The following is a 138833-nucleotide window of genomic DNA, read 5'->3' as shown; positions in this document are numbered from 1 at the left end:
AGCTCATTTTCATTCCCAACGCGTCGGCCACGTAAACACAGGTCCCGGTCTGTCAGCGCGGGACATTTTGGCCTGACGGAATTGAGACAGATCACCCAGGATTGTGATTTGGTGAAAGTTTATTTCACCATCTTATTTCAACTAATTAATTGTTTCAATGTCAAACAGTTGGGAGATTTGGGGAGGGGGGGAGGGGGGGGGGAATCACCATTGCTGGAGAAGTTGTGAAGGCCTGGGAGGTCGTTACGCCATTAAAGATGCGCCCCAAAACTTGGTATAAAGCTCCCCAAATGATCCAGGCAGGCTGAGTCATCCAGGTGCCAAATACAGAGCAGCCATTGATTGCGTGCTGGAGGCAATTACCGGCCACTCGCACAGCCGCCCTCCAGAACGCCTCCTTCCACTCCGATTTTACGCTTAGTACAGCATATTTATAATTGCACATGCTAATCAAGGTGGGAGTTCACTGCGAGTCGTTCTATTATGTCAGCATCTCTGAGTGGCAACAGAGATTCAACAGCCAAATTACTTACGTGCCATTTGGCAGAGATTGCGCAAGCCGACCCCCACCACTCCACAATCAATGGCCGCCACTCCAGCGTGTCAGACAGTCAACGCCAAATCAGTGACAGTCTGTTGATTAAGCAAGTTTCATGTTTCCGAGGGTATGTATGAGCTATTAGCATGCTAATCGAAAAAATTAATGCTGCCCAGCCTTGGTAATCAAAGTTTGATATTGAAGAGTTTAGAACATATATTATTATGATTTCAGACCAGTGGAGCTGCTATGATCTGCATTTTGATTAGATATGGAATATTTAAGAGCTAATAGCTTTCATGCTTGCAAAGCTATATAAATTGGACTAAATTAACACCTTTCTGGATCTCTCGAGGACTCGGTACAAAGATAGTCAAGCATGAGAAATACAGTTTTACATACTTTTTTTAAAAAGTGCCAAAACTGTTCGAGTGTAATTTCCTGACACAGCCTCGATTAAAGGAACCAGCCTGCGTGAAATAGGACCGTGTCTGTCCGAGAGCCGTGCGGCGACGTACAGCATGGCAGAACTCCGGCAACACGAGTGGATAAATTGATATTAATGAGGAAGAAGGCTCAAAAGTCATATAACCTTATTTTCAATTGGCAGGAGCATCATTACTGTGCTCTTCTCACACAGAAAACCAAGTACTTTAAATTGGAAAAAACATTAAGTGGTCGCATAAAAGGAGGCTTAAACAGCTTTTGTCAGGTCTCAGAGGCCAACAATTTTGTACTCCAATGCCAGATACCGTTCTGCTTTCTCTCTCTTCTTAGGTGTTCAACACACTTCAGTTTAGGCATTCAAATTTAGTCAAGCTGCATAAACTACAGCCGAGGTGAGGGTTAGACTTTAATGTTGTGCTATGCATAAAAATTGAGTCGGCCAAGATACAGAACTCACACATAATGCAAATCCGTAGCAAAAACTCCACATTTTCAACCGTTTGACATCCATCTGACATATCAAACACTAATGGATTTTTATTAATGTCCCTGTTGGTCTAGTTCTAAGAGTTTTACTGCAGTACGAATATTCTTACGCCTCTCTGGCAGCGGTGTTGGTAATAAGCTTTATTTAAATTGCCCTTTCGAGCAATAAAGTTGCCTGCTATAAGGAAAGGGCTCAGGCTATATCAGCGAGTATATCATCATAATCATATTGTACTATGTACACTGTCAAGCAGTCCATAAATTTTAATCAGAATGATCAAGTGGCGTTATTGATTGGAGATGTTGCCTTCGCTGCCTGGTGTGTTTGGACTTTCCAGACCTTCCAATTCCTTTTTTTTTTGTGGTTTGTTTTTTAACTACAAAGGAAGACATTTTGAATATCTTTCAATTCTCCGTGTAACCCTAAAAGCAAAGTGTAAAAAAAAAACCAGGCATGATCAATTGGATGCCAAAACCAAAATCCTTTCTGTGACCATCAGTTTCGCTGTGCAGTCACTGATATACGGTATTGACTGCAACGGGGAGCCCTCTAATCAGAATCATGGCAAAATCAATCGCTGGCACAGCCCGAGGACCTGTTCATGCTCCACTGTACAAATCTGAAGCAAACTCCTGTGTTTCTGAAACAGTCCGGGCATTTGCTTGGAGAAATATCAAGACGCGATGCCGCAGGGAAGACTGTGGTGATGAAACAGAGGAGACGGACAGAGATAAAGGTGGAAAGCAGATGAGAGAGACAAGGGGCCTTGATTCAAGGTGATTGAAAAGCAGTTTCTTTTTTTTTCTCGGTTCAATCCATCAAGCTCCCAGGATCCAACCAAGACTCGACCAGATGCTGACCTCCTAACCCTGATTCAGGTGTGATCCGGCCTCTGAATCACCCTTTGCTTGTCACATCACCGCTCTGTTCCTCCCCCCCTTGAACCCTCCAGCTCACCCACGAGTGAGTTAGCTGGCAGGGCAAGTAAAGGCTTGCATCTGCTGACAGCCTCCCCCTCTGGGAGGATGGAAGCAGGGTGCGAGCAAGGTGCTTTAAAACAACGGTTCAGGTTGCATGTTCAGCACTAAACAGTCACAGCCTGTGAACTGTGACACCGTCCCAAAGACAGCTACATTAAACAAACCCACAGCGCAGCAGAGCTCAGAGGAGCCAGAGGTGCTCTCCAGGGTTTCCTCCAGCATCTGGTGTGGTTCCAGGGTATCTGAAGCTGCCTGGAACGCCGCCAAGCTCAGAGGAAAGTAAAGCTCTCTGCTCACCTCCACAGCAGTGAAATATGCTTAGTCTAGTTTAGCCCAGGATAGAGAACAGTAGAAGATGAAAGAAATAGAGAAATACAGCACAAAGGAAAACTGAGTGTAGAGGCAAGTTCAATATTTTTATTTTTTTCATCTAATTTGTGCTAATTGCGTACACTGTCATGACATATTATCTCTAGCTCCAAAAGGCACACACAGTGTTGGGCTAATGTTCTGAAAAACTCTCACAGTAAAAGTCAGTTCAGACAATAATGAAACATTATCATCTCACGTAATTGTCGTGTTTGTTTACTTTTTGGGTTCAGCTTTAGTATGCGCCAGTACGCAGGGGAAACATCATTTTTGGGTGTTGCTAATCATGATGCTATGCAGCTACAGATACCGCCACCAACCTCGTTTGCCAGCTGTTTGGTGTTGGGCAGGTTGTGCACGTTTCTCCTTATCAAAGGATTTTCATTAAAGACGCTGCTCGCTGTGACAAGGGTGACGAGACTGATGAGAGCAAAGTGCGCTCGTGCCACTGCAGGCCATTCAGAAAACTTGCTGTTTGTTGCAGAGCCTGATGCTATTTGTTGGCAGCTTATAATCAAGGCCAAGTACAGGAGGTTTGAGGTACAATAAAGTACCTTACTTTGCTGATTTTTCCAGTCTGTGATTTTTATGGAAAGATATCTTGGCATAAAATACAGTTGTGACCTTTGTACTAGAGGGGGACAAAACTGTCTTTTTATGTGAATATAATGAAAAACGGTGCAAATACAATTAAATTCAGCAGGCAGAGTTGGGACTATTGCAGTGGAAATGCAGAAACTGTGTCGCACTGTTGCAAATGATAAGTGCTGTATCGCATGCTGCAACATTACCCAGAGCAGGGTGGAAAAGAGTCTCAATCACCACAAGCAGAGCAATTACCGCAACATTAAACAGTGATAAACACCGTGGCGGCGAGATCGTCAGAACATCAGTGCTGTCGCTGCAACGTCTGTCATCTCCGCCCTTCGGGGCAGCAACATCCAGGTAGCAATGCATTACAAAAGACAGAAACAGGTGTTGCCATAGATTCTAATTACTTTGTTCTAGCAATTATGTCGAAATGCTTGTATGGCCCGGGGTCTGCTGCTCTCTGCTGTGCCTCCTGCTCCCCTTCTGCACCATCTCAGCGTGATCCTGATATAGCAGCCGATGCTTTTCAAGGCTGCTTTGTGCTGATGCCTTGGGGTGACCCTAAAAGCTCTATTTTTCCTGGCTGGATTCACATAAATGGAAGAGATGTCAGAACAAAACCACTCTGCGTGTATACCAATGACATCTAGATGTGGGCCTCCTATCAGCTGTAGTAAAAGTCTCCTCCGCTCCACCCTGGAAGCATCAGTTTAAATGCACAGGTGCTCTTCTGTTTTTCGAGCTGTAACGGTCTTCCAGGCACTTGTGGCTTCTGTCATTGCTTTGCAGATTTCTCAAACTTCTGTCTCAGATGCACACTGCGCAAGAACATTATGGTAAAGTGCTCACATACATCTGGTTCCTGTTCAGTTTGTGTTTTGTGACTTTTTGGGCCTCCAGGTGCTGCTCATATAGGCTGGCTTGTATATAGTATCCCATACCTATAGTATAGGTATGGAATTTCAAACCAAATAATATTTTTTGGAATTTTCAATGTCAGTTTGCGATGTGGAAAGTTAATGTTTAATCATGAAATCTATGCAATCTATGAAACACAACTGCTCAAAAAGAAGGAAAGTGATTTCCTTCCACTTTATGGGGGGGTTGGTTCCAGTGCATGGAACTGTCCGAGACCCTGCTGCTCAGGCTCTCTCAGGGAACCAAAAAGCACTTGTGCCTGAACCACAGAGGCCTGCCCTACCAGGAGATGATGACCTCGATGGTTCATGCCATTTAGAAGAGCCTTTTCAGAAGACTGTTTGACTGAGCACAACTTTGCATCAATGATGTTATTAAACTCATAAAAAAGTGATTGGTGAATTGTCTTTATCTTTCCTGTGATTTGTTTTCTCATTAATCAATACATGAATCGTTTAAAATATTAAATAAGTATGTTTTTATGTGATTTCTTTTTAGTTTACTGGCTGTCTTTTAATGAGAAATTGTAGGTGTTTTCAGTTTTGTTGTGCCCTTAAATGATGCTGATTGCAGGTGAATGAGTGATTAACTGATAGCCTGATAAAAAAGAAAAGTTCTGATACTGGTTTATAATGACAAAATAAATGACACATAATATGTGTTAAAAGAAATCAAGAAATCAGCATGAAAAAAGTATGACAAGAATTTTCTGTTTTATTTACAGTTGAGGTTTCTGTCAGACTCCGTGCACAGTGCAAAAGAACATTATGGTACCTATAGGTACGGAATTTCAAACCAAATAATATTTTATGATATTTTTCAATGTCAGTTTGTGATGTGGAAAGTTAATGTTTAATCATTCATATAAAACACGACTCATTAAAACAAAAGAAAATGACTTCATTCTACTTTAAGAGGTGTTTGATTATAAAATTGAAAATAATTAATAGGGATATGTTGGGTTAATTTACAATAACTTGCCCACGACCCTCTGTGAATGTCCTGAATGTTAATCACTCCGTCCGACTGAGTGACATAATGTGGGTCTGATCTGTTTTGTGGGTGAATAAGGAAATTTCTGTGAGATCAAACAGAATAATTATATCAGGTCTCACACAGGTTTCGGATGGTCCAGCACAGACTCACATTATCCAGCCGTACTCTCTGCTGCTGATAAGTAGTCAATCGGTGTGGCAACTGGATGAACGTGTTCAGCAGTGCACCTGCCTGTGTGCCGCAGTCACAGACTGTTAACCTCAAGATATGGAAGTGTTTGTGAGTCATTGAGCCTTTGCAAACTGTCAATGCCTGCTTTTGTCATTGTCTGGCTGCATAGCAAGTTCATCTTCATAGTTGTTACAGTCACGGAAAAATAACAGAGCTCCATCACCCAGACGTTAAGGTAAGTAAATTTACATCTAAATGAGGGAGAAAATGTATAATTTGCAGTGTTTTATTTTATAATCTGCATTGTGCTACTTGTGTTTAAATTCTTAACTCCCAATAGAGAGATTATGTGTAATGAATACATTCATATAGTCCACAATCATGCAACTATTTTTTGTGCAGTGCTATACTATGACTTGAAATAACAATGTTAATAATGATTCCCAGTGCAATTTAAAATTTAAAAAGGGATTAATAAAGATTTCATTTTGATGGATTGCACAGTAAAATCAGCAGAAAGTCAAGAATCAATGTTTTCTGTTTAAAATTGTATGATTTGTTATTTAATATTTTTAATATATAGATGTGTTATTACCAAATGTTGATAGCCCTTTTGTCTATGGTGTCCATGTAATCCTCCAGGTGTTACTGCAGTAAACAGGAAGCAAAAGTTTAAAACCCTTGACTGAAAACAGCCAACAGCTGACGGTATTGTGATGCTATCTGCTGTTTTTGACACAGGCACCTGTTGGAAAATGACCCTGCAACCATTAACTCCAGTCAACTGTGCGAGCCTTTTACAGCCTGGATTCTCTCTGCTGCAGCTGGATGGGGAACTCCTCCTGTTCGGCCAAAAAGGCTGGCCCAAGCGCTCATGCCCAACCGGCGTGTTCAACATCCGGTTGAAACAAAGCATGATGAAGTTGAGGGCCATCTCCTTCTCCAATGACTCGTGCTACCTCCCCCCTTTACGTTGCCCAGCTGTTTGCCGCCTTGATCCCTACGATGGCTTTCCGGAGAGTTATCTCATCCACGGTGGCCGCACCCCCAACAACGAGCTCTCCTCGAGTCTGTATCTGCTCACAGTGGATAGCCGTGGCTGCAATCGTAAACTGACCTTGTGCTGCAAAGAGAAGGAGCTGGTGGGAGAGGTGCCGGGGGGCAGATACGGCCACACCATGAGCATGGTTCGAAGCCACGGAAAGACAGCCTGTGTGCTCTTTGGTGGAAGATCCTACATGCCTGAAGGAGAGCGCACCACAGAGACCTGGAACAGTGTGGTTGATTGCCCCCCTCAGGTGTTCCTCTTTGACCTAGAGTTCGGCTGCTCCTCCGCTCACACGCTGCCTGAACTCAGCAGTGGTCAGTCTTTTCATCTGGCCCTTGCCAGGGAAGACTGTGTGTACTTCCTGGGGGGTCACTCACTCACCACTGACTCCCGCCCTCCTCAGCTCTTCCGGCTGCGTGTGGAGCTTCTCCAGGGCAGCCCTTTGCTGTCCTGTGAGTATCTTGACAGCGGTATGTCCATTTCTAGTTCCATAATGACACGTATGGGCCCTGAGCACAGATACATCATCTTAGGTGGGTATAAGTCAGACTCTCAAAAACAGATGGCGTGCAGCACTGTGATTATTGATGAGAAAGGGATTCAGTTTGAGCAGTTAGAGCCACCAAAGTGGACCGCAGATATCACGCACAGCCGTACTTGGTTTGGGGGCAGTGCTGGGGAGGGCAGTATCCTACTTGGTGTGCCTACGGAGGGTAGACCATCCCAACCAGATATACATTATTTCTACTACGTGAACTTCCGGACAGAGGCTGAGGGCAAAGAAGAAGACATAGCCCCAGGCTGTAGCCAGGAGTCGACCGATTATGAAAACTCGACTCCCCTTGAAGACTCAGAAGAGCTGTACTTCGGTCGTGAGCCACACGAGCTGGAGGACAGCAGTGATGGAGAAGGAGACACTTACAACGAGGAGGATGAAGAGGATGAATCGCAGACAGGTTACTGGATCAAATGCTGCCTAGGTTGTCAGGTGGACCCCAACACGTGGGAGCCTTACTACTCCACCGAGCTCCACAGGCCAGCCATGATCTTCTGCTCCAGGGGAGAAGAGGGCCACTGGGTCCATGCCCAGTGCATGGAACTGTCTGAGACCCTGCTGCTCAGGCTCTCTCAGGGCAACAAAAAGTACTTCTGCCTGGACCACGGAGGCCTGCCCTACCAGGAGATGACCCCGCCTCGACAGGTCATGCCTCTGAAGCGCACCCCAATGAAAGTTAAGGAAAGGAAAATGCCGCTGATGATCAAGATGTCTCCCTCTAAGAAGAGCTTTTTCAGAAGACTTTTTGACTGAGCACAACTATGCATTAATAAATGTTGCTAAACTCAGAAAAGTAATTGGTGAATTTTCTTTGTCTTTTCTGAGGAATGATTTGTTTTTGTTTTTTTGATAGATTCTCTCATTAATCAAGACATAAACACTCTAAAATATTAAATAATTCTGTCTTTATGAGGATAATTTTAGTTTATTGGATGTCCTTTAATGAGAAATTGCAGGTGTTTTCAGTTTTGCTGTGCCCTTAAATAATATTGATTGCAAGTGTGTTATAGTGAGTAACTGATAAATAAAGACCTGGATTAATAAATAAGGATAAATATAACTCTGGATTCTTGTCTATGACAAAATAATTGACATATAATGTGTGTTTGAAGAAATAAAGAAAGCAACACAAAAAAGTCAGACAGTAATTTTGTGTCTTATTTATTTTTATTTTACCTTTTATTAAATATTAGTTTATATTTAATTACTGTTAATAGAGAAATTTAAAGTCATAGAAAATGCTTTCTGATTTTGTTGGAAAAAAATTAAATCTTTAAATTGTTTTGATGGATTTTGAGTTCAAAGGCTAAACCGTTAACATTAATAAAATATAAGCATATGAAATCCAAACATATGTCATTGTGGATGTTCATATGCTGAGGCATACTTCTGTGGTGTTTATTTTGAAATGTTTACTTCATTTTTAATAGCTGGACTAGATGGTGTTCAGCACTTCGTGCAAATAAGCTGTCATTTTACCCATGACACCAAAATGTGACATTCAAATTCCAAAACAGTTCAAATCAGATTTCTTTTTTTATTAAAAACAAAGACACAAATAAAAATGTTCACGATTCATAAAAATAATCTGTGGGTTGTCATTCTCACTGAATGCTCACCATACATCTGAAAACAGAAATGTGGTATAGAGACAAATCAAATCTTATACAAATCACATCAGCAGATTACTTAATGATGTTAAAAAAACTAAATACACCCTCCATAATTCCAGGTACAGTACATTGGTAGTAACAGAGACAACTATTAAATCAATCGTGAATATCTCACAGCTGTCACATGGTTGAACATATAAAATCAACACAACAACGTTCAATCAAGTAAGAACAAACAAAATTGCCTGTCACAATTGAAAATTGTGAAGGAAGAAAAAGGAAATAGAAGCAATCAATCAAGCAAATAAACTTGCCAACAAATCAGTTTACAGGTCCGGCAAGTTGCTGATCATCATTCTCCTCTGGCAGCCATGGCAAAGGAGGAACACCAGAGTGAGGGGGTGAAGAGCAAGGTTATAGTCAGAGCATTAGGAACATTAATGTCTGTGGCTGGGAAATCCGTCGGGTATTAGGATTTATTAAAGATATTACTGTATTTTTATGATATCAACAGCTTAATTTCATGTGATGAATTTGAATAAGCACCCTCTATTCTCCATTGTGCAAAAACTAAAGGAGATAAAAATTGGTTCAAAGTGACCTGGCATCCATTCTGCCCCTCAGGGATTCCAAGATAAAGCACTAAAGTGATCTTTCTCAGCAGGCCCTCATGAAACAAAGAACATTTGTGTCTCTGTGATTGCATTTTGCTGCAGCTCAAATGATATATTAATATAGTGGCCAAAAAAAAATGTGTTCTTTTTTAACACAATTCCCCCCCACCACCACCCCCAAGACTTACAGAGCATTCATCTGTTCCATAAATATCCCCCAAATATATTCATAAATATGTCATACCCTTGCAATACAATAAACTGCTCCATATTTCATGGATGGTGAAGATATAAAAAGAACTTTACTGTTGAGATCGGGGAGGGGGGGAGTGTTAGTTTCTCTGGTGTCCTGTTCTGGATGAAGAAACATCCAAAACAGGAAATGACATGCGTGCTTGAAGAACCTATTGACAATGCAGAAAAATAATTAAAATGCAAACACAAAAATATGGTTCAACAATATTGTTATTGCATCTGAAAAATATATCATTGAAATCAAGAAATATCAATAAATAGGTATTAAAACTAAACTAAAACTGTCTTCCTTTCAAATAACAGTGCAGTTGATTAAAATTCAGGAGACAACTCAAAAGTCAATTCCTGCCATGTCCTCATCATCTTTGCTCAGCACAGGGTCAATACTAGCTTGCAGTGCTTTAGCCGAGTCTTTGTGCGCGTTCATAAAGTTCTGTAAATACTTGGAGGTGTAGAGCCAGTGATGTTTTAACACGTCCTCTAGTTCAAAGGCTTTCGACTGACGCGCGTTCATCTTCCGGAAACGCCTGAACAGTTTATTTGCTGACTCATTCCCCTCGCTTGCCCATGCTCCTATTGATCCATCTCTCTCTATGATTTCGGGAACGTGGGCGAGGGTTTTGTGGAGGTAATTGGTGATTTTTTTATTGTACCTATATTTGAAAGAGGAGGAGAGGAGCTCAGCAAAGCGCTGAGAGTTGAAGCTGTAACGGCACAGCTGGTCCGGGCACTCCTTGGTGGGGCAGGTGGCACGCCACACGGGCTTCATCTGGAGGTAGAGCCTCATGAGCTCCCTCAGGGCCTCCCTCCTCCCTTCTGTGGGCACTAACTCACACACCAACTCCACAGCCTCCAGGCTCATGAGCCGGCGTGCGTAGTTCCCATTCATCCTCATTACAGGTTTGAGTTTCATGGACTTCCTCAGCTGTTTATCCAGGGCTGCCCTCCAGCCGCGTCGCTCCTCCCGACTGGGGTTCACCTTTTGGTACACTTCCCCGATCTCATCCTGGAAGATTTTGTAGAATTCAGTGGCGATGCCAATCTCACAGTGCAGTGCATCCAGAGTGGGATGGGTTTCCATAAATGCCTTGGCAGAGACCCCCTTCACTCTGTCTCGCAGCTCATCCACAGATTCAGAAAAGGGGTTGGCTCGCCATATTTCATAGCGCTCTAAGTTTTCAGCGTGACTGCGGGTGATGGAATGCAGTACCATGTTTTCAGAAGCTTCTGCGCGACTGGAATCACAAAGCGTGCAGATGTACATGGACCCTGAGGCCTCCAGGCCCTCCATCTCACGCACCATCTTTTCATCGTATCCTGTGCCTCGGAAATGAATGCGGAAGGAGCGCGGCAATCCGCCAATGGACACAATGAGTCTGCTCTCTTTCATTGCATCCCGCTCTGCAATTATGGGTGACATGATAGCCGTGAGTGTCTCATGGTCTGACTCATCCACGAACATCAGGGAAAGGGGCTTGCAGGACAGCTCTGAGTTTGGTTTCGGTTCAGTGAAGATGACTTTATCCTTCTCGCCTTCTGCCTTGATGGAGACAGACATGATAGTAAAAGAGAAACGCACAGCCTTCTCTGGGACAAGTGGACCGCCTCCATGCTTCTCACTGACATCACCCATACCATCACAAGACTCTTTGATCAGGACGCTGAAACCCAATGTGCAATTGCTATCCTCCATCTCATTTTCTCTCAACCCTTCCATGATGTCCTCTTCGAGGTCTTTCAATGCTGACACGATTGCTACATCATAGCGGAACCTACGAGTGATAGTTTCAGCTGGAGAATCATCCAATGAGGAAGTCCATCCAGAAAGCCCATTGATAATCCCAACGCTGCATGATGTGGATACATTCCTGAGGGGCGGCTGCCATTCAAACTGATGAAATCCAGGAAGAAGCTCCTTTTCTACAGCTCGCAGGCTGTGTAGGGGCTGAAAGATCTGGCGGCCGGTAGTGGCTTTAACAGTTCGGTACATTTTATGATACTGGCTGCAGCTCAGGAACGTGTTGACCCGGATGGCCAAGCATACTGCAGGATGCAAACCAGAGCCCCTGCCTGCATGGATGGGAGAGAATGGAACAGGAGAACGTTTCAACAACAACAAAAACAATGAAAGTACAAGAAAAAAAGTTTAACACATGAAGGGAACAATGTAGTTCCACACTGTGGAAGCCAATTTCTAGGGCTTTGAAACAAATTATAGGGTCTAAAATTTCCTCATTTGACATCCTGCATAGAGTTAGCTACACTAAAAGACAGTGGGAATCACAAATTTAACACCGAAATACCAACGCATCATAATCAAAAAGCCCACAAGCCCATGATTACAAAATCCAATATTTCCTAATTTTCAGATGTTATAAGAGGACACAGGGTGAATCAGTGAAGCTGGCAAAAGTGATGTATTGGCTGCAGATGAAAACAGACACCAGCTGGCTTCCACTCCCCAGAGAGGATGATGGTGCTGTCTGTGTAATTTGCAGATACAAGGGCTGCTGATGTTGTTTTGATTCTAACAGCCCCTTCACAAGAGTTGTTACTGTGCATTGAAGGGAGTCTGAGACGAGGGAGTGACAGACCATCAGAGAGGGGTTGAGTGTGGAAGAGCAAGATGGACGATAATTAAATGCTTTTCGATTCTCCCTCCACACAAGCAAACCTTTCAGCCTTTATGCTATTTTCAAGATAACTGTATTTTCACATATTTTTGTGCTGCTTTCTTTAACATAAAAAGTAACAATGATTTCACTTAAAATAATCTCTTACCTTGCATTATAGCCTCAAGCTCATCTGCCTGCCGGTGTTCATTCGCTGATCTCAGTGCGAGCAGGAACAGGGTCAGGCACACAGACTTCAGGTCACCGCCTTCCTCTTTGTCCGCAAATGTCTTCACGAGGTTCTTCAGGTCCTTCAGCCGATGTTTTTGGGCACGGCGGGTTAACGAGAGTAAGTGCTGACGGGGTCTTCCTCCTTTATTGATCAGCAGGTAGTTGTCACATTCTGGCAAATGCTTGTCTGTATCATGTTCCTCCAGCTCATGGTCCAGATAGTGGGCTTTAAATGAGTCCAGTCTTACCTCCCTACCACAGCCACTTCTGGGGCAAAGAAGAGGCAGGGCCTGCAAGGCCGCTAGGAAGGCTTTGGCGGGCGGGGCGAAATTGTCAGGGGTGCAGCGTAAGTTGCAAACTGGACAATGAGGCCCCAGGACATAGCTATACTTTTTGATACAGCTGCGGCAGGAGAGGTGTCCACAAGGGGGTTGCACAGGATCGGAGAGCAGGTGATCACACACCACACAGGTGAATGAAAACAGGAAGTCTTCAGGGAGCTTCTCTGATATCAGGTTGATACTGAGGTGGTCTCTCTGGCAGTGGGTAATGCTCCTCACCCACTGCTCTCTTTGGTCCCTGGATTTTGGCCAGTCCCTGAGTGCAGGACGCTCCAGATTCCGTCTCTCTCCATCAGCATTGCCGTCACTGTTGTCGCACCTGGTTCTTTTTCCCAGACTGAGCGCTCTGGGAACACCCTTCCTCCTCTTCCTCCTAGTGCGCTCGAACGAAACTTTCCTGGGAGAGCAAAGCTCACAGAGGGAAGAGTGGGGTTTCCATGCACGGACTCTTGTTCTAGATAAGCTGCAGACACCACCTCCACGTATGGCAGTCATCCAACAGTGGTGACAGAAAAAAAGAGGGTGAACAGCTTCGAGGTCCTCTGTCACATCCACTTTGAAGACTTTATGGATAACTTCTGGCCAGCTGGTCAGCTTGCAGCCCATTTTACGCAGTGCACCTTTGCTTGCATTATCCAGATTCCCCTGAACATCATGTACTGGTCCTTTGACTTTTCTTAGCATCATTCCACAAAGACGACACAAGCATCTGGACAGACAAAGAAAGTTGTACAATTCCTCATAGGAAACAAATATTAGGTGGTTTAAAGAACCTTTTAAATACCTGAGTTTGTTCATGTGAGCATCCATTTCCTGTAACTTCATGTCCACCCTCATGCTCAGGCCCTCTACATTTTCCTTGCTTTTCCCCCCAAGGCACAATTTCATAACACTCCCTGGAGCCATGCCGTTACCTAACAATGTATCTGGAGCTGGAGGAGCGGAGAGTCCTAATAAGACTCTCTTCTCAGGCGAAGTCTCGGTGGGCAGGGGGGCCTTCTCCATGGACTTGACCCTAAACAGTTTAAACTTCCACTGAGGGTACTTAGAGAGAGGATGGTGGAGCTCGGCCGGCATTGTCGACCTGGGGTCATCTGTTTCCAGACACTCTTCTGCCATGGTGCAACTTATACCGGGAACCCTGGAGAGAAGCAGTTAGTTTAATGCATTCGAACACATGAAGATAATGGCTTCATACAAAGGAACAGAGTCTTTGAAGTGCTCACATATCTTACAGTAAATTCCCTCTCAGTACTGAGCATAAATGACAGCTAACAGCTTATTTCATTCCTGTGGAACTTATATACCACGCATTCTGAAATCACGCTGAAGTGATACCCAGCATAGTGTACAACTTTATACCAGTGACATTTCGATTTTGTGGAAAATGCATGAGTCAAGCATCGAGGGATCGATGTAATACCAAAATTTTCATTTCTCTCATCTCCAGTCTCATCACTCAAGGGGGCCATTGTAGCTGTTTTCCCTTTGACACAGCGAATTTGCTAAATGGGCAACCTTATCCCTGCGAGGCTGACAATCATTTAAATTAGTCATTTTCTTGGCTGGGGAGAAATTTGAAGTTGTCTGAGCCTTTTACTGGCATTCCAAACTCCAGGATGGATCTAACAAACTGGAAACCTATTCTCTCTAATATGTTATATCATATTGATTAAAAGGAAGAGAAGAGGAAACAAAAAAAACATAAAAATGAATAAGGATCATTGAGAACTGTTACAAAGAGAACATTATTTATTTTAACAGTCACATTATGGCACAGGTATGATCTATGCTACCACAGCTATGACAAATATATTTGACCTCCCACAAGATTTAGGTTCTGTTATTAGTTAACGCACTAAAGCAGTCAAACATTCTTACCGTTCCCGCCCAATAAAGTACACCCATCTTCCAGATAATCATCTTTCAGCAGTTGCACTAACTTTTCTCCCAGAGAGCTGTGAATTTGTCGCCTACATTCCTTGGCTCTTTCACGTTCTTTGCGTTCAAGCCTCTCCTTTGACACAAACAGCTGAGCGGCTTGCGCATGTATCAGCTGGGCTCTTACCTTGTTTTTCTGTCTCAGCTGCCTTCAGGTCCCCTGGGAGTGGGGGTCTTCGCATGGGAGCACAGGGGAAGCCCTGGAGCCGGGCCCCAGACACTGGATGCAATCTATGTGTTTGTCTGAGCTGTGAGCATCTGGAGCCAGGAGCTGCAGCTCTCTTCAGTGGGATTGTTCCTGTCAGTCTCCTTGTCTCTTGTATTTATACCCCTCCTTTGGTGGGATACCAACAGTCAACTCCTGACACCTGATACAGGCAGCTGATCAGCAAAAAAACAAGGTCAGACCTAAAACACAGTGTGTGTGTGTGTGCGTGCGTGCATGCCCGTGCGTGCAAGCAATCCAACAGCCCACCACAAAACAAGGCAGCCTTTGCCACAACACAGTTGTCAGCTGGAAAGTCTTTTCTGTGATCTTTATCTCTCCTCTCTGGTATTCATCAGGTGCCTCATTTCATCTAGGTGCCCCCTCTCCGACAGAAAGACAGATAGTGCTTGGCTTATGAAAAGGCTACAAGTGCATGACGGATGAGAGGATACATGGGAAGCGCTCCTGTCCTGAAGCAACACAGAAAAATAGAAATCAAATAAATGTACTGGTAGAGCCTATAGCCTTTAGTTGCTTTTATTTTATTGGCATCATCAGTTAATTCCTGAGGTCCACAAAAACTTCCCTCATTGTCGACAGCCAATTAGACAGCTCCGGGTACACATTGATTAATATAAATGTAGCTCCATAATTACATTTACTAAATAACCATAATAATTAGAGTAAACTCATTTAAATACTAATCATCCCAGTGCTGCAGCTGATAATTATCAGCAATTGTCAGAGTATTTGCATAATTCTATGTATACACATCTTCTTTTTTCAACAAACATTGCACACACTTTAGATATTTGAACAAATGCGTCCATTTAAAACAAATGTGTTGCAGTGTATCACCTCCGATATCACATTATCCCGCTCATAGACAGTTGAAAGGAAACATGGAAGCATGCTAAACATGTGAGCAAGAGCAACAACTCTCATGCTAAACAACCAAAAGTCATTATGGAGACTGTGTTACTGTCCATTGTCCTCTTAAGAGCAAAGTGTAAATTGGGTGGGAGTTCGGATTATTTTCCATGAGATAAATTATAAAACAGCATATATCCAACTGCAATATTTGTAATGTTTGCTGAAAATTAAGCACACTCATCTATTTTTAATAAGTTAGCAAGCTCCACACAAGCCAGCCTTGTGTTTGCAACATAATTTGCTCTGTAGCAACAAGACTACTGCACACTGTTGGGTAATAATTGTATTGTTAATATCATTATTAATATTTGTTAAGTCAAGGTTGTGTGGAAAATATTATGACAGAAATACAATGTCCATGTTTGAGTCAACTACAACTTAGCAATCAGCCAGTACATGTTCGTGTTGACAGATGTGGGAAAAAGACCATGAGACAAGAATCTGTCTTTCCAGTGTCAGCACATTTCATTCACTCCTCCAAAGGTACATTAATTAGATGCCATCATTTGGCGTTGCGTCTCAGTAGGTATGGGAAGTATTTGTCCAAGATCTCTCTTGCGTTCTCGCTGGTAATTATCTGGAGGATTATTCTGGTGTGTTCGCCGCGGGAGTCTGTTGCTGTTGCCTTGGATTTGCCAGCCAAGTCATTAGATACACAGTCAGTGGGCACCGAATAACAGTCGGGTCTCTCCCACTCTTAACAGAGCTTAACGGAGGAGTGGGAAGAATAGCGGCGAGGCTCGGCAGTTAATGGTCAAGCACGAACTCAGACTGCACGAGACAAGTTGTAGCTGCTTATTTATTATGAGTGTTATATTAAATTAAAAAGCTCAACATGGAATTTTTTTTGGGGGGGAAGAGACCATGAAAATCCTTTAATGCACAACATTGATATAGGATAAAGCTCACATATCCAAAAAGAAACAAACGATGGCAGCAAGATGCTCCAGGCCTATTTATAGTTGATATTTAGATTTATGGCTGCCTGCTACCCATGTTTCCAAGGTAAGCGAGAGTCCTAGCTCCATGGCAGACAGGAACAGAGCTGCAGATGTCCGCCTGACAAACAAGCAGCGACCCCGGGAGACCCTCATCTCTAGGCGCCTGCTAATTGACTTGTTATTGATCAACTCAAAGACAGTCTGATTTATGGGAAAGAGGACTTGCAGAGACAGCCACCTGGCACAGAGCAGAGTGTTATGAATGTGAGGAGCAGCTCCTGGGGGACTAGAAGCAGCAGTTTTCAGAGGACATACAGGAGTTAGCAATGCATCAGTGCACCAGAGGAGCGGGTGTTTTGTTCTGTTACGACGAATCCAAACAACTTTGGTGAGTTCTGTGCATGTATAAGAGGGGGGTTGCAGGTGTGTGAGCATGGGTGGAATGAGGTAAAATAGGCATGGACAGTATGAGGAATATTCCAGTAATAGTCTTTGAAAAAGTTTCAGTTTTTGCTTGTTTTTTGTGTCCGAAAAAGGAAAGTATGAGAGGTGAAAGACATTCAAAGGGCATCTGGTAGCAGTCTTGTTTAAAGGGGGTGCAGGAGATAACAAGCTCAGCTCACGCTGGACAACACAAATGGGTTTGAGGCTTAAGATTGGGAGGTTTGACAAGGAAAAGGGGGGAGAGATCAAGCCCTCCAGGCAGAACGGTGTCAGCAGACGGCCTAAAAAAAGACTTTGACAACTCAAGTCACACAGTAGCATCTGGGAAAGTGTGTCAAGATATGGACATGGAGCAAATCCCACAGTGACTTCCGCACCTTCCTCGCAGGGAACAAAATGTCAGCCTTGTCCACATTTGAATAGACTCACCAAAAATTGCAGCACGATATTTTTAAATGTCACAGAGATTGTAGGCATCTTTGCAATTGTATTCTGAGTAAAGGGGGCGTTTTTCTTTTTTTTTCCACCGAGCATTGTGCAACATATTAAGCCCTCTGTATGATAATTTTAATTGCATTTTCATAGCACGTTCCACAACTTCTTCAGCCTCAGTCTGCCTGTTCTCATTGAGCCGCCGTCACCTCCTTTATGGCTCCTCCGCAGACACGGATGGGTAGATTAATACCCAGAGAATTAGGATTCAATGTGGAGCTATCCGTCAAAGGTACCTGCCAGAATAAACACCCTACCCCACAAGTCAATCCCCTCCCATTCATTTCTCACTCGTCTCATTTTCCCCTCTCCGCTCCACCTTTCAGCTCAGATTGTGTTATTAATCAATTATGCCATTATTCCAATTGGGTGATTAATTGCTGCCTCTTCCTCCAGGTTTCCACTGCAGATTAACAGTCTTACAACAGTGGCAGCCACAGGTTTGAGCTGCGACAAGTGATGCCGTGTAAAGCTGGGTGCCAATGGAGCTTCTGTTTCCACCTCATTCTGACAGATGAAGCTCCAACCCAGAGCCGTGACGCTACAGATTTACAGCAGGGAGCGTCACTGCCCATTGGCTACTGACCTACTGATAACATAACATCTCTCATTGTATTGGAATTATCATTTTATTGGAAAATCTAGGTCTTCTTTCACTGAAACATACCTTCACTGAATAGTCATTTTGCTTTGGATGGTTCGTGATTTTGCTACGGGGTCTGCAACATGCAGAAAAATCAAAGAGTTTGAGGTTTGATTGTGCCGGAGTTCAGGGTGTATAAAAGTGAGACCTGCATCGAATCCAGAAAGATGCAGAAAGTTAAACCCCAACTCAGATTCTGGAGCTTGAGAACAGAGCGGGGAATGAAGGCCAGTCGCTTTAATCAAAATAACAATGCACTCTAATTCCATGTTAATTAAATTCTAGATTTCCCTGATTGAAGAGCGTTGGACTGCCAGGGGACCTGCAGTCACATAAACATTCGCTCACTGGATTTGTGCTGTGTTTAAACATGTATTATTCTCCCAAGCTGCTTGATGCTGGTTTACGTAGAAAGCCTGTTGGCTGAGGGGATGCAGCGCCCAAACAGCTCCTTGAGATTTCAGACACTCAGCATCCTCAAAGTGCTACTTGGCGGGTCGTTAAGAACCGTAGGAAAGGGGCTCACGTCCATTCAATCTTCAATTGGAATTTAATATTAACAAATTGGGGAGCGCTAAACTTTCCCCATTTAAGTCCTGATTAGTCATTCTTGCTCTCGATCCCTCCCCTCCGTCTGCCCTCCCTCAAAGTAATTAGCAAAGCACGGCCACCAGGGCAAGATGTAAAGAGAGAAATCGCTCCCATTTTGTGTCAAGGTGAAAAGAGCAGCGCCGTTGTCTGTCAACTTTAACTCCCACGGAAACACACACAAAAAAGCTCTTTTTCCAGACGCGCATAAGTCTACTTATTATTTCTCTGTCTTTTGACTCCAAAATCCATTACAGGAAATGACAGGACAGCAGTGCCCTTTTCTACACTATAGCTCTGCTAGAGGTTAGATTAAGGGAACAATGAGCACACTAACATGTGGTGTTTCAAGGCTGATTTAGAATGACTGGTGTGTGTGTGTGTGTGTGGGTGTGTGTGTGTGTGTGTGTGTGTAAGGATGTTCTGGGCTGGGTAAGGAGATTGTTGTCACTTGGCAGCCAGTCTAGTTGTGGGGAAAAATTATTACTGGAGCCAGAGCCTGGGTGGTGATGGTGCATTTATCAACCAGTCATCTCATTGAGTCATCCCAACCAGCAGAGAGCCATTTGAGTGAGTGTTGTAGATGGGAAAACATCAGTCGTGTATTTATAATTCACATTCATGTGTGATCGACAAGACCCTGAAGGTACCCCCCCCCCCCCACACACACACACACACACACCCACACACACACATCAGCTTAGTTCCCTGTATTCGCGAATGTCCGTTGGTGCTTTTAACCTCCCGTACCATGTAAAAATGTTTTCCCCTGTGTGTGATGCAACAGCATCTGTGACGTTGCATAAATATGTGTGCGTGTGGCAGTAGTTTCTCCAATCACTATAACAACCAACTGCACTGAAAATGGACTTATAGCAGAGGGGAAAGTACCTGGCGGACAGAGATGAAGAAAGTGATGTTTGGAAATATGCAGACTGGTCGTGCAAGTTGAGTGGTGAAGAGGGTAAAGATATATTTATCAAATAGCAATAGGTGAATCATATAGAAATATTCCTTCCACTTGTTGGCAGAAAGGGGGCCTGTTTGATGAAGAGGCGGCCCACATTCAATGGTGGAACTCCAAAGGTCACATCAGAAGTGCAAACTCATCGCCGTGTCTCTCTGTCTTTACAATCTTGTCTTCCCTCGCTTCACCGACTTACACCAGCGACTTTCACCGTGAAAAGGCTGTATTTGACTCCTCCGGTGGAGCGGAGTCCATTATTGTAAATGGGCCAGTAAGTAACTTCACCCAACGTGTCTGCAAAGCAAGCACACTCTATATGCAAAGCAGAGGCGCGCTGTTAAAGGAACTGGTGGCAAGTGATTATTTTTGTAATTTAATTTCCTTGGTCACGCAGTGATAAGGGGGGAGGGGGCAGCTACAGTTGACCAGGGATGAATAGAGTGATGAGAACAAGACTACAAGCCTTATTGTCTGGACTGAGACGTCTGGCCGACGCCATTTACAGATATCCTGATCCCCGCACGGGGATTCAGGAGCCAAATCCTAAAAGTGAAATGCGTGTACGTGCATTGGGGTCCACAGGAAACTCTTATTTTCTGCATATGACCCTAAGTCCATCCCTTCTGCACCCAGGTCTGCTGACTAAATCAGTGCAATGGCCCGGCTGGGACGCGGCTCACAGAGACAAGCGGCTCTTTGCTGATTCAACATGGGAGATGAATCTGATCCCAGCGAGAAATGAAGAGTTAAGGACACCTGATTGACTCTCCCACTCTAGAACACTCGCAGCCAGACTTGTCCGCCTTTTTTCTTTTTTCTTAGATTGTAGCAATGCAGATATAAAATTCACGAGCATCTCCACTTCCATTTGTGTGGCTGACGGCGATCAAGCACCACCATACCTGCCAAATGCTGCAACGCTCACACATTGCTTTATTTAGTATTTAGAATGATTGGAAAGGAAAAAATGTGTATTCTATTTTATCTCAAGCCCTCTCCCTTTTTGTTCTCAATCTTCTTCCCCCCTCTTCTTCAAGCCTCCTTATCTGCCATTTTTCTGCCTTTCCTTTCAACCTAGCGGCATTAACCTCTCAGGGAATTTATAAATGTTCTGAGTGAAGTATGAAGACAGCAAATGGTAAAAGAAAAAGTTTCTTGCTTTATTTCATAATTCATCGTGTAGTGAATCAAAATAAACTTGATTTATAAAGCCTGGAACAAAAAAATCCTCTGAAATATGCTTGAGAATACTAATCAGTCTTTGTCTCTGCCAAAAACGAAACATACACACATGCATACACACACACACACAAAGTCAAAGACAGATTGTTTTGTGAGTATATTACATATCAAATGGGAGTCATGTCTCACATTTTACCAGATATTTTTGGCAAGAGGCAAAGCTATAAGTGTTGCAATAGCACCCCCAAAAGGAACTCTACGGAACAGCAGATTTGCATTTACTTCTCTGTTATTCTCTCTTATTGAAAATAATAATCTAACAGTGCTGAAAAGCAGATTAAGGATGCTTTGCCTTGGCAGACTGCAACTTTGATTTTTTATCTGAATGAATACAACCACAGACACACATTAGAGAGACACAGGCGCTTGATGCTGGGGATCAGCACAGCAGTAAACCAGCCTAATTAGTGTGACATCACTGCATAATTGGTCTGTTATTGATATGTAGAACAGTGGTTTAGCCCACGTTTTGCTGTACACATGCTGTCAACCACAGGCAGGAAAATAAGCCCACTGGATGTGGGTGCTGTCCTCTGATTGATGTCTCAGTACGAAATGCCCTTCAACAATCAGCAGCTACAATCTAGGTGTCTATCGGAGTGTAGCATCTTGTGTCATTCATCTGTCATTTCTCCTTTTGTGGTCGAACGCTTCTCCCCCCCTTTCTTCTCAGCCCAACGCTTATTTGACCCCTGTCTGGGGATATTCTTTGGCGCGTCTCTCAGTGGGGTGAGGCAGCATTTTACGGTGTCAGAAGATCAAAACCTGGAGTCAGCAGGCAGCCATAAAAAAACAGCAGGTATTTTAAAAGCTCAGACAGCTTCTAGACAGCAGGGAAATACAGGCAGCTTTGGATTTAAAAGGAAATCCAATATTTCTCTCCCGGTCTAGAAATGTAGACCGGGAAAGTAAATGAATTAAAAGTCACTGCTGGGAGACACAGCAGGAAAAATGAAGATGCAAATGATATTTGGATGGAAAGCCTTTTAACAATGGTGTTTGCGGGCCAGATGCTTATGTAAGATGACCTTCAAGGACATTCTCCTCATTTACACAGCAATTAAGCCCAACCCTGTTGGTAATTTGAAAAAGAGACAAAAATCCTCTGTGGATTTAATAACAAACTCATTACCAGGGTCCAACAGGGCGGAACTGCCTTTTAATTAGAGCAACACCTGATTAACGCCCAATTAACAGAGCCAGAGCCACTTAATTCTCCCCCACTTTGGCACGATGAGAGCATAAACATAAGCAGTCCGGCATCAGAGAGCTTCCTCGGGGGAATGTGCAATGGGAAAAGTAAATAACGACTTTGGAGGCAGTCTGTTGTGTGGTGGTCCAAATACTGTACAGTGCTGGGAGGGCTACGCAGCACATGCACAAGCTCAGTGCCTAAAAAGGCAGAGAGAGCCATAGTACCTGCTGTCTCTGTGCTAGAAATATGGTGGATGGACGCACCATTTTGGGAAGTTGTATTCCAAAAAAAGCACATGACCAGCATGCAAAGTGCCTGGAAGAGCCTGTCATCATCAACAATAAGGTGATCTCTTTAAAGATGACAGCAAAGGAACAGTAATAATTAGTACAACATATATACATTAAATCATTTAAAAATAGTATGCTGTTTCATAAAATCACCACTAGATGGAGCTTTTGAATCATTCATCTCCCATCTATTGCACCATATCTGCTCTCTTCCCTGAGTCTGTATATATTAACTCCCCATTTCCTCATGTCCTTAATGGAGTGCTTTACTCAAGGTGTTTGATGGTGTTTAGCTGTATCCAGAGCAATGACTGGCACAAAAAGAGCTTTTGGCAGCCTTGTGCTGTGAGGAATTCCGCCTCAACTCAACAGCCTTCTCCAGGTCAGGCAGGATGTCTGGCACCACGGCTTGTTCTGCTGTAAACACTATCGGCTCCACCACCAACAGCAGGACCCATCCCAGAGCCCCGAGCCAGAACGAGGATCCCAGACTGGAGAAGTCTTGACAGATTTCTTCCCTGTGCTGATAGGTGAAAAGAGACCAGGTGAGGAGGAAAAAGAAACCTGGGGGGAGGAGAGGGAGATTTAAGGGTCGCATTGAACCTTTCAAAAGTATTTGTAAAATAATGAACTTCAATTTGGAGCCAAGTACAGGGAGAAGTCTCTTTAAAACCCACTGGGGTTTTTAAAAGAGTGGTGGCTGAATTGATCTACCTGTGGAGGCCATGGTGAGGAGCAGCAACGTGGTGGGGTAGAGCGCCTGTCCCGCCATTAGGAGGGAGCGTGTGTTAGAGTAAGAAAGCACCGTCTTGGATGTCCAGCAGAGGGCAAACACCAGACAAAGGCCGCCGGTGCTCAAAGCCATCAGGAAGGACAACACGGCGAAGACTCTGGGAGCTTTCAGAGCTGCGGGACAGCAGACACAATCAGAGGAGGGAGGAGCGAGTCTGACAGTATATTCTGAGGGGGGCCTCGGCAGCAAGAACAAGGCCACAGCTGAGTAAGAGAGCTCGCAAGGTAAAGTCCCACTATGCATATCATTCTTTAGGACTGTTTGTTTAGTTTTCATATTGTGAAATGAACACGAATGGGGAGGTGTTTGTGTGTGTGTGTGTGTGTGTGTACATCCAAAATGACGTGGCGCCTTTCATCCATGAGCCCTGACTCATCCTTACCTTACTAATAAATCACCTTTGACCCCAGTGAACTTAGACAGTGTCTGATTTCTTTGAATTTTTTTCAAGAGTTCATTTTCAATAAAAGCATTTAAAGATGAATGTTTTACTAAAAATCTCATTCAATTTTACTTTTAGTAGGTTTATTGAGGAGGGGTGTGGTCAGAAAATGTCAGTATATTGTAGCTCATATTATGTCCTAAAGTCTAACACTGATGAAAGCACATTTGTCTTCTGTGTTGGAGCTTCCTCTGATCTCAAGAATGCTGGAGTCCTGTGGTTCAGGAGCAAGCTACGACTTGTTTCAAGCTGCTGAAGGTGCTCATCCGTAATACAGCGCATCTTCAAATGTTCCTCCTTTATGGTGGACATGCGGAGGTGGACCTAACTGTTTATCTTCACTAAATTTTCCTGTCAGTCAGACTTTTAACTAAACCCTGAGACAATCTTCTGTCAGAAGCCAAGAGTTGCTCACCGTGAATGACATCATTGTTATTCGACGTCTCTGTTTCGGTGGCGTTGCCTGTGGTCCAGAATCCCTGGCCCTTCAGCCAGAACGGGGTCCAGACGCTGTAGATCACACACAGAGACCCCACCAGCCCAACACAGGACTGGTAGACCCTGAAGCGGCTGATGTGGTCGCCCAGCTCTACTAACTTCATATCTGGGCACATGAAAGGTCAACACTTAACGACCATCACATCTCTGTTAGTATTACTTTAAGAATTAGGATTAAATATCTTACCGTTGCCGTTTGAGACTCTGTCAAGACAGCACAAACACAAAAATGTTTACACAGAAACAGCTCCGACTGAACAGATGCCTCCAGCAGCCCGACTGTAGTCCGGGGCCCATGTAACCACAAGCCCTCACTTGCTCCTCACTGACTCCGCCTCCACTGCAGTGGAAACTCCCCCCGTCACTGAGGAAATTTCCCCCAGAATTCTCCACTGCAGCCCACCGTCTCAGCATTCAGAAAGTGAAAGCAGCAGCGAGAGTTCAAAAGTAGAAAACAGAAGTTTCAGGGTGTGAAACAAGGAAGTGACGGACATCTGAATTCCCTTTATATCAGCGAGATCGTCCGGCTGCAACGGCACCGCTGGCCCAAATGCCAGAGGCAGAAACTGCGTTGGTGAGGGGCATTTAACGATATCACACTTTCTCAACGCTGGACATAGTAAATACCACCACCAACACCTCCTCTTTCCTTTGTTGCAATGGAACAGCCCACCTGAATGGAAGCACCCAAAATGTTTCACATGACTCATAGCTAATCATATACACACATACTGTATGTATACAGTATATATATATATACAGTATGTGTGTATATGATATATATATATACTGTATATATATATACATACAGTATATATATATATATATTTCTGTGTGTTTCATTTAACAGTTTTAAAGTAAAAAAACTACTATTTAATATTTTCTTCAATATTAAAAGGCATATAAGGAAATATTTACTTTATTTACAGAGGGGTTTCAGCAATATTACATCGAGGACATTTAAAGTGCACGTGACCAAATACTGAACTGTTTCATCCTTTTGGTCGGTTTGCATTTTGGTATTCGGTTAAAATCCAGGAAAATCTTCAAAAACAAGATTTAATCCGTGGAAGGCCACTCTCAGCTCAAGCATAGCGCCTCAGATATTAGAGATCAGTGTTGTTGGCACTACTCGCCTTCCTCCTCAGCCTCTTCTCAGTGAGCGTCTCCTCTGCAGTCAGAAAACAGAGAGCCGGCTTCAAGTGGCGCCTCTTGACATTTGCGTGCGTATATCCTGAGCTCACTTTCTGGCTCGTTCAAGCAGGGCCTTGAACACGTCGAGAATTTCCGGGTCCTCTCCGGCTGACAGCTCCGGAGTGTTTTTCTCCAGCCAATCAGAGGAGCGGATCTGGTGCCGGAGCGTGCCGATCAGGGAATCCAGTCCCTCTGCCGGCTTTGACGGTTGGCAGTCTCGAAGCACGAGCTCGTCGGCGCCCAGTCCAGCTTGAACAGTGTGGTCTTTCTCCTCCAGCATGTCAGATGACTTGCCCTGAGGCAATGTTGACCCGACAATCGCGGCGTTGTCTGAATCTTTCCCTGATGCTCTGACACGCGGGCCGCCATCTTTGATGGAGTAGCAATCGGTGACGGTGATTTGATCTTTGTATTCTTCTAAAGCCTCTTTAATCCGCTTCATGCCTGAGAAAAGAAGACAATCAGTCAGGAAAGAGAGCAGACGGGTATAGTTGGGACAGCTCATTAAAGGACCTGCAAATAACTGACCGAGCTTAAGGCGGCGGTCCTGATCGGAGAAGACAATGCGGAACCAGCCCGGCGTGGAGCAGGAAAAGGCTTGACCGCAGCTCAAAACCACCTTGTGTTTGAGAAAATGCCTCCACAGGCGCATCTCTTCCTCAAACGAGGGCTCCGCCAGAAACTGCCAACACAAAGAGACGGGAGTGCGGCGGCGCTCGGTGAGGTGAGAACTGAAATCTCTGCCGCTCTGACCTACCTTTCTGAGGTCGGCCCAGACGAACATGGCTGCGGACCTGTCCAGGTACGGGACGTCCAAACCCCGCAGCTCTCCTGTCACGTAGCTGCGGGCGGCTTTTAACCTGGATCTGTTCCGCGGCAGATACTGTGTGTCAATCCACTCTGCAACGGTGCAGAAACACTGACATTTGGTGTTTTGTCCAGCGGTGTCATGTTTTGTTCTTTCAGAAAGCCAAAAAGAATTAATTTCCCCTCCCAAGAGGGAGTGGAAGGAAGTGCCTCTCTGAACTGCTGCATCCAGCCAAAACTGACTTGACCCACGAAGGCAACAAAAACACTCTTTGAATATCAAGTAAATCTGAAATATTGGCGTTATTTCAGTGTTTGTACCTCTGTCCTGAAGCAGCTGTGCTACCTGCCTCTGGGTGGTCCCCGGTACGCCGTGGAACGCGCCCAACTTTGCCACAGCCTCCACGAGGTCCCTGCTCTCCGAGTACAGGGTGCCTACTCTGATTCCCGCCATCGCAAAGTCCTACACACAGCAAGGTTACATGTTAAAACACCTTTCATGTTACCACCAATGCGCCTAGAGTAGAACACGCACCTTTCCTAACCCCCACATCACATGGGTCCGCTGTGGGTCGGGCACACTGTGAAGAACCAGGCGAAAAAGGCATCATTGCCAGTTAAGAACCAATGTTTGGTCGTCGCTGCAACATGGTGTCTGAGGGTTATACTAGAACTGTACCTTTCCAAACTAAGGACGCTGTCAAACGTGACAGACTCATCGAAGACCGACAGCATGTACACCTCATCCACGATGGTGTGGAGCTCGTTTCTAAATAAATCGGGAGAGACGACACAGCAATACTCCTAAAGCTCACCAGAGCAAAAGTAAGGCGTTTCACAGTTACAACAGATCCGTGTCGATTCGGATCTGGCGGGAATCGCTCATTTAGGGAACAAGAAAGCATGCAGAGGGCTTATTGGCACGTGGCCGCCCGTCCCAATATGCTAAGGATTAAGAATGGTAATAAAAAGTCATTAAGAGTGCTTAATATTCCACACATGGGACAGCTGCCTGGGTCATAAAGTAAGAGCTCGTTCTATGCGAGTGCAGGCCGTGCTTTTGGAGATGTCTCTTAAAGGAGCGGCAGGTTGCAGAGTTGCAGCGTGGGTGGATATCGGAGTACCTTTTGGCAAACTCCAGGAAGCCGACCATTTCCTTTGGGGTGTAGATATCAGCCAGAGGGTTGTGGGGGTTCATCAGTACAAGCCCCCGGACGATAAAACCCTGCAAGAGGAGGGCAAAATTTCTTTTTTAAACGCCAACAAATGAGCAGCATCGACAAAACCGCATTTGTGGAGCGCCTCCGTCTTTAAATATGCGCTACAGACAACTGCTTAAGAGAAAGATGCACTCGTAAATTACCTCGTGCTCGGCCCTCCGCAGACCCTCTTCTAGTTTATCAACGGTGAGGTGGAAAAGTCGACCATCCTCGCCACTGGCCTGGAAATAAAGCAGCCCAGGAGGGGGGGGTAAAAATACCAACCGTCTCCACCTGTAATTACTGCTGAAACAGCGTCAGCTGCTGGAGTGCAGGCGCCGCTCCTACCTCACAGTCCAGATGAATGTGATAGAGCTTCACATCGCTGTACAGGCCCAGATGCTCAGTGATGGCGCCGTAGAAAGGAGTGGAAATGAGAATGGCGTCTACGGCACGACAGACACGTTGAATGATAGCGTGGTTTGTTTAGGTCGCCTCTTTTCAAACCAGCAAACATCCTCTCAGTACAAATTTCTGAGTCAGCTAGTGTCTATAAATAATTACCTGCCGATTGCTCACTTTCGGTCTATTAGCGAACATGCTAATTCCCCCTAATGCATTACTCTAGGGCTCAGACAAGCACCGCAGGGGAAGTCATTTAGATAGCCATTTGGACTTTTAAACAGTTTCTGTTTTCATAACTGCGGTTAAAAAGCTGTTTTATTTGTGCCTAATTTTACTACCAAATCGATGTCAGAAAAAAAATGCCCTCATTTCTCGCGGTTACAATGCATGCATTAGCATTCACAGGGGGCAGATGGAGAGTTTGTGGATTTTTGAACTTACCTTTAGGGTCACAAATGACCGAGGCAATACAAGAGAAGAGGGAGGCACAGCCGTTCATCACCACAACCTGTGCAAACACACACATCCGCCGTGTTATGAAAGAGCCTAATTAGGGCACAGAGGGGGGGCCTGATAAATAGGCTACAAAAATCAGCCATCTACTAAAAGAGCCATTCATTACATCCACTGCATAGTCTGGGAAATAAACAAAAAAACATGCTTTGATGGTTCATTTCCAACGTTTGGTATCATAATGATCATTAGGAGGTGAATCAAATGAATTAGCTAAATCCACTGCATCCATCTTTGAAAACACAGGGCTGCAGCTTGTTTTTCTTGAAAGAAACGCTGACTCATGTAAAGGTAGCCTGTCACTGTAAAGAATGGCTCCTTTTAGAATTCAGAATGATTAATGATTCAGCGAAATTTCGATGGTTCCAATAGCACTTGGGGGGGGGAGGGGCGCAGGTCACGCTCATGGAGATGCATGATTTACACATCCAGAGGAAATGACTCTCTCCTCCTCTCTGTGTACGATCGCTCTTTTTTTTCTCTCTCTCAATCGTGCAACAGTTTAAACTTCGCTCACGTTTTCAGCTTTCAGCGGTTTTGGCGAGCAGCAGTAGTCAGTCAGGAACTTTGCAACCTCCTCCCGCAGGCTGAAAGAGAGCAATTGGGAGAGGTCAGTTGACTTTCTGCGACCATTCGTGCTTCTTGTTTCAAATTAAATTTAGCTCCAGTGGAATCTCTTACAACTGGTGTCCACTCCAGTCTGGATACTGCAGCAGCGGCGGGTCGAGCTGCAGCATGTCGGGCCTGGTCAGCTGTGTCAGGAAACAAAATGGAAGTCACTTATGGACACGGGAGAATCGTTTTCACTCAATTACACTCCACAGAGTTTCCCACTGACTCGACTGAATGCGGCCCGTCGCTGTAATGCCGGGTTTTTGGGCACATCCCGACCTTCAGGGAACATAGAACCATATTTGAAGCACTGATTCACAGCTGAAGCGGCACTTTGAAATGGCGAGGCAGTAAAGGTTTCAAAATCGAAGGCCTGGAACGTGTTTCCACTTGCAAATATGCAGATTTGAGGAACAAATTGAAAAAGGTTGGACTACTGTTTAAAATGTACATACACATGTGATATGCTTCTTCCTCCAGGACAGAAGGACAGGTTTATGTAAATGGCTTAAAAGTACTGACTTGGCGAATCAGACTTCCCATTGTACCACTTTGTTTTATCACTTTTTTATTTTTACTAACACACAGTAAGCTTTTGGGAACTGAGGTTGACTTTTCTAAAAGTGAAAGGCTTCCTCATTCTTGCTTGATGCAAGATTTCAGGTTCAACAATCTGAGGTCACACTTTTTAAAAGCACTCGTGACGCTATCAGCTGATTCCAGTTGTGGAATGTTGCCAGTGTTCCTAAACTCCCCTGGACTGTTGCTGCATGCATATCGGACGGATCTTTACCTGTCAGGCGGACAGACCTCATCGGTGAGGGTTCCTGTCTGCTCTTGTCCAAAAACAGACAGGAAACGACTCCATATAAGGGAGTGTGCAGGAAATATCCCACATCCACTCCACACGCCGATCTCATTACAGTGATACAGCAAGGATCAGAGGGCGTTGATCTTACCCGTTCATGCAGCAAATCATGGCACAGTTTGTTCTCACTGGTCCCCAGGTTGATGATACCCTAGGAGAGGACAACAGAGCGCTGGTTAGTCACTGTAGGATCCCACAGCTGGATGTTTCCTCTCACAGACTCACGTCAGGCTTGTCTGTTTCGTGGAATTTGTCCAGTGAGTAGAGGAGGAAGCCCTCCTGGAGGATGCCTTGCTGCTGCCGAATGCTGTTGCCGCGGTGAGAAAGGTATCTGCTGCGGTTCGGCGTTTCTCCACCTGTCGGCGTCGCCGACCTCGCCGTTTCGCAGGGCTGGGCGCAGGCAGGAAGCGCCGACCCCGGCGTCTCGTCAGCGGAGACAGACTGGGCCTGGAGGGTTTCCAGGGGTGGCCGGGACGAAGACGACATGGTCGAGGGGGCGCACGTGGTCTGAGCCGCGGGAGTTTGAGTCCCCTGCCTGACAGCCACCAGGGCCTCGGTGAGCATGCCAAAGAGGCGGAGCTCGTGCTGGCGCTCCTGCTCGGCCCTCCTCTCTTCCCTCCGCTCCCGCCGCTCCTCCTCCTGCAGCTCCCTCTCCAGCCGCGCCTCCTCCAGGGACAACAGGCGCTCCTCCGCCGACTGCTGCCAGGACAGGAAGCAGGACAAGGCTTTGTCCAGACGCCCCTGCCCGCTGCAACTCTTACCGCAGTCCCACAATGCTTTGCCACCCCGGTGCCGTTTCTTCTGTCTCGCAGAGGTGAGAGGGCGGCAGAGCTTCTGGGGCTGCTCGGGAGCGTCTTGTGACTGAGGAGGGGCAGCATCCTGTGAGGCAGCCGTGGAAGAGCTGGCTATGTTTAGATCGCTGAAACCTGGGTATAGAAATAAAACACAGCGTCAGCTACGAACAGGAGTGTGAAAGATAATTAGAATTCAATTAAATGAATTAAATGCTGATCGCATGCCATTTGTATTATACTTTCTTCACAGGATGACAAACACATCAGCTTTTTTACATCAGCTACCTGAAGGTGAGATTCTGGCAGCTGTTGAGCTCTCTCCACGACCCACGGCGTCCTCCGGTCCCATCAGGGACTGTCCGTCATTGTCCTGGTCGTCCCCGGAGCAATAATACATCCCCGGGTGTGAGTCCCCAGAGTTCATCATGTCATCTCCAACATCTTCACATTTAATGTCCAAGGGATTTTCTGGTTTTGGCGGCTGACCAAAAAGGAAGCCGCCAGAGGAAACAGGACCGAAGGTACCACCTGGAGCTCCTCCTGGCCCATGGGCGTCCAGTGGGCTGCCCTGGTTCTGAAACACCTGTTGAGCTATGACTGTTCCTCCCAGGGATGAGTAGGTGATGGCCGGCCGGTTGGCCAGCACTCTGTCCATCACATCATAGAACTTCCAGGACCTCATCTTGAGGTTGTCTTTAATCCGACGGTACTCCAGCTTCATCTTCTTGATCTTCTCCCTGCACTGGTCGCCGGTGCGGTAGATCCCCCTTTCGCGCAAAATGTGCGCTATGCGGTCGAACACACGCTGGTTCCGCAGCGAGCTCTCCAGTTCGATCTGGACCGACTCGTCGGACCACAGCTGGAGGAGCTCTACTATCTCTGGGTCGGTCCAGTTGCTGCCTCGTTCATGCCTCCTGCCGCGGAAGTCCATCCTTTGACCGAATTCTGCAACACAGGATGGGGCAGCGCATCCGAATATTAGCTGTCGGTCTTTATCATCCTAACTAGATTACATGAAACCGACGCCGTTTGAAAGTGCTGCGTCTATTATGCGTCAGTAGTTTCTGTCAACAGTGGGTTATAAGCGTGTTATTTCCTGCACTTGTGTTCTCTCACCGTCAATCAAATCGGCAGCTCTTCGAAACACGGACGGTTGCGGATCTGTCACTCAAACGGAACATCCGTCCACACACGTCAAGCTATGTGACACGGTTCGGACCGGTTTGGAACGGCAACTGTGCAGCGGGTGACAAATACATGTTGTAAAGAGCAAATTGATCACAACTTCGTTAAATGGTGTACAGCCGCAACTACATCCGGGTTGACGGCACATGCGTGCTTTCCCTATTCCGGGATAACTTTGGTCCGTGTTAACAGGGGGGCTGCGGAAAGCGGGCTGGATTTCACTTATAACAGACTGTTATGGGGCAAACACGGCCATGAGTCGGTGACGCTGGTTATGGCCCCCTCTAGTGTTCGAAGTGTCCGGTATCGTGATGGATGTAATTACAATAAGCTTCCTGAAGATGGCAGCCACAAACCGTTGCACGCACAAGCACGCGCTCGAGAAAACATGATTGCATTGTTTTGCTAAACGGCATTGCCCGAAACGCATTTATAACAAAGATGACGTTAAAAAACAAAGCAAACCTCCAGTGTCCCGACGAAAAGTGGGAAAATGTTATCGTAATTTCCATCTAATTTGATGCGGGGACAATGAGTCGTTCGCAGGTTCAAATATTTCAATTTACGATGGATTATATCAGGGACGACTGTTTAAAACCCGGCACCCACGTACCCGCCCCTCTCAGAGACACGAGCGATTGAATCAAACACACACGCAAATTCGTCGGCTCTGGTTGTGACGTATTTCCTGAAGAGAAGGGGTTTATTGCAATTTGTGGTCATTTCCCTCAAGTAGTAAAATCGTCACTGTGTTGGCACGCAGCTATGTGAAACCAACTTTGTTTATCCACGTAATTACGGGCGTCTGTTATCCAATTTCCACATGGCGTTACTTCTCGTGTCAACAAGCCTCACGAAATAAGTCCCCCCTTCCCCAACACACGCAAGGAAACCCGTAATATAAATATGTGGTGGCGACGGAGGAAGTTCACGGACAAGGTATTTGCTAAAATGACGCGCGTGAGTTGAATCGGGCGCTTTTGGGGGAGAATGCACGTGCAGCGCGGTTCTCGCGGACCAAGCTGGGACCTGTTCGGTTAAGTTGAAAGTGCAGCCGCAAGAGAGCCCAGAGTCTCCGCCCGTGGCGACGGGACGAGGAAGGAAGACGCCCGCCTTCTCGCTTGCGTCTCGGTTGTGTAGAAGTGGCGAGTTGGATGTGTGTTGTTGGAGGGAGGAGAGCCGCGGCAGAGGGGGAGGGAACAGTGGGAGTATTTACAGAAAGCATGACGCCTGGCTCGGCACAAAGTCATGGACGGCTCTGCTGATCGCTCCCACCAGTCCTCCCTGTAAGGTGAGTCTCTGCCAAGTCTCTCATCCAGACTTTCTTCACTATTTATCATTTTTAAGGAGATCAGATTCGGTTCGCAGCTCTTCTTTGAAGTTTTCTGCCGGTAGGTTTGTTTTCTGTGTGCATTGTTTTGTGCAGCTCATCTGATCTCAATTTTAATGATCTCCGCCTCCTCACAATCTCCATCGCTAATTTCTCACATTTTGGCCCAAGTCATCCTTTAGCAATAATGCTCTAAACCTGTATTAACATTTTATATATTGCACTGAAGTTCTTTTCCTGGGGTTGGGAAAGAAATTCTTGCAGACTCTCCATCGTTAAATGACAGACTTAATTAATCCCAAAGGCGAAACAGGTACTGATACCCTAATGGTCTTTTTCCACAGATTAGCCCAGGTTTGCAGTTTGTGTATTGATAAGAAGTGAATAGTGAACTACATTGTGCTCATTTGGAACTACCAAGGCAAGGGGGGGAAGAGAATCCCAACGATGTAATTTATCTTGTCCTCTAATTAAGGCACGTCTTAAGTACAACTTTCACTGGGATTTCAACTCTGGGAAATTCAAGGTCAACATCTATAAAGGAGAGCTCTGCTCAAATCTTTTTCTCTCACAGGGATTATAATAATTTATCACATCACAGACCTTAAAACAAAACGTTGGTGTCAGTCTTTTTAGATCTTATCCAGGCCAGTAGCTAAGCTTTTAAAGGGCTTGGTTCAGCATTGTGATTGTTTTTCTTGGCAATGTGAGTGGTCCGTATGTACATCACACACCCCACACACCCCCACCCCCATGCTACCCTTTCTTTAACACTAAGTCTTCAGTTGACACCCCACACATTTATCTGAGAGGCAAAAAATAAAGCACAGCGGAGATTTGGAAGACAAACTTGTCAACAGTGTGACCCGCCCATTAACCAGGGCAGCAAGTGTTGTGATTGATAGGAGGCTTTACTCAGGGAAGAATGCCAGGAGTCAGATGCCTGGAAAAGATTCTGTTGGATGTCCCTGTTGGGGCATTATTTACTGAAATAATTATTTTCTTCTCGGCACGTCGTTGCTTTTATAGGTGACACTTTTTCTGCGTTTTGATGCGATGTGATTCTCAATCACAGGAGGAGATGATACGGCAGCAGTCCTCTGTCACAGCGGTCTAGCTCCACGCTGTGTCTTCGATGATCGCCTCTCAGTTTGCTTTTATCTCCGTCCCTGTCCTGAGATGGTGTCCCAATAACGCCTCAAACATAGGGACGTCTTACCTGCCTGGGTATGTTGTATATGGCTGTCAGTGCTCGCTGATGCTGCAGATCTCTCCTGTATCGTTGTTTGCTCACCCAGAGCAGGTGGGCTCTTTGAAATAGAGCTCAAACCACAATGTAGAGGTTTGGCACCGGTAGGTTCATCCTGAAGAAAAGTGGATTTCATTTTTGTTGTTGTCACAGAATGATTGTTATATCTGTAATGCTTTTTTTAATGGCCTACTCTGTTAATTGAGGTGGGACTAGTTTTACTCCAGTAATGATGTTTAATCTTTGTGCTGTCTTACTGAACTTTACCCGTATCACATGATGGATGCTTATAGGATAACAGACTACAATAGCGTCATCCAAATCAGCACAACACAGGCAGCATATGATGTACATATTTATTGAAATAGATATTTTGCTGTTGGTTATGAGTGCATATTTTAGTAAATTAGTCATTGATTAAACTAAAACCATAATCAAATCTGCAATCAAAGTAATTCAATAGCATCAGTACCATCAGACCTTACACTTGGAACCAAACGAGTCCTCCTAGTTCTGTTTGTTAACAATATTGACTCAATTGAAGTATGTCTGATAACACTTCATACCCAAGCAGATCTCCCTAAGGATGTAAATCTCTGCATGTCCAGGCCACTGACTCATCTTTAATTCCTAGAATTATCAGATAGTCATATTAAATTTAAATTTCTACCATAAATTTTCCACCATAGCTGTTGTGGTAAATGTCTTTTTACACCCAGTATTTAACTAAGAGATAATCTAGTGCTGAGCAACACATAATACCATCAAATAATTTCATGCGAAACATGGGCTTTGATATTGAAATGCAGCAGGATTATCAGTGTAACTGGTGGCATTTTAATCAGCACCGGAAATGATGGCCAAGGAGATAGTTGCTCTCAGTAATGAGCAACACAGATTTTCCCCGAGCAGCACGGCTTATTTGTGAAGGTTAAAACAATTATGGATATTTTTTTCTATAGCTTCTGTTCCACAGAATGAATGTAGGTGTTTAAAGGTTTTGCATTAAGGTGCTTGACAGTTTTATCATCCTGAAAACTGATTGAGATGTGAAGTTAAACTAGTTGTCAGCAGTGTTGCATTTACTCACTGCAACGTTGACGCCATGACAGTTGATGGTTAAAATATCTACTATGAAGCTGGCTTTGCTACACTTTCAGCTCACATGAGTCAGCCTCGTCTCTTTGAGTTCCTTAGATTTATGTTATTGACTCGTCTGCCCATATTTCAAGTAAACAATTCATTTCTGTGCTTCACCAACCTGAGTGTTGCTTCTGCTCAGAAAAAACTGGACTTGAGGTGTTGGGTAGGGCTACCCGATTATGGCAAAATCATCAACGCAATTATTTGGATTCATATTAAAATCCCGATCATTTATTGATTGGAGAATTTGCTTTTATCCAACTGTAAACAGGATATTCTTTTTAAAACCGTCTGACTGTCGTTTAATGTTAAACTGACAAAAACTAAATTAAAATTAAGTAGAAAAAGTATGACTAACACATGTGTGCGTATTAAACATATATGTAAATAAAGAATAAATATAAAAAATGAGAAGTGGTGGCAGGATACCAGCAAGTTTCTGTGAATTTTTCTTATCTTTTATCACTTGGTCATAAACAACATTGTGACTGGCCTTCAAATGAGTAAACCAATCACGTAACAAGCCTTAGTGTTGGGCGGTGGGGAGCAGCACACCACTACAAAAGGTAGCCTGCGCTGCTCCATGTACATCACAGGACAGAATACGAGCAATACAATAGCAAGGGGTAGTGAGATCGTTTTATGTCGATTATCTTGTTTTCATAATTGAGGAATACAGAAATTTTTATTGAATTTTGATTAATTGTTCAGCCCTGCCCAGCCACACACATCTCTTTGGAGTGGCCATTTCAATAAAAGGTTTTGGACCAGTGTAACTTTAATATCAGGAAAAGAAAATAGAGGGTATAGTATCGAGATTCATCGCATGTCCCTTTACTTGTATAAAGATCTATAGCTTGTAAATCAGATGCATTTTTGGCCACTGGTTTAATTTTTCTGGCTGCCTGCTACCAACTCTGAATAAAAGATAAATAAAGAGCTCCATTTAGGCATTTATTAAGGTGTTTCATCCTGTTGATAACAGTGTGGTGTGAATATAAAAATAAATTATGCAGTGTATTATTATTTCCTTTGTAGTTAAAGATTTAAGTTGTCATCATGTTTGAAGGCTCAGGTTTGATATCAGTCTGAAGCCTTTGATGTATATTGTAAGAGTAAGCAGCTCCACGTTAACTCCACTCCTGGCTGCTTTTCTGCCCGCTGCGCTCATTATTTCCTGCAGGGATATATATAGGAAGGATACCACCTCTCCTATCTCCATCACTCCCTGTTCTCCTTCCCCCCTTGGTGACAGACCCCCTGCATCACTTCTTCCCTCCACAGTCCACCTTTAGCATCTAATGAGAGCAGAAATGCAGCGGAGCTGACAGTCCTCCCTTCTCCACCGCGCCCCCACCCAAGACAGGTGCAGCTCCAACATTCATTGATCCTAAAAACAGTACAATGCTGGTACTAATACTGAATGAAGGCATTTCATGTGAAAGCTTTGAAACTGAAAATGACAGAATATATTTTTAAAACCAAAAAGGTAGCAAGATCCACTGGAAACTCTTAATGTATGTGTTCAGTCAGAAAAGTCATCATGTATCTCAATAAAACTATATAATATACATGTGTAAATTTCTTTTGAATTGCATAAACTATTAGAGGGTCCTTTTCCGGCATATTTGCTGTTCGGTCGCGTATCCGTGGGTGCAATATTATTAAAAACCTCCAAACACGACCGAGCCATCTGTGCCACCGTATGCTTCCTTTATATTCGCTGTTTGTCTTGTTTCTGCTTACACGCATTCTCTTATATTATCAGTGCAGTTCTGATGAAGCTGACATCAAATAATGATTAATTATGTATGGCCATAAACCAAGCCTGCTGCTCTGCAAGTTCATGTTGCTATGCTGATTTCAAGCTGTAGCCTCAGCTGTTTTTAACAAGCAGGAAAGTAAAAACCCTTAGCCCCGCAGTCTATAATATTTGTTACCATATCTAGTTCATATTTATTAATTTGTCTAATTAAGTCAGAATGAGAGTTGGGAGCGTTCAAAGGAATTAAGACTATTATCATTGTATACATACGGTACATGTTCAGTGATGATGCACCCATTAGAGTTCATTGTATTCAGATGGAAGGACAGATTTATCATCATTAACACCAATCAGGGGAATTAGTTAGAATTTTCTACTTCCTCCTCCCCATTTTCCCCTCTGAATCAGTATTATTATCAGTATTTCCTAAACTTTATTTCAGATCGTGCGAAAGAAAGGCTTGGGTTGGACAGTTGTCTCTTTTTATTTCACAGAAGCTTCAGTAGACAGTTTAACAAAACTTTTGTCTTAAATTATAATTGGCTTCACTTAAATTTACATTCTTTGTCTATCTTATGGTGTCTTTGCCCATAAGTTAAGTTTTATATTAAAACCTGCTTTTGGCCACATGTCTGTTTTAATCTATTATTAAAGGCACATTCATCTACAACTTTAGCTTTATTTTACTCAATGTAAATTATCTAGGCCAAACAATGACCCAGTTAAGATGGCGGTAACCAACTCTCTCCTCATCTTCAGGCCACAGTTCTACTTGTGATGCTGTGAGGTGCAGCCTGGAAAGCAGTGACGGACAAGTGGACAGAGTGCCCTGTCAAGTGTCCTCCTTTTCATGGATGCCAGGGTGGCCCTGCTGCACTTATGGACAGTTGTTGTCCTCCTGAAAGCAACGCTGAAGTGGGCCGATGCTGCTGAGATCTACGCCAACACGTGGGCAGTCCAGATCGACGGCGGGCCCGAGGAAGCCGACCGCATCGCTGCGGAACACGGATTCATCAACCACGGCAATGTAAGTTGCATCGGCACGACCCCGTGTGTTAGAATGCAAGAAAACGCATGCCCTGTGAAAAAGGAAACATGAAAAAAACGTTGAAAAAAATTAAGTTGCGCGTTAAAGTGGAGCATCAGAGACTGACGCAACAGCTTCAGGCAATTGTGTGCAAGGAATAGCAGAAATGTGGCCTCAGCTGCATCTTAAGATGAACAACTTAAAAATCAGAGAGAAGGGGTCCTCATGTCTAATTGTTCCTGCAGTGGTGAGTGAGCTCCTTTAAATACTTCTAAAGCTAAGCTTTTCCATTTTTATGCAGAGCTGTTGACAGTAAGTAGCTTCCCGGTACCCTGTTCTACTTTAGCCTTAGCTTCATTTGTATGCTGTCATTGTGGAGCTGCCTGAGTGCTAGGTTCACCAGTGAACAGCCTCTGGATTACTTCATAGAAATATGTGGAGGAGGTTGTGCAAATTCCCACCCCACTTGTCTCCAGAACCTCAAATAAAGAGGATTTTCTGAAACAGAAGAGCACCAAATCAATTGTAGGGCAGCCATCAATGGAGCCCGAAACGCAGAGCCCAGTGCTTTTGAGGCCCTGTAATTATTGTTAACCAGTGTCACATCTGGTCACAACAAAGAGGGGGGGATCAGATGGGTGTCAATATTAAACATGTTACATTGTCCACTTCTTTATTGAATTGATCCCCTGTGATTCAAAATCGAGCTTGTCCAGTGGACTTTAATTCAGCTGGAGTCCAGACTTTATTTAGTATTGATCCGTATAGCTATAGTCGTTCCAACCGTTTAAAATTACGGCAGTAAAAAACTCATACATTAATTGCCCCCTAACAGACTTTTACTTGTAATTGCTACTGTAAATTTGGAATATTTCTAGTTCCAGCAATCATGGTAAAATGAAATGATCGATAACCTGCTTTCAGAAAACAAGCATGATGGATCCAAGGATAAAAATCTCTCTCTCTCCCTCTGAACGAAGCAATATCCTCTCTAGCATTCCTCCATTCTAATTGGTTCTCTTTAAAACACTTATTTATGGACTACTCCTTTTCCTCTCTCTTTCATTACTATCCAACTACAGACAAATCATGAGCCTGTAATCTTGGCCTATTCAGCTCAGATTAAATCTCTAAATCCTGAGTAGCAGTGGTTTTTTTTAGCATATATGCCTTCATAGAATGAGACAGGATTATATCACCCTGTTTTTCTTTTTTGAGAACACTGAGGCAATACAAGCAATGGTAACAATAGCATCATGGCAGCGTGAATGTGTAGGAAGGAGTGTAACATAGCTTCGGCTGAATGGTGTTTAGACCAAACAGCATGAGTCCTGCAGTGAAATTGAGCTTTAAATGGCTAAAATTAGATTTTGTGGGAGTACATATTCAGTCAGTGTTCCATAGAGGTCCCTGAATGGGTGCCCTGAAACTGCAATGATTTACAGTATATGCAGTGTCTGCACCCTGACAGTGCAGTATTTGGTATGTGAGGGTCATGCACTCACCCATAGGGGACATGACTTGGCCATCCTTCAGTTATCCTTGGTAGTCCTGCTTCGGCCATTTAAATACATGGAGGGGTTATTATCAGAAGGGGGAAAACATGGGAATTTCTTGAAATAATCATCTGGTTGTTTTGGTCCACTATCAAGGGTTGGCAGACCTAAGCTGCAGAATAATCAGATCATACTGGTTAGGGTTGAATCACCTCTGGGATGTCTGCAGGCTTGTTTGTGGATGGGGTTGTTTTTTTTTGCATCTGAGTTTAAGTTTAGTTATGTTATACAAATTGTCACAAACCCATTGTATCTGTTTTCTCTATTGTGATAATGAGGGCAGAACACAACTGCTCTCTGGCTGTGTGGGAGTGACATACTGGTGTTTAAAGCTAAATGTCATTTTGTGTTCTTGGCAAAGCGAGTTAGCATCATTGTGTGTTCGAGGAAGGGCAGCCTCTGTGGGTGTTGATAGACTGAATCACCCCACAGAGTGGAGACTTCACCTAATGCAAGAATCTTTCTTTTTTTGTTGTTCCGCATAGCTCCATCTATTGTAGCTCTATTGTCTATTTATAGCAAATTTGTACAAGGCTATAGTTTGATATGAACCAGGTGAAAAAGCATTTTTTTGTGATGAACCTTTCATCACAAGTGCTACTGGAGCCTCTTCACAGACTGCAGGAAAGACTGGGATGGCTCTCATTCTGCTGGCAGTAGGCCACTTACAGGTTGTTAGCCAGCATACATTCAGATGCCCCATCCTGTATTAATGCCAGAATTTGCTGTTGGTCTAACAATGTGCTCCTTTTCTCACACTCAGAAAGCCATTGTGATTCAACCCACATGGTATTAGTCCAATTTAAGGTCCAGCAACCTTATCTTGATGTTTTGTCATTTCAGCTAAGCTCATAATAGAGCTGTGTCAAAACACTGGGGATGTGATAAATGATAAAAGAAGACGAAGCTCATGACACAATAAATTGCTAAATTTAACTTAATTTACAACTTCAGTGAATGTGCAAGGACACTGGAAGTGCACATAATATACGAGCTATTCCAAGAACAGCCATTTTTAGTCTTTAATGTCAAGTCAGTGGACCATCCTTTTGTTAGTTTTGCTAAGTTCTATTTATGTTGTAAAAGGGATAATCATGTATTTGTCAGTATTTTACTGTCTTTGCTGAGACTCCTCATGTTTTAATTTAGCTTTGGCAGAAGTCTGTCCTCACTGAGAAGCTTTTATCTTCATGATCTGTTTCCCTGTACATGAAGAGTATTTTTTCTGTATGTTTATGTTATTTATTTGGTTCATATGCCTGTGCGCGGGACTTCATTGGTTTGGCTTGACGGAGTCTTTCTTTCTTATTAAAAAGAAACTAGCTTATTAAAAGATGTTCTTCACTATGTCTAGCTCCCATACTCAAGTCTCTGTTTATTGTTTTGGCCGAACTGCATTACAGATTTGAGATGTTTATATCCTCGGCACAACTTGAGCAGTTTAATTTCAGTCATATCCATAAACCCACTTGTCTGCAGCTCAATGTGAGCCAATGTAAGTGCTGTTGTTGCAGAATCCTTGTTGCCTCAGGTCTTTTGGGCTGAAAGTCTCTCTGTCTGTTGGTACTAATGAATTTCAATAAGTGATGCAGAGATGCTGTGATATTTTAATGGGAGCAGTTGTTTTGCAGTACAACCTATAGATTGATCTGACACTGCATTAAACCAAATCTTTCACTTCAACACTATTATTACTACTCTTTTTAGTAGCAGTAGTATTTAGTCAATGTGATTCTCTACATAAATATCCAGGATGTATGAAAAGTCATTAAATGCAAGCATTCATGTTCAAATTTATTTGTGCAAAGCATTGAGCATATTGACAGCAGCTTTAGAAATCTCAATGTTGACTTATGCAGTGTTACCTTTTGTGCTGCCATGTTCCGTAATATGATGTTAGATGGTTAAGATTTTGTTTTTTTGCTTGTTAAAGGATTTTGCAGCAAATACTAGAATAGATGTTACCATCTTTGTGATTTAAGCCCCTCATTTACACCTCATTTAGTTTTAGATAATCAAGATTAGGATCTGAATCCTGGACTTTTGTTTAGAGCTCTGCGTGAAAACAGGACCTTGAAAACAGGCATCAAACTTAGAAAAGACTGGCAAAGCCTCTAGCAATAAATAAATGTCTACTTTTACAGAATACATTAATGGGAAAATTAATAATAGAATTAATTAAAATAATAATTTAATGCATTTTTGACCTCCACATCTGTAATTTACATAACAATAGATTTCAGGATGCCCAAAGAAACCTTATTAGAGGTTGTCGTCCTTATTTCTGTCTTATTTTTCCTAAGAAATTGCTCATGTCTTGTCGCCTTTACCCTTATTCAGTGCCATCCCATTCCTAACTGCCAAAATTGACTCAAGCACGATCATATTTCACAAAATGTTTGACCTTGTTGATTATGCTTGTGAGCAAATGATAATTTGGAGCATGACCCTTTCATATGCAGTCATGATACTTCACCAGTGGGGTTCGAGATGGCCGAGTCACCTTTTCTGGACAGTGCTAACCCTCAAACTGGTTATTCTTGAAGAATTTTCTAAAATCCAGTCATTTCTCTGTCTCTGATAAGGAGATTGTGAAATTTAGTAAAACACTGATTTGTAATCCTTGTGTTCCTGTGGGAAAATAAGATTTATTTAACACTGAATTAATAACAGCCACACTTTAGCTGCCATTATTGTAACGCATCACCAAGGAAGTTTCTGATTGGTTCAGCATTGGTTCATGATGTACTGTATTATCATATCATATCAATAGGAAAGCAAGAGTTTTTCTTTAAGACCTTTTTCCTCCATTCTTCTCATTCCTCATGTCTTTATTTTTTTCTTGAAAATAATCATCAATCTATCTCCAAATAGAAAATATAATTCCCAAATGAAACACAACTGCCTTACTCCATTCTTTAAAACTACACACAGTAATTACAGACGTGCGGTTGAGAAAAATCCTTTTTTTTTCCACATTAAATTGATGCGAAATGCGAAGTGAACACAGTTCCAATTGTTTTTACCAACCGTTATTACGGGAAACGTTTTAAAATGTCAGAGCCCTGGAATTTTCCTGGAAAACATCATTACTTAAATCCTCAATGGTCAATTACATTAACTTCCATTTAATTTTGTTTTTACCATCTTTACTTTCTCAGAGTTGACTTTTCTTCATCCATTATCTTTGGCATTATTTCATTGTTTGCTGATCTCAGAAGTGCAGTGCTTACCAGCATTTGAATGCACCACTGCAGGAGCACATACATTTATAGCTGTTTCCAGAAATGTGCATTCGGAATTAATATCTAAATATCTGTGACCCTTTAATCCTGGAGTCGGTTATATTTCACACATTTGTCAATGTTTACAAGATAATTTTGCACTTTAAAGGAAGGAAGAGTGTTAAAGACTGTTGATTTTGTAATAAAAGGATCAGTGGTGTAATCCGGGATAACATGTGGATGTCATGGGTGAATGTTGTGCTGCTGCTGTTGTAAATCAAAGTCAAATGAGGCGAATAGAGCCAAATATGAATGGAGCAACCCGTGTAAAAGAGGATATGACTAAATACCTCTAGTAATCCTACAGCCACATCAGAAGATTGGGAGGGTTACATGACACAAAGGCCACGCATAGATTAAGCACGATGGGGAAGATGAAATCGGTCAGACTGCTCCTGTGCGATACAATGAAGGAAAATGTGCAATTTCTGTCGTTCACTGACTGTTCAGATTCTTACTATCAAAAGATCTGGAGTTACTTTTGATAAAGGCAGATAACTTTGAGTCTGTTGAAAAGGGGACTGTCGACCTGACATTGACTTTTGCTGATAAAGAAGAATGTAGCTATATTGTGCGTCAGCTCACCTCGACCTTGCTGCAGGACGTCACTCCCTCAGGTGTTCAGGTATCAGCCTAAAGTAACTCTCATCAAGTCGTCCGTGTTATGTAAATTGACAGGGGGTTAAATTCCAGCTCATTGAAATGCACATAGATCCTTTCATTTTCTGTATACCACTGCTTATTCCAGGGGGGGTCTATCCCAGCTGTCTTCAGGCAGAAGTATGTCACCCGTCGTGACTACAAACACACCATCCACTCGCGCACCTAGGGGTAGAGACCCACAATCAACCTATGTGTGTGTTTTTAGTCTGCAGAAGGGAAAATGAGCTCCCAGAGAAAACCCACGCAGGCACGGGAGAACATGCAAATGAGGCAAATAACCACCGTACTGCTGAGCTGCCCCTCATGAGGGTGTAGTGTACTGAAAAACATGTAAAAACATTTGCATCTCAGGCTTCCTAAATCAAATCTATCCCTCATTTGCACATTTCTGAAACGATGTTCCAAGTCAAATGTTTTTAATCTGCTACCTTTTTAAAAGAAAAAGGACATAAAAGCTTGGCATTGCTGTAAACTGAATAAAGATGCTTTACATGCTTTCAACTCAAACAAAATGAGCTTGTGTGTATTACACACCACACTGGGCATAATCAATACTTCATTTTTCTCGTCATTGTTATTCCTCAGTCTTATCGTTGTCATGGAATTCTTGTTGTCACTGTATCAAAAAGCTGGATTATGGTTTATCTTCCACAGCAAAGCTGCAGGACAATAGTGGGACTTATCTTATTTATACAGTTGTTAGTGCATGAAAGGAGACAAAACTGTTATCCAGCCAACCTGATGGTACCATCCATCAGCCTTCATTCTTACTAATTTAGGACAACTGCAAAGTTTGTAATGCAGCAAATTTAAATGCACAGCATCATTAAGCAATTATCTTTAGTGTCACAGTGCATTAAATTAAAAATGTCTTTGCCTCTTGATTGCGTCTGTACCCTCTTTCTTGCTTATAAATTAGATTTGCCAGTTTAATTTATTGAAAGGCTTACTAAGGCTACTTTATTGTATTAACAAACATGGGTTATAAAAGTTTATATCTTTGTTGGTCCACTTTTAACAAGGGGTCCTCGATTATCAAGAGTAGCTGTTGGAGCCAATTTTAAATGATTCCGTGCGTGAGTTTGCTTATGGGAGTTCTAGATTTCTTGAGCATTGCCTCTAAGTTTATTTAGGACTAAAGTCATTTCTTTAATTGTCAGCATAAGCATTGTAAAAGTATGCAGTATGACCAAATATGTGTTGTTGCCCAGGCTCCTATCGCTGTGGGGAAATTTAGAGGCTCTACATTTGATTCGCTCTGCCAACGTGTAATGATTCTTTCATTACACCGCAGCTTCAATTATAACGATGTATTGATCGGCTTGAAGAAATAATGAAATGAGTCTGGCTTTAGCATCAATCAATGTGTAGCCATTTAATTGTAATAATCAAATTTAAATTAGCCTCCTTGTATTGAAATGTAGAAGCCGGTGCTGTTTCTTATATTGCTATTGTTGCTGCTATTAAGGCTGCCACTCTCTGTTACACAAAAGCTAAAGAGCCTCCCAGAACCAATGTGATAACTGCGCCACTACTCTGAAACCTGTTATTTTCCAAGGTTTATTGGACCGCACAGTATTTCCCTGCTGCACCGAGTGAAGCGGCGCTCCATGGTGCAGCAGCGCCGTGATTGTACTCTATCGCACCACATCAGCTGCCTTTATGAATATTCTTTAATACGAGACAGGTTTTATTTGGGACATGTGTGTCTGTTATTCTCAGCTGAACTTTGTCCTGAAGTTGAACTAAGATACACCAGCAAGGAAATAAACTAGAGGAAATCGGTCTAAGCGTTTTGAAACCTTAAACAATAATTAACCCAAATATGAATGCTGTTTATACACCTACTGGGTCTCATTCATGAAGCATTAGGAAATTTGCAAACAGATATAAAAGTCTACTGGACTAAAAATCTATTCTGGATTCAGGAACACATGAAACTGTGTTCAGGAAACGCAGATCTGACCATAAACACGTGTGTACATCCCGAATGTCAAACCATCAGAAATTGACAGTGCGCTCCTGATACCGGTAATCAGCTATTTGCATAAATCTCCACCCATGAATTGGCATTGAGCACAGTAAAATGAGGTGGGCATTGATGCATCCGGTTTACCTGTCAGTCCTGGCAGAAGCAAAACGAGAGAGAGAACGACAGTTTTCAAACTTTCTGAAGCAGAGATAATTATTTGGACTGAAGTTGGGTTTAAAAAAACACTTTTTATTGTCATCAATTAGCAGTGGTTTGACAAGCACAGGCAAATTTAAAGCCTGGAAGGAGGTAAGAGATGCAGTTAATGTGGTCTCTGCTGTCCCCAGAACCATGCCCGAGGTCAGAAGAAAGTGGTTTGATACAAAAATCGAGCCAAAAAACATAGTTGTGCGCACAGAAAAAATATATCTGCCACAAGAGGAGCCTCACTGTCCGAATTGCCAAATACAAACGAGCACATAGCAGGAATTATTGGGGAGAGTGCCGTGTCAGGAATCATCTCTATCGGAGATGGCGACCCCAAATGGTAAGGTAATAAATTTGTGTCACAGTAGTCTGTTCTTAAAAAAATCAGAAATACTGTAGTGAGCAATTTAGTCTAGGTCGTACAGTCCCAAACATGTTGAGCAATTTTCTCTGCAGATTGAAGTAGTAATTTGAAACCAGCAATGTTCTATTGTGCGTAATTGATCGAATGAGCCTACTCTAAATCCATGATACCTGGGGGTTGGGAGAGTTATATAACATTTTTAAAAAGTAATACGGATATACGGAGATTTGTATGCATAATTTGCAATCATCAACCTAATCTGGATCTTAAACCTATTGCCAATTAATTTAACTAACTAAATGTCTTATATTTCTATATATTGTCTCTCATGTTTAGGATATGCCTATATCATGTTCTTCAATGGCATCTGCTTATTATTTATATAACAGAGCGCAATATAAATTAAAATTGTAATTTACAGCAGTGACAAGCATTATTTATTGGTGTTTGTACATTTACACAAGCACTACACACAATCAAAAGCACATGTAGATTTTGTTAGTAGCTACGAACAAATCTGAGCTATTAAAATGTTGACGAATTTACTTCTACCAACAGTTTGCACCCGAATGTGCTCTGCTCACGTTTGATGAATGAGACCCACTCGATATTTTCTAAACATTCCTTCGCTGTTTTACAGTGGATAGGTCATTCTGCATCCTGCCTACAGGTTATATGCAAGCACAATAATTAGAAATGGAATGATTAATGATGTCTAAGCTGAAATTTTTACTCAATACAGTGTGGTATTTAAATAAAGTGCACATCTGCCATTTGTATTTTGTTAAGAGAAGCCGCTCAAAAATTTTATGACTGCAATGGAAAAACAAGTGTTCAAAATGAACAATCTAAGTAATTAATTTGACAGATAAGACGATAATTTGATATTTTAGATGTTCATTTTTCTTATCTTACATTCATTATTTCTCTTTATTAGACATTTAAATTCTATAAAATATAAATCTTGGCTCAGTTCAGTCTACAATGATATGGAAGTCAAGAGTGCGATAACTTTTTATTCGGTTATCTCAATATAACCAATACGTCTGTGTGAACATTAAAATGTCTTAAGTTTTGTCATTTTAAGTTGTTGTCTTTTGCTTGTTGTTGTTTTTTTCTGTGATCAAATACATTTTTATTCATTCATAACAGAAATTTTGTTTTTATTAATTATCGCTGGTTAATTGCACACTGGTTTGGCCCATGTGATCATCCTAGTTTCAGCCTTCAACAAGCTGCTGGCAGTAGCTGCGGCTGTAGCCGACCATTAAGCTACACTTATTAAACCTTATTTATGGTCTATGTTCTTGCTTTGTGATCTATATTTACCTTCTTGTGGAATCTGAAAACCAAACCTTTTGTGTTATCATGTGAAAACTGACTTTGTTATCCTGAGAAATTTCTTGTGATAAATTTTTAGTAAAATGTTAAAAAAAAAATTAGATTGATGGAAACGTAGTCTTTCTGTCAGGTTCCAATATCGTCACTACATTTTCCAAACGTACCCCTCTCAGTTTGGAGAGGACATGAGCGCTTCTATTTGCCTCTCGGTTGTTCTCTGCTCTATTTCATACATTCTTCTGGAAGAGGAAACATACATTATTATTCAAATCTATACCAAAAGTTTATTATCAGCAAAAGCCTTTGCTGAATCTACTGGGTTTTTTTGTGTGTGGGGGGGGGCTGATCTTTCCATTTGCAGTCCGTTAAACAGACCAGAAGTATTGTCAGTCAGATATGCAAATGCTGTCGAGTTAAAAAGCTTTTTTCCAAAACCCTTTTAAATTAAGGAGGAAATGCTGCGCTGCAGTCACCGCTCCATTGTTTTTACATGGTTACACTTTGTTTTGACCGATGGCTTTAACAGATAAGCCCCAGTACAAATGCTGGATGTCATTAGGTGATAAATGCAGAATCCTCTGTGTTACATCCATTTTCTTTCCTGCTCAATTCGGTGTTAAATATTTCAACGAAGCAGGGGTTCGCAGAATAAAATAGAGCTATTGCCCAAAAATGTGTGAGGTATTCTTTATTCAAATGACACTTAAAGCATTTAGGTACTTCTTCAGGCTTTTTAGTAATTTATGCCAGGAAACTAGTTTCTACACAAGAAATCGCTGAGTCTGTGTCTGAAGATGTATTTTTACTCTGCAGCCTTTACAATTAACTTACATAATTTAAACCAATACCCACATATTATGATCTCTGTCTCTATCCCCGAAAGTAGATGGGTAAGTTTAATTATGTGTACTACTTAAAGTACCGAGGAGTCAGAGGAATGCATTCACTATTAAAGTTCTCCTAATTAAGTGCCTGGTGATGTGGACCCCTGTACATTCCTAATGTGCATTATTGTGGATTGATGACTGCAGTGTTTATACATAAGCTAACATTTTGTAGCTGTTGGATGACCCACATCTAGTTTTGTGTCTGCTGCATCACTACTGCAGTGGAAGCTTCAGCCTGCTCAGACTCACTGCCCTGTGGGACAGATTGGAAATATCGTCATGTACAACAACATCTATTGAAAGTGGCGCATTGTCATTTCACATAAAGCTCAATGGAACAGAAACAGATTTTACTATTGCAGACAATGGGACCCGAAATACACATCATGTCAAGCTTGATCTTTCAGAAAATGTCTACCCCACTTTGTTAGGAATGTCTCTCAGTCTGAAACTCACTTTTCAGGGAGTTTCTTCTATTTAAAAAAAACAACCAGTTAACAGTTGCCTAAGTGTGAACAATGGCTGTGAAAGTTCTTCTCACATGATGCTACATAGGTGGTGGCCTGAGCCATTTATCATTGTTATGAAGGTTATCATGGGACCTTGCAAAGACTGCTTAATAATAAGTGTTCTGTTCTCTTGTATCCCACACAGTGGATGCAGCCTACATTATATGAGCGTTTTACTTAATACTTAATGCGTCTTCTGCTGTAGAACTGCTGCAATATGTTTTTTATAATCCCTCAAAAAACAGAAAAATCTGTCCAGCCATCTTTTTGGGGGCCTTTAGGACTTTTGTTGGAGTCATTATTGGCATTCAGCTCGTAAATCCTTGTCTCTTTTGATTGTGCTGTTTAATGTTGAGATGAGATGGCTGTAAATGCCATGCCCTTTTCAGCACAGGGATATTTGGCTTCACATAATACCGAGTATACGGTGGGTCAGTGCAAAACATGAATTTTAACAGTCTCGCTTAGCCATGCTTGTTCAGTAATTTCAACCACTTTAGCCCCATGTTCATGTCAGTGTTCTCCTGATGGCAAATGTAAAGAGAACAATACCTGATGCGAGTACTGTACATCAAAATGTTTGTCTCCCAGAAGTGCACAGCCACTCTTAATCTCCTCTCTTCACCATATTCCTCCCAAAACATCATGTGACTAATATTGCTGCTGACGATTGTCACCACTATCCTGTCAGATGGGCACAGAGGCAGCCCCCATTACTCCTGATGTTTGGCATGCAGCTATGCAAACCAATAAGACTTTGATTTTAAAAGGGACTTTGAATTTCCAGCAGATGAGTGCTACGTTTTATGTTATGGGTTTATGTTTCCTTGTGATCAACGTTCTATACTTCTGAGGTTCCAGTTGAAGGCCGTGTTATTAGTCCATGCAGCCAAGAGTTCAAAGTCTCCCACCATGCTCCACTGTTGCTGGTAGTTTCAGTGCACATTATGCCCCGAGTCTTTCTTGGTAAATGAACAGAGGGAGCTGCAAGCGTTCGTGTGCTGCTCCTTCTTTGTGAGGCCACTGTGAAGTAACTACATCTTTTCTGGATGCAACAGGCAATGCAGAGCTGTGGTGCAGTGGAATGTATTATCTCCCACTCTCAGGTTCAGCCATCATCTGAGCTGTAATTCTGTGACTGGATTGAACTGGACTGAAGTTATATATTTTTTGAACATGGGTAATCGATGTAATTGTCTTTAATGAAGATAAACACGTGGCCAATATTGAGAGGGTTTGAAGGATAAAAGCTGTGCTTTCTATTTCTCCCACTGATAATGGATTCATCAGTGCTGCAGTATACAGGTTGTGTTTTGGTGCAGGGTGTTAAAGGTTGTGCAGATGGCCAATTTAAACTAAAGTTCAAATGCAGAAAACATCATCTAATTCTGAAGCCACGTTTGATATGCTCCTCGCTCTCCTACATCTATTGTCATTTTTCATCAGCAGCCATTTAAACAGTGACATAAATATCCAATTATAATTTATTATTTAAGGCTTAATAAGCTGAAGAATTAATTTTAATTTTGATTCAGATGAGCTACATCCTGTTAACCAGAACTTAATTGCCATAAAAAATTAAATTGTTAAACTCTTTAATGCAGGGAGTGAAAATAATGTCACGAGCTGCTGCTGGCTGTATTATCAGTATTACTTGCTTGTCCTTTAACCTCTGTTCCATCAATCTGGGAGCTTGTCATTATGCTAAATTATGCTTGCTGGTGTTCCCTTCCCTCCTGTGACCCAGAAGTCATTTTCCTTTCTGCCATCATCACAGATTGCACCTTAATCGCAACTCAAAAACAGGAGGAGCTTAAACCAAGTAAACACTGGCGTCTGCCAAGTTTTTACCTGATTGGGGCTGCGTCAAAATCATAGTAACTGAATCCTGCGTCCTTCCCTCTAATGTGAATATTGTCTTCCCAATTGAAAATAGTAACTTGATTTTCTGTTTCAAGGGCAATGAAAGGACAGATGAAATTAACGCACTGATTAGTGTGCTGTAATTGTTTTTTAAATGTATTTTCTCGGCTGTTCATATCTTATCGTCTTGATGCACGAGGGTCTGCTGTTTCTGTCCTTTGCTTTCAGGAAATGAAATTGCAGTGATGTCAATTAAATGATCAAAGAGACGATTGCGTTGAAAAAACATACCTACCATTTTCGCCTCATTTACTAAACACAATTTAATTAAAGTGGTTTCATAGATGAAAAGCAATACATAGTCTGCCTAGCAAAACAAGACTCGGGTTTCAGCTTTCGGTACAGCAGAGGTGTGTCAGCAGCTGTTCCTGTTGTGAAACTAAATAGTAAAAAATGTTATTAGAAAGGACGATCACGGCTGAGCTGTCCGTGGTGATGCATGCCGTGCTTCCATTTCAGAATACTCCGATGACACCCTGTGGGAAATGCCAAGTTTTGTAAAAGCTACGGGTAAAGCTAGTGACATTTTCCCAAAATACTACTGGTTCCATGGCCCGGACATGTCAGATTCCATCCCAGCTGCAGAACAATGGAGCGTCAAGTGTGGTGATCTGTTTAACCCTTATCTCCCATAGCGTTGGTAAAATAATTCAGCAAAGTCTTACGTCCCCGTCCTACTGTTGGAAAATGGTTAGCAATTGGATATTTTTTCTTTTTGCTGAATATTAAGATTCACTTCACCTTCCGACAGAAACTAGACAACCATCAGATAGTCTAAAGTGGCAATTTGTCAACAGGGACATATAGGGTCTGGCCACGATTGTGCAGTCTCTGCCTTGTTTGACAAATGCAAAGCTGGAGTGTCATCTTAGAAATGATATTATCACTTTTGCAAGGAATAAATATTAAACTGCACAGTAAGGCATGAAAGCCACAGCATCTTCAAAGTGACCCTTGTACCACACACAAATGACAAATCCTTAAAACTGACACTTAGTGGCACAGCAGAGACCTATAATAACACATCAATCCTCAAGCTGATGCACAACTTTAAATCGTTTTGGTACTTTCGTGGTACATCAAATATATCGTGGAGTCAGACACGTTCAAAGGGCCTGTTTTTGAATTTTTGCAACAGCCTACTTTCCCTTTGATGGATGGCCTCATTGCTTCAAGCGACCTGGTTCTTTAAGGCTTCCTACCTGCTGCATTGATGCACTTTTGCTTTGTTTTGACGGGCATTATTATCAGTATTATAGTGCAGGCAGATATAAATCATTCCAGCCTGCTGACTGCCTGTTGCCACCCACTACAGTGCACTGTGACAGTATAGATTTGCCACCATGGGGAAGAAATGGTGGCAGTTGAGTTGCACAGTACAAATATATATTGCAGCACCAGATTACAGGCAACTGGAGACCCTGTCTTTTTTGTTTGTTTGTTTTTGGAGGGTTTCTATTATATATATTTTTGTGAAACACAGTGATGTATTTAAGGGGGAGAGAGAATGTTTTTTATTTCGTTATGGCTATTTTTTTATGAAATACTGTTGCACCCTAGGCATCTAGACATGCTGACGGCTTCCATTTTTATGAGCTAAGCCTTGGAAGTGAAGGGCACACACTGCGTCTAGGACATTGTGCACATTGCCTATTCAGAAGCCCATCACTCCCGTTGCTTTACTCCAACAATCCCTTTTTAAATGTGCCCTCTCCCTTTTTGCAATCATTGATGGTACAGATGAACGCCGTCTATGAAAGATCCATTGAGACAACCATCTGAGGACTCTTCACATTGATTTTACATGGACATACAGTAGTCTCTGCTGGAGGCTTCACCTCTTTGGAATACTGTGTAGATTGAACAATCTTTTAATTCTGTGGAGAGCAGGTTTAAACAAAGACTTAGAACAACACAATTGTAACGAGAAACAAAACTTGAATCACACTAAATCTTGTTTCTGATTAAAAAATGCTTTAGATGTTTATGATATGGGGATCAAGGTGAGACGCTGCCTTCAGGCATAAACTAAAAGGCCGAGAACAATCAGATTGTATTTGAACTGCACACCAGCCTGGAATACTAAACAGTATAAAATGCCTTGTTTCTTTGAGATTTTTTTTTTTTTAAGATATCCTGTTGTGGATTTTTATTCATTTTCAAGCAATATCTCTCTTCCTATTTATACATTATTCTCTATTGCCTTATTGTGTGCCCTGTCAGGCGCAAACACCGTTCCTGCTTGGTGGTTCCTGTAGATTCTTTAGAACCAGGGACTGTTAATGCTTTTCATCTGCTCGAAATGTCTGTGTATTCTCCTCTGTTTCAAGTGGCTACAAAATGAACCCATTTAATATTGTTTCCCTGCTTCTCCCTGAACTTGTTTTCATATATCATCAAATCTTCTCCTATTATTCTTAGACAAAGGGGGCCCTCGCAGCCCGTTTCAGGGTAGACTTTGATAACTACAAATTGATTTGAATATTTTTTTTCTGTTTTTTTTCCCCACCCTGTTTGTTCTCTATGTCTGATTTTCACTCAGTAAAAGCTGACGCTGTTGGATGGGGCCCTGTTCAGAACCCTTCACCTCTTATTTTCCCGGCCCTCAACAGATAATTTGCCTGTGATATCTGAACATGTTACTTACCATCTCCAAAGTTTCACTTTCGTCTGTGCGAGATTACCACACATCAAATGAATCAAACTCTCACTTGATAAATATGCAGTAGTCAGGGAAGCAGACCTAAAGTTAGGTCTTTACAGATTTGCCAAGCACATTAGTCAACCCAAGACAGGAACCTTTGGCTGAAGACAACCCGTGGGTTGAATATTAAAACTATTAAAATGTTATTATTTATTTATTACTTATTTATTTCTATCTTTTTATTCTCAAAGCTACATGGCTCATTACTTTTGCAGCTTGTCTGTGAGTTTATTTACATGCCTAATTCAAACTGTATGAGATTCAGGTGCTTATGTCATGATTTTTCTGTGAAATCTAAACTCTTCATTAAGGCATAAAAATACACTGAACTTTGCCATGACGGCTTTAAATACCAGTCTTGTATCCATGGCATACAAGACTGTAGTCATTAATATAACAGAACTGTATGTGTTTTATGATAATATGAGCCAAATGTCAGGTTTAATGCATTCATTTCTCCCGTACTTCCCCACTATCTCTGTGTCCATCTGTCCTCTTATGATATATTTCTTTCTCCTGCTTCACTTTTTTCTTTCTCTCTGTGCTTGACTCTTCCAGAATAGAAATAGGTCTGACCAGATACCCATCAATGCTAAATCTTTCCCTTCAAGGTCTTTGTGCCAATAACCCCTCTTTATTTTGTTGAAGAAAATTTGTGGCACCAATGTCTTTTTTTCTGTCACTGTGTCCGACCGATTATTGTAACACTGCTGCATGGAGGTAAGTTCTGCATGTGCACTTTCGCAAATCTTTGCCATATAATTAATAAGCAGGTATCTGTGGCTGTTTTTGGAGGTCTCCACAGAGCGGGTCCCTTTTGTTGGTTGAACAGGGCTGTTGGGCAACGTGCAGCATTGGAGCTGTGCAGCAAACAAATAATTACCCATCATTTGAAAACACTCAATTAGCCTCTCTTTATGATGAAAATAATGAGCTTCTCCCAGTAAGCTGATCTTCACAGATTTAGCTGTAATTAGCTTAAAAGATGGTAGCCCAGTGGCTTCACAGAAAATGAACATTTTATGAGCAAAACACTAAACTGTTGAAAAACACTGTGTGTGTTAATGTATTTGTGTGCATTAGTTGGTGAACTATGTGGCAATGAGAGATGGAAAAATCCATTCATATGCTTTGAAATAGATGGTCTCTGTCAATAAAAAACAATGTTGTTGCTGCCTCTCTAACCAGGCCTTGGTTTCTGATATTTTCCTTGAAATGTCAGCTGAATTGAGATGAATTCTAACAAGTTGGAATTGCTTTTGTCAGTTGTTCTTCCACTGTCCAAGCTTAGGGGAATACGTTAATATTTCACTTTCATGCCCTCCCCGTACTGAATTTCAAAAATATTTTTGCACCTTTTACGCTAAGTTGTCTGGATAGCTTTCTTGTCAAGATGATATTCTATAAAATAATTAAAGATTACATTAAATAATTTCTGATTTTTATATTTTTTTAATGCCCTTTGACTTTAATCAACTTGATTCATGTAAAAGATTTTTGAAGTGCAGTTCATAAATGTGTCCAGTTTGCCGAAAACTGTGGAAAATTGGATGCTAGCCTAAACACTTGTATGCTCACACGTGCGACAATATGAAATAACACTCGGTTAGTGAAAGCATTTCTGTTTTCAGCACCAATGATCTGAAGCCAATCCCCTCTGGCCAATATTGACACAACTGTGGCAGGAGTTGGCTTGAGACCGCGGCATCCGGCATAGACAGTACTTGAACATCACCACGTCGGGGTACTATCGTCAGTCAGCTTGAAATTGGAAAAGTCCGACTGATGCCATCTGGTTTAAACCGCAACACAAGTGACCTCTGATACGGAGCGTGCTGCTGTGAACAGACACTTGAAGTTGCACTGCCCTTTGAATTGCAGGTAGATTTGACCTGATACTGTATGTTGAGTGGGCTGAAAGAGAAGGTCTCTTATAAAGCATCATGCAACTGATTACTCTAATGCAGTATATATCAGAAAGCCTCTGATGTAAATGTTATATCAGTTGCACTCCGTCATATACTGTACATTTACTCCCACATCCGTGTTCACTTACGTAACACTATTTTTTAGTTCAAATTCCTTAAAAGTCACCAGCTTTAAGGACTTGAACAAATTATGGAAGTGTTTCAAAATAAGGCTTTGGCAGAATGTGTCAGCTTTGGATTTTGAAATACTGAATAGCTAAAAAAAAATCCTGTGTTTCTTACCTCAGAGAATTGGGTTCAACCTGAAGAAGGCCTTTTCTGATTTACACTTTGATTTATTTTTTTATGACAATATCATTTTCCCCCAAAATTGGACTTTGTCTTGGATAAATACAACCTGTAAAAGTGCAACATCACTGAATGAATTAAAAATGACTTTGGCTTTTTTGCCTCACAGTTTACTTCAAGGCTGAGGTACTGACCTGGAATCAAAATCCAAGATGCACTTGTGATAATATATTCTGCCTCCGCACAGTCTGAAGTGTGACGGGCTTCATGCCTGCGTAGTGCCGACATCGTGGCACAGTGACTAATGACCTTCAGTGCTCTCCATTACCACTGGCACATACGCATGCACACACACGTAGTTCAAGCATGACTCAGCCAGACTCTTTGGGAGGGTGCAACACCAACATTTCAATCTCTATTTCAATTGAAGCGGACCCATTGCCTCTCGGTCTAAATGAGGGCACAAGCACTTTCGGAAATGGATTTGTCCCTCTGAAAAGCCACCATGGTTCACCACAAATTAGCTTTCTGCCCTCCTGCAATCAGTGTGGAAATAGGTCTCATTAAATTGGTGGGTCACACCTCAGTCTCACTTAGTTCAGAGGCCATTTCTTTTGGTGTGCCTTTGTTAAATCTTCCTTAAATAGGGCAATCAAAGACTGACCCTCACTCTCGGAAAGCTCTGGAATTAACATCAGTCCCATGAGGACCCTCCACAACAAGATTCCCAAAGAGAATACGCTATTAAAGTCAGGCATTAACCTTTTAGTATGACACTATTAACTCGAGTACTTGCTCCTCTTTTTTGCCTTTTTCACATCGGCTTTATTTTTGGAAGTTTAACAGCAGCTCCCACGTGTAGCTTAACTTTAAAAAATAGAAAACTTGTATCTCCAAATCCTACCTACTTTCCTTATTTGAAACATTTAAGAGGCTCCTTCTGCAAAACTGTCCCTTCACAAGAGAACGTGTATTAATCTTTTCTTTCAGCATTCCACAATTCAATTTGCTAGACTAATCTAAATTGGTCATTTCTCCATGATTAATGTCGAAACTCTCAAAGACATTAATGTTTAAATGTATCCTTAATTATAAATACCGGTCAGATTAAATTAACTTAATCAACACGGCCTCATATCAGCACCACCAGACGACCTCGGAGCTTTAACCGTCCGCCTGGCTGGTTCTCAGGAAGCCAACCAGCAGAATCAGCCTCAAGCACCAACAGAGGCTTCTGTCATGCTGTGTGTGCAATTCTCCATCTCTGTCTACATCCATCCTTTCTCCCACACACCTTCCTCCTTTCTCACTCTTTCTTTGCTCCACTGGGCCACTGAAGGTGAGCCAGTTCCCAGTGGCACTACTCTACAGATTGTAGTGCATCTTCTTCAAATAAGCAGTGCTCTCTCTGTGATGTGAAGAGTGTCCCTGCTGTCCTTCATTTTCCTCTGCCACTACCTTTGATTCATTCTGTTTTAAAGTGCGCTGGATGTCTGCGGGGTTTTTTTTTACCGTCTGGCTCTCAGTTGTCCTTGGTTTTGACTGTGCAATGCATTTGCTTCTGTTTGTCACTAAAGCTCAAAAGTGTGATAAAGAAATCATCTGACATTACGAGGTTTTAGTGGCAGCTGTCAGCAAAATGCCCTTAAAAGCTCCTTCACCCAAGCTTTGTGTGTGTGTGTGTGTGTGTGTGTGTGTGTGTGTGTGTGTGTGTGTGTGTGTGTGTGTGTGTGTGTGTGTGTGTGGTGGGGGAACGGACAGTGGCACACTGAATGTTGAGCTCTGAGCAGGAACTATAAATGGATGCATCTAATCACTTCTATCTCTTTCCGAGATGGTGTCCATCTGCAGGTGTGTTTTCAGTCTGCTCTCTCGAAACCTGTGTGTGTGTAGGGGGTGGTTGCCATTATTCATAGTTTGGTTTGGGGTGAGTGTTTTACCCATTTGCAAGATTTTCTACCCCTTTTGAATAAATGTCATGTCTTGTAAAAACATGCTCTTATCAGTACAAATTTAATAGCAAAATATCTATTTTCAATACACAAGTTTTTAATGACCGAGTCCCTTTTATGCTTTTACAGCATGCTGAGAAGATGTTTCTACATTGCCTGCTATGGGTGATTCAGTTGTATAAAACAAAGAAAAGCTCCATTTCTTTTGAATGTGGAAAGAAACGAGGCTGTTTGCATAGGCACGCTTGCACATGCATGCAGAAGGTATATTTCGTGTTCTTGCAGGTGATGCTTCCTTTTTGTTTCACGCAGGTTTTTGGAGATTATTACCACTTCAGGCATAATGCCGTGGAGAAAAGAGCTGCAACTAGCCACAAGGATGTTCACACAAAACTGCAGGAGGAGCCAAAGGTAAGAATTGTGTTAGATGCACATCGATTGCAGCATGCGGTATTGGTAACAAAAGGCTGAAAAATAGCTGGGGTTAGCCACAGAGTGTCTGTATCACAAAAGGAATGAGCTCAGCTTGTTGAGCTCTATATGCTTTTCAGTTAAAGCTGTTCCTTTAATCTAGTGGCCTGGCCTGATCTGAGGCACCAAATAGCTGTAAATGTAGAATAAACATTCTGAAACCCTTTGCATAAATTCACATCGGCATCTGATTCTTGAAGTGCAGCTCTGTGGCTTAGTGCTAGGTCAGAGTTACAAACTAAACATGAAAATCTGAGCCACCAATAGCTGGAAACAGGCAAAAATTGACACCGTACATTTCTATGAATGACACAACCTGTAGCCTCCCAATTAACTTTTAGTAAAACCTCAGGGAGTAAATGTGTGTTGGACATGAATAGAGGGACTGCGACATCAGTCTTTTTTACTCTGTAAACATCATTCAGCATAATTTGGTAAAGTTCATTAAATGTTTCACAATGTAGAAACACTAAAAGGATGTTTTTAAGCACATAGCAGACAGTAAAGACAGCGGCTATAATTCAATTTGCCAAACAAACAGGCACAATAGTGTTGCATTGTATCTATAATAAGTCAACGCATCGAAGGTAATTACTGCCAGAATTTTAAATAGAAACCACACTGATGTTACACAGGAGAAAATTAAGAAGTAAGAACCATTGGTAACAAAGTTGCCTTGCTAAGTGGAGGCTGTATGCTGCTGTTTTTCCTACTTCAATCAGTCTGCCTGGGCTCAAGAGTATCAATAGGCATGTTTCCACTCTGGGCCAAACTCCCCCAAATGGTCATTTGCAGGAACTTGTTTGGGGCCTAACGACGTCCCTTCTCCAGGTTAGGTACTTAGATTGGCCCCGAAAAAACTCCCAGGTAAGGCTTGAGGTTTACCCAGCACTAAATAGCTAAACCTAATGTACGATGTGACGCAGAACCCAGCAGAAGAGGAGCAGTAGCCTAGTAGACTCCACTTCTCCTCTTGTTCATAGCATGTAAACAAACGCACAAACCAGAAAAACATGGCCACCGCCTGACTTGTTATGTATAATTATCACAGCACAGCACATGCTGTTTACTTAATATTTATTAACATACTGATGTGTACACAGCTTGCAGCGATGGATCGCAACGACCCCGCAGTGGAGACACGGCCATCAAGAGGGCCTAATGACATGAACAGTTCCTCTAAATTTCCTGTCCCCAGTATTTACCAGGAACTTCCAAAGTGGAAATGCAGCTATGAGGTCCTAGCAAGCTTACATGCTCAGGGAGATGTTAATGTTCTCTCTTCAGTGATGTTGGTGAGACTAAATTGATTATTCTTGATAGTTGGGAAAACATTAAAGGGGGGGTTGGGGTCAATATGGAAAATGGAAAGTGTTTTTTATTTTTTATTCTATGTGATAGCAGCTGACGTGAATTACAGTACACTTAAGCTAAAGCCAGTGTAACCAGATAAACGCTAACATAATCTGACAATATGTTGGGGAGGAAAGCTTCCATCTGGCAGGGTTAATCTGTAGTTCAAGTTAAACAGCACGTTTGAACCTGCAGTGTTTCGGGGCATCGTGTGCTTGAATAAAGAGCAACAGTTTAGTCCATGGGTTGTCCGCACACCTACACAACAACAAAACGAGAAAACCTCAGGCAAATCATGACCACTGCCAAAAAGAAGACATACACAGCATGCCTAAGCAAATTTGTGTTTGTGTGCATATCAATGCGCTATTCTGCTTTGAGGCTATCTGAGCTCTTAAAAAAGGTAGAAATGCAAGCTTCTGATTCACCTGCCTCAAATCAAATATATTTAAAAGGAGGCAAAACCATAATGGCTGCAAGTGGATTAGTCAGTGCTCAGGCCTTGAGTTTGTTACACTGTTTCCTCTGTGTAATATGGCTGCTGTCTCTTACAATATCTCCATTATCATGTTTTCTCTGCTTACTGCTGCCAACACGCTGCTTATCATCATCCTGTTTGAATAATCACACAGCAGGAAAGATGACATTGGCAGCTTTATATGTTTGTGCCATTATGCTTGCAAAGGCCATTTGTCACTTCCTACGCAACATATTTTCAATATGGGGGGAAATATTTGATTCATATTTAGCTATCTTTTGTTGTTTTTGGTTTTTTTTTTGCTTTTGTCTGTTGCACATTTTGTATAGCACCACTGACCAAAGATTGATATAAGATCAGGTACCGTGAAAGTGGGTCATTTTTAACACATTTAATTCCATCTTCTAATTTATGATTTTAAGGCATTAATGTTAAATCGCTTGTCTCAAGCGTAGGCTGATATCTGTGACATGCTATAATAATGTCAGGCCCATTTGTATTAATAGTTTTGACACCTCTGTGCTTCTCAGATGGATGTATCAAGATAATGCATCACTTATTTATCTTAATCAAAGATATCTTCTGCATTAAGCTGTTCAACACATTCACAAGGGTGCAGATTCTGAATAAGATAAATGTTGATTATCCAAAGGTCAATATAAAAAGGTTAATGGTCTTTTCTCTTAGGCAAGTTTTCAATTGCTTTTCTACCTATACTGCCCTCAGGAACTGTGCATAATTTCAGATTTTAGATTACGTTCAGAAGAGCATTCCGAAGGCCCATCCACCTTCTTTTTTATGATCTCTCATTTAAAACTAAAAGATTCCAATAAAATAAGTCTTTTTTTTATATTCAGTTGTCTATTGTGCCTCATTGCATATTTATTTATGTGATCCTCATCTCTAATAGCCCCTGTTTTAACTGTAGCTCTGGTATTTATTCTTATGCATCACTGTGTTTATCTTTGAAAGTAATTTAATATCTCAAATGGTTTTGGAAAAATAATAGAAATAAATCAGATTTATTTTCACTAATGAGATGCTGCTGGAGCACCAATTCCTGCTTCCTGGGGATGAGGCTATACTCTTTTTAAATTTGCAGCTCTAACATGACAGAAGCTTGAAAGCTTTTTCAAATTACTCTGTGTTGAGCACCGTTTAACCATTAATGAGAACATGAAAATCCAATTTCTCTAATCATTCCCATCATTTGCCATCAGGTCCCCAAAAACCTCCAGTCTTTGTCAAAATATATCAGCACTGTAGAGAAAGGGGGAAAAATGGAGATAGAAAGGAGGGATAGAAAGCAAAATCATTTAATTAAACTGCCAAATGCAGACACAAGACATGTTTTGTTCGATAGACTTTTGACAAATGTGTCTGACTGACCTCTCGTTCTGCGTTTTCTTTGGCAACTATCGGAACTAAGCTATAAAATGACAGTTTCCATGTGTGATATTAGCATTTGCTGTCATCTATGTACACTCAGCATTAATAAGAAGCCTTCAGGACTTGCAGGGAATGAAGCGCTGTTCAGTAGCTTTGCTTCACATCCCTGCCTCTCGTTTCTGTTATTGCTGTCTCAACACAGCGACTGTGGCATGATTTCCCACGTCTCCAGCCTGTGGGACAAAGGGGCAGTTTTTGAAATTAGAACACTTGTGAAGACATCAGTTCCCATGAGGTTAGCTGTATATTATGAATTTTCTGTGTTTTTGTGTGCACCATCCAGGTCCTGTGGGCTGAGCAGCAGGTGGTGAAAAAGAGGAAGAAGAGGGATGTTTATGAAGACCCAACAGACCCCGATTTCCCTAAGCAGTGGTATCTGGTGTGTGACCCTTTCTGCTATTTTAGTTGGGGTTTTTTTTTTATGCAAATACATTTGATGTATGTTTTAATATCTTTCAAGGTGCACACTTTTATTTATTATATTTTATTGGACCACTTGATTTCAGCCTTGTTTTTGGTGTCCAAGCACTACTTTTACTGTGTGCTTATTATCAAGGTAAATGTATTATAAAGATTTGAGATTTACCAACACAAGGGTCAAATCTGTGAAATGCTGATTTTATATAAAATGAAATAACAAGGTGCATTTGTAGAATGCTGGAAAATATGGCCTTTGTTAGAGGGGCTTCATTCTGTTCTAATCTCATATTTGACATTTTTAACAAAAAAAAACCCCACCAATGTAAGAATGTACTTGCTTGTCAATATTAATTTGACCTCAAATCTTTTGAGTCTCAACACCTTTCACTATATTTCAGGCTAAAGCAAAATTGTGTCTTATATTGAGTTTAGATTTAAAATGGTCACGTAAGCTCAGTGTAGGAAAACATAAGAAAAAAGCTTCCTCGGGACATGTTTGCTATGTCGATTCAATCTCGAGATGTTCGCTATTTCATTGGTTTTATATGGAAAGGCACTTTATTCAGATGTGATATGAATGCATGTGTACTCTAATATTATCTTAAGTGCAATTAAGTACCAGATAGATGAGTTCTTGACTGCCATGCTTTGATTTTGACTTGCTTGAATATAGAAGAGATTTCTAATAGAGTGGAAATGGCAGCAGTGCTTCAGCACAACATTCACAACACTATCTATTCTGTGATGAAAATGTTTATGCCTTTACTTGGAGTATCATTTATATTTCTCAGCAGTGTCTATGATCAACAACAGTTAGTAAGGCTTAACTGCCCATTGCAAGAACTTTGCAGCTGTTAAACAGAAGACAGGATGAGATGGGTTGATGCATTTAAATTGTAATTTAAGTGTTCGTGTGCTACCTCCAGACTCTCCTTCATTGCCTCATAATTTTGACATAAGGTCTACTTTGCAGTTGGTTTTGGAAGCTTTTTAAGCAAAAAGGTGATTTCAGTTTTTTCTTGGATGTGTCAGTCACACCAGATTGACGGGTAAATAAAATTCCACTGTGTTTTGCAGTCCAACCCAGCGCATCAAGACCTGAATACTAAAGAAGCCTGGGCTCAAGGTTACACGGGGAAAGGTGTAGTAATAACCATTCTGGACGACGGCATTGAGAAAGATCACCCTGATCTCATCAGCAATTATGTACGTTTTAAGCAATAAGGAGAAAACGGGTATTAAACATATTCTGTGTGCCATAATGCTCACTTTGTTTGTTTCAGGATGCAGAGGCCAGCTACGATGTAAATGATGGAGATGCTGATCCCCAGCCAAGATACACGCAGAGAAATGAGAACAGGTGATTTTGCAGAAGCAGAAATCTGGCAAGATCACAAGAGATGAGCTGTCAGATTCTTAAGTCTTTTTTTTTCTTTCCAACACTTTCTTTGGAATACAAATCTTCTGACAAATGTGAAAACATCGGGGATCCTTTTTCTGTGATTTTGGTGGAAAAAAATCTCCCTTAAAAGCCAATTATATAAAAAGTGCTGGTTAGGTCATTCTGAACAGTCCTGAAACATTTTCCACTTTTCTTCTTTTACTTGCTTCAATGGAACCAGTTTCTGCAGTGGTAGTTAAAGTTCCTTGGTCTACAAGCTGTTAACTCCATGTTCCTTTCTTCTATTCTGGTTGTTGCTGCTTGCATATAACTATTGTGAACATGGTTTAAGGAGGGAACTTTAAAAAAAATGGAACCTTTTGTCAACCCCATTAATAAACAGCGGGGCTGTCTGTCCAATCTTCCTGCAGGAGATGAGAAGCAACAACTGCTTCTGAAATGTGGAAAGGGAATTGTCTCAAATCTCTTCTTTTTAGAACACCAGGCAATTTTCCTTTTATGGTGGCTTTCCGTTGGGTTTTGTTTCAAAGCAGAGAATCCACTTGCCGAACAGAGATGGAGGATTTAGTACAGCAAGAAAAACATGCGATTGTGTTTGATGGAATAAATGTTTCCACAATTATTAGAGACTGAGGAATTATTTTGCTGTTCTGAAATGAAAGAGATTCAACCTTGTTGGTTTTCCTCTCTAAACAGCATCAGCTGTGGATGAAGTATCTGTTTTCTCTGTCCTTATCTGTAATGTGATCAATTCATCTTCAGTTTATACTTCATCTTGAAAGAGGGTGGCATCAGCTGTTTTTGTTTGTTTGTTCTCTGGGCCAACAGACTGGGCAGCTAGGCACAGTGAACCAACACCTATTTGTCAGGATACAGATCCTTCTTTGTCCTGATGATGGAACAAACCACTACTGGAGGAGATTATGCTGTGTCTCTGGTCCAGTTCATCTCCCACTTGCACTGTACCCGCAGAAATCCACTTGCATCCATGCACCGTCCAAGTCGATGAAATTGCCAGCGTATTCTATTGGGGTACAGAGTAAAAAGCATAGGTGTGTATGGTGTGCACATGCTTGGAGCTGCAGTGTTTGGAATAACCTGTGGCCAAATCATAATCCATGATTTATGTTAATCACCACGGAGAAACACAAGCTGTCTGAATAATGTGCACACAACCCCCTCACTATGAGATTATATGAATATATTCATCAGGCAACAATAAGCAAAAGAGTCGGAGGTGGGCATTTTCTGTATCCGTGATGGCGAGTTCATTTGTACTGATGACACACAAGACTGATTTCTGAATCCTCATCTCTGTGTCAGTGTTAGTTGGCAGCTCTGGCAAATATTGTTAATCAAAGTTGTCATAGTTGGAAGCCTTGAAACCTTGCCAATTTGGCCATTTATTTTTCATCTTGACAGTGTTTGTCTTCTTTCCTTCGCTCTCTCCCTCCGTCTCTCTCTCTCTGGGTGAGACAGGAGCCTCAAGGTTTGGTTGAGAGCAGACAGGCAGGATTGATTTCTTCCTCCTTTCTGGTCAAAACCTGTCAATAGACAATGTAATATTCATATTTTTAAAGCATTATATTGGCAAAATGGAGACCATGGGAAGTCATAGTCAAATGATCATACGAATCTCTATTTAGGACCAAAAAATGTTTTTCTCAGATTGTGGACTGTAATTATTTATAGTTCACACACCAAAAGCTAAAGGATTCAAGATATTTTGATGTGTAAAAACTATGGACCAACTCAGTGAACTCTCAACCATGGAGTCACAGTCAACCATGAAAGAACATATTTAATCATCAGGGATTCACTGTTAATAAATAAATGCAACATTTGCACAATCCAATGGTAAACACACCCTTTTTACTACGTCTTGAGGACATAATGAGATTCATCTGCTGCTTGTCTTCTGCTGGCTTGCTGCTCCTAATCTTTACCCGACCAATGCAACTGCCAGCAAATCAAATCTCCAGGCTCCAAAAATTAGCTCTAATATTTGTAAAGAAAAACTTGCTTTTTGGACATTTTAGTCTCGTGAGCTAGTGCTGACAGATGGAATTGGATCATCTTTAAACATTAATGGCTGAAGCACTGAGCAGTCAATATTAGTGCAGACTTCTCTCTTCCCCTTATAGACTTCTGTTGTCTGCATGATAGCTGGAACTGTGTTGCTTTTTCTACATTTTTAGTGTTACTTCCTTAAACCCGCCTACGTATAAGAGTGCTGCTGAATCACTGAAAGATAATGGCAGATGTATTAAAAGCAAGACCATCTCCAAAATGCTCAGATTCCCTGAGGGACGCCATCTTGAGTGCAGAGGTGCATGAATGGTGCTGGAGCGATATTTGTGCGAATATTTGTTTTAAGACATTTTAGAATGTTTCCCACATCACTCTCTGTGTAGCTCCACATAAAAGCGACATGCTTCCAAATTTAGAAATTAAGAACCAAGCTGGAAAATAAAAAACAGGTAGTTTACACTGTGGATCTGAGAGAAAGAATCCGGCCAATAAAACAATGACAATTGGACATTACTTCATTGTTTTCCTCCTCTACAATCTAATAGTTTTTTTAATTTGTAAAATTACTGACTGTAGAATAGAAAAGCTTGACTGCAGGTCGTACGAGTTGTCCCTCTAGAGCTGTTTGAATACTTATTTGAAGGATTGTGTTGCTGCTGCTGCAACAAGAAAAAACAGGTGCAATCATGCTGTGGAATATTTACTTTAAACATTAGGCCTCTGGCAAAATGCTGCCAAACATGTTTTCATAATCGTGTTCTGCAGTGCCACTGCATTGATGTTAATTCACTACATTTAAGAGATGAAGCTGAAATATTAAGGGAGGGCAAGTCATCCAACTCCAGAGAGCAATTTCTCTTGCTTTTTCAGCCCGTTTAATGTTTTACACTGCTCACGTTCCCAATGAGACATTTTAGGCCAAGATGCTTTTGTGGTAACATTTTTAAATACTTCAACTCAGAAGTGCCACACATGGTAAGGTTTATTGGTGTGTTCAATTCCTGTTTTAAGCCTTTGACAGTCTGAAAACAATTATTTTCTCAGTCATTTGCTGGCTGGAGGCAGAGTTAGTATGGAAAAAGAAATAAAAGCTGAGTACATAAGATAACATAAATGCACTCCCCCCCTTTAAACAGATTATCAATCATTGTTTGCAGAGTTCTCCCTGTTTCTGATGCCTACACAGAGTCTGCCTCTCCTCTTCTGCTTCATTCTTTAGTACATGACATGTTTATGTCTCAAACAGCAAGCTGTCTTTTTCTGTTTTGCTGGCAGGGGCTTTACTCTTACATTTTATTCTTTCTGTTTGTGGCCTGTTGTTCTCCTGAGATATTTTTCAAAAAATATTGAAAAATAAGCTATTTCTCCCCCCCCCCAAAAAAAAACAGAGTTAGAGCTCAGCATTACTGATCAGCTGAAGTCCTTCAGTTTGGAACACTGGTTTATTTCCCGAGTCGTTTGCACGTACTTGTATTTATTATATTTTTCATAAACCTTTAGAAATATGTGGCCATTCAAGCACTGGTACCCACATAAAAAATATTCCCCCTTCACCTCTAGTGCTCCTTAATTTAGCATAATGATAAATTATGTATGCAAGTCAGTTTTTCCGAAGCTCTAAATTGTCAGAAGGAATCCTTTGTGACAAATTATGGATTTCGTGAAGCAGAAGAAGAAGAAAACAGCATTTTTGTCTGTGGGCACGGTGTAATAATCACCCTCTGGCATAGTCACAGGATCAGACCTGCTGGAGGACACTGCTCCTCTGGAAACAAAGTAACCTAATTCTTTTGACAACACGATGAGTTTTATCCTTGTGCACATACAAGCAATAAATGCCTCATTGTGTTTTTTGTCTATGTTCATTTTAGCAGAACACAGATTAATCACAACCCTAATTTACTGTAGCTGCTCACTAATCTCTAAAATTACATTTTGCCCAAAAGTCCAAAATGGTTTGAAATTTTTGAGATGATCAACAAACATAAAAGCAGATGGAACTTGATGGAAGTTTTTCCTATTCTATTAGTTTATTTCATAATGACAATAAGCAGTCAATTGAGTGTTATGTTACAAAAGATGTTTTGTGTTAGGTAAGAGTAAGTTTGGGTGCTTTTTTCTGTACAGGAAATTGCTGAGGAGTGGTCTGAGGGTTATATGGGATCGTGTCATGTCCTGAGCTCGAGCGATAATGGCACTACCTCAGTCTCTATCTGTCCCCTCTGTCTCTGATAAGATAAAGGAGGTCACATTGTCAGTAAATAGTGCATCTGTAGATCAGCAGGCTTTCATCTAAACTTTGTTAAAGCTTTTTTGGGTCTTTTTGTTGGCTGTTGTGCAAAGCATGGATGTCTGGACGTGCTCCCACTCTCATATCAATGATTTATTCTATCTATTGTCTTCTGTGGAGATGAGGTTCTGCTGTTTGTGGAACCTCTAGATGCTTTTAAGCGTCTCGCCTATAAACTTCCAAGTTTTTAGAACTGCGCACACCCCTAACCCCATGAGCTATCATGACACATCTCCCAGTCCAGTTAAAATGGATCGAGAATATCGATTGAGTCAACCAGTAAATTGTCTGAGAAATCATTTAATTTCATGGGAATCTGACAGAAAAAAAAAATGTGGGTTTGTCAGAAACCATTTTATCTGCCCTGGCACATCAGCCTCCCCAAATATATTAAACTATCTAGCCTTTGGAGCTCAATTCCATCCAGACGCCAACACTCATGTGCGCGCGCGCACACACACACACACACACACACACACACACACACACACTTCCAGGCCTCAGGAATCCCATCTTGGCTGAATCCCCAGGCATCGCATCTGTGTCCACACTTCCTGGGTTTGGTTTGCCGATGTGTGGTTGATGCCACACATGCAGCCGAAGCTGTTTGAAGACAGTTTTAGCTCACATTCGTGTTTGACTTTTAGCTTTATAGCAAAACCATATATGGAATATGAAGATATTGAGAAACACAGAGAAATCAAATCTCTGTATGGTTTATAGGCAACCAATTTTTTTTTCAGTTCCCTGTCATATTGACAGTGGAATCCTACTGTAAATTTGTCCATAGTGTTTTCTGTAGTATTTTGGGCAAAGCCATCTGGCTAGTCCTGCTGTTGCCTGTTTATGTTCTGGCTCAGCATGAGTGATTCGCTTCTCTGTGGCCTTATTAAACAGTAATAGAAAATTACGTCTCAATTAATTTATTTCGTTTCTAATTTTCCCCGATGCAAATTTGGCAGGGCTGCCAAATAAAATGTGCCCCTTTCAACACCTCATTGCTTTGCAGATTTTGTGAAGGGAATTTAAGTTTAGTCCCCAGTCCAGCCTTAAAATAAAACTATTGCATCACTTTAATTGAATGCTATATTATTCAATCCAATATTCCCATGAGTGTGTCTGAACCTGCGAGGCAGGTGTTGCTCCGTAATGCAGCATCTTTGATCAGCCAGTGTGTAGCACAGTTCCCCAAACACGCTGTTCTGTCCTCACAAAAGAGGTTCCTGCTTTATTAATGTCTTAAATTTTAAAATGCTGTCAGTTCAGTTTTGTCCTGAATTTCACATTGGTTAGATCCTTTGTACAGTCGCTGTGTTTGTTTTTAACCAATCTGCAGTTTTTGGATTGATGACTGATTTAGGTCGGTGATTTTTATTTATATTAATACCAATTAATACCAAGTTCTCCTCGCTCATTTAAATGGCACTCAGGTGGTGCAGGCGTGATGTCCTGCTGTGCTGAGGTTCATTAAAACTGACAATACACTACTGCTGGCGCCTTGAGGCGACCTGGATCAACCGATTGGCTTGATTTATTTATTAGCAGAAAGACATTTCAACGTTTTGATGACTTTCCACTGAACCTCCTCTGTGATGTTGAAAGAGACCGGCCTTTGTCACAAGTGCAGGGTCTCATTTTGTTCTCCTGGAAATTGTTCCCAGGAGGGCCATCAACTTTCTTCTGACTGCTGCCATTTGCACAGCATAAAATAAGCTATTTAGCAGTAAAACAGTGTACTTTCACCTCGTGATAGTCATGATAATTTTCTGTTTGTGATCTATTACACCCTGCTGCAGTTTGTGCCAAGGCCTTTGGCGCATCGGCAAGTGGCAAAAATAAGACCGGTGAAGTAGGATGACAACTGTTTAGAAATTAATTGTGCAACTGTGAAGATGTGATAAATAATTTCTCAGGAATGTAGGTTGCACTGCAAATTGATCCAGCTGCACTTTTGTCTTCTTTTGCCTATTAAAATCCACAGCAGGTCATCAGTGCTGAAGTGTTTCAAAGTGTGAATTATTGGGTGTTGAATGTATCAAGAGCTGCACTTCTTCTAATCAAGATCCCAGCTGGAGCGACAGCCAGGTTCTGACCCTGGGAGGCAGATTCAAAACAAGGGCGTCTTCAGCTTCCATAGTGACACCTAAGTAGCTTTGTTACATAAAGGTGATGAAACACTTCAGGTAGTCATTGAAACAAAATCAAACATCTGTCTTCAGTGTTTATTTTGTTCAAATTGAAACGTAGGCAGGTTTTTATTTCTCTCCTGCATCCTACGAAACTTCACTGTGAAAGAAGATGGATTTCCAATATTTTTATCAAAGAAGGAGGCCGAGGAAAGCCGCGACTCTCTGTAGAGGGTGATAAAAAGGGTTTCTATTGATTTGGTTCCTCATGACAGACTAGAGACAGTTAGACTGGCACATGCACGAATCGCAAACTACTGTAGTAGACTTGCATGAACTGCATTAAAGAGGAGCGAGTCAATAGTGGAAGTGCAAATAAACTTTAATCCATAAAACAAATTCCTTCAGTATTTAAATTCACCTTCTGCTTGGTGAAGAGAGGAAGCAGCAGCGGAAACTCATTTGGATCTGAATGTTCCTGATCACCTTTAACTACAGTTACTCTTTGACGACGGCAATAACACACAATTGTGACAGAAGACACCGTGGAACGACGGACGTTCTCTTACAGAAGACAAGGTCAGAACAATGGGTGATTAAAGGCGCGTGTCATTCTGGAGCGCTACTCTAATTATCCACCGTGGTCACCACAAAGGCTCTGCATGGCTGTGTTCCCTCATTGTCTCGTTCATTCAGATGGCGTCTCACACTTGCTGACACTTATTGTTTCTGCTGCTGCACCACTTACAAAAGCACCACTGGGGTTCTTTTAATACCTTCTCTAGATTGTGGTGTATTTTAAGCAGCACTTTGGCTTCCGTATTGTTCAAAGCTGAGCTCAATTCAATGAGACACAACTACTAATTTGTCACTGTTGCTCTGGGTTGGGTTTTTTTTTTTTTTAGGTCCCACTGATGTGAATTGTTTTCTTTTTAATTGTCTTTCTGATCTTTTCCTCTTGTGTTTTGGCAGACATGGAACACGGTGTGCCGGTGAGGTTGCAGCTGCGGCTAACAACGGAGTGTGTGGCGTGGGTGTGGCCTTTAACGCTAAAATTGGAGGTGAGCATCGTTTTGGCTCAAAGAACTGCGCTGCATTTGGGGTTTGAGATCTGTATACATGTGGAAATGCCAACCATCTTGAATCATGTTCTGGACAAAATTTGTCCAACTGTGCTGTTGCTAAAATAACAATAACGCTGTCAGTCTGTCTAAATATGCTTCTAAAAGATGCACACAGGTTTGCTGAAATAGATTGATTGCGTGTGAAAATATTTAGCATTTAATCAAATATTCCAAAGAGGTTTTTAGTAACTTTGGCACCCAAACACTCCGTCAATGACACAATGGCAGCCAACAAGACTCAGCGGAGCCAGGAGCGGCCCCGTTCACAGATGTGACTAAAACTCCCCTTCTTCCTCTTCATCATCGCTCATCTGTCGACAGAGCAGCGCAGAGGCTGTCATAAATAACTCCTATGTGGATCTGTTCACGGTGGGGGGGTCAGCAGATTGTTTATAAACAGCTGTGATTGGGTCTGCACGCGCTAAAGCGATTCCAATGTGCTGGCATGATTGCGTGTACAGTACCAAGCACTGGTTTTTGATTAGTGTTTAAAACCTGCACTTGACCTTAATTTTAATGCACACACAGAGCTGCTTTTCCTTCTGCAGTCTGGACCTCTCTGGGTGGAGGGGGGCTGCAGGCAAGTAGCAGAGCATTGTCAGTGTAAGGAATTGCAGACTGCAGGAAGCTGAAGAAAAATTGATTTGACATTTTACTGCTGCAAACCAGTCCATACAAATGAAGATTACAGTGTTAAACCTAGTGTGGTTTTCCTCATTAAATACGTTGTATACGTTATAATATAGTGTATAAATAAAATTTCTGACAGGGCAATTACAGCTTTGACTCCATCTGCACCACCACACTTTGTGCTGCTTCTCTGTAATGGGCCATTGAAGTCCTAATCTGGACATCATCTGTCCTGGTTTTGCCTCTGAGATCTGGTTTGGGCCATCCAGTCTGTTACAAATGGATCTTATCTGAGGGCCGTTCATTTTATGCCTCTATACAATCACAATGTTCAGAGGAGTGATCTGAGGACGCTCACTTCAAAGGCTCAGACAGGCCTGCGTACAGGTATGATTAACGATGGCGTTTGAGATACCCGGAGGCTATAACTGCCTGCTAAATGCTCTTTGTGCCAGTCTGGATCTGGGGCTGCCTCACCTGTGAAGTGTGTGTGACTGGCCCACCAGAATACACCAGAAAAGCATCACAGGGACTGTGTTTTTGCATGTTTGCTGAAATAATCTGAAGCTCAATGCCATTTTTATTTTTTATCCAGGAGTTCGTATGTTGGACGGAGAGGTAACAGATATCGTAGAAGCCCACTCACTCAGCCTCAACCCTCAGCACATCCACATTTACAGCGCTAGTTGGGGCCCAGAGGATGATGGGAAGTCCCTGGATGGTCCTGCCAAGCTGGCTAAGGAAGCTTTCCTCCAGGGTATCACCAAGGTCAGGTCAAGTTTTGTGTCCTTAATCTGCTTACTTCTATTTTAGTCAGTAATATCTCTCTATATCCACGATAGCATTTGAGGCGTTTTGTCATCTTGTTACTCAGAAGGTGAGAATGTAGGACCAAACCACACACACAGCTCCTTGGCATGTTTTTGTTTTTCATGCTGATTTTGTGTGTGTTTCTTTATAACTCAAATAATTCTAATTTCTAACTTTCTCATCCAATTGGCACTAACATGGTCGCTAGGGTAAAGAAGCTTGTTGGCTTGTTCCAAAAGTAGCAAATTCCTCCTACCTCTAGATTACCAGGTCTTTATTCGATTTTTTAAAAATGCAGCGTGACAAACATTCTGGCATACAAGGGTCAGTTGCATAACTGTCCCTTGGTTATCTTATTTCAGTGTCATTATCGTTATCAAAAAGTATTTTAAAACAGATATAAAGGCTAGAGCCTTTCAGGAAATGGATACAGCAGCGCAACATAATTGACTGAATGATATGTGTTCAGGAAGAACCACAATAAATCAACAAAGGCTCAGGGACAGAATTTGACACACCAGGAACAAAATCTGTCTGATCTAAGCCTGGAAAGCTTTCTTATCTTTAAAAAAAATGGCTCCACTCCATGTTGATTTTAACAGCTCGGTTTTTGTGCAGACCAGACACAGCTGATAGAGGAGGATAGAAAGGGTGTTGAAAAAGAAGCTATTGAAATAGTCTTCCCGCTACGCTGAGCTAAATACGGTAGTTCCACTTTTTTTCAGCTCAGTCGTGCTCTATAGGTCAGGCAGGCAGATTTCCCATTACATCAAATATTCCTTTGAACTAAGAATAATATACTCACCCATCTGTTTAATGTGCAGGTTATTTCATTTAAAGGCAAAAGGATGAAGTCAAGGAGGATTTTTAAATCCCATTCTCGTTCCTTGTATGATTTGCAGTGCGGGAGTGCCGTGTGTGATGTGTCTGCAGGCGACTTTCACAGCGATCTTAATGGCAGACGCACATATGCGTTTCTGCAGTGAGCGTGTTAAATAATGCGACTGTTCTGTGGAGAAAAAAAAGGCTTCCAGTGTTAGAAAAAATCTAAAATGCTGTACACGTCAGCATGTCAGTGAGGAAAAACCTCCTGCCATCAGCATAACGGGACCTTTCTGGTTCAGCCAGTGTCGTCCTGGCAGTCGCACAGCCAGCGGCGCTGGAGTATTATCGGCTGGTCTCTGTAACCTGCAGCAAAGGCGGCATCAGGTCACAAACAGGGCTGCAAGACTGGAGAGGATTAGAGCGGCAAGACCCTCAGTGAGAGCTGCAGCGTGCGGCACACGCTTTTCCTCCAGACTGTCAACCAATGGCTTTGTATAAGCTGAAGTGTTAATGGTGTTAATGGTTAATGGTGTTAATTAATGATTATAAAGCTCGGGTTAAAATGAGGCCCCTCAGCAGACAAATGCAGCGTGTGGTTGGGCTGGTGTGCAGCAACAGCCGTATGAAAGCAGAGTTTTTGGCAGTTTTCTGCTCTGTGGAGCCAAATACGGGCGGTGAAGGATGCGACAGGACTTTGATTTCTCGTACAGGTCGGTCAGACGCGAGCAGGCAGAAAACAAAACAGACAGTCGCAATCTTACAAGCGGAGAGGCAAAAACAGTGCTACAGCTTTTTGTTTCCACTGCTGACTGACAACAATAATACCACACTGATACTGAGCATCTGGAGCGGCAGCTGTTATATTCTCAGCTTTGTCTGAGTGAGTCTATGAATTCCTATCCACTGATGTCCGTTTTGGTGGGTGGTTAATGTTGTGGTCCTTTGGAGTTAATATTTAAAACACAGCAGTCCACCAAGGGCATTGTTTTTGCTGAGATGACACTACATCATTTGCTTTATTCTCTGTCCTACATAACCCAGTAAAGCTAGTCACAGATGGCTCCACAGTTGGTTTGTAGAAGCCTATAAGTGCAAGGCAGCATTTCCGTTTTATTCATTTGGATCCCGAGGTGCTTGTATGCATCTACTTTACTGACCTTGTCTCCCTTGATGCTAGCAGTGACTCTCTTTAGTGCTTTTAAAAAAAAGGACTTACTTAATTTCTCAGGCCTTTGTGCACGTGGGTTTTCTCCTATCTCTCTCCTACATCCAACTCTTCATTTTTTTCTGCTTTTGCTGTCCTCCAAAATGAACCTGTTATCCTCCTACTCAGTTCAAGTTGTAAGTGGAAGAAGCTTTCATCTTGCAGTGTTGTTCCTAGTGTCACCGAGCTCCCGTTGCTGATTCCACTCTTTGATCAAGGATTGCGCCTGATTTAATTAGATTTTTAAACAACATGGCAAATAACGACGGAGAGGAAACGGCAGCACTGACTTCACAACCGCCGCATTTTTGTTTGGATGTTTAATTAAATTAGATGTTCACAGTCCATTTAAAATCTATTCCTTAAGCTGCATCTGTCTTCAGCCCACAGGGAGAGCAACAAAATAAAGGTGAACCACGACTCTGCCCCTTAAATAGGCAATAGAATTTAAGCTGAAATTAGAGAAGAACATTTAAGATGACAATTCCAATCTCCCTGACCAACTGTGTGTGTGTGTGTGTGTGTGTGTGTGTGTGTGTGTGTGTGTGTGTGTGTGTGTGTGTGTGCGTGTGTGTGTGTGTGTGTGTGTGTGTGTGTGAGAATTTCAGCAGACTCTATAAGTATTAAGCTTGAGTAGATTTCATGACCTTGTGATGCAACAGGTCATCCGACGCTATGATGAAACAATAACAGTTGTGTCATAAAGCTCCTTGTCAGTTAAATCATATCAAAGATTTTGTGTTTAAACAGTCAGTTGAACACATTTGTAAAAGGCAATTTCCCACTCTTCTGCCTCCTTGTTAACGTCTTTTCACTCCTGTGGGTCACGGCTCCGTGTTTCTGTGCCGCAGGGACGTGGCGGACTGGGCTCCATCTTCGTGTGGGCCTCCGGAAACGGCGGTCGGGAGCAGGACAACTGTAACTGCGACGGCTACACCAACAGCATTTACACCCTGTCCATCAGCAGCACCACGCAGTCTGGAAGCGTGCCATGGTACAGCGAGCCCTGCTCCTCCACCCTCGCCACCACCTTCAGCTCCGGAAACCCAGGGGAGAAACAGATAGTGGGTGTACAAACACACATTCACACTTTGAAAATGTATCTCAAAAGGGCCTCCAAAAAGAATTAAAGCATCTGGTTATTTTTCAGCATGACTGATGTAAAGCCTACAGTGAGTACAAATGACAAACACTAAGAGATGCCACGCGCTAGCTTTAAGCTGCTTGTCAACTCCAGCACAAGAAAAGAAAGTCTCGCCTTGGGGACAGAGAGTAAAACAAGCGTAACTCTGTCATACCGTCTGAAATCCACTTGAGCTCTGCTGCAGGCGACGGGCTCAGCCTATCAACTGGATCAGCGTGTCATTTTGCTGCAGATGCTTTGGATTCATGCAACTTCACTTTCTTTAACATGACACCTATTGTGGTTGTTGTATCATCAGTGGTCATTTTTACCACTAGAAAAAATCCAATTTCTTTCTTTAGTGCTGTTTAGTTTAGAAGCTAACAAGTGTCCCTCTCAACACATCTGTGCCACCATTGTCCCTCTAGCAACTAATTTACTTTCTGCTCATAATGAGGATTGTGGCCTCGGTCTGTCAGCACCAAACAGCGGGAAACAAAAACTGCGCCAGCGACCTTCACGGCTCGCCGTGCCCTCTGGCTTCCGCTCATCTGTAGCAAGCCCTGACATGTGCTGTGTCATTAGCTCTCTGGCAGTGATGATTGTGAAGGCACATCATCTCGGCCCCAACATCGCCACCTGACCTGGCTGGACTGAGCATGCCTGTCCTAGCCGTGAGCGTTGAGAGACATCCTTAGAACCGAGTCTGAACCTCCCTCCCCTCCATCCTTTTTCTTTCTTGCTGCAGGCAAAGCTGCTACTCCTCCATCTGTACCACTCACTGCTCTCAACATGAACTTAAACCGACACAGGGAAAGTCAATGCCCAGCCGTCCTCACAGCATTACTTTCTCCTCACTTTTCTCTGTCCTTTCACCCGTCTCCAAGGTGACCACAGACCTGAGGCAGAAATGCACAGATTCTCACACTGGGACGTCTGCTTCAGCGCCGCTCGCTGCTGGGATCATCGCTCTGGCGCTGGAGGCCAAGTGAGTGACCAGTGAGCTATTCCTGGATTCGTTTTCTGAATATCAATACTTTGTTACAGCGTGTATTTGCGTTGCTCTTCTGTGTTCCCGGCTAGAAAGTTTCATCTCGACACATTAGAGTTTTGATCGTCAGTTAATTAGCTTGACAAATCAACCGGTGCAGCTCACACAGCCATCTCAGTACCTGCAGGGTTGGCAGCGAAGGGTTTAATGCTCCAGAATGCCTCATTATCGCACACTCCAGGACTCCAGGTGTCAGAATCCCAGTTTCAGTCAGCACTTCCAGACTACTCTCTATCTGACTGTATCTTTAGCCATAGCTTGTGTGCATTAAGTCTTCTTATCACTCAACAGTGCTCCACTCAAGCGCGATCCCAGTCCACTTACGCTTGAGTCAAATCAAATGCGAAATTTACCTCAGCAGTAATTTCCAGCTCTGGCGTACATCCTCGCAGCTTTATTACTCCAGTGCATTGTAAGTAGAGCTGCAGTGACAGCCAAGCTACACCCTTCAGAGACTCTTCCACCTTCCACAGCCAACCAGCGTTGCTGCAGCCTGACAGGCGGCAGTAATAACATGGCAGCTTCTTTTATGAGACCGCGGCTCCATTGAAATTGCGTCATTTAATAGGTAGAGCGTTTTGGCGTCCTGGGTTTGTATTATTTTTCGCCTCCACGCTCAGCTGAGGTGACACTGATTAGGTGGGCTCTCCTGTCTATTAATAACAAACGAGAGGACGTTTGATGCGCACGCTCACAAAGAGGCAACGCGCCACGCTGCAGTTCTGTGGTTCGTTGTCTGTCAGCCATGTTGTTGCACCCATGTCACCAGGCGCTAACCAATTAACCGACCAAGTGTTGTGTTTCTTTCCTCGGGGGCAGTCTTTCAAAAGATGCTCTCTTAATAAATATATAAATGGAGATTATAGCTGACTGTGTTGAAGGTGACCTCCACCCCATCCCCCATCCCCAGACCTCATTAAAGACTGTCGTTATAGAGGCCAGACAGCCATCCGCCATTTTATAAGCACTGTGTTATTGTGACCCCACTGCACATGAGATTTCAGTGTTGCTTTATTACTGGTGTCAAACTATTAATGTGAGCTTGTACCTTTGTTTTGCTCCACTGATGTATCCTCCCGGGCTCCCCTGAGCTCTTATATAACATAACACTCAGCATCGTGAGGTTGCAGCGCAGTGACATCACAATTCAACCGTGCGTTCAGACTCCTAATCTGTCCATTCGCCAGGTTTCCTCTCCTTACAGTTTGAGCAGGAACTGATTCTCCTCATAATCCCTTAAGGTGTGATATGACAGCCAGTGTTCTGCTCCACTTTTCTTCTTGTGTAGTGTAAACCTCAGCTGGAGGGACATGCAGCACCTGGTGGTGAGAACTTCACAGCCAGGGCACCTCAGCGCCACAGACTGGAAGAGCAACGGCGTGGGCCGCAGAGGTAAGGGCTGTCATCAGGCTCGGGCTGGATCGCATTGCTTCCATTTCGAATACATAATAGGACACATTTAACTCTGAGAATTCCTCATTTTATAAGCACATGAATCATTGATACATCCCTGAATTGCACATCTTGGCTTCTGCTCAGTGCAGTTCCAAATCCTTAGAGACTTGCTCTCAACTTCTGTGTGTAATAATATCAACCAATCAAGAAATGTTGGTATTTTACTCCAGAGTGTTTGGCTTTTCTTTCCCTTCCTCCAAACTGGGAGGGAAGCCAGAATCCCCTGACAGACACGCACTAGCTAACTAAGATAGCTGTTCCTTTCCAGCAGAAAAGCCATTACATTAAAGCCATTACATGCCGCGCATGTTACAATGATATATATTCTTTTCTCTAAACATCTTTTTTTATTGCACGTCAGAAAACCACAATAGAGCTATTTGTAATTTATTTATTTTTTTGCTGCATTTCTAATTTATTAGCATGCCATTAGCACCCTGACAGCGGGGATGGAGGCTGTGTTTATGGCTTATTATGCCATTTAAATATATACATTTAAATTTCACACTACAGTCGACGTGCTGCCTTTTCAGCTTTTGGAGGAACGTTTGCTTTTGTGCTCGAGTTTGGTTCCACGTGCAGGACATCGTCTCTGGCTGCTGTTCTCCAGATAGTGATCTGTTCTCCAGATAGTGATCGTCTTAGCAGAGGTGGAATGAGCACAGACAAAAAAAAAAAAAGGTCACATTTCTGGCTTGATCCCGACCTCGCTGAAAATAGACTGTTGATGTGGGTGATCCGATGCTTCTCCCGTCGCCTGTTGCGTAATACCACTACCTTCACGTTTCTCTGCAGTGAGCCATTCCTACGGTTACGGGCTCCTGGACGCCAAAGCAATGGTGACTTTGGCAAAGAACTGGGCCACAGTTGGGCCACAGCATCAGTGTGTTCATCCCATGCTAACAGAACCACGGTTAGTGAATTTTCAGGCACTTTTACTGCTCAGTCTGATAGATGTCAGCGGGACTCTATTCGGAGCTGAGGCGCCGCCATTGCGCGAGGCCATTCTGCGGCCACACACCATTAACCCGCATCCCCTCCACTTGTCAAACCTGCAGAGACGTAGGGAACAAGCTGGTGTTCAGCAAGAGCGTGGACGCCTGCTGGGGACGACCAGAGTTCGTCAGCTGTCTGGAACACGTTCAGGTTCGCCTCAGTCTGTCCCACAGCCAGAGAGGGAAATTGGCCATTCATCTCATCAGCCCACTGGGCACACGCTCCACCCTGCTGTTCCCCAGGTACATAGTAAACAGCACAATAAAAGTCTGTTTGTCTGCGCGTCCCCTCTGCTGACACACTGCGTGTGTGTGTGTGTGTGTGTGTGCTAGTTTATGGAGCTTGGTTCTACCTTTGTATGCAGCCCCAGAAGAAATGATGTAAATCAAAGCAGCACTTGATGTTTTTCTTTCAGGCCCAATGACTTCTCCTCAGAGGGATTCAACAACTGGACTTTTATGACCACGCACTCATGGGATGAGGAGCCTCAGGGCGAGTGGACCCTGGAAATAGAGAACACGGCAGTTAGCGACCGTGACTATGGTAACTCAGTCCCTCTGCATTAATTGTCCAGTCCAGACACATGATATCAAACACACTGGTGTTGTCATTAACTGGGCTTCTTCTAACTCACAGTCGCTGTGCATATTTTTCATGTTAGTTGAAACGGCGTCTCCTCAGTTTCTTTCTTCATCCCCCCCCCTTCCCCTCAACGATTGTGGTTGTGCTGTCACTTTTTCCTCCTTTTTGGTGTCACACGGGAGCGGCTCTTAGAAATAAAGCAGATTTGAAACCACTCATCTTTAAAATTGGCAGATTCTTTTAATGGCATCTATAAGGGAATTAGAGGGACGCGTGGTAGCGTCTGGAAGGGTTAACGCATTAGGTCCTCCAGCTCTCCTGGCAGTTTTCAGGGAAATGAGGTGCAGAATAAAACCGTCTGCTGATTATCCTCCGGCGCTGCTTTTTTCTTCCACCTCCACATCGTCATCATGTCCCGCTCACAGCGCCTCATTTATCTAGTGTAGATTTTCTCCCACCTCTCTCTGTCCCTCCATCTGTCTCAGGTGTGCTGAGTCAGTTCACCCTCGTCCTGATGGGCACCGGGCCGAGCGCCGCCAACCCCTCGTCGTTCGACTTCCCTCGGCCGTCCAACAACAGCTGCAAGACCTTCGACGCTCAGCAGATCTGCATCGGTGAGACGTGGAAGCGGAGCCGCTTCAGACGAACGGGCTCGTTTGTGTAACTGCTGGCTCACGGTCGTTGTTACTAAACAGGCGTTCAGTCAGACCGTCACAACCAAGTTGCGAAAAGCAAATGTTGCCAGTTCGGATTGCCTGTTTTACAATCTTCTCGGGCATCTGTTTGCTCTCACAATATGCAGATTGCCGTATGTGGCAATAGTTTAAATCGTGGTAGAACGTATGGAGGAGCAGCAGGGAAGGAGAGCAAAAGGTGCTATGTTGACAACTGCTGAGGAGGAGGAGGAGGAGGCTGGAAGAAGGCTGGAAGCTTCCGTCCTTCTAGGCTTCTGTCATTTTGCTTCTTAGCCATTTCGTTTTGATCTTTCTAGGAAGGCAGCAACTTTATTTTGAGACAGAAGATTGCTTGTTATAGTTGATCATTATGTGTTTCATGTAAAAATACCGAATCCTTGATGGGTTCAGCCTCCGAGTGTGACTGCTGTGACTTTCTTTTGTTCAGAGTGCAGCCCTGGCTTCTCCCTCTTCCTGCAGGGCTGCGTGAAACTGTGTCCACCGGGCTTCACCTCAGGGCTGCAGCTCCTCAACCTCTCCCTGGAGAACTGGGTGGACCTGTCCTCCGTCCAAGCCTGCCTCCCCTGCAACCCTGCCTGCCTCACCTGCTCCAACACCGGGCCGACAGACTGCCTGTCCTGCCCTCCTCACAGTCACCTGGTCCTCACCTCCTGTCTGCACCAGAACCAGGTCCAGCGCAAGTCCCCGCTCTCCAGGGGGCAGCAGGGGGACGCGACCCAGCCGGAGGGGTGGACGCCAGCGGCTGCTGTTGACAATAGGGGAAGTAGCATAGAGCCTCCAGGGTTCATCGAAGTTCCTCCCAGTCAGCTTCCCACTATTGTAGCTGTGCTCAGCTGTGCCTTCATCCTGGCTGCCTTTATTGGAGTTTTCCTCCTGCTGCAGATGCGCTCCGGGGACGCCTCTTTTAGCCGAAGGACCAGACTGCCTTTTGTGCATTCGGGCACAAGGGTGGACTTCGGCTTTGGCCAAGGACAGGAGAGGAAGGCGCGGATTTCTTACAAAGGGATCCCCACTGTGTGGGGGAACGAGGACGTGGCCGCTTGCCAGTCTGAATCAGACAGCGAGGAAATGGACGCCCGCAGCGAGAGGACGGCTTTCATTAGGACGCAGAGCTCCGTCTAGCTGAACCAGGAGCGGCAGATAAATGTCTGAAAAAAGGCCTTAATGTCCCATCAGCACCACGTCCCATCACACTCACGATTCATTCACCTCATCTGTCAAGAAAGCTGAAGGCTGAAGCTGAATTTTTCACCTGCGCAACTTTGAATGTTTGTTAATAAAATGCGGTTTTAGCTGAAATGTGACGTGTGACTAAGAAAAGAACCAGCCGATGCTCTTTAGGTTGTCTTCTGGATCCAGATTTTCAGAAACTTAAACATGGGTGTAATATGTACGGACATATTTATTTTAGGGTGAAGCCAATTCACATTTTTTTGTTTGTTTCTGGTATCTATTTACTTTGGGCTCTTGCGTTAGATGGCAGGTGTGTGTCAGGATGCAGCTGCATCTTTTAGCTAGAAGAAGCAGCCTAATGACATCCATCCTGGCAAATCGGCATCTCTGGATGGCTTTCACATCTGCTGCTTCCAAATGTAGGTGAAGAATTCAGAGGGGCCTGTTTATTCAAGTGCACGGCCCCATTTTTCCTTGTGAATACGATTCCTTTCACCCCTATTTTTTGACGCCGGGAACAGGATACGAAGGCTTTCAGCCCAATAACCAGTTTTCACAGGTTAAACGCCTCCAGAATACAGCCAGTTTCTCGGGCTGTGAATTTCTACCCTGTGCGTCACGCACGTAATCCGCTGCATCAGGTCTACCAGCATCTCTGAGACAAACATGGGGCATATCAGCAAAGGCAGACTCATAACAGTTTGCCAGAGATTTGGGTATGATTTTTCTCAACTGCAGGCCAGGGGGTGGTGGGGGACAGCGAAGTCAACACACACTTTATTGTTGGACAGAAAAGTTGAAATTGAAAAATGTCCTCAGCGCACCCGGGCAGAATATTAAACCCTCCCCACCAGCTGTTTGACAGGGAGCAGAGGAGGATGCTCTGTTTTCAATCACTGCGCTGTGGGACCAGCACCAGGACGGGCGCATCGGTCACAAAATCTCATTGACTCGCAGAGGAGGAGCGGTGCAGCGCCATTCAAAACGCACGCACTCACGTGCACGTTTAGCCCGTAGCCGCTCCGCTGACCTTTGCAACATTTTTCTACTTGGCTGCTGCGAGCGCGAAACACCATTTTCTCTTCATTTTCTACACAGCGTGTGTATTGATTCGTTGCAGGGGCACAATTGGGGGACCTCTTTATCAGTTGTGACGCTCACATTGGGGGGAAAACAAAGGCTGTTTTGGTTCCCATCAGCAACACTGAAAACCTGCCAGTTCACCATCAAAAGCCTTGAGATCTAAAGGACGGAACCGTGGCGGCAATTAACAAATGAGACCGTATCCGGTGTGTTTTCTATGTTTTATATCTTTTTTTTATTTAACCGGAGTCGGGTGTTAATAATTTGCAGCTGCGTTTCAAGCTGGAATAAAACGACTTTGGCAAATGCAGCGACAGTCTGTGTGCATGTTTATTGGCAGACTGGCGCTTTATGGTTTAATGTCTCTAAAACACCACTCCTGGCATACAGATGGCCCCTGGCTCCCTGTCGCTGTCACTAGCGTGTTCACGGCGACCTCTTAGACTAAATTGTGGTGTTTTGTCTGCGTGTAGAGAGTCGATATCCACTAGAGGAGGCTTTGTTGGTTGGCAGGTTTCCTCCGGAGGCACTGAAACAGGTTAATGGGTAAAGATTCATTCAGCCTGTGGTTGCTGATTAGATCTGCTGCACAGTTCTCGGCGCCTCCTTCTCGCTGCGCTGTACAAATGTTTAAAGGTGTGTGAATATTGTGGTCTCATTAAAATGGAGACTGTTTAAAGGTCTTTCATCTCGTTCCCACTTTAATGAAATGCTTGTTTTTAATACTTTTTTTTTTTTCATTATTTTTCACACCTTTTGGCTTGTCCTTATTATATGGTTTTAAAATACTCAACTAGATTAGTAAAACATAATAGATTAGTTTAAACTACAAATTCTCTTATTTATCTCTTATTTATCACATCGTGCGTGTATATTCTCTCCCAAAGTGCAGAACCGGTCAGAAACCAGCCTAATAAACTGCAGAGACTGCGACACCCCAAGGCTCTTCCAAAGATGTTGATCACACTGGGGGTCCCCCCCGCCGCCACATTGTCTTCCCTCCTTTATGTCCCTGGCTCATGTTTTATGAAGCTTGAACAAAGAAACATTCCTTCATGTGATTCACCTCTGCTCAGCGGGCTGCACTTTACGCATACACACCAAAGTGAACGCTGTATAATTAGGCAATTTTCGATTTCAAGTCTCACTGAGTCACCGACCGACGGAAAGGTGACAATTGAGAGCCAGATTGTTCCAACCGGGCTGATTATTGCAGCGTCTGAAGATGGACAGCACCGACTCGATGCTGCCCCCTACTGGACGATTCTGTCTGATTAATATCGGGCGTCAACACTGAATTTACTGAAGAGGTATTAACCGTGGGAAAAGCAGAACCTCAGAAGGGGGTCGTCTTATATTATGATCTTTATTCAGTCAATTTGTGTCCTAAAGCAGATTTAATCCATCACGGTTCATCTGGGACAAAAAAAAAAAAAAAAATCAGCTGTACAACACATCACATTTAAAACAGAACCTCATACAGAGACGCAGACGCGACAAAAAAAAACTACAGGAAAAGTGCAATTTCAAGATGCAGTGAATTCCATTTTTACTGGGGAGGGCTGAGGAGGGGGAAGGAATGGGAGGGGGTTGCGCAGTGACAGCAGGCAGATGTATGGAAGATTCATGAGAGATGAAAAACCTGATTGGAATGAGGACAATGAGCAGGGAGAGCGAGGAAGTGCTGTCTCAGACAAGCCTGAGCAGCACAAAGTGGAACAGTTGGACTGTGAAATTATCACTCAGTCCAATTAAAATTATTTTTCCCAACTCTTTTTTTACTCAACGTTAGTATGCAGACTGTTTTCCTCTACCTGAGATTTCTGCCATCATTCCTCTGCCGATTTTTTTTTTTTGCTCACCGCACTGAAAATTCAAATGAATCAACCAAAACCTGTGAACAAAAACCTTCTTTTCCGCCTCTTACTGTGGTGCTGTTTTGATGAAGCACATTCTATTGTAATCAGCACATGCAGATTCATAATGGAGTCTGCTGTGACTGCTTTGACTTTTACTGAAGGTGATTTACGCATTCTGAGACGGAGCAGAAAATTCAGGAAACGACTGAATGCACCAAAGTCGTGCCTACTTTGATCACAGCTATTTTCTGACATTTAATGGAGTCCTTATTGTCTGCAGTGCCTTGCGTCTGCATCTAGTGATATTCAGGCTGACGTGCCCTTAAACTACCGTCGCACCTACTGCTTAACGTGGCCGACCACGTCATAACAGCCCCCGATGGCGAACATCAAGACAGATGTGACACAAAGTGGTTATGTGGCAATAGCTCTGTTGTTAGATATGTAAAATGAGGTATAGTCTTTGTCTAGTCTACTGCATACAGCGTGGTCAACCAAAACCAGCCAGAAAAGGACACCGGTCGCCTCTTCACAGGAGGGTGGAACCAGTGAGGGAAGGCGAATATCTACAGGCGAAAAAGTGACGAGTACAGGGTGCAACGCTCGTCAGAAATGATTAATGATCACATTGATGAATGAGGGACTCCACAGAAGGAGAAGCACACATTCGTTTGGCTGCATTCGAGTCTGTCGAGAGGAAGGAATAAAATGTCTCCAGTCAATGTGTTGTCACAAAGTATAAAAACAAAAATTGCATACTTATAGACAAAGACCCCATATAAAGCTTTGTGAATTGCACTCTGATCCGTTACACCCCCCACCCCCACATCTAAACCCACTGTGATATGTACATTCAGTGGTTTAGTCCAGGATGGTGCAAAGATAGAAAAAAAAAAAAAAAAAAACCTCCCAGTTTGATGAGAGAGCAGGTGCGAGTTCTGTCCAGTCAGAGCAGCGCCGCCAGTGACGGCAGTCACCTGCTCCTCTGCTCAGACCCGTGACAGCAGATCCCCCCCTGTCCAATCCGTAGGTTTTGTGTTCCTGTACCAAAGACAACGATGCCCCCTCTGCAGCCCGGGCTGCTCAGTCTGAGGAGGGCAACAGGACTTAACTGCCTCTGTCAAAGCCAGACAGGTCTTAGCGTAGTTTGAGCTTGAAGGTGGTGATCTCCATGGGATCCAGGGTGACGGTGGATTCATTGGCCAGAGGTGGGCTGGAGTACATCAGAGTCAGGGACATGGGCTGGAGGAGCTGCAGGTCCAGATTCTTGAACAGTCTCGATACAGTTAGCTGGAGAGAAGGCAGATTGAGTGAAGGGAAAAATAGAAAATCCTGAACAAACAAACAGCAGCACAGACAAGACAGAGATGGTGTAGTTCTGCTTGCGTGGGGGCCTGTGTGTCCTGACCTGCCCCTGTGTGGTAGTGCAGTTAAAGCCCAGGTTCGGAGTCTCCAGGCCACAATCCAACGGCAGACGGTGAAGAATCAAGGCTGTGTACGGAGATGGAGATTGGGGGTCCTGCTGCTCACACACAGAGACACACACATATGTTAAATGGAGCCACAACAGCTGATGTCATGGGTTCCGGCCAGACTCGTCACCTGGGTCTGGATGCTGCGCAGGTTGACCAAGCGAAAGTCACAGGGCAGGATGGACTTGAGAGGGGCGAAGGTCTGCAGAGGAGGGACGCCGCGTCTTTTGGGAATTACAGGCAGCGCCAAGACGTCTAGGTTCAGGAAGGAGCTGGTCATGTGACTGAGAATGGAGGGGAAGCTGGACGATGTGCTGTCCATCATCTGTAGGAGGTAGAGGCAGATTTAGTCACCATGACGTCAACGGTGAGTGGTGGTTTCATCATATTTGCACTAAGGGGGGGCACTAAGTGTGGAAAATGTCTGATTCTAGTCCAAACACCGGTGTCTATAACACCATCTCACCTAAGTGGTTCAAACATGATGTCTGAGGTTCTGAGGCACCTCAAGTACCATCAGCAGCTCTCAGACAGAGAGGATAATCAGCATCCTCCTCTCTGTCAGCCAGTCTTCATCTACTTGACGAATGATGTCATTTGTTTCTTTCAATGGCACTCCCATAAAGATGGACGGGTTTGGCAAAAAGACAGGAACTAGATCTACAACACAGACTATATAAAGGAGGCTAACGAGCATTGACACTGTTGCTATGGCGACATTACCTCTTGAATTTTGTCACTTGAGAGTGTGTATAGGACAGAATGAAACAAGGAGGAGAGTTTGGCAAGGACGCCATCAGGCTGAACGTAATGAGGAGAAAAGGAAAGAAACGAGAAGAGAAAAAGGACAGATGGAGTGGTTTTAGTTCTAAAAAAACCTTACCAAAACAAACAATGGAATGCAACATCCCGGCGCAAGGCTCAGAGAACCCTTCGGGAGGAGGGCAATAACAAGAACTCTTGTGCGGCATCAGTAACCATATCTGCTTACGTCTCACTCACCTTATTGCTCATCGATCTCCTTTCCAGCAGCAGGCGGAAGCGGTTGATTGTCTTCTTGTTGTCCTTCAGGCCCTGACCCAGCCCGCGATTGTCATCCTGCATCAGCCGCCGGTCCAGGATCACTTCCAGCTGGCCTGAAGCACAAAGAAGAGGAAGAGGAGGAGGGTGTCAGTCTATATTCATCCTTTACAAATGTCTCCATTATTCATGCAAAGATGATGAAAAGATTAGCTCAGTCCACAAACTCCTTTTATGAATACTGACCGCTCTCCAGGCTGCTGACTCCCAGAGCCTGAGCCGTGTGCATCGTGAGGCGGTAGTTGCTGTCCTGGATGTAGGCCTGACTGGGCATGGGGTAGAAGTTGGCCTGCAGGGGGAGCTTCAGGTGGTGCCGGCGGGGCTGTATCTACAAGTGAGGGGGGAAATGTCTACAGTCATATTTAACTAATATTTGATTTGACTGTCAGCTGACTGTCAGCTCCATTGTTTTACACTGAATTGCTGAATCTGTGTGTGGTCCTACCTGGAAACCATTCAGATCGGTGTAGAAGAGGTCTCCACTCTGGATGTTCGTCACCAGACGCATCGACAGCTCCTTATTGTTTTGATCTCTGATGTCCACGGCGGTGGCGACGTCTACGGAAAATCCATCCACCCCTGAATATACAAAAAACGAAAAGTCGCTAAGAAAAGACATTCCCCGCAGGCTGTTACTGCGACCACAGAACTAGCAGCTAATGGCGGAAAAATGCAGCTAATTGGTTCCGTATTCTTGCCCCACATATACCCCTGTAAGACGCGCTAAATGAATTAAACATTTGAGACATTAGTGTGTTTACCTGGCACATTGTATATGCGAATGGACTGCTGGAAATGCTGATAGTAGGCCACCACCTCAGAGAAGAGAGGCCCTTCCACCACGCGTACCACAGGGGGCTCTTTCTGATTGTAGGGCTTCAAGAAGGTGGAAAGAATAAAAATGGAATAATAGAATAAATGAAAAGTTTGAGGTTGAAAACAGACAGTAGGTTTACGTGCACAGTTTAATGGAGCTGTGATCAAAATGTGGCATCTCCTTGGAATTCAGACTTTGTCCCAGTTTATATGCAACCAAGAAATTTGAATAACTGGGAACTTGTTCCCTTCCTCAACACAAGGGGGGGGGGGCTGTTCATCCCATCTGGATTGTATCTAGATTGGGGGAAATCCGATTTCATGTAATGTGAGCAGCACAAATCCGATTTTTCCAAGGATTCAAATCCGATTTTGACATGTGACTTCAGTGCAGCGAAATCTGCCCATGAAATCTGGATTCAGCAAGCCGATTGGGTCACTGCAGCACAAAAAGCAACAACTGACATCGAGACACAGACGCTAACAACAGCACAATTTTCAGCATGAGGCGTGTTCGTCTAGCAGCTCAAAGCTGCAGCGGAGAAGATCAGGAACACCACTCAAAATCAGAAGACACTGGAAAGTGAGCTGTTGTGCCTCCATTGTCTCGCTGCACGTTTTGGTGTTGATATACCTCGGCACTAGCACGGGTACTGAGGCCAAGGCCATTACCATGACAACCATTGAACCAACCGGGCTCTGAAGTGCAGCCGCAACGTGATCTGATTTGGTCACTTCCACACGGAAGTGTGGATGCTCGAGCTTCAAGATCAGATTGGAGCGACACATTGGATTTGCCTGCAGTGTGAACAGAGCCTCGGTGGCGATATGGGTCTTTTAAGAGTCAGGCTAGCTTTGGATAGCTTCCTTCATCTCGCACATGATGTGCCCTTTACTTATTGTGCACATAAGATGCACGCTGTCCCTCGTGGTCTTGACCGTTTTTCTTGGATGTTCTTGTTCCGTGTCATAGGTCAGTGAAGAATTAATGGAATTGGCTAATTTAACAGGAGAAAGTCAACTTCCAATCATCTGGGTGTCTTAGTCCGATAAGGACTCAATTATTAGTTGGACTAGCATGTTTACATGCACTTCTGTTGTCCAGTTACAGTCAGATTAAGACTATATTTTGTGTTTTTTCAAGTGTCATGTAAAGTACCGATTAAAAATTGAGCCCCAAACACAAGGGCCCATTATCGGACTTACATGCTGTTCTTTGTGAGGGTTATAGGAGTTCTAACTGGGTTAAATGTATTAAAAAAAAGAAAAAAAGAAATAAATCAAGCAGCTGCGGAGTCTCCCGCAGCTGCCTGAACACCCTGGTGTGATGCAAATATACTTTACACACGTGAGACTTCTCAACGGCAAGTGAACATCTGAGACACAACCGCTGAGGGAATACCTTTGCTTTTCCATCAGGCAGGAAAAGGTAAGCTCCACTTTTGTCTTTAGAGGGACGAGTGCCGTACATCATGAACTGCATCTGAACCTTCACTTCCTGGGAGTCGTCCTTCCGCTTGATGCTCTGCAGATGGTGGGAGGGAATTTAAAACTTGGGAATTAGGAGAGAGATTTTAGGAGGTGAACAAGAAAAGGTCAAACCTCCAGTAGGCCGGTAGTTCCAGAGAAGCCCAGAGTGAGAGACTGACTGCTGATGTAGAAGGTCTGAGGGTCAGACTGCTGCGAGCGGACAGGAAGCGGGTCCACAGCTCGAGCTGCTACTCCTCGACTCGACAGCCTGAGCAGGGTCTCGGAGCGGAGAGTCATCGGCGAGTCCGGAGATTCATAGAGGTGGAAGACGGCCAGACCCAGAGGGGGCAGACGAACCATGAATGTTGCCTGGACGAAGGGTGAAAGAGACAGATTACACACCTCAGCGTGTAAAGAAAAATGTATGCCACTTTTACGGGAAACACAATCTCCACAAAAAGATGATTGCCATGTACTTTTAAAGACTGTTGAATTAAAATCCAGTTGCAGTTTTTGGGATAGTCGTGATAAGGTCTAATCCAGACCTCTCTCAGTAAAAAGAAAAGCTTTTATTGATTTTACTTCACTTTCATTTGCATAAAACCTTGCAAACACTGCCCATGTGTGATGCCGTTATTGGAGTTTCCAAGATCTGCATTCCTCAGAACGTGCTTCTTATATTATCCCCAACGCCACATGAATCAGAGTCGGAGATTAAAATCCAGATCATCAAGTCTGCAGATTGACTCCATTAATTGCTGCATGTCTTGTGTTTGTGGAGAGGTGACGTTTACTCGATCTGTACTAGTTTCTCTCCAACTCTGTTTAACTCTGGAACTACTAAAGTGTTTTGTAATGATCGGAAGTGAACTTTTTTAAAGCATCGCAGCGCCAGCAACAGCCTGAGCTGCCTGACTGGAAAAGATAAGGAGAGGGCTGACGATGAGCTTGCATCTTTTAAACCTCCTAACTTTTTATTTCAAAACTTCCAGCTTTCAGAAGATGAATCCCTTCGCATAACTTGAGGCAGTTTATCAGCTCACTTTGGAAATAAACACTTCATAGAGCTTCTTTGGGCGAAAGAAGCCTTTGAGTCCACCATCCAACTCGGAATCTACCAACTTTCAACTGGGGCTTAAAAGCTGTCCAAAGAAGTGGCTGGAGTCTCTTACCTCAAACACCTCAGCGCTCATCTGACTAGCAGAGCTCCACTGAGCGCTCAGCTGTACAGGAAGAGTCTGTCCATCCTCCGTAAGCACTCGCACCTTCACCGTGTTCACCAGGACCGTTACCGTGCAGAGACGCTCCTGCTCAATGGGGTTGAACACAACCAGGTATCTGCATGTGTGAAGGGGCGCAGGGAAGAGAAACAATTGATCAGAGAATGGAGGGAGAACGGCGGCGGGAAGATGATAAAAGGAGAAAGGGACTGCTGAGAATACCGCGGCCCTGCTGGGTCCAGTTCAATTAGAGTGCGCTGAGGCAGAGAGTCTTGGGTAGCGCGTCTGTCATCCTGGAGAATGAACAGAAAAGGCATCATGCACAAAAAAGAAACAAATTAAGTGGGTGTCTCACACACTGCAGCGCAGGAGTCAGAGCGTACCGTCTCCAGGAAGGGCTCCGTTTGGTAAAAGCGATAAAACTCTTTGTTCTTCATCACCAGGAAATGAGCAGCATTGATGATTACTCTTTTCAGCCCGATGAGGGAGCGAAGCAATCTGAAAGAAAGAAAAGTCATGTTTTTTTGCCCCCCCCATCTAAAATTAGCCCAGCGCATAAAACTGGCCTTTTTTCAAACCCTCAGATCCGTACTTGTTACCGTAGTCGATGACAACATTCTCCTTTGCTGTGCCAGTTATGGCATCGTGATGCTGGAACAGGCCAACAGACCGTCTGGCATCTACCAACAGACCATAATCTGATATCGGGTAGCGTCCTTCCATCCCAGCGTGGCGAGCATTTGCAATTGCCAAGCTGTAGAGGATCTCAGCCCCCCTGAAAAATGTTGTCAGGCTGTTACTTTTGAGCACAGTAATAGCACCAAATTTCAGATGATGCAGGTTTAAATTATCATGCTTCATGAAGAGGCCTTAAAGATTTTTGTTTCCATAAAGAGACTTTGCAACATTTTGTCATTTCGGTTGAGGAAAACAAGAACCTCCTCTTATAATAAAGCACAATTTTCCCACCTGAGATGTGACTCGATCACACGGTCCATGCTCTTGTAAAAGGGCCGGGAGGTGAAATAACCCGTCCAGTAGTGGTCCTCACGATCTGCATAGGCGAAGAAATCTCCACTCAGAACTGGGTAGTCAGCGGGCCTGGATCCCTGGGCCACGCCGTGTGCTTTGTACACGGCGTTGAAATAGTCTGAGAGTGTGCCAAACTGGGCCTGAGGGAGCAGCCAGACAGATGTCACAAAACAGATTACTGGGTTACTTTCTCAGTGGCACAACTGCATCTTTCATCCAGCGCCGTGTTTTCTTAGTTGTGACAGATCGTCTCCTGTCAGCACGATAGAGCGCTGCTGCATGATTCATTACCACAACAAAACATTGCTAGAGTACAAAACCCAATACAACTTTGGCAGGTGACAGATTTTTAGCCCTCACTTGTACATGTAGCTCTGGATGAGAATTCATGTAGTCAAAGAGCTTCTGGTAGTTGGTGTATTGCTGATCCCACTCCAGGGCCTTGTCATACCGGAAGTCATCTCCCAGGGGGACCAGGAGGACCTTGCTCCGGTACAGTTTGGACTTTTTGCGGTACTGGTCCAGCAGCAGATTAGCCCTGATTGTTAAAGCAGAGACATGAAGAAAACGATAGTTTGCTCAGTATCAGACCAGATTTGCGTGCTGTGAAAAAGAAAAAATCCCTGTGCCCTTGAAAAGAAGAGGATCACATGAGCCCAGGGGCTGTTTCTCCATTAGCCACTGAAATATTTCATCTGGAAAGTTCTTCTGGTCCCCTAACAGCAGAGTAATGAGACCAAGGCCTTGGCCCATATCTCGCCGTGTTCACTCAGCCTGTCTGGTTTTTGTCATTGGCTCAACTTCAAGTTTAGCTTCTTCTTATTAGGATACGAGACTGGCATTTTTTAGCAATATTCACATCATTCAGGTATTTGGCTTCAAGAAAATCAAACTAAGCTATTCAGATTCCAAAAATAGAACTGGGGTGTGTCAGTCACAGACGTGACAAATGTTCTCGATAGCAGACTCGGAAACCTAACAAACACGGAAAATAACTGTGATACTAAAAAAAGTCTGAAGTTAACCACAGCTGCAGCTGACAGATGAAGGACAACAAAGCAGAAAAGAATCACTTTAAATTCACCAAGTAATGAGCTGATAAATTCACTGATCCATCTTTCGGACATTAGTTGAGATGTAATTACATTTGTGTTGTCTCTTCCATTAAACATACTAAATATATATTCTAATGATTTTTCTAATCGAGTTGTTCTATAAACTGCAAACTGAAATGTGTCAGGTTGTGCCGGAAACCCCAACTTCACAGTTGAAGCAGATTTTTTTTAGCTACCGTTCAACAGATCTGCGAGTAAATCTGTTTGTCAAAACAGACACATAGCGACAGACAGACACAGAGAAACCACCGATCCGCGCCTCACCTCTCTGCCACATTTGCCTCCACTACAGTTTTCGGGGGCACCTTCCAGGGACAGTTGATTCGACCACCCGGCAACCTCTTGAAATCAAACTGGCAGCAGATCTTGGGGTCGGGGCCGCACGTGTGAGGCACGTCGTAGCTGTAGAACGGCATCATGTGGCAGAATATGTCTGTGCTCGATCCCGTGTCTGTCGTACAGAAACGTTGCGGGATTTAGAGGTTGACTCAAGTGCCTTTGACTATTTAGAACAGGGTGGAAAGTTTTAGGTAGATGACTTATCTAACGAAAGTTCATGATTAACTTCAAACAAAAAGACAGAACTCTGATGGGACTCCACTCACCCCAGCCCTGCCTCCACATGAACTCCAAGCTACGGGTGGAGGCAAAGTGCTTTTTGATAGAGTAGTGAACCCTCTGGATTAGCATGCTGGTCAGGTTGGACCTCTTCAGCATATAGGGCATAGTAGCGCTGTGACCAAAAGGGTCGACTGCCCAGGCACTGCGAGGGGTTACACCTGTGACAGAGGGAGGAAGAGTTTTAAATTCAGGTTAAATTTCTGCAGGGAGCACTGAAAGTAGCAGTGAGTATCTCATCAGCCTGCAGAATCCACAATGACCTGCTTAGATTTAAGGTCAAGCATTAAAATGATTAGTCCTGATTGTCTTAATGGGTTAACCTCAATCAACTTCATACCTAGGTTTCTTTCTAGCCATTGATGTCCTTCAATGAGCTGGTCTAACATGGCAAAGTAGTGAACATTGGCTTCATCAGTCATCACCCAACCTCCTGTTACAATCTCTAGCTGTCCTCCAAGGATGAGTCTGTTGAAGACAGAGGATTAAGAAGACAATCCAGCAGTTAAGAGGGAGTGTCAGTAAATAGGCTATTTTTAGAGCATCTCCCAGCAGAGTCTGGCTCTCCAGTACAGCACTGCCTTCAAATCCAGTAAGTACTGTGAAAAGTGCTAGATCTGCCCCGATGAAGGTGAAAATTACAGGCATAACATTAAAGAATTTGTTTTAAAATGCTATAACTGACTTGCGTGCCGCCTCCTGCTTGTACGTATCTGCAGTTTCCCACCACTTGGCGAAGAATGAAATTTCGGACCAGATAAACTTCCTGCGTGGATCCTCAAGCAGCTTCACCACCATGTTGTTTAAAATGTGCTGCGTCTGCTCCATGAAATACTTGTCAAAAGTCTTGATCCAGCCTAACAATAGAAGCAGACACTGTAAGCACAAAGACATTGGCTCAACAGACTCCGGAGCACACCTGAAATAATACAATCCTGCATTCCACCCATCTCCCCAGAGCTTCCAACAACAACAGGACCCAACCACAGCTCAAAAATCAAACTCATGGATAATTCAAGTAGATATTTTCCATATAGGAAGTTATTTAAAATTAAAAGCCTGTAGCATCCTGGAAGAGGATGAATTTAAAATGTTACAGCTCTACATCACACACTCCAGTTTAATCACCAATAACTAAAACTATAATAGAAATGTTAGAGTGAAAGCTTACAAGTGACTGAATATTGCACTGGCAGAGTTCAGGCTATTACAGGTGAACTTGCAAGTTAGATTTTACCAATAACTGTCACATCAACAAGCATGTAGAAGGCTGAGGAATAACTTTACTGCAAATGTCAGTTCCAGACAGTCTCAAAAAACAGAGTTTTAATACAAATATCTTTGTAATTCCATCGCTTGCAGCTAAGCTGTCAATCAAATCAGAATTATGCTAATAATATTCAGAAAAATGATTCAATCAGGCAAAGCCTCTATGAAGCTGGCTTGCTTGCAGACTCAAAGATTCCATTTTTAAATCTTTCAGGTCATGTCTCCCGATTTTCATCAGCCAGATATTCAAACTGCAACCAAGATATCGTATGCACAACTTACACTGTTTGTTTCCCTACTAGATTTACCTGGATCATTGTGGGAGTGTGGAACCACAAACACTTGCAGAGGTTCTCTGTCCCACTCATCGGGTTCATACGTTATGTCAAAGCCCTGCTTCCACACACCACCGTCGGGGTTATCAAACTTGAGGAGAGAGTACACATCCAGCATCTGAAATAAGTGTAGAGTAAAGTCAAAATATGACAGCAGTGGTTTGTTACTTCATCAGAGAGAAGAGCTAATACTATAATAAGCTCACCTGGACATCAGCTTGTCCATGGCTGCCTGCAGTAAACTGACAATCCTGGGGCTTCAGAGCAAGGAAAGTGGGCCGGCCGTCAAAGGGCAAGACCCAGGAACCATTGGCACTTCTGAACGGCAGGTGGCCACTGGGAGACACAGCTCCTGTGTCTGTGAGCTCCATCACAGAGTCCTTTATGTGGCTGATGATCTGGTGATTTTCCTCCAGAAGCTGCTCCAGCTGCTCTATTCGATTTTGCAGAACTGAGATTTGGCTCTATACCGAAAACAAAACAATAAATCATACAGCTGTGAAGCATCAAAAAAGCGCTGCTGGCCAACCCTCTGTTGGTCCCCTCTGTTAGGGTGAACAAACTCCAGTTTTAATGAACTTCAGAGCCAGCAAAGTTTAGAAATTGCACTTTAAACTGATGTGACTAATATAAACAATACAAAAAAAACCAAAAAAACTACTCGGGCAAAAAGAGGGGAAGTAAAAATAAAAACAAGAGGGGCTTTTCACTCACTGCATGCTTTAACAAAACAGTAATTACTCTTACCCGGGGAAAGTTTCCACCACTCTGTCTCCGTGCAGGGTCATGCTGGACTCGATCCAACATCAGATAGAGTGAGAACACAGCCACACAGAATATTGCCCCTCCACACACCGTCACCTGTTTCCTCAGCTTCATCCTCCCCCAGAATCTTCTCTCCAAACTTAAAAAAAAAAAAAAATTGACCTTGATGTTTGAACAGTCAAGTCTTTGAGAATGGAGTCCAAAGGAAGGAAGGAATGATAATAAAATGGACGTATTGCTTCCACTCCTGTTGTGCCTCCAGCCACACTATAGACCTCAGCAGTGGGCTACAGTCGTACTAGTAGTGGATGAGGGTACTAAATCAGCAGCAGCTGGCAAGTAGGCTGTCAGCTTTGGCCAAAACACAGCCGCCGGTGGGCTCTTTCAAAGTAGCCCTTGTGTTTCACCATCCAAACTGATAATACTGCGGGAAAGAAAAAAATACTCCAAATTAAAGGTTCAAATATGGACTCCAGTGTCCCTACAGCATGGTGATATGCGTCACTATGGGTTTGCTCTTCAGTTCCAGTCACCACTCCCACACCAAATCTAATGTTCAAGTACAGCCCTTCTGCTCAGCTTGTCTCCCATTCAAAAACAGTCGGCACACTGGGTCGCAAGTTTGCAACAATAAACTAAATTAATGGGCTGGGAGAGAAGCAACTCTTTAACAGGACTGCCCAAAGCAGCGCCACGAAGAGACAAATGTCATTCTTCTCTCAGAGGCATATCGACAGTCCCACAAGGGCCGGACATCTGTCCTCGGTCACAAACGCCAACCTCAAATCACATCAGAGGATCGTCTTCATCTGTTAGAAAGGAAATAATTAGGATTAATGAAGTCGCTGAGCTCAGCAGAATTACGAGGAAAGAAAGTTGTGGTTCTTATCTGTAGAATAAATGGTGGAAGAAGGGATCAGGTTGAGTACAGTACCCAAAGTTTCCCCAAAGCGTGTGAAAATCCAATACACCCATAATCCGCTCACTCCTTGGGTTTGGATCGTCTTAGCATTACTACAGTGTTAGGATAACCTGGCAGTAACAAAGATCATCTAATGACAGATAATGCCTCCAACAGGAGAGTCTATTTGGAAAGAATACCATCGTAGCATTGCCCAATAATTGCACTTCTGGCCGTTTTTGACTCAGTATTGACAGTATTGACTCTGTTAAAGGTTAACGTGTGCATTTATTCAGCCACTATATGGCTTCAGACTTGCAGCATTTAAATATTTAAAACTGGACCCCAAAAAAGCGTAGATTTAAGTGAGAGATCTTTGCTCTATCAGAATAGTCATATTTTAGTGAGCCTGGCTGCTTTGACAAGTCACGGATAATGTGATTATACCGCTAAACAGGCTAACATTGGCTATCAGATCTTCTCTTATTGAACTACAATTATTCGACTTGCTAGCTTCAAGACCTGGCCAACCTTACTATGACATTATCAGTGATTGATACATCTACAGAACGAACTAACATCTGTCCATATGCATCCGTGCAAATCCAGTGCTGCAAGGCAACGTTACAGAAGAAAACAAGTACTGGCAAGATAACACAAAACGTGACTGATACATTCTTGCTAACATTTACTAAACGTCTAAATATCGGTCTACATTCACTCGCGACCTTGGAGGCTTGTCGCCTTTGTGTGAAGAAATTCTATCAAACACAAAACCAAAAAACGGCCGTTACCCATGAACGGAGAGTAATCCGGAAGAGCGTAGAGCCAGACAATCCGTGTGCCTTGAGCTCCGGGCTGCTGACAGATTACCAAGCGAGCTAGCTGGCTAACTAGCGCCGCTGAGCTGCTGCAAAGCCTTCTGGGAAAGGAGCTCCTAAACTCCAGTTGCTGATTTTCCAAATAAAAGCATGACTATTTTTGCTTATAAATTTAAATGTAATAGATTATAAATTACTAATTAGACCAGTCCACTCAGCGAGCCAGGGACAGAATAGTGTCATGGTGTAATAATTAAAAGGAAATATAACTCATGACCCGAATGCCTAGTGGGGGCTGTTAATCATCCTGACTAGGGCGTCTTTGAAGAATTGAAACTTTTAGAATACTCAACTCATTAGCAAGAAGGACCCGTATCTTATAACAGTGGTAGGTCATATCTGCCTCAGGTTACTTTCTGCTGATCTAGAGTTCTATATGACCATGCACAAAAGCTATATTTAAGTATCAAAGGTGGGGTGTAGAAAGAAAAACCACTACGATTACAGGAAATATCACAGAACCAGCGCCATCATGTAATCAAAAGTTGGGGAGCCAGTATTTATTTTTAAGGTTTCTACCAGTGTCAGAGGAAATATGGATTTTAAGGTGTTGAAATTTAGTTTCTAAATTACATTAATGACATTTGAATCATGAGATCATGTAGATTCTTCATAAGTTGCTCAAGTAAACTGTGTAGTGGGTAGTAATGATCATCTGAATTACATGAGAGTGGCTCAAGAAAAGAAATTCCATCTCCAAATCCAGCCTGACTGCAGCAGAGACACGAACAATAGGATGAAGGGAGATGATATGTGACATAACAATATGTAAGATAATGCCCTGCAGGGACATCATGGTGTTGTCCTTAAACAAGAAGACTTCAATTCTTCTAATGTTTACAGACTGGCAAGAAGCTGACCATTCAATAGTTAACAGCAGGTTGTGCAGGACTGACGGTGTTTTAGTTACCACACTCATAAAACACTAGTAACCTTTTATGTAACTGCAAAGCCAGATTGCCCATGTTATAACCAGGAAATAATCCTGAACAAGGAGGTGCACCAGTAATGGCAGAACCCCATCCTTAAAGCAAAAACTCTTTCACAACAATAAGCAGCTATTGTTTTCTCAGCTGGATTTGCCTTCTCTTTGGAATCATTGTGCCACAGATCTACATGAGATTTCAGAAAATGTACTTAGAGATGTGTTGCGTCTTTCAATAAGCTGCCACAGATGGAAGGGATTTGTGGCAGGTGTACCTGAATGCAACAGGAACCACCCAGTCTCCACGGCAACAGAACAAAGACAGACAATGGTTGTGTTGGCCAAGTGAATGAGAAGTCTCTGGGGACTGGTGCAGGAAACGTTACACCAGGACACATCCTTTTGCAGTTTTGTCCTACAGTGAAACTCTGGGGGTCTGAAAAAGCGTAATTCCAATAGTTGGCAATCAAGTGTTGCTTAAGAGGAAAAACAAAGAAAAATAGATTGAATTTATTATTCTTATGTAATCACCACCAAAATAAATCTACTTCAGTTTTCTTCAGTCTCATATTTTCTTGTCCTGCATGTCAGTGGTTTTTTATGAGTGAAGGTTGCCAGTCATCCAGGTCATGGTAATTCTGGTAGTTGAATCATAGCAACTCGACTGTTTGAGTTTCATGAAGACATTTCACCTCTTATCCAAGAGGCTTCATCAGTTCTGACTAGGAGTTCCAGTAGTTTGTTGGGGTTTTTTAACTTTTGAATGCTGAAGCTAATATTTCTCTTATTATGAAAAAGTTATTTGTTTATTGTTTTTCTACTTGTAATATTTATTTGTTTGTTTGTTCGTACTCTGGTGTATTTGTTTTGAATAAACGTGTGCAAATTGTAATACGATTCACAGCAACCTCATCTAAATATAAAGTAAACAATACTTGAGCTACTGCTAAAAAAGGTTTTTGTGTGTGAAACAGGGAGATAAAGCGTGTGTCTTTTTTACGTACCTACTTTCTTTCTCCACATCCTACAAAAAAAGAAGAGAATGAAAATGTTCCCAAAAAAGCAGAAAAGGCTGGAGGGACGGTTTGACTCCTCTTCTCCTTTTATGGTGACAGAGTGCAAGGATGTGGGCGGAGCTGCAGCGCCTACGTCATCAGCGTGCTCCCTCCACCCGGAAGTAGAGTATAACGTTCTATGTTAGTCTGAAGTTGTCGCTACTGTCTCAGAATATTCTGCATAAAGTTCACCACTATATTATTGTATAGTAACATTGTTTTGCCTGCTGCACCGTGAAGATGAATGTGACTGAAAAAGAAAAGGTAATAGACGCTTGTTACAGAATGTATCATATTAAGCTTAGTAGATTCCATCCGTATCTTTGGGTCGAAGCTTGTCATTCTGAGTCCACTTGTCCACCTTTCTTGTCTCATCTCAGGACCCTGCAGCACTCAAAGAGGAGGGAAACGCCCTTTTCAAAGCAGGAGATTTGCCTAGCGCTGTTTGTTGTTACACTAAAGCTTTGAATCTGAGCGACAGTCAGTCAGAAAGTGCTGTTCTGTACCGCAATCGCTCTGCCTGCTACCTTAAACTGGAGGAGTACAGCAAAGCAGAGGCTGATGCCACAAAAGGTGGGAATGCTCACATTCCGGTGTATTAGAGTTCATAGATAATTAAACACTAGCTACCTAGTTTATATGCCACCCACCAGGTGCCTTTTAACAGCAAAAGTATGGCAACATTTGGCAGGATTATGTCTTGTTTGTTGCATGCACTTTGATTAAAATTTTTTCCATGCATTCATGCATATTATGTATTGAAAATTGTGTGTGTGTGTCTGTGTGTGTGTCACTGTTCAGCTCTTGATAGTGATCCGGGTGACGTGAAAGCCAGGTTCCGAAGATCACAGGCTTTTCTCAAACTCGGTCGACTTGACCAGGCATTCATGGATGCTCAGAGGTGTGCGCAACTAGAGCCCAAAAACAAAGCATTCCAGGATTTGCTTAGACAGCTGGGAGCACAAATTCAGCAAAAGGTGATGACCTGGTTGCTCTCAAAACGGATGCTGGCCTGCAGTGAAGCTTTATGAATGACTGTAAACACTGTTGTTCTGTAACAACATGCATGATTGATTTTTCAGTCTCTACTCACCTGGCCTCTCTTTTTACAAATTTGTAGCATTTCTTATATTTATATAAACTTATAAATATCAGCGTTCTTTTTTATTTATGTGACAAAACAATTTCACCAAGGTGGATTAATAAATCTCTCATTTATTTTCTCTTGTCCGTGCAGTCAATACAGCTAAATTCCACAGATTCTCGTGTGCAGCAGATGTTCTCTCTCCTCTTAGATTCATCTGCAAAAGATTCAGATCAACAAAAGGTAACTTTGGTTCCCAAGGAAGACATATTAGGTTCCTGTAGTTCATTTTTGACTGTTTTATCCTACTTAGACTGTCATTAAAATTTGTGATCCCTTCTGCATTCAGGCTGCACAGAATCTGGTGGTTTTATCACGAGAAGATGCAGGAGCTGAGCAGATTTTCCGTAACGATGGGGTGAAACTGATTCAGAGGCTTCTTCAGTCGAAGCAGGAGGAGGTTGTGCTATCTGCTTTGAGGACGTTAGTGGGGTTGTGCACAGGGCATCAGTCCAGGGTAAGTGTGGCTGTTCTCCATGAAGTAGTTCAATGAGGATACTTATCAGCCTGAAAATTGTGTTTGCAAATAAGAGATACAGTTCATTCATTTCTGAGGTACACCAATTTTATAGATACAGAATATAAAAGAATTAAGTTATACACGTTATAAAAATGTATGTGGTTTTGTTCCGTAACATTAGTAACATCAAATCTTTTTTTTTTTGGAGACTATTCACTTGTTGGTAGAACTGTGTTGATAATGTTTTCTTAATGTAAGCATAATTGTTGAATCAGCCTTATAAATTAATAAACTATCAAGACTAGGTTTAAAATCTTCCTGAAGCTGCTCCTATATTCCTACTTCAAAATGTGAATGTTTGATTTTAATTGTAGGCTGTTCCATAGGTTTTCTTTTTAGAAGATTTTTAAATGGGACAAAATTTTGATTGGGCCTGTTAAATACTTTTCTTTAGCTGACATCTGTTGTTTTATTTCCAGACCATGGCTATAGTGAACGAGCTGCGGATGGAACAGCTGTGTGCAGTAATGGGATCAGGAGCCTCCGCTGTGTCTCTGGCTGCCTGCCACCTACTGCAGGTGATGTTTGAGGCTCTAACAGAGGGCATGACAAGAGAGATCAGAGGGAAAGATGAAGCCATTGTTCCCGGTCAGTTTCCAATCTTAAGCTGTTTATATTAGACTTGACTGCACTTCTGTACAGGTGTAATCCGTTTAATGTTGTGTGTGTTTGACAAGCATTGACTGTGTTGTCTGAACACAGAACCGTCCAAGGAGCTGCGCTCAATGTTACACCACCTCCTGCAAATGATCTCAGCCTCAAATGTGTCGGGACCGGGAAGAGACAGTGCTATCAACCTTCTGATCAAGCAGGTTCCCCGCAAATCTTTGAAAAACCCAGACAACTCCCTCACGCTGTGGTTGATAGACCAGGGTATGAAAATGTCTGCCTCTTTTGGTTCACAAAGCTAATTTCAGAAGGTTTGTTCATGTAGCATTTCTCCAACCAACCAAATTTCTGCAGGACTTAAGAATATCCTGGAGGTGGCTGGAACAGTCCCCGAGCTTGCTGATGGACCACCTCTAACAGACAACTCCCACATGAGCTGCTCAGTGTTGCTAAGCAAACTGTACGATGACCTAAAGAGTGACAAAGAGAGAGAGAACTTTAGCAAACTTTGCGAAGAATTTGTGCAGTGAGTCGTCCCACCTATTTACCAGAAACAGCCAACATTTCGGTGTCATTTTGTGGATCAATAACCTGTGTGTTCATGTGTAGGCAACGTTTTAGTCAGTCTGGTTTGGACACCAAGTTGCGAGCCATCCAGACGGTGTCAGTGCTCCTGCAAGGGCCAAGCGATGTAGGCAACAGAATGCTGGAGCTGTCAGGGATGATGGATGTGGTCATCTCCCTTTGTGCCTCAAAAGAAATCACTCACCAGCAGATAGCTGTGGAGGCTCTAATCCATGCTGCAGGCAAGGCAAAGAGAGCTTCTTTCATTACAGCCAATGGTGTGGCCCTTCTGAAGGACCTCTACAAGAAGAGCGAGAATGACCGAATACGCGTGAGAGCACTCGTGGTAAGGGCCGCAGGGAGAGCAATTCTGTTAAACTAGAAGACAGGAAAATGTCTGAAGGTAACCAATGCATTCTGTTGGTTTGTGCACAGGGTCTGTGCAAGCTTGGATCAGCTGGAGGGACAGATTTCAGCATGAAGCAGTTTGCGGAAGGATCAACGCTGAAGCTCGCCAAGCAGTGTAGGAAGTATGCGAGACAGATTTGAATGTTGATCATTGGGAGCATTCATTTGGCAATCATGTGAAAATGGATTTAAGCTGTGTCCTATTTTTAGGTGGCTGTGTAATGAGTCTCTGCCTCCAACCTCCCGCCGGTGGGCCGTGGAGGGCCTGGCCTACCTCACCTTTGATGCTGATGTGAAAGAAGACTTGGTGCAAGATAAAAATGCCCTTCTTGGCATGTGTGAACTTGCAAAGGTTTGACTACTGACTCTATGTTTTCAATTACTTATATATATTATTTTTAAACTATAACTTTACCTGCTATTTTTTGCGCTTTGTGCTGCTACAGTCTGACGATAAGACAGTCCTCTTTGCTGTGGGCTCTACATTGGTGAATTGCACCAACAGTTATGATGCAGAGAAACCGGACCCGCAGTTGGTGGAACTGGCCAAGTATGCAAAGCAGCATGTACCTGAAGAGCACCCCAAGGTAACATTTAAAAGCTGCCCCATGACACTCTATTTATCATATGTCCTAAGATAACCTGCTTGTTTTGAGCTCAGGATGCCCTGTCTTATGTGGAGAAAAGGCTGAAGAAACTGCTGGAGGCAGGTGTGGTGTCTGCATTGGTGTGCATGGTCAAACAAGAGAGTCCTGCCCTCACTGATGCATGCAGGGAGTGTATCGCCAGGTGAGAATCCAGGAGGGGTGGGGATCTTTTTCAACTTGCATTTCTTTATGCAAAGTTTAACTTGCTATTTTTCTATGGCAGGGTCTTCTTAGCTTTGGTGGAAAAACAAGAAGACAGAGGCACAGTCGTGGCACAGGGTGGAGGAAAGGTATGGCACTGCCAAAAACTGTTCTGCGTTTAACCTGAATATACAGTATATACGTTGTTGCTGAAGTCCTTTCACCCCCACAGGCTTTGCTTCCTTTGACATCTGAAAATACAGATGTGGGTAAAGTCAAAGCAGCACAAGCCCTGGCAAAAATAACGATAACGTCTAACCCAGAGATAGCTTTTCCTGGTGAAAGGGTGAGAACCACTTCATTCACTTCAAAAATCTCTTTTAAAAATAAGTTCAGTTCATTTCCTGTATGACATTATGCCTCTTGCAATGCAGATCTATGAGACTGTGCGCCCCCTTGTCAGTCTCCTAAGTCTTGAATGCACACTGCTGCAGAACTTTGAGGCACTCATGGCTCTCACCAACTTGGCCGGCATCAGTGAAAGACTCAGGTTGGCCACTAGTGGGAGGCAACGAAGATAACAACGAATTTTATTCTGATGCCAATTTTATAAGTATTTTCTGTTAAAGTTTGTGAATATAATACATAGATTTAGTTGCACATCTTTTACATATGGCTACCTCTCATGAAAAATCAAAATTTTTACTGAGACTTTCAGTTTTGGGAAAAAAAATGTATATCTTTAGGTCAATATACAAGTATTGTAATATGTTGAGTATTTTAAATTTATAAATGTAACTTTTAGTTATGTTTCAAATTTAACAGTTAGTGATTTTACCTTACTAATACCATCATTTTATTGTATCGGATCATTTTAACATCATGACCTTGTACCTTGTATTTGTATTGATGTTCTACAGACAAAAGATTATAAAGGAGAAGGCAGTTCCAAAAATTGAAGGCTATATGTTTGAGGAGCACGACTTAGTTCGAGCTTCAGCTACGGAGTGCATGTGTAATTTGGTCTTGAGTACAGAGGTGAGACAGTACATGAGAGAACAGCACAGATATAGTTCAAAGATGGATTTAAGCCTTGGCTATTTGGTGTCTCCTCAGGTTCAGAAACTGTATCTAGCCACAGGAAATGACCGCCTTAAGCTGCTTGTTTTGTACAGCGGGGAAGAGGATGAGAGGTTGAGGAAAGCAGCTGCGGGAACTCTGGCCATGCTGACAGCTGAACAGCCTGAGCTCTGTGCCCGCATCCCAGGAACAGTAAGAACCCCTTCATCAGTTCAACAGTCACTATTTCAAAGTTGTTGTTTTTTTTTCCTCATGTGTCACTGCTGTCTTCCCTCAGACGACCCACTGGCTTGAGATCGTTCAGGCGCTGTTGCTAAGTGACATACCTGATCTACGTCATCGCGGAGTGGTCATAGTTCAGAACATGATCCAGGCAGAGAAGAGTCTGGCTGAGACGCTTATGGAGAGTGAAGCTTTGGAGATTCTCTCTGTCTTGGCAAAGGGAGGAGAGGGGGCAGTAGAAGCTCTTTCTAGAATAGCCCAGAACTGTTTAGACCAGGCTATAGAGTACGGCATTATTAAGACCAGAGAGGGAAAGTGAATTGGACTACGAAAATGCGGTGTGGATGTGCCTCTGGGGAACAAGTGCTTTTTGAATGATATGGGACCACTTAAGACATTTCCATTCCTAGGATATACATTTTTTTGTCTGGATAATTAGAAATTGCCAGCAAGATTCTTATTTGTCTTTAAAGGTCTAATATGTCAGATATAGCAGTGCCTAAAGCATGCTATATCATGGTCCACTCAACATTCCTTTTTAATTATGCTACTAAATTTAAGGTATTGATTTTCAGTTTGTACTGAAAATGTTTTGAAAGTTGACATTCCGTACCCACGTAACATCATTCTTTGTTTCCCAAACTCCTACACACGTTTTTAAGAGAAAGAAACGTGTAATAAAATGTATAAAATGAAATCTATGGCATGTGCTGTAAATTTTAAACTGAAAAGATTTTTGACACTAAAAGTAATACATTTGTGGAAAAACACAGCTAAGCCAATTTTTATATATAATAAAGTTTTTGTTTACATTGTCTGCTACGTGTTGAGTATACAGATCAGTGTATACTTTGGTAGAAAATAAAGTATTTACCAGAACATATTGGTTTTTAATTTTTTGTTTCTTCAGCCAAAGTGATCGAACTGATCATAATGGGCAGATAATTAAAGAATATATGGCTGAGAAAAATCTAGTGTGCTTAAACGATGGTAGTTATACAAGAATTAATATGAATATGGGTAAAGAGTCTGCATCTGGTTTTGACATTGGTGTTGAGTAGCATTTCAGCTCGGTGTGATTGGTCAGTGTGGCATAGAGGAACGATAGGGAAGTGATCATTACCCAGTATGGTGCAAAATAAATATTGATTTTCTGCAAACGGGACAGAGAAAGGAGTGGAAATGGATCATTACTAAAGCAAATTGGCATTTATGGAGGAAAGTGATAGGCAGTTAAGTCAAGTTAGTGAAGAGCTGAGTATAGAGATGCTTGATTATAAAGTCAAGGCATCTTAGCAGCTGCAACAAAAGCTATTCCAAAGACCAAAGGTAATGGGAGAAAGATGATGCCATGGTGGGATGAGAAGTGTAAGGAGGCAGTGAGGGACAGAAATAGGGCATTTAGGCAAGTTAAAAGAACACACAATTTCCAACATTTGATTTAGTTCAAGAAGGCCCAGGCTACAGTGAGGAGAAATCACTGGCAGCAATTTTGTGCCTCAATAGGAAAGGTAACAGAGATAGGGGAGGTATGGGGGATGATTAGAAAGATGTCTGGAAACAGGAGAGATTGGAGTCATCCTGTTTTGGTGGAGGATGGTGTCACAACAGTGATGGATAGAGAAAGGGCAGAGATGATGGCAAACACATTTGTTAGAGTGCATAGCTCCAATAATTTATCAGAGGAGGGAAAGACTGGCAGGGATGTAACTAAGGCAGAGTATAGAGGGGTGTTAACTAGGGAAGTGAGTTTAGGATGGATGAGGATGCTCCTTTTACTATAGGTGAGCTTAGGATGGCCCTGGATAAGACTGGGCAAGCTGCACCAGGGAAGGATGAGAAAAATTATGTTATGATTAAACATTTGAGCAAAAGAGGTCTTAATTGGCCAATGTTGTATAATAAAGTGTGGAAAGAAGGGAAAATGCCAAAGAGCTGGAAAGGAGCGGTAATTAAACCTATACGAAAACCAGGTAAAGATGTAAGCAAACCAGGTAGCAAACAACCCATTGCATTAACCTCACATATCTGTAAACTTAGTACCTTATATATGGTGAGGAAACATACAAGTGGGTTGCCAACACCGGAAAATTGAGAAGTCTGTAAAGAAGAGTAATGGACATACACGTCGATAGATGGCAGTAATGCAACAGCTTGGATGCAAACTGCCGTTAAAACCGGAAGAAGAAAAAAGAAGACGTTTCTTCGGCCTCATTTTATGGTCGGACTCGCGTCAGCTGTAGGACGCATGCGCAGTATGTCTAAACTCTAAATAGCCATATGCTAAATTGGAACTCGAAACTCGTTGCGCGACTCAGTGTTTCACAAAAAGAGCTGGAAACGCACTTCTAATGCGGTGGTTCGGGTTTGGTTTCAATGCGTTTGAGCAGATACTCCCTCACGACGAACTAAATAAAGAGGGGCTAAGTGAAGTAAAAATCATTAGACCAGTGGAGCTAACAAGTCAGGGGGATGGACGTGATTGTAAAATAAGAGCATGCTGGAGTCGAAGAACAAATTTATATTTTAATAGTAAGAGTACTATACATTAAGTTGGTCGGCTGTGGCTGTGAAATACTGTTTGGCATTTAAATACAAGTCTGCTGGTTGCGTTTGTTCTCTTGCATTTTTTTTTTAAACTTGACACTTGATTTGTTTTTCTGCTGTGGTTCTTTTTTCAGATGTGTACTCACCAGACTGCCATGTGTTTTCCTCTGTTAGGTGACAGCTGTGTTTATGTAGCTGGATTTGGAGCAGTCACTGAGTCCTGTGGTATTGTGAAGGAGAGCCATGGTTGCAAAGATGTCTTTGTCAGTGAATCCCACTTGACTCTTGCATTCTCAGACAGGCTTGAGTCCTGGGATCTGCAGAAGGTAGAGAAGACTCCAACGTGGAGTATGGAGTTAAATAAAGAGAGCTCTGGTATACCTCAAAAACACTGTATTGACTATTCTAATCTTTTTGAGATAGCTGGCTTCAAAGAAATTCTCTTGATTTTCAGACTCTCCTTTGAATCTGCCCCTGCTGCCTGGAGGTTATATAGCCACTAAAGCCCCTCTCTATCGCTCTTTATCACCACATTTGAAAGCCAAGAGTGTAGCAGTGAGTGCAGAACATGTCATGCTCCTCAGTGCCACTGGAGCTGTGTACACCTGGGGACTGGGCAGGTAGCCTTAATTCTCACCTCTGTGTGGTGTGACTTAACCATTTATAAGAACCTTACCTGGTAATGTGTGTCATCTTAAGTCATGGTCAGTTAGGGCATGGAGTTCTAACCTCGGAGGAGAAGCCCAGAGCAGTGGAGGCCTTGTGGGGGATGCCCATGGTCTGTGTAGCTACGGGAGGATGGCACTCCGTCTGCATTAGCGGTTTGTGGTTTTGCCAATGAGGGGTTTTGTTAAGGAAGGATCGAACCTTAATTGATCTTGCACTCAGATGGGGGCGACCTTTATGTGTGGGGCTGGAATGAAAGTGGTCAGCTGGGACTTCCGTCACGCAGTCTGAGAAAAACACTGCCTCAACAGAGCAGTCCGAAAGCAGGTAAAATATATTTTTCTCCTGTCACTGCAATGTCCTAATGGGCACACGATATAAATGAAAGCTTCAATGAAGATACCAATTAGGTTGTTTGTTTTTTTTTAAAAACAACAACCTTTTTAAACACAAATATCAAATGTATGAGTAACTGTACTGTGCAGGATCATCATCAACCGAAGAGACACAGGAAGGAGACAAACATGAGGAGGTGTTCATATCCATCCAGGCTTTCCCAGCACTGCTGGATGTTTCTCCATCATGTGAGATCATGGCCGTCAGCTGTGGCTCCCGCCACACAGCCGCCGTTACGAGTAAGGAACTTGTTATATTAATTACAATATCTGCAATATTTGATGCTCAGTAACATCGGCATTTATCTGGAATTCTCCGTGTTTCAGCCACAGGTGAACTCTACACCTGCGGCTGGGGTGAGTTTGTATTTGACATTTGACCCAACAGTGTTTAACCCAACATTGACCCTTTTTAAAATTCTTTAAATAAAATGAAAATCAAAATGTTTTCTGCAGTATTAATTGAACTTTTGTATCTGTTTCCTTCTGTAACAATTTCAGGGGACTACGGTCAACTTGGACACCCGACTTTGAAGAGTACAGATGAACCTCAGCTAGTTGAGTTCTTCAAGAAGCAGCAGATGCGAGTGGTTGATGTAGTGTGTGGGGCATGGAACACTTTCGTAGCTGTTGTCGAAGAGAGAGTGGCTTAAATCGGCTTAAATCTCCTTAAATTGCCAAGACATAGATGTATAAATGAGTCATTTTGAAAAATAATTTTAATTTTCTGTATAGAAATTCAAAAATCACAGGATATTTATATTTCATAAATGATGCATAAAATAAAAACAATTATTCTTCCTCTGCTTTTGCATTTTTTAAAATATCTTATCTATCTACACAGCTGCAGTTTTCTAAGTATCAACAGTAGATTTTATATAGGCAACGTGTAAGAAGCATCTCACGACAAACAGTTCTAAAAAGTTGGTGAAGTGTCCCCTTTTAAAGGCGGTAAAATTGACAAGTATAATTTAAGGCAAATGTTTAAAATTATTCTGAATGAAAATAAAACAGCATACAAGAGTTAATGGTGCATTTCCACTGTGGACCAGGGGGTTTCACAGCACAATCTTGAAAGAACTGAAAAGAAATTAAATAAAAAGTTAAGAGTGGACACCACTGCACTGTATGTGTGATAGCAGCAAAATTTCTAGTCACCTGACAAAGTCCGGAGACCTTGAAATGACATGTTGAAATTCGGAGAGGTTCACAGTTCCATCCTTGTCAATGTCTGACTCTTCCAGAATCTAAGCAATGTTCATATACTTAGGTTTTGTCATTGACTAATGTAGCAACAACACACATCATTCGAGTGTGCCTCGTAACATCAGCGAAATCCCCAATGAACTCACATTTTTAATGAGCTGCTTCATTTCATCTTCTGTTAGCTGTGTGTCATTGGTCTCGCCAGTCAGGCAGTTCACCAGGTTCTTCAGGTCGCCACAATCGAGAGTTCCATCATCATCAAAGTCTGGAAGAATCAAAATGCTTAGAAAAGAGAGCGACGGCCATTACTAACAGCTCATGTCACCATGCTGCTTACCAAATATGCGAAATGCGTAATGGGATTTGATTTCCATTGTAGCAGAGTCACTGAACGCACTTAAAAGGTCTAGAAAGTCCTCAAAACTCAGGCTCCCATCGTTCGGGTTAGATGTTGAGAATACTTGGCAGATCCTTTTCCGGAAAGGGTTAGACTATAATAGAAAGGAAACAAAATCTTTAAAGGGGAGTAGGGGGCAATTAAGTTATACATTGTTAGAATAGGAAGTTAATTCAAACTCCAGGCGATTAACTCTTAAAGTTCTTTTCACCTTAAGCTCTGGTAGTGTATGAATCTTTTCCATCGGCACCCGGGTATTGGAAAGATCTTTTGAAAGGTCAGCGTTTGAGAGCAGTTCAGTGTATCTCTTGTGAGCACTAAAACAAAGAGAGAAGGCTCGATAGAAGTACTTAATTACAACTAGTAGCTTAGTGTATGGAAAAAGATGAACTTACAGAAGAATTTCTTGCTTCGTCAGGAATGTCAGCTCCTAAAGAAGAAATTAGCATTTGTACAACTGTACATCTTGACTGCTGTCTTTACCACAACAGTACAAAGGTTCAGAAGCGTGGTATCATGTTACAATGTTATTCTAACGTTATATGAAATAATACCCCAAATTACAAACATAGTTCTACTCAAAGAGTCGAAAAGTTGTTGTCAAACTCTTCACTAATCAAGTTTGATTGTCTTGGATCATTACGATTCGTAATGTCAACTTTAGCCATTTGTTGTGCTTAGCCATGTAGCATATTTGCTTTACTTATATCGCTTACTTGATATTCTGAGAGTAGATCCTTTCCGAGTTGACTTGCCGTAGTACCCATAGTGATCCCACGACTCGAAAATGTTAATTTATTTAATGTAAATTTGAATCAAGCGTCTTGCCAAACTACTAGCTACAATGTTTCTGATTCTCGGACTTCCGGGTATATTGCTCGCGCTATCTATTTCCTGCCTGAAGCTGTATCACAAGAGATGATCTTTTCGTTTAAAAACGAAAAAACATTTTAAAAACATTTTAAAAAGCAGAGACGATTTTTGTGCTTCTGTCACGTAGAAGAAGTCAATCCGATTGACTACTACTACTAATAATAACAACAATATTATTGTTGTTGTTGTTGTCATTGTTTCATGACCTCCAGTGTTTCTCCTCAATAAAAAGGCTGTGAAATGAAACCGCTTGTTGAAATTTTATTGTTGCAACTTGTGGGAAAAAAAATAAATTTCATGAGGAAGATCTTGTGAGTTATCTCCTCCATATCCAGCCTTGGGAAAGGGCATCATTTAAGCTCCGAGATTTGTCTCCCAGTCTACCGTGTCTGAAATTAGAAATGTAGTTAACAACAAAATAAAATCTCATTTATTTACAAATATACAAATGCATATACAAAGTGCCCAAATGCAAGTTTGTTTTTTTGAGGGGGATAAAGGTACCTGTCATTTTCGTGCCTTCTTTGGTCTCAGCTGGTACTCCGATCCCATACTCATTTTCAGCTGTAATTCTGAAGAAGTAGATGCCCCCCTCCTCCAGGTCAGACACCTTGTATGACAGTCGCCGACATTTATCTGTGAGTCTTGTCCAGCCTTTTTTCCTGATGTCATGTATATCTACAAGATAATTTTTGACAGGATCTCCTCCCTCATTTTCTGGGATGTCCCAAGAAACAGTGGCAGAGATTTTTGTCACATCTTTGACTGTTAAATGAGTAGGCGGACCAGGTGAATCCAAGACCCGTACATTGAGTGTCAGGCATGTAGATCCAGCTATGTTTTGCAGTTTGACTGTGTATTTCCCTGAGTCGTCGCGGGTTGCACCTTCCAGTGTGATGGAGGTGACAGAGCTGCTGGTGTTAATCATTCCTCTTACTCTGAGATCTACATCTGCTTTCTCCCATGTTACACTAGGAACTGGTTTGCCAGTGAAAGGCATGGTTAAGGTAAATGAACTGCCAGCCTTTACAAGAAGTGTCTTCCTTGTGTCAGCAGTAATATCAAACCTGGGCTCCTCCTCTCTCTCCATGGCCACTTGTGGATCTGATTCAGGACTGGGCTCACTGATGCCAATTTTGTTTATGGATCTGACAGTAAAAACATATTGTGTCCCAGAGGACAACCCAGTAACCGTGAACTCTGTTTTGTCCGTGTTGTGGACACCAACATTCCACTCTTCTTCGGTAGATTTTCTGTACTCAATTTTGTATCCAGTGACTGCTGCTCCACCATCAAATAGCGGCTTGTTCCACGACAGGGTGATGGAAGATCTAGATGAATCAGTTATGGAGAGCTTTGAAGGAGGGGAAGGTAAAAATTTGGGATCCTCTGCCAGTGTGAGCGGGCATGGAAGACTGGGTTCACTCAGTCCAGCAGAATTTTCAGCAAAAACTCGGAATTCATATTCACAACCTTCACGCAGACACGAGGCTTTGGCTCTTTGGTCATAAACGAGTTTCTTGTTGACCCGGACCCAGCGGACTCCCTGCTTCTCCCTCTTCTCAATGATGTAACCACTTATGCGGCTGCCACCATCAGTCTCAGGTCTCTTCCAGCAGATAGTCATGGTATCACTGGTTGCGCTGGTGACCTCCACATCTGTTGGAGCTGATGGTACAGTAAACGGATCTGTGGCCTTTACAGCCTCACTTTCCAAAGTTTCTCCTTCCCCATACTTGTTCACTGCTCTAACTCTGAACAGGTATTCATTTCCTTTGAACAGCTTGGATATTTTGCAGGTAGTTGCCATCATGTCACTATACATGACAATCCAAGAGACACGGCTGGTTTCACACTTCTCAACAATGTAGTGCAGGATCTCGGCACCACCAGTTTCATGAGGAGGTCCCCATGACAAAGTGCATTTCTCTGCAGAAAGACCAGATACTTCCAGAGGCCCCGCTGGTGGCCCTGGTCTGTCCAGGACTTTGCAAGTGATCATTTTTGATATGGTACCCCCTGGATTCTGTAGGGTCAGTGTATATTGTCCAGAATCTTTCCTAACACATTCTCGGATAAGTAGAGAGGTGTGTGTTTTTGTTGCTGTCATTTCAATCCTCCCTTTGGATCCAATATTTCTGCCATTCTTTAACCAAAATACTGTGGGGTTTGGGCGACCATAGATATCAGCATCTATTCTTAGGAGATCCCTTGCTTTGACAACTACCACCTGTCTAAATTTATCCTCCATGGTAATTTTAGGTGACTCTACGTCATGCTGCACTGTCACAGGCCCAGTAGTTTCAGACGGTGCACTGAGAAGCTCAGCGGCGTTTTTCGCAGTCACACGAAAATCATACTGTTCATCCTCGGTGAGCCCAGTGACATCCAAAAAGGTGTCCAGTAAGGTGGTAAAGTTGCACTTGAGCCAGCAGCCATTTGGTATTACTTTGCATTCAACAATGTAGCCGGTTATTTTAGCCCCACCATCATATTCTGGTCTATCCCACGAAAGAGAAACTGAGCTGGTGGTTATGTTGGTGACTGCGAGGTTACGTGGGGGATCACACTGGTCTCTCGCTGCCACGGCCTCTGATGCCTTACTGCATGGTCCAATACCAGCCATATTCTCCGCGCAGACCCGAAACTCATAAACCAATCCTTCATCAACATTGGCTACTTTAAACTGAGTGTCAATCACTGGGATTTTATTCAACTTTGTCCACAAAATGCTGCTCTGATCTTTGCATTCAACGTGATATCCAATTATTGGGCTACCACCATCATTGTCCGGCATGCTCCATGCTATCATGATGAAAGACTTCGAAGCATTCACAATCCTAATGTTGTTTGGTTGATCAGGAGGCTTGAAGGGATACTGAGCAATAACAGGCTCAGATTCCAAAAAGTGGCTTTTGCCATAACGATTCTCTGCAGCTATACGAAATTGATATTCAGTGCCATGTGTTAGACGACCAATTTTTATTGAGGTCCTAGCAACCGTAGATGAGACTGTTTGCCATACTGTGCTGGTGGTATCACTCTTCTCCACTATATAATTGCTAATTTGACATCCGCCTGTATAACGTGGGGGCTGCCATGACAAACACATGAAGTCAGCACTCACTTCGTCAATGCTAAGATCAGTTGGCGGCTCGGGTTTTTCAAATACATTTACATGGATTTCCATAGATGCAGTACCTGCCGAGTTGGCCAGGAACACCTCATATACACCTACATCTGTCCTGATTGCATCTTTAATAATGATCTGAGTCAAAGTGTCAGATGTATTTGCATTTACCCGGCATGTCTCTTTCAGCAAGTTTCCATCTTTCTTCCAGACTACTGTTGGAGGGGGCACAGCCCTGAATGGAACGTCAATCTTTAGATCATTTCCTGACTTCACATTGAAGGCATTGGACAGCAAATTGAAAACAGGCTCAGCACTAGTATCTTTGAATATAACAGGCATCACAAGGGATTTTGGCTCACTTTTTCCTTTTTCATTCACAGCACTGACTCTGACAAAATACTCCCTTCCTCTGGCCAGCCCATTCAGAGTTACTGTCACTGCTTTGCTTTCAGAATATGTTATCCAATTGTCATCTTCCTTGGTCTTTATTTCTACAATATAGCTTGTGATCTTGCTTCCTCCGTCATTGTCTGGTTTCTCCCAGGAGAGTCTTCCACCACTACAGGTAACATCACTCAGAGTGATTTTGCCTGGAGGAAAAGGAACCTCACACATTTTGACAACCTCAGTTGTTTCTGCAGGCAGTCCTGTACCAAATTCATTCACAGCTAAAACACGGAAATAATAGAAGGATCCTTCCTGGAGATTGTCAATCTTGTAGGAGTTCCTCACACAGTTACTGCAGACACTTGTGAAAGTCTTTCTGGCCTCCTCTCTTTTTTCTATGATATAGTGCAAAATCTTCGCTCCTCCATCAACAAGAGGCGGCTCCCAGGAAATCGACAAAGAGTCTCTCTTTACATCCTTTACCTGTAAGTTGGTTGGTGCACTGGGAGAATCCAGAACTCTGACATTGATAAAGGCTGATTTAGAACCACTGCAGTTTTCAGCAGTCAGTACATATTTTCCTGTGTCATCTCTTTTAACATTCTCAATCATTAACACTGTGTAGGAGTCTGTAACCTCAATCTGAGCTCGCTCGCTCAGCATACCATCTTCTTTTGACCATTTCACCTCAGGTTGTGGCCGCCCTTTGACACTGACAACAAGTCGTAGTGTAGAACAGGATCGAACATTTACAATCTTCCTCAAAGTTCCATCTAGCTCAATCTCAGGCGCTTCCAACTTTTCAGCAGTCACCACAGTCCTTAGCAGACCCACATTCTCACCGACGCCCGCAGCATTTATTGCACTTAGGCGAAAATTGTGCTCTGTGTTTTCTCTGAGTCTATTTACAGTGTAGTTGGTGTCCTCAATCCCTATGCTTGATGAACAGGTGATCCATTCTTCCTCAGATGCTTCCTTCATCTCTAATATGAATGCATTTATAGCTGCTCCACCATCATAGATAGGCCGTGACCAGGTTAGAGACACTGTACTGGGGGAATAATCTGTCACTTTAAAGTTGACCGGGGGACCAGGTGGGTAGACAGCTTCACAAACCTTCACATACTCGCTTGGCTCACTAGGAGGGCCCACACCGGCAGCATTCTCTGCCATCACCCTAAACTGATAATAGTGGCCCTCTGAAAGACCTGTACACCGAAACCGCAAATCATTCAACCTCCTTCTGTTGCATTTGGTCCACCTGACACCCTCTTTATCACGTTTTTCAAGGATGTAGCCATCAATCTCAGAGCCACCATCAGTCTCAGGTCTTTCCCATGTCAGCACCACAGAGTCACCAGTAACACTGCTGGCTGAAAGGGTTGAAGGTTCAGCAGGTGTGGTAAAAGGATTCTGGGCAATAAATGGGTCTGATTCCAGAAATTCACCAACACCAAACTTATTAACAGCAGCAATTTTGAATATATATTCTTTACCAGGGACAAGTTTGTTCACTTTGTAACTAACACATTCTACATGAGACTCAACTCCTGTCCATGTAACACGGCTGCTCTCCCTTTTTTCAATGACATAGTGAGAAATACTAGCGCCACCATCATGTGTAGGAGGGTTCCAGTGAAGATTACACTTTTCTGCACTGACAACCTTTACCTTCAATGGTCCATCAGGAGGTCCAGGTCTATCTAGGACCCTCACATTAACTGGGACAGATGTGGTTCCACCACAGTTACTGAGGTTTAAAACAAAGTTTCCCCCATCCACTCGTATACAGTCCCTGACAGTGAGAGTTGTATGGGTGAGTGTGTTCTTGATCTCCATTCTTGGTGAAATTTTTGCAATTTCTTTTCCATCCTTTAGCCATATTACTTGAGGAAGAGGCTTTCCAAAGTAATCTGCATCAATAATGAAGGTTTCACCAGCCTGCGCGATGACCATCATCTTAAACTTAGGATCAATGAATGCTGTGGGCGCTTCAATGACATCCTGAGCGATGAGGGTTACACTTTCTGAAGGTGTGCTCCACACCCCGGCTCCATTCTTAGCTGTCACTCTAAACTCATAACCTTGTCCTCCTGTCAGCCCAGTGACCGTGAACTGATTTTCGATGATATTCGTGAAGTTTGCCTTCATCCATCTGCCATCCGGGAGCTCTTTCTTTTCAACGACATACCCCGTAATCGTGCTTCCACCATCATGCCTGGGTTTTGACCACTGAAGTGTAACACTGTCTTTTGTAATGATAACAGTTTCAGGTTTGCCGGGTGGATCACAAGGGTCTCTTGCCACATAAGATTCCGATGCCTTGCTAGGCGAGCTAAGTCCAGCAATATTCTCTGCAAAGACTCTGAATTCATACTCAATACCTTCCTCCAGTCCACTTGTCTTGAATCGAGCATCTGTTATAATGAGCTTGTTCAGCTTGGTCCATAAAATACTATTCTTCTCTTTGCGTTCAAGGTGATAGCCTGTGATGGGACTGCCTCCATCCATGGCAGGTGGCTCCCATTCAATCACCATACTGTACTTTGTGACTGTGGTTGCCACTGGTATTCCAGGAGCACCAGGCACACTAAAGGGATATTGTGCAGTTACAACAGGGGATGTGATGGCTGAACTCTTTCCATACCTGTTTTCTGCAAAAACTCTGAACTGGTACTCACTGCCGGTCTTCAGTTTGGTGATTTTTATAGTTGTTCTTACTGTTGTTGCTGACACAGTTTGCCATTCTGTACTTGTAGTTTCCCGTTTCTCTACAATGTAATTGTCCAGCTGACAGCCTCCAGTATATTCCGGTGGATCCCAGGAAATGACAGCAAAGTCAGAACTGACCTCATCGATCCTTATAGGTACTTTGGGTGGGTCTGGCTTTTCAAGAACAGTCACAGTGATTTCTCCTGTACATTTTCCAGCACTGTTGCTCGCTGTGATAGAGTATTGGCCAGCGTGCTCCCTGGCACTGTGTCGGATATGAAGGACCGTTAGTGATGACGTATTTAAAATTTCTAACCTTGATGTCTCCTTGACTGCCTGGCCATTTTTCTGCCACTCAATTTTAGGTGCTGGGTGACCGACCACTGGAATTTCTACCTTTAGTACTTCACCGTTCTTAATGGTAAATGTGCTAAAAGTTATCTGGAGTTTGGGCTTGACAGCATTTTCCATCTCAGCAGCTTCGGTCTTGACATTTGGTGTGGCTCCTCTGTTCTGTGCCGAAGCTGAGGAAGGACCTAATGTAAAGACAGATAAATGTCAAGCAGACAGTTCAGTGTATTCATTAATACATAATTTGCTATTTCTTGTGATATTTTAGACTAAACATTTTTCTTTTTTTGAACCCATATTAAAACAATTGTTACTTTTAGGTGTATTCCCTTTCATTAAATAGTCTTGACCATACAGAGGTTGGCTTTTGTCTCGTCCCTTTTCAAAAGAACTTTTTGCTAACCACGAAATGTATGATCATAAAAATATATTAGTTAATGATAACTTTAAGAATTAATTATATGTTTTAAACCTCAACATACTTCTTAAGTAACTGTGATGTACATTTGCATTGCTATGGAACTGAAAGCTTTTGAAATTAAGTCGATGTCAACAACTGGTCTGTTTTCATTGCTGCTTTTAGTATTGTGCTATCATGATAATTCTAAATTTAAAAAGTATTTTATTACTAGTTATCCAACAGCAATAGAATGGCATACCTTGGACAATGACTTCACAGGGTGACTGAGAATCCTTTGCTGGCAGCTGTGCATTGATATCTGGTGTCATGTTTATATTTAGACCATGTGCTTGATCTTCTGTATTCTTTCCCTTCTATAAAGGAAAATGGTACAAAGATTGTAAGAAAATGATAATTATAAATAAACCAACAACCAGAATCATTATTTAAATCTTTTTCCTCTGGGTTTTAGTTTTTGATATGGCTTATAGCTATAATACCTTAATGACAACCAAACAAACAATGTTTGAGAATGTTTTTATAGTGTTTCAGATAAGCTGTAAAATAGTTGTTTTTCGTGTAAAGTCCAGCTAAAAGAGCATATTCATGTTTAAAAAAACAAAAAAGCAAGTCTAACAGAGTCAAGTCTATTATTATCCTCCTCTAAATGTTTAAAGAAGTTCACTTTAAATGACATGATACTGACGAAGAATAAATAAATAAAAAGAATTATAACTCTATATGCTCTAGTTCTTTTTCATAATAATTTGAAACATAAATCAGTCTTACCTTATTATTGTCGGCTTCCATTGTTTTCTCTTCTTATTCTCCTTTATATAAACAAAAATATTGAATTAAGCTTAAACGATGGTAGCGATCCTCCCAAACTCTTAACCACGTAACACTGCTGAACGCGACCCGTTTTTATCTCCGGACTCATGAAACTAAAATAACCTGGAGTCCTGATTGGCCCGCTGCGTGTTCGTTCATTGCCAGTAAGAGTAAATAGAGTCAGTCGGGGAAAAAGCGACCGAAACAAAAAATTAATTCAATGATTGAAAGCTGTACTGGTCGACTTACGCCGAATTTATTGGTTTGTATTAGGCTACCGCGTCATTGCTCTGCGAAGTTTATTTTGAAAAGTAAACCGGAAGCTGCTTGGCATGTCTTACAATAAAATGTGGGTTTCATTAATGTTCAACAAGAAAAATATTAATGATATTAATAATTAGGAATACACAGCACAACTGACCCAACTGTGTTGACGACATATTTAGTTAGAAAGGTAATAGCAGGAATGCTGACCTATTTCATATCAATTTAGAGTTCCTTTTAGATGCAGAAATAATAATGGTACCTCATGTGAAAGGTATTACCTTAAGTAAAGCGTTTATTGCCCTGGGGTGGACAAATAAATCAAACGGAACACTGCTAACATTCAACTTTTCAATGCAGAATGTGAATAAGTATCTAGAGTCACAAGATTTCGTGATTGAGTGGGAAATTGTCTGCATTCACCTGATTTGTGCTGTATACACTTGTGTTAAACTGATTCAGTTAGTCAAGCAGTGATTAACAGTACTAATTGTAATCTCATTCACTTATCAGATGGTACCATCATGCATCAGTTTGTCAACAGCAACCAAGACCTTATTTGTGAACTGTTCCAACTCTGGTATCATCTGGGTGAATTCCCAACTCCAGTCCTGAAGAAATAACATTTAAGAAGGAGAGAGGAGGGAAATAAAAGGGGCAAGATCAGCCTGGGAAAATGGTTGTGCTGATCAGTGTAAGTACTATGGGGTTTGGACATTCCCTGCAATCTAAACGAGCCATTATATTGTTTTTGGTTTTGACTACAGGAGTTTGAAGTTTTGTAGAATGCAAAACTGCACTTTTTTCGAGTGCTGCTTACACACAATCATGTGTTACAAATGGAAATATCACAGGAGCACTAAAGATTAACACACACTCACAATAGTGCATACTCTGATGCAGTATGCACTAACAGGAAAAACTACTGCAGTGTATAAACTACCACAGCCTACAACATAAAATATGAAAAGATGTTTACTACTTATCTGTCAGATTAAGTTAAGGTGGGTTTTAACGGGTAAAACTTACTCAACTGTCGCAGCTACTTTACTTTTGCAAGAAGTAGATACATTTATTTTGTAAGGACTATTATTTTATTTTGTAAGTACTAACCGGAATTCCGTCATGATGCGGAAGTTCCGCCGGTGTCAGGACCACCGAGTGTCAACACAGAAGATTTTCTTTAACTAGCCGCATTACTTGAGAGGTTTTTTATCTCACCAGTTGCACGATTTTTGTTTGGCTTTTAGATGTAGTGACAAGAATTTCAGGAGCACTGCCAAATTTTTATCTTTGTATCATTTTTGAAGTCACCCTTTCTCCAGGTGACTTAAACATGAGGCGTCAGTTTGTCTACAGCGTTCAAGACTTTATTACAAATGTACGACGGAGCCCCGAAACTGGTCCAACATTATCGAAATTTGACGAAAACCTTCGCGCTCAGTGGAAAGACCGGATGAACAGCGGACTGTTCATGTACCGTCTGGGTGACATACCAACCCGGATCATACCTGGCCGGCACGGCTACGTGGCTCAGCTGAATGTGAAGAGAGCAACCGAGAAAAGAAAACCTCAGGAAATACAGAACGTTCAGCAGGAGTTCAACGCCAATAAGTTCAACTTTAACAAAGTCAGTCCCGAAGAAATTATATTTGAGATGACGAAGGAGGGCGATGTGAATGAAAAGAGGCAGGATGAACCTGGGAAAATGGTTGTGCTGATCAATGTGAGTCCTCTGGAGTTTGGACATTGTCTCTTTGTTCCAGATCCTTCACTGTGTTTCCCTCAGGTCCTGACGAAGTTCGCTATCCAGAGCAGCATTGAATCCATTCTCCTGAGCTCCGATCCTGGCTTCCGTATGGGCTTCAACAGCCTTGGAGCATTTGCCTCTGTCAACCACCTGCACCTGCACGGATATTATCTGAACCACGAACTCCAGATCGAATCCAAATCGGCCCAGCCGTTGCTTCCTGAGAAAGGGTTTCATCGTTTTCCGGATTTTCCCGGCGGCTTCTTGTTTTACACTGAATCAGACGGGGTGGTGGACATTTCCAGGACCATCTGTAAAGTCACAGACTTTCTCCTGGACAATAATGTTGCTCACAATGTGTTCTTGACGAGAGGACATCCACCATGTGATCAGGCACAGAACGAAGAGAGTCAGCAATCGAGAAATGGAGTTCGGGTTGTTGTGTGGCCCAGGATACCATCCTTTGGTGCCAAAGAACCGTCCGCCTTCAATATTGCTCTGTGCGAAATGGCTGGACATTTACCCTTCAAGAACAAAACAGACTATGAGGTGGCGACTGAGGAAGATGTCAAAGACATCATCCAGGGCCAACTTTTCCCCGAGGATGAGCTTCACACTTTGGAACAGCGGCTTATTCACCATTTGAGGCATGTATGATGGATTTTGAGCTGTCAACATTCAATATTGTATTATAAACCCATGTATTATTGGATATAATGGCCTACTGTAATGGATATGAAGGTATGAGTATTTAAAATGTTACTGGGATGTAGACAGGAGTCATCCGTCTATTAACATTTGAACAGGATGTGGTTGATTTAATGCCTTCACTTTAATTGATTGATTGATAGGTTATTAAGAATTCTGATCCTGGATAGTTTTTAAACAATTACTGTCAGAATTAGCACCTTTTTCTTCCCAACTCACAGTGTCTTTATGACACAATTGAAATGACTGTCACAAATGACTGTTGTGAAAAGTCTGACTGTGGCGCTTGGGTCAGGCGTTCTCCCTGTAGAGTACATCATCTGCCAGAATTACGTCACCATGGAAGCATGACAGACTCAACAGTCACCAGCCTAGAGACCTGTTCATTCACCTGATGTGGTGCATGTGTTAATCTGTTGACATGTGCATGGACCAGAATAACTTCTGTTACACTTTTATGTGCCCGCGTACAGCCCTTCACCCATTAAACACTACAGATTTTATAAAAAAGATTATCTCTGTTTCTGCATTTTGTGATTAAGTCTGAAATAAAACATTAGATGTCGATCACAGTGAATCCTGTTTTTTATTGGACTGCATCAAATTCAACCTTTATAACATTCATTTATGTGCCATAACTTGTGATTTCATGTGCTACTCAACATTTTAAACTGGCAAATAGTGAACACTTTCAATTTCCAGCCATATTTGTAAAAAACCTGTTTGAGCAAACATGGGGAAAGGCAATGCAATTTTTTTTTTCAAGACCTGCAGGACAGGCGCCCATCAATCACCTATGTACACACCATGTATGTATCCTGTATACATTTGCATCTCCCTCGTGCTTTGTTGTAATTTGAGCTCTTAGTCGTCTTGAGCCTGTGTGCGCATGTGTGTGAGCACTGTCTGTTCACATGTTTTTTTATTCTAAGGGAGGACTAATGGGCGTGTTTGTCTCATTGTCACGGTCAGCAATGTCATTCACATTCCACACAGATTTTTAGTTTTTTTAAATTCCCTAAATTCTCTTTTAACTATTTTTTTTATTATGGAAGTAATTATTTATCATTTTTGAAAGCTTTTAGTTTTCTTGTTCATTTTTTTCACATTCTTTCTGACCAGAAATAAATACAAATAAAATTGCACCCGTCAATTTTATTTTCTATGCGAAAATGTCATGATCTTGACAATAACTATGTTTTTTTAATGTGATATTTTAAGCAAATGTACTTTTTTAAATGTCCATATCTCACCTTCTCATTCGCCAAGGTTGTCCTTAGAACCTAGAAATAATTTGATGCAGTCACCTGGTTGCCTGAACATCGACATGAATTATATTAGTCAGTGAAATCTGTTCTGAGCCCTTGCAGCATGAATACACATCATGTACAGTTAAATACAGTTACAGTCTGCTTGATAATCTGCCATTGATCCCTGTTTGAATTAGGGATGTGTTACTTAGTGTTTTCACTCCATATAGTGTACGACATGATCAGGACCAGGATTATTCAGTGTTGGACAGACTCTTGAGTAATGGTGATATTTGTTGGATTTGGCTTCCTGATGACATTTCTGAAGCGCTACAGTTTCGGCGCAGTGGGTTTCAACTTCCTGATCGCAGCCTTTGGCCTCCAGTGGGCCCTGCTGATGCAAGGCTGGTTCCACTCTCTGGACTACACCGATGGCAAGATCAAAATCGGGGTTGAAAGGTTCAGTATATTTATCTCCACAAACCCTGATTTTAATGTCACATACTTGATCAGGATCTTTCTGCAAATTAATAAGTGGGTGTGACAGCATGGCAGCAAATGTTCTAATTCTGTGTGATTTTGTGCAGATCGAAACACAAAATCGGGCCTGTGGCCACATCTGGGCCGAAACCTCTGTTTTCACTGAGGTGTCGGTACAGATCTGAGTTCAGTGGTCAGAACTTTCTTGGGTATTTCTTCTAAGACTAGCTCTCACACACAGTTATAGCTGCAGAATTCAAGTCATCTTAATAATGTAACACACCCGGTTTACCTGGTTTGAAGACATTTCTCGATGGGTTTGGATGCAATAACACGTTGGGGACTACTATTGGATGCAGGGCGAAGCCATGAGGCAAAGCATGAGCGTTAATCTACAACTCTCCGGCTGTTCTAAACAATGTTTAAAAGGATTAGGATGTTAGAGTTGGCTGTAGAGGGTTTTTTTTTTATCTCACCAGTTGCACGGTTTTTGTTTGGCTTTTAGATGTAGTGACAAGAATTTCAGGAGCACTGCCAAATTTTTATCTTTGTATCATTTTTGAAGTCACCCTTTCTCCAGGTGACTTAAACATGAGGCGTCAGTTTGTCTACAGCGTTCAAGACTTTATTACAAATGTACGACGGAGCCCCGAAACTGGTCCAACATTATCGAAATTTGACGAAAACCTTCGCGCTCACTGGAAAGACCGGATGAACAGCGGACTGTTCAGGTACCGTCTGGGTGACATACCAACCCGGATCATACCTGGCCGGCACGGCTACGTGGCTCAGCTGAATGTGAAGAGAGCAACCGAGAAAAGAAAACCTCAGGAAATACAGAACGTTCAGCAGCAGTTCAACGCCAATAAGTTCAACTTTAACAAAGTCAGTCCCGAAGAAATTATATTTGAGATGACGAAGGAGGGCGATGTGAATGAAAAGAGGCAGGATGAACCCGGGAAAATGGTTGTGCTGATCAATGTGAGTCCTCTGGAGTTTGGACATTGTCTCTTTGTTCCAGATCCTTCACTGTGTTTCCCTCAGGTCCTGACGAAGTTCGCTATCCAGAGCAGCATTGAATCCATTCTCCTGAGCTCCGATCCTGGCTTCCGTATGGGCTTCAACAGCCTTGGAGCATTTGCCACTGTCAACCACCTGCACCTGCACGGATATTATCTGAACCACGAACTCCAGATCGAATCCAAATCGGCCCAGCCGTTGCTTCCTGAGAAAGGGTTTCATCGTTTTCCGGATTTTCCCGGCGGCTTCTTGTTTTACACTGAATCAGACGGGGTGGTAGACATTTCCAGGACCATCTGTAAAGTCACAGACTTTCTCCTGGACAATAATGTTGCTCACAATGTGTTCTTGACGAGAGGACATCCACCATGTGATCAGGCACAGAACGAAGAGAGTCAGCAATCGAGAAATGGAGTTCGCGTTGTTGTGTGGCCCAGGATACCATCCTTTGGTTCCGATGAACCGTCCGCCTTCAGTATTGCTCTGTGCGAAATGGCTGGACATTTACCCTTCAAGAACAAAACAGACTATGAGGTGGCGACTGAGGAAGATGTCAAAGACATCATCCAGGGCCAACTTTTCCCCAAGGATGAGCTTCACACTTTGGAACAGCGGCTTATTCACCATTTGAGGCATGTATGATGGATTTTGAGCTGTCAACATTTAATATTGTATTATAAACCCATGTATTATTGGATATAATGGCCTACTGTAATGGATATGAAGGTATGAGTGTCACGGAGTGAGCCGTGCCACTTACGCACACACGTTTGCATTTCATTTCCATTCCGTTCTGTCTTGGTTTACTCGGTTTAAGCATTTCACACACACCACTTTTTACCATAGCTTCATATTGGAATACATTGTAGCCGGCATGCACGGCATGGCCAACCGGCATTTATGTTACAATTATCCACCCAAGTTAACTACGCACGTCATATTGCCTCACCGTATCACCTCCAGTCTGTTTAACATTGCCCAAAGAATCACACTCACACTATGGCTGTTTAAAAGCATCAAGGTTTATTTGTTTGTCATGTTTCACTCACCAGCAGGACATACTTCCTGGTTCGGGGAAACCGATGGACTGTTCAACGATTGTATGGAGGGGTTTCGCGGGGTGCTACGGCACAATCTATTTTAGCGGGGGTGTTTTATAAGAGTAAGTTGAACATGTATTTTACTGTGCACTGGGTGGTTGTTGGTGGTGGAAATTTGTTTTGGACGTTTTATGCATATTTTGTATTTTCTTTTCGGTTGTTGTTTTGAGTTTCGACATGTATTAGTTAGAGTAATAATTTTGATAAATGGTTTATCCTGTGGGAGGGGCTACAGGTATAAAAGCCCTGTAGTTGGCCCAATACGGGGTTCCTCTTTTTGGTTAGTTGGTTGGTCGTTGTTTTGGAAAAAAGGAAAGTGTTGGAAAAAGAGTTAAAGTGGTGGTGTATAAAAGTGTGCAGGGTCTGTAAGGTATCATATGGATTTAGCCTGGCATCTTTTGGAGCCACAGCACTGTAAATATTTGCACCCTTTTTTGAAACATAGAAAAATAAAGTCTATTTTTTTGGGGAAAAGGGAACGTCCATCTCCCTCTGTCTGCTCCACCGCCGATCATCCTTGCGACATGAGTATTTAAAATGTTACTGGGATGTAGACAGGAGTCATCCGTCTATTAACATTTGAACAGGATGTGGTTGATTTAATGTCTTCACTCTTATTGATTGATTGATAGGTTATTAAGAATTCTGATCCTGGATAGTTTTTAAACAATTACTGTCAGAATTAGCACCTTTTTCTTCCCAACTCACAGTGTCTTTATGACACAATTGAAATGACTGTCAATGTTACATCAAACTTTGTTTTCCTGCTGTAAACATTGAGTTAAATTTAAAAACTGTTGTGAAAAGTCTGACTGTGGCGCTCTGGTCAGGCGTTCTCCCTGTAGAGTACATCATCTGCCAGAATTACGTCACCATGGAAGCATGACAGACTCAACAGTCGCCAGCCTAGAGACCTGTTCATTCACCTGATGTGGTGCATGTGTTAATCTGCTGACATGTGCATGGACCAGAATAACTTCTGTTACACTTTTCTGTGCCCGCGTACAGCCCTTCACCCATTAAACACTACAGATTTTATAAAAAAGATTATCTCTATCTGTTTCTGCATTTTGTGATTAAGTCTGAAATAAAACATTGGATGTCGATCACAGTGAATCCTGTTTTTTATTGGACTGCATCAAATTCAACCTTTATAACATTAATTTATGAGCCATAACTTGTGATTTCATGTGCTACTCAACATTTTAAACATGCAAATAGTGAACACTTTCAATTTCCAGCCATATTTGTAAAAACCTGTTTGAGCAAACATGGGGGAAGGCAATGCAATTTTTTTTTTCAGGACCTGCAGGACAGGCGCCCATCAATCACCTATGTACACACTGTATGTATCCTGTATACATTTGCATCTCCCTCGTGCTTTGTTGTAATTTGAGCTCTTAGTCGTCTTGAGCCTGTGTGCGCATGTGTGTGAGCAGTGTCTGTTCACATGTTTTTTTATTCTAAGGGAGGACTAATGGGCGTGTTTGTCTCATTGTCACGGTCAGCAATGTCATTCACATTCCACACAGATTTTTAGTTTTTTTAAATTCCCTAAATTCTCTTTTAACTATTTTTTTTTATTATGGAAGTAATTATTTATCATTTTTGAAAGCTTTTAGTTTTCTTGTTCATTTTTTCCCATTCTTGCTGACCAGAAGGCACAAATAAAATTGCACCTGTCAATTTTATTTTCTATGCGAAAATGTCATGATCTTGACGATAACTATGTATTTTTATGTGACATTATGTGACATTTTAAGCAAATGTGCTTTTTTAAATGTCCATATCTCACCTTCTCATTCGCCAAGGTTGTCCTTAGAACCTAGAAATAATTTGATGCAGTCACCTGGTTGCCTGAACATCGACATGGCTTATATTAGTCAGTGAAACCTGTTCTGAGCCCTTGCAGCATGAATACACATCACGTACAGTTAAGTACAGTTACAGTCTGCTTGATAATCTGCTTGATAATCTGCCATTGATCTCTGTTTGAATTAGGGATGTTTTACTTAGTGTTTTCACTCCATATAGTGTACGACATGATCAGGACCAGTATTCAGTGTTGGACTGACTCTTGAGTAATGGTGATCAGAGCAGGGATGGGGAGGAAACATGTTGGAGTTTTTTTTTTTGCACGACCTTCCTTCTCTCGGAAAAGTGGATGTGCCTTTATGGAGGAAGGGAGTGACAGTGGGTGTGTGTTCATCTTTTATCCATCGTTGCTCATCTTCAACGGTGCATAACCTGCTCAGGACACTCAAAGGGTTGTTTGGGAGGACGCCGCTCCTTGGATCGCAGCCAGTTCCTCAACCTCCCGAACAAAGATCAAGAAGAAAAAAGAACTGCAACCAAACTTAATTATGGGCTGCGTACAGAGCTTCAGGGCCCTCTGCGACCGTCCAAAAAACACTAACGTCCGCATCAGCCTTCCAGCTGTGTGCTTCGTGTGGCAGATAGCAATGATCATCTTGTTTGGAGTCTTCATCCGCTACGACGAAGAGTCAGATACGCACTGGATAGAGCACAGGAAAAAAGAAAACATATCTAGTGACATTGAGAATGACTTCTACTTCAGATATCCAAGTAAGTGCCGGTTTCCCCATAGCGCACCTCAGTCTTTATTTATACGACTCCTTAGTATGACCTCTGTTGTATGTGCTAAAGTTTAAAGTGACGAAACAGAATGAGTGACCATAACTTGTCTTTTCCGTGAATTTGAGTTGGCAGGAACTGAAACAGTTATATCTGGTGGTGGGGGGGGGGGATTATTTTCAGTGGCTCACCTCCAATGTCAGTGTCAAGCTGTCATGAAGGCAGCTCACCTGTGTCAGCGCAGGTATGGTGGTGTTAGGTGTCAGATGATATACTGCATGTTAGTCATGGATCCGTTTGTGCTCCCGCAGCTAATAAGACGCCAGCTCAAAGCCATCTGACCTTGTTTTCCGAATGTTCGAGCTTGTTTCTCGCCCGTGAAATTTCCACTGGGTCGGCTGTGAGTGGTTGACTTTTGTCTCGGACTCTTCTGCAATAGCCTGGAGGTCCTTCGTGCAGGGTTGCGTTGGACGGTCACAGTAAATGACACTGGCCATCTGATGCTGGTATCCACAAAGTAAAAATACACTGACTCATACCAAAAACACCCCCCTCGCAATGTGTTATCTCACGTTTACAGGAGTTTGTTGCACATCTACCAACAGTAAAACTGACCTTGTCATTGTCAGCATAGCATCTGACATCGAAATGAAACAAAGTTAAGCCAAATCAAACGTGCCCGTTCACCGTCTTATCACCATGGTGAGAGCCGTTGCCGACAGGTTCTGAGCAGTGCTCGCTACATCCCTCTCTCCTCTCTGTCTTGTAGGTTTCCAGGATGTCCATGTGATGATATTTGTTGGATTTGGCTTCCTGATGACATTTCTGAAGCGCTACAGTTTCGGCGCAGTGGGTTTCAACTTCCTGATCGCAGCCTTCGGCCTCCAGTGGGCCCTGCTGATGCAAGGCTGGTTCCACTCTCTGGACTACACCGATGGCAAGATCAAAATCGGGGTTGAAAGGTGCAGTATTTTTATCTCCACAAACCCTGATTTCAGTGTCACATACTTGATCAGGATCTTTCTGCGAATTAATAAGTGGGTGTGACAGCATGGCAGCAAATGTTCAAATTCTGTGTGATTTTGTGCAGATCGAAACACAAAATCGGGCCTGTGGCCACATCTGGGCCGAAACCTCTGTTTTCACTGAGGTGTCGGCACAGATCTGAGTTCAGTAGTCAGAACTTTCTTGGGTATTTCTTCTAAGACTAGCTCTCACACACAGTTATATCTGCAGAATTCAAGTCATCTTAATAATGTAAAACACCCGGTTTACCTGGTTTGAAGACATTTCTCGATGGTTTTGGATGCAATAACACGTTGGGGACTACTATTGGATGCAGGGCGAAACCATGAGGCAAAGCATGAGCGTTGATCTACAACCCTCCGGCTGTTCTAAACAATATTTAAATGGATTAGGATGTTAGAGTTGGCTGTTCTCAGAATGCTGTAGTTTATGAGAATAAAAACAGTAGGTGATTGACAACACGGAAAAACCAGTTTTTCCTGTTTGTTCACAGTAAATGGAAGACATTGAAGACATAGAAGTGGGATCTGATCACATTATTGATTTGTAAGAACACAACCATTCGTGAAAAGGAGTCAATTGGGTTTCTTGTCTTGATGGGTGCATCCAAATTAAGTAATAATAATGACAACTTTGCGCTACAAGTGTCTTTGTTTTGAATTTACTAGTAGGGATTATTGTTTGTCTTTGGTGGAGCTTTCCAGTTTGCAAGTCCTCTGTAGAGCAAATTCTGAGATGATGTCAAAAGGGGGGAGGGACAAGTGAGCAATAACAATGACAGCAGTATTTGGTAGTACAGTATTCCAACAGTATGAATCAGAAAAAAGGGTGATTATTTTACCTGTTGAGATAGAATGTGTGTTATTTTGTGTAGGATACAAGAATGAAGGCTGGTAAAAGTGCATTTACACTGGTGCCAGAGGAAAAGGAACTGCTGTTATTCACAGAGAGGCTTGGATGGGTCACCGGGAAACCATTACAAAGAAATCTCTTAATATTTTCATAATACAGCTCCGGGTGATAAAGGTCTGATGTTGAATTCATTCGTTTTATCTGTAGAAGTTCTTATAGAATTTAACCATTTCAAAGGTTTGGGTTTGTGCAGTACTCTGGGTCGTCGGATGTCATGTTTCTGTCAACTCTTACATATATATAACCAAAATCCTTTTTTACTTTCCTCTCCTCAGCTTGATTAACGCCGATTTCTGCGTGGCCGGCTGTCTAATCGCCTATGGCGCCGTGCTTGGGAAAGTTAGCCCGGTCCAGCTGATGGTTCTGACATTATTTGGAATCACATTGTTTGCTGTGGAAGAATACATCATCCTGAGTCTCATCCACGTAAGTTGCACTCATGCTTTAATCCTGTGATATATTGCTGCATTATATACTAGCTGATGCTGGCAAACACACTAGAGGCTGAATAAACAGGCTACAGCTGTACTAAGAAGTGTGTACAACTAATTTTAATATTTTCTTAACTAAAGGCCAGGGACGCGGGAGGCTCCATGGTGATCCATACATTTGGAGGTTATTACGGTCTTTCCATCTCCTGGATGCTGTATCGGCCAAACCTGGATCAGAGCAGCAACCTGCAGGGCTCTGTGTACCACTCTGATGTCTTTGCTATGATTGGTGGGCCTGTCTTGATCACTTGTTTCACTTCCTCTGGCCTCTCTGAACAGTTTCATCATCTCCCCGGCTCTCTGCTTAGGTACCCTCTTTCTGTGGATGTTCTGGCCCAGCTTCAACTCAGCCATCACAGACCACGGCGACGGCCAGCACAGAGCAGCCATCAACACCTACCTGGCTCTGGCCTCGACCGTGCTCACCACTGTGGCCATTTCAAGCCTCTTCCAGAAGCACGGGAAGCTGGACATGGTAGCAATCCTCATTTTGCTTCCAAATTGAACAATGGATGACTGTCTTATATGTTTTATTTTACTGGTCTTCCTCAGGTGCACATTCAGAATTCCACCCTTGCTGGTGGCGTTGCCGTGGGGACTGCTGCAGAGTTCATGCTGATGCCCTACGGATCTCTGATCGTAGGCTTCTGCTGTGGAATCATCTCCACGCTGGGCTACATCTACCTCACGGTACACCTTTTCTATCATGCCTGAACTATAAATGCAACAGTCTTTTTTTGATGTTCTGAATAATTCTGTCTCCCTCAGCCATTCATGGAAAAGCACCTGAAAATCCAGGACACCTGTGGGATCCATAACCTGCACGCCATGCCTGGCGTCATAGGTGGAATCGTTGGAGCTATCACTGCTGCAGCTGCTTCAGAGTCAGTCTATGGGAAGGAGGGGTGAGTCTTTCTGAGGGAACATTTCAGGGGGAAGAAAAGCACACATTCTCTCTGTATTTCCTTCTGAAGTATCAACACCAAGCTCTCTCTCCATTTCTTAATCAAAGGCTGATTAATACTTTTGACTTTGAGGGGGCGTTCAAAAACATGGTGCCCACCAAGCAGGGCGGCCACCAGGCTGCAGGCCTCTGTGTGGCCATCTGCTTCGGGATCGGCGGAGGCATCATCGTCGGTAAGGAACAACCCAAAACAGCACTGAAAATACAGTCAGTTATGATGAACAGCTGCATGTGGTGAGATCATTGTTTCTTTCAGGTTGTATTTTAAGATTACCCATCTGGGGCGATCCAGCTGATGACAACTGCTTTAACGATGAGCCATACTGGGAGGTGAGAAACAGCGTCAGACCTTCCTTCAGAAAGTCCCGATACTGTTAAACTCTTTGCTAGTCAAAAGGATAATAAATAAATCCAGTGTTTTCAAATTTACTGAATCTGTGAGTCTTGTTTGCAGCTGCCTGAAGATGAGGAGAGTGCCCCACCCATCCTTCACTACAACAACCACATGGCCAACAAAGACGTGTGAGTGTCCTTTGAGTTGAGCAGACAACAGTCGGCTGGTCACGGGGTAATGCTATTCCCACACCAAACACACCATAGGGGTAGTTCCTGTGCCGGTGTGACGTGCGCTGCACTCTGTGTCCTCTCGGAGGCAGCAGATCCAAATCTTTGGATACAACATTTACTTTCCTTGCAATTTCTGCTAGTTGTCTACAGTATATTTATTGCCGATCTAGTGATGAACGCAGCCTGATCTCGTCACCTGGATGCACAGATCCTCTCTGCCATCTGTCAGCGTGACTCGGACTCTCTGATGTAACTCACATTTGCCGTTTGTTGATAGGGGATTTTCCACAGCAAAGCTACACGTGCTGCTCCTCAATGTGACCTTGTAGCCGCAGAAACGCATGTTTGTTTCCCAAATCGAAGCAATTCCGCTTGGGTTTGTTTCCAAGTACAGCTTCGTTAAAAGGAACGTCCTATAGTTGTTGTACTGTGCACGTAACATTTCGTTCAAATCGTCCTTGTTTGATCTGGTTGTGTAATGTGCTTTCAGAGTCGACACGAATTTCGGTATGGAGCAGAACTGAAACCTGGTCTTCACCCCAGTGATTATTTTAACTCACACCTCGACCGTCAACTTCTTTGACATTCAACTGAATAAATTCCTATTAAATACGAATTTCCTTTCATTGTCCAATCAAAAGAGTTTTTGTTTTGTTTTGTTTTTTTACAATGTGTGTTTTTATTTTTAAATTTCTGGGGGGAGGGGGGGGACTTTTTGTTTTGTCAAGAAAAATGGTTTAAAATGAAATGTTTAAAAAATGAATTCACCTGTGTTTCTAATCAAATTATTATTTTGTCAAATTATTCTTTTGGACAGGTTACTGGACTACTTTGGTTTCTAACATGCTGTAGATCATTCTGAACAGTAACTGTTTTTTCTTTTTTTTTTTTTTTTTTGCACTTGCACTTAATATTTTACTTATCATGTTGGAAGTTTCCAATATGAAAGGTTCCTGATTTCACATATTGTATCAAAAGCTTATACGTTGTTTTTTTGTTTGCTTGTTTTTTTAATCTTTTTCAAAAGTTTTCTGTTGTCTGAGAGATGTTTGACTTTAGGGACATAAAATCGAAGCCATCATTCATTTCAAACATTATTTCTTTCACTAACAGTAACAACATTTTATTTTAAACCCTCTGAATGCAAGAATAAAGGCAGTAAACCAGCAAACGTTGACGTCAGGAAGTGTTATTTGTTGAACCTTTATTTATGTACACTTCTTGTCAATAATGAATTTGCCTACAGGAATATTTGATGCATTACATCAGTTTTATTGTAGTATAATTCCTCTTTATAAGGCTGCCCCTGCTTATGGGCATCCACAGTGTGACTTATATATGTCTGAAGATTCATTAATAAACATTAATATAGACATTTTCAGCTACACACTTTATTGCGGACCAAAGATTCATAAAATGTCCCCTGAATTATATCCATAATTCAGATATTAAGATTTAAAAAAAAAAAAAAAAAAAATAGGTGTTTTGTCCAAATATTAGTGAATAGTGAATATACATTTATACCATACCATACCATACCATCCTCTACCACTTATCTGGGGTCAGGTCGCGGGGGCAGCAGCCTAAGCAGAGAGGCCCAGACTTCCCTCTCCCCAGCTACTTCTTCCAGCTCGTCCGGAGGGATCCCCAGGCGTTCCCAGGCCAGTTAAGAGACATAGTCTCTCCTACGTGTCCTGGGTCTTCCTGGGAGTCTCCTACCGGAGGGACATGCCCTGAACACCTCACCAGGGAGGCGTCCAGGAGGCATCCTAACTACAGTAGATGCCCAAGCCACCTCATCTGGCTCCTCTCAACGTGGAGGAGCAGCGGCTCTACTCCGAGCTCCTCCCGGATGGCAGAGCTTCTCACCCTATCACTAAGGGAGAGCCCAGCCACCCTACGGAGGAAGCTCATTTTGGCCGCTTGTACCCGTGATCTTGTTCTTTTGGTCATTACCCAAAGCTCATGACCATTTATTTTGAAAATAAAAATAAAAATAGAAACAAATAGTTTTTACTTAATGAGGCACACATATTAGTTCAGTGATTGAACAGTTAGGACTTTTTCTCCCCCCCAGATTGAGAGTAAAGGTCATGTTCCCATTGCTCTCTGGGGACACACAAGTGACCGGCCTCATCATCATTTCCTCGGATCAAAGGGCACATTAAAGGGTTAAGGTTACTGTCAAGGCTGCGCAGACGTGCAGAGGTCAGCCGACGGAACTCGACTGAACCGCACTGGTTCCGACTCTGAAGACGTGAAGGATTTGCTGGAGTCTGACCGTCGTATTTTGGGAACCTTGTTCGGCGGGCTGCTGCGGATGTAGCTGTAGCTGCAGCTCCCTGGGGGACTTTGCAGATGATTCCCACACGAGCAGCAGCGAGGAATCCAGCCCCGAACAAAAGCAGGCTTAGTGCTGTTTTCTTTTGTCATCAGTAACGTGTTTGAGTAAAAGAGGTAATGGTGCCACAAGTGCTCCAATTAAAGGAGATGCAGCCCTGCTGGGAAGAAAGGCTCCCCTATTGCCCTCGATACGCTCCCTCCGAATACATATGCACCACACACACAAACTGGGCCTTTTCTCATCCTACCCCCACACCATTCCTGCCCCAACTCAGCTCATGTTTATTCATCAGCCACTTGGAAAGCAAACGCAGAAGCCTGTTAAAACTAAATCACACTTAGTTATTAATGGAGCCAGGCCTTATGCCCACAAGGTTGAGAGAGCCAAGCCCCGTGGCATCATGGGATTTTTGGAGACGTTTACTCCCTTGAGGTGGATAATGTTGGATGTGACTTCTAAAACACAAACACAAAACTGTACTGGGGCAGTTTTGGTAGGGGTGTGAGGGAGGCCACAGGGAGCACGAGGTGGAAAAACTTCAGGAGGCAAGGGGCCTTGAAAAGGAGGAGGGACAGACAGGCCTCGCTTTCATGGCTGATGGTTGACTGCCTGCCATCCGGGCTCAATCATGATCTCTGATTGACAGGTGGAGGGAGAGGAGAGGGTGGGAAAAGAGGGAGGCTTAGAATGGGAGCTGCATAAACTCTCATCCAGTGTGGGGGGAATGCAGCGACCACTCATTAATGATAAAGAATAGGGGAAGCGTGTTTTCGCTGCATACCACGCCGTGTTGTGCGTGTGTGTGTTTTTTTACATTGAGATTAGTTTGTGATCTTCTATACATGCTGGCGTGGAATGCACGGAGCACCACGGCGTGGGAGGTCGCACCTGGCCGAAAACAAAAGGAGAAAAACATGGTGGTCATGTTGTCAGTACACATTTTACAGACACGGCGTGCACAAAACATGGTAAAGCTCTGCTGAATTCACTTCACAGTTGGGAAGGATTTACAGCAGTTCTGCAGCTATTGAGGGGTCCATGTTCTTCTCCCTATAAAAGAGCACTAAAGGGTTTATTTGAAAGCATCCACAAGTCCATAGAACTGGCCATAAACCAGCCCTGACACATGGCTCTCTGTAAAGTTAGCAGAGTTAGAAAAATTTACTCGACGTCCATTTGTTTATAAAATGAATGGGCTCATTAGGTTTTACAGGTTTCAGCCATTGTGAAAATGGCACCATTTATGACCTGCAGAGGGCGCTGCTCATAATGCCGTCGCCCTCTGGGGGATGGCTGCTGTAATGGGATGAGCCTCACTTTTCCTATGATAACGTTGCTGTCCTTGCGGGCAGTTCTTATGAACAAGATTAATAATTAATGAATTTGTTTAATTTATAAAGACAGACTGAAAGATAGTAAGAAGTTCTACTGGCGATTTGGAGGTCAGCTAGCTTACCATAACTAGTGGTAAGTTCCTGGTCAGTTCCTCATCAGTTTCTTATGGTTTTTTTTTCACAAAAGTATGACCATCTGCACCACTGAATATGTTTTTCCTTCCTTTTGACTGCCAGATAACCAGATTTCAGAACAGTTATTTTAACAAAAAAAATCTCTATTGAAAATTCAGCATATTTCTGTGCTTGCTTGAATGAAGATATTTCTCTGATGGTGGGGTTTTTACATGTTACTTCACATATTCTTGAATGAACGACGGCCGTTCTGGTTGTACCCTGCTCATCAACCTCACTGCCCTGCCCACCACAGGTATCTGCAGGCCTCCCCACACCACTGACTGTCCACAGAGGCAGCTTAAGTGTCCCTATCGGACCACAGTGGTGAGGAACAGCAGATTAACCATGATCCTATCCGCTCACCACTAGCCCCTTCATACGCTCCGTTACACCAGCATTTAAAAGGAGGAGGGGGTGCCATTCAGGGCCCTGATATGAATCCCAGACGTGGGGACAAGAACAGAGCATTCACCCCCATTTCTCAGGAAAGACCCCTTTCTGGCACCCTCTAATTCTGGTTGCTACGGGCTGCTAGGTTCAATGGTGTACTCCCGTTGTGAGGGGACAAAGCCCCTCAGTCATCCAGTGAAGGTTGCTAGGGAAGGCAGAATGTATGGGGAGGGAAGGGCTGCCGTTGTCCCAGACGAAATGTCTCTCTTAAGGTGGCCAAGATCTGGTGATTGACAGGTGGCTACACACTCGACTGCAGATCGCCCGGGAGGTCTGTGGGGGTCTTATATCCTTGACCATGTGTGGATAAGTGTATTTGTGACTATAGCGGGTTATGTTGAATGCTTGGGCGAGCAGGAAGGATACAGGCTTTTACACGTTTGAGCTATTGTGAAAGTGGCACCAAATATGACCTGTAGAGGGCGCTGTTCACAATCGATGTGTCACGTAATGGCTTTTTAAGAGCTGCCTACAAAATGTTTACATTTTGAAATAATAATAGTTTTTATTGATGTTACTGATTGTAAACATGGTGTTAAATTAATTAGTTAAGCTATATTATAGAATTATTATGGGGTTAATGGTTAGTCTTTTGACTTTCTTACAGATAATATGAATGAAAATGAATAAGAATTTAGAGTAGAATATTGGCTACATAAGTATGTATGAGGAAAAAGTGTAAGCAAGAGGAAGGGTAGGATCTAAAAAAATGATCTAAAGGATAAGGGATGTTCAGATTTGTGCTGTTTCTCCTCCAGCATAGGAGCCATTACAAGCATCAGTTGCCCCTCCGTCCCCCCTGCAGGGCAACTGAGGGGAATGGGAACAGACAGGGTAGGAACGAGGGGCTCCCCAAAAGATCACACACAGCATCGTCTCCCCTCAAGCAGACGTCTGGAGCTGTCTGGTTTCTGCGGTCCCAGACGGGGGGATCTCGCACCCGTCAGATGCTTCCCACACACCAGCCCCACCTCCCACTTCCCCTTGACCTTGACTCCCCGTCACTGTGGCCCTCCAGACAGCCCAGGTCAAAGGTTAACACAGCAGCCACACATCAGACACGGTTCAAGTCCCCCGTGTCAATGCTGAATGGTAAATCGTCATAAAATGAGCCTGTTGGAATGTGTCACTGAATTCCGGCAGAGAGGGACCAGAAAGGCTTGAAATGAAATTATTGCGATATGATGACAATAAAAACCAGCGGTTCCATTTTTATTGCATTTATTTCTTCATGCCTTTGCCTGCAGGAATATGAATTTACAGGAAAATATATGTGTAGAAGTGACGCCTTTTATTAATATTTAAACAGCTGTTTGACTGTAAATTCGCTTTGTTCATGGCGGGATTAAACACTCAGTCATGACGAGTGCCATTTCCCTGCAGCCACACAATACATTTTACCTTTCACCTTTGGCTGCTGATACGCGGCAGCGGCAGCCAATCAGAGGCCAGCTCCCAGCATGTGACGCCAGATTAGTGAGCAGAACAGAAGCTGCATCCTCATATGGCTTTGTGAAAAATACCAACCCGCTCAGTGTGCAGCTCTGTCGAGGTTTCCACATCCAAGCATGCACACAGCGCTGGTTGTGCATCAGCGTGGACTCATTGTGCGCCTCGCACAAACTTTTTAGAATATTCACTGAAAACAAAGATTTTATATTTGATGAAAAAAAATCAATATTAAGTCTGATGATGTGTGGTTTTGATGATCACGTGATCACACACATGATCACTTGTGCTCAGATTAAATTGAACTGTTTTTAATGTTAAGATTAATCAGCTGGACAATAGAAATCATTTTGCTAATTCAAATTGTTGATATACATTAATTTGATCCCTCTCATTGAATTATCATTGATTGTTTGAAAGAAGAGAAGTCAGTTTATGTTGTCATTTGATTTTTACTGCACCTATTGCCTTTTAAATATAAATGTTTCAGGGTGGTTTTTTTAGCATGTAATTGCTGATGAATGCTATTAATACTATTTAGGGTTATTTTGCAAAAAGTATAAAAATCTCATTTTAATACCACAAAAGTATTCAATGATTGGACCTTTTTAAGTCTTGGACAAAGGGTGACAAACGTGTGGGAGCAGAGCTGCAGAGTGACTCCTCTGAAGGAGCAGAGTTGGTGCGTGCAGGAAGGAAAAGACTTGTGAGACACCTTCAAATAGCCTGATTAGGAGTTTAGGCAAAGCCAGGGCTCAGGTCTGGCTGAAAGGCAGCCCGGCAGGCCTTGAGTGATACTATTCACTGGAAGGTCACTGTCAGAGGAGTTCACAGGCCCCATCTCTATTCTTATGTTAAAGAAACATACACATAAGCTCATTGAATGGGGAAAAGGCGTAAATGGCTTCCAACGACTTTCCCTCCAAAATGTTCGGATTTATCAACTTGAGTTGTGACTTTTCCTGTCTTTTTTGGGGGGAGCCATTTTTTCCTGCCTGAATACACACATACATATCTCTTAAAATCAAAGTAAATCAGAATTTTGCCTCTATTGAATACTATCTTGGTGGAGTCTCCTTTAA

The 138833-nt window shown here is 42.8% G+C and overlaps 13 protein-coding genes across 24 annotated transcripts; 7 read left to right on the top strand and 6 right to left on the bottom strand.

Moving 5' to 3' along the window:
* Window positions 1–5340: 5340 nt before the first annotated feature.
* On the top strand, window positions 5341–8232 carry rag2 (recombination activating gene 2). Its single transcript, XM_003967369.2, has 2 exons — window positions 5341–5732; window positions 6239–8232. The coding sequence occupies exon 2, from the start codon at window positions 6253–6255 to the stop codon at window positions 7852–7854; it is 1602 nt and encodes a 533-aa protein (XP_003967418.1). The 5' UTR covers window positions 5341–5732; window positions 6239–6252; the 3' UTR covers window positions 7855–8232.
* Window positions 8233–8332: 100 nt separating this feature from the next.
* rag1 (recombination activating 1) lies at window positions 8333–15070 on the bottom strand. Of its 2 annotated transcripts, none has more exons than XM_003967412.3 (4): window positions 14836–15070; window positions 13552–13908; window positions 12365–13476; window positions 8333–11653 (listed from the first exon to the last, which is right to left on the bottom strand). In XM_003967412.3, the coding sequence occupies exons 2-4, from the start codon at window positions 13884–13886 to the stop codon at window positions 9915–9917; spliced, it is 3186 nt and encodes a 1061-aa protein (XP_003967461.1). In that variant the 5' UTR covers window positions 13887–13908; window positions 14836–15070; the 3' UTR covers window positions 8333–9914. The 2 variants fall into 2 exon arrangements, with proteins under 2 accessions (XP_003967461.1, XP_029698077.1); XM_029842217.1 differs by lacking the exon at window positions 14836–15070 and adding an exon at window positions 14649–14813.
* A 5992-nt stretch (window positions 15071–21062) lies between these two features.
* Window positions 21063–25029, bottom strand: LOC105416916 (uncharacterized). The gene is made up of 4 exons (XM_011607287.2): window positions 24572–25029; window positions 24302–24490; window positions 23366–23557; window positions 21063–23215 (listed from the first exon to the last, which is right to left on the bottom strand). The coding sequence occupies exons 2-4, from the start codon at window positions 24486–24488 to the stop codon at window positions 22941–22943; spliced, it is 654 nt and encodes a 217-aa protein (XP_011605589.1). The 5' UTR covers window positions 24489–24490; window positions 24572–25029; the 3' UTR covers window positions 21063–22940.
* A 268-nt stretch (window positions 25030–25297) lies between these two features.
* accs (1-aminocyclopropane-1-carboxylate synthase homolog (Arabidopsis)(non-functional)) lies at window positions 25298–33128 on the bottom strand. The gene is made up of 17 exons (XM_011607288.2): window positions 32991–33128; window positions 31893–32011; window positions 31062–31721; window positions 30208–30908; window positions 30074–30133; window positions 29184–29254; window positions 29020–29089; window positions 28431–28497; window positions 27933–28030; window positions 27749–27826; window positions 27510–27610; window positions 27065–27154; window positions 26921–26966; window positions 26707–26848; window positions 26336–26478; window positions 26107–26260; window positions 25298–26022 (listed from the first exon to the last, which is right to left on the bottom strand). The coding sequence occupies exons 3-17, from the start codon at window positions 31705–31707 to the stop codon at window positions 25625–25627; spliced, it is 2865 nt and encodes a 954-aa protein (XP_011605590.2). The 5' UTR covers window positions 31708–31721; window positions 31893–32011; window positions 32991–33128; the 3' UTR covers window positions 25298–25624.
* furinb (furin (paired basic amino acid cleaving enzyme) b) lies at window positions 32545–83134 on the top strand. Of its 4 annotated transcripts, none has more exons than XM_011607290.2 (16): window positions 32545–32900; window positions 38208–38475; window positions 58366–58464; window positions 62088–62183; window positions 63302–63430; window positions 63508–63584; window positions 71046–71134; window positions 72423–72595; window positions 75518–75730; window positions 76677–76777; window positions 78129–78232; window positions 79091–79208; window positions 79354–79533; window positions 79707–79834; window positions 80359–80487; window positions 80996–83134. In XM_011607290.2, the coding sequence occupies exons 2-16, from the start codon at window positions 38299–38301 to the stop codon at window positions 81688–81690; spliced, it is 2508 nt and encodes an 835-aa protein (XP_011605592.2). In that variant the 5' UTR covers window positions 32545–32900; window positions 38208–38298; the 3' UTR covers window positions 81691–83134. The 4 variants fall into 4 exon arrangements, with proteins under 4 accessions (XP_011605592.2, XP_011605591.2, XP_029697930.1 ...); XM_011607289.2 differs by lacking the exon at window positions 32545–32900 and adding an exon at window positions 33109–33252; XM_029842070.1 differs by lacking the exon at window positions 32545–32900 and adding an exon at window positions 34499–34518.
* Window positions 83135–84173: 1039 nt separating this feature from the next.
* On the bottom strand, window positions 84174–99604 carry man2a2 (mannosidase, alpha, class 2A, member 2). 4 transcript variants are annotated; one of them, XM_011607292.2, is made up of 23 exons: window positions 99587–99604; window positions 95858–96684; window positions 95317–95574; window positions 95084–95228; window positions 94192–94363; window positions 93847–93974; window positions 93494–93667; window positions 93153–93339; window positions 92134–92311; window positions 91711–91913; window positions 91334–91516; window positions 91125–91239; window positions 90964–91034; window positions 90694–90859; window positions 89654–89890; window positions 89454–89576; window positions 87997–88111; window positions 87681–87814; window positions 87422–87563; window positions 87158–87291; window positions 86286–86480; window positions 86092–86205; window positions 84174–85973 (listed from the first exon to the last, which is right to left on the bottom strand). In XM_011607292.2, the coding sequence occupies exons 2-23, from the start codon at window positions 95987–95989 to the stop codon at window positions 85821–85823; spliced, it is 3459 nt and encodes a 1152-aa protein (XP_011605594.1). In that variant the 5' UTR covers window positions 95990–96684; window positions 99587–99604; the 3' UTR covers window positions 84174–85820. The 4 variants fall into 4 exon arrangements, with proteins under 4 accessions (XP_011605594.1, XP_011605593.1, XP_029697928.1 ...); XM_011607291.2 differs by lacking the exon at window positions 99587–99604 and adding an exon at window positions 97571–97712; XM_029842068.1 differs by lacking the exon at window positions 99587–99604 and adding an exon at window positions 97571–97712 and having other exon boundaries at window positions 86286–86477.
* A 136-nt stretch (window positions 99605–99740) lies between these two features.
* On the top strand, window positions 99741–105853 carry unc45a (unc-45 myosin chaperone A). The gene is made up of 19 exons (XM_003967414.3): window positions 99741–99901; window positions 100018–100210; window positions 100439–100614; window positions 100875–100964; window positions 101071–101238; window positions 101721–101889; window positions 102004–102174; window positions 102265–102436; window positions 102520–102820; window positions 102910–103004; window positions 103093–103234; window positions 103329–103469; window positions 103544–103671; window positions 103753–103819; window positions 103903–104016; window positions 104105–104220; window positions 104591–104708; window positions 104787–104942; window positions 105028–105853. The coding sequence occupies exons 1-19, from the start codon at window positions 99878–99880 to the stop codon at window positions 105289–105291; spliced, it is 2805 nt and encodes a 934-aa protein (XP_003967463.2). The 5' UTR covers window positions 99741–99877; the 3' UTR covers window positions 105292–105853.
* Window positions 105854–107191: 1338 nt separating this feature from the next.
* Window positions 107192–109381, top strand: LOC101071588 (RCC1 domain-containing protein 1-like). The gene is made up of 8 exons (XM_011607296.2): window positions 107192–107504; window positions 107694–107894; window positions 107974–108139; window positions 108219–108340; window positions 108408–108512; window positions 108671–108820; window positions 108908–108937; window positions 109082–109381. The coding sequence occupies exons 1-8, from the start codon at window positions 107324–107326 to the stop codon at window positions 109231–109233; spliced, it is 1107 nt and encodes a 368-aa protein (XP_011605598.2). The 5' UTR covers window positions 107192–107323; the 3' UTR covers window positions 109234–109381.
* LOC101062020 (calcium and integrin-binding protein 1-like) lies at window positions 109282–111076 on the bottom strand. The gene is made up of 7 exons (XM_003967372.3): window positions 110900–111076; window positions 110579–110613; window positions 110395–110500; window positions 110124–110277; window positions 109933–110051; window positions 109739–109827; window positions 109282–109660 (listed from the first exon to the last, which is right to left on the bottom strand). The coding sequence occupies exons 1-7, from the start codon at window positions 110948–110950 to the stop codon at window positions 109639–109641; spliced, it is 576 nt and encodes a 191-aa protein (XP_003967421.1). The 5' UTR covers window positions 110951–111076; the 3' UTR covers window positions 109282–109638.
* A 226-nt stretch (window positions 111077–111302) lies between these two features.
* Window positions 111303–118368, bottom strand: LOC101071810 (titin-like). Its single transcript, XM_029842066.1, has 3 exons — window positions 118299–118368; window positions 111561–117824; window positions 111303–111445 (listed from the first exon to the last, which is right to left on the bottom strand). The coding sequence occupies exons 1-3, from the start codon at window positions 118366–118368 to the stop codon at window positions 111411–111413; spliced, it is 6369 nt and encodes a 2122-aa protein (XP_029697926.1). The 3' UTR covers window positions 111303–111410.
* Window positions 118369–120265: 1897 nt separating this feature from the next.
* Window positions 120266–125133, top strand: LOC101072037 (GDP-D-glucose phosphorylase 1-like). 3 transcript variants are annotated; one of them, XR_003889601.1, is made up of 2 exons: window positions 120266–121625; window positions 125069–125133. XR_003889601.1 is itself a non-coding variant. In XM_029841925.1 (2 exons), the coding sequence occupies exons 1-2, from the start codon at window positions 120471–120473 to the stop codon at window positions 121539–121541; spliced, it is 1008 nt and encodes a 335-aa protein (XP_029697785.1). In that variant the 5' UTR covers window positions 120266–120470; the 3' UTR covers window positions 121542–122168. The 3 variants fall into 3 exon arrangements, 2 of the variants coding, with proteins under 2 accessions (XP_029697785.1, XP_029697784.1); XM_029841925.1 differs by lacking the exon at window positions 125069–125133 and having other exon boundaries at window positions 120266–120860; window positions 120924–122168; XM_029841924.1 differs by lacking the exon at window positions 125069–125133 and having other exon boundaries at window positions 120266–122168.
* On the top strand, window positions 123617–126556 carry LOC101072254 (GDP-D-glucose phosphorylase 1-like). 2 transcript variants are annotated; one of them, XM_011607299.2, is made up of 3 exons: window positions 123617–124303; window positions 124367–125070; window positions 125967–126556. In XM_011607299.2, exons 1-2 carry the CDS (start codon window positions 123914–123916, stop codon window positions 124982–124984), a joined length of 1008 nt encoding a protein of 335 aa, XP_011605601.2. In that variant the 5' UTR covers window positions 123617–123913; the 3' UTR covers window positions 124985–125070; window positions 125967–126556. The 2 variants fall into 2 exon arrangements, with proteins under 2 accessions (XP_011605601.2, XP_029697783.1); XM_029841923.1 differs by having other exon boundaries at window positions 123619–125070.
* A 1048-nt stretch (window positions 126557–127604) lies between these two features.
* On the top strand, window positions 127605–133168 carry rhcgb (Rh family, C glycoprotein b). Of its 2 annotated transcripts, XM_011607246.2 has the most exons (11): window positions 127605–128028; window positions 128807–128999; window positions 130251–130401; window positions 130548–130695; window positions 130775–130941; window positions 131019–131156; window positions 131235–131371; window positions 131479–131603; window positions 131687–131760; window positions 131885–131952; window positions 132488–133168. In XM_011607246.2, the coding sequence occupies exons 1-11, from the start codon at window positions 127806–127808 to the stop codon at window positions 132519–132521; spliced, it is 1458 nt and encodes a 485-aa protein (XP_011605548.2). In that variant the 5' UTR covers window positions 127605–127805; the 3' UTR covers window positions 132522–133168.
* Window positions 133169–138833: the final 5665 nt, after the last annotated feature.

Source organism: Takifugu rubripes, chromosome 9 (genome assembly GCF_901000725.2).
Source record: "Takifugu rubripes chromosome 9, fTakRub1.2, whole genome shotgun sequence".
Classification (NCBI taxonomy): Eukaryota; Metazoa; Chordata; class Actinopteri; order Tetraodontiformes; family Tetraodontidae; genus Takifugu; species Takifugu rubripes.
Note: the sequence above shows the minus strand (reverse complement) of the source record. Positions and strands in the feature narration are given on the sequence as shown.

Coding starts and splice junctions, on each gene's coding strand:
- rag2 (XM_003967369.2), top strand. CDS start 6,253: ATGACCCTGCAACCATTAACTCCAGTCAACTGTGCGAGCCTTTTACAG.
- rag1 (XM_003967412.3), bottom strand. CDS start 13,886: ATGGCAGAAGAGTGTCTGGAAACAGATGACCCCAGGTCGACAATGCCG. Junction 13,477..13,551: donor GCTCACATGAACAAACTCAG/GTATTTAAAAGG, acceptor TTGTCTGTCCAG/ATGCTTGTGTCGTCTTTGTG. Junction 11,654..12,364: donor GCTTGAGGCTATAATGCAAG/GTAAGAGATTAT, acceptor CCATCCATGCAG/GCAGGGGCTCTGGTTTGCAT.
- LOC105416916 (XM_011607287.2), bottom strand. CDS start 24,488: ATGAAGTTAGTAGAGCTGGGCGACCACATCAGCCGCTTCAGGGTCTAC. Junction 23,558..24,301: donor TAACAATGATGTCATTCACG/GTGAGCAACTCT, acceptor GCTGTCCCGCAG/CTCTGAAAGCTCCCAGAGTC. Junction 23,216..23,365: donor CCTCACCATGGCCTCCACAG/GTAGATCAATTC, acceptor TCCTCCCCCCAG/GTTTCTTTTTCCTCCTCACC.
- accs (XM_011607288.2), bottom strand. CDS start 31,707: ATGGACTTCCGCGGCAGGAGGCATGAACGAGGCAGCAACTGGACCGAC. Junction 26,479..26,706: donor ACAGCTGCTTCAGGACAGAG/GTACAAACACTG, acceptor GCACCGTTGCAG/AGTGGATTGACACACAGTAT. Junction 26,023..26,106: donor GGACCGCCGCCTTAAGCTCG/GTCAGTTATTTG, acceptor TTCTTTTCTCAG/GCATGAAGCGGATTAAAGAG.
- furinb (XM_011607290.2), top strand. CDS start 38,299: ATGGATGCCAGGGTGGCCCTGCTGCACTTATGGACAGTTGTTGTCCTC. Junction 62,184..63,301: donor TCCCTAAGCAGTGGTATCTG/GTGTGTGACCCT, acceptor TGTGTTTTGCAG/TCCAACCCAGCGCATCAAGA. Junction 79,534..79,706: donor TCCACCCTGCTGTTCCCCAG/GTACATAGTAAA, acceptor TTTTTCTTTCAG/GCCCAATGACTTCTCCTCAG.
- man2a2 (XM_011607292.2), bottom strand. CDS start 95,989: ATGAAGCTGAGGAAACAGGTGACGGTGTGTGGAGGGGCAATATTCTGT. Junction 91,240..91,333: donor GTCATCGACTACGGTAACAA/GTACGGATCTGA, acceptor TCTTTCTTTCAG/ATTGCTTCGCTCCCTCATCG. Junction 87,564..87,680: donor CCGATCTGAATGGTTTCCAG/GTAGGACCACAC, acceptor CCTCACTTGTAG/ATACAGCCCCGCCGGCACCA.
- unc45a (XM_003967414.3), top strand. CDS start 99,878: ATGAATGTGACTGAAAAAGAAAAG. Junction 103,005..103,092: donor CTCGCCAAGCAGTGTAGGAA/GTATGCGAGACA, acceptor TCCTATTTTTAG/GTGGCTGTGTAATGAGTCTC. Junction 103,672..103,752: donor TGCAGGGAGTGTATCGCCAG/GTGAGAATCCAG, acceptor TTTCTATGGCAG/GGTCTTCTTAGCTTTGGTGG.
- LOC101071588 (XM_011607296.2), top strand. CDS start 107,324: ATGCGGTGGTTCGGGTTTGGTTTCAATGCGTTTGAGCAGATACTCCCT. Junction 108,140..108,218: donor TACACCTGGGGACTGGGCAG/GTAGCCTTAATT, acceptor TGTCATCTTAAG/TCATGGTCAGTTAGGGCATG. Junction 108,513..108,670: donor ACAGAGCAGTCCGAAAGCAG/GTAAAATATATT, acceptor TGTACTGTGCAG/GATCATCATCAACCGAAGAG.
- LOC101062020 (XM_003967372.3), bottom strand. CDS start 110,950: ATGGGTACTACGGCAAGTCAACTCGGAAAGGATCTACTCTCAGAATAT. Junction 110,278..110,394: donor ATACACTACCAGAGCTTAAG/GTGAAAAGAACT, acceptor TTTCTATTATAG/TCTAACCCTTTCCGGAAAAG. Junction 109,661..109,738: donor AGGTCTCCGGACTTTGTCAG/GTGACTAGAAAT, acceptor ATTTCTTTTCAG/TTCTTTCAAGATTGTGCTGT.
- LOC101071810 (XM_029842066.1), bottom strand. CDS start 118,368: ATGACACCAGATATCAATGCACAGCTGCCAGCAAAGGATTCTCAGTCA. Junction 117,825..118,298: donor CTGTGAAGTCATTGTCCAAG/GTATGCCATTCT, acceptor TCTTTACATTAG/GTCCTTCCTCAGCTTCGGCA. Junction 111,446..111,560: donor AGAAGGCACGAAAATGACAG/GTACCTTTATCC, acceptor TTCTAATTTCAG/ACACGGTAGACTGGGAGACA.
- LOC101072037 (XM_029841924.1), top strand. CDS start 120,471: ATGAGGCGTCAGTTTGTCTACAGCGTTCAAGACTTTATTACAAATGTA.
- LOC101072254 (XM_029841923.1), top strand. CDS start 123,914: ATGAGGCGTCAGTTTGTCTACAGCGTTCAAGACTTTATTACAAATGTA.
- rhcgb (XM_011607246.2), top strand. CDS start 127,806: ATGGGCTGCGTACAGAGCTTCAGGGCCCTCTGCGACCGTCCAAAAAAC. Junction 129,000..130,250: donor ATCAAAATCGGGGTTGAAAG/GTGCAGTATTTT, acceptor TCCTCTCCTCAG/CTTGATTAACGCCGATTTCT. Junction 130,942..131,018: donor AGCACGGGAAGCTGGACATG/GTAGCAATCCTC, acceptor GGTCTTCCTCAG/GTGCACATTCAGAATTCCAC.